Consider the following 121,497-nt stretch of genomic DNA (forward strand, 5'->3'; position numbering starts at 1 on the left):
ACCTTTATACTGGCTCAGAGTTTCACTTCTCTTACAGTATCGACCAATCAGCAGCGGATTGTCACGCTGTTTCCAGGCTGAAAGCTGCATTGAATATTGATGGGGAGAAGAGGCGGGGCTTGCATCGTACTTTTGAAAAAAAGTATGGGACTGCACTCAGTGCTTTAAGAGAGATAATGAAATGGTGTAGCTCAAAAAACAGATGATTTAAAACATACATGCCTTTGTTTTTGACTGAGAACTAAAGTGCACATGTTTCTGAAGGAAGAGATAAGAGCTAGATGGAAGCTGATGCCAAAGAATAGTGAAATAGTGACCACAGCCACTATATTCTCCAATCTGTGAATCACTAGAGTCTCTGATAACTTTTTAGAAGTCAATTGAATGTGTATTGAGAGATCAACAGCAGACAGGTTTTAAGCAGATGTTTGAACCAAACCTTTGAACCTTTGAATCCTTTTAGAAATGTTGGTAAAGAAGTTCAACACTTTCATCAGGTTACATTGTGCTATGTTAGTAGGAAAGGGGAGACATTTACACATCATTAACAAGTTTTTTTCCTTTTCTTAAAAAAATCAATTCAACAAATCATTTCCATGACCACTCTGTAGTTTGATAGAAAGTTTATATTCCCATTTTGTTGGAACACAAGCTGCCAAAAGTAACAATGAAAGATTGTTAAAAGATGTGAAAAGACTGAAAGTTGCTTTCTGAAAATTTAAATATTGCTAGAAAAGTGCAACATTGGTTAACAAGGATTATTGTAGTGAGAGCATTATATCTGGCATAAAGATTTGGGCCATTCTTTTTCAGCTTCGGCTCTCACTTCATCCCACATCCAAATTCAGAAAAGAGTACAGTGCCCTGCAGTCTTCGGGCATCAATTAGGTCACTATTAAGAGGTCTGCTGAAGTGGAATATGGTGTGCCGAATAGCATGACCTATGAGCACAGAATATATTAGCGCTCCTTTAGAAGTGCTGCTTCAATATGTATGAGCAGTGTGTCCCAGGAATATGAGACACAGCTCAATCATGAATTCGTTTTGGCAGAGAAGAAAGTCCAATAGTGAGAATCAATTTGGCTTTGGCTGAGCTGTGAAGTTGAGAGGTACGTTATGCAAGATGAACTTGATCCTCTCCTCTCCAAGTCCGTCGATGCAAAGTGTTGACTGGCTTATTGATGACAACACACCACTTTTTTGCCTGAGTAAGCACAGCCTCCTACCCACCCACCGCCACACACCTACCTCAACTCGAGGTGCGGCTGGTCATTGATCCATGCAAAGTCTGTCTCCAAAAAACAGTCAGAGCTCTGCGGGCAAGAGCTCACACAATGCCAGCACAATGCAGCGAGTGGACCAAGGACCTGGAACATATGGACCACACCGCCCCATTCATGCAAGGTAGAGTTCTGCTCCTCCTGATTGCTTGAAGTGTTTGTACCTTGGTTTGTCTAGGAAACAAATTAATTAATTAATAACTAGCACAGTTAATGTAAACATTATCAGACTTGACAGATACAGAATGAATGTGAAATGCATGTCATGTTCAGGCTGGCCAAGGAGGAAGTTTCCTGCATTCACTCATAGACCATGCTGACAATCAGAACCCACGGGTCAAACAACAGAACTCAACGAGGATTGTCATTGTTGCACATCTCACACTTCTAAACAGAGACAAAGACAATTTCTTGATTTGTAGTGGATACAATCTCCACCAGTGAACATAATTACTCTGATTGGATGTAATCAACCATATCCCCTGCAATTGACTTCAGTTCTGTTGTACTCGAGAGACACATTTCTGCTCACTCCGTTTCTCTCACTGCTCCCATATATCTGAAATACATGCAGGCTCTACCATCATTTTGAAATGCTGTTGTACTCTTCGGCTAAATCAGGCTATAAATGATCTACAAAATGGAACCCCAGAGGCTTGAAAAGTTTTCTTACAACTGTGCTGAGAAACATTTTGAACAGTCTGTACACCCTGAATCATTAAAAAGATGAACTCTTTTCCATCAATATAACTCAGGTAGCATCATTTAAACATCATCTCCACCACCATGAACTGAAATGCTAATGAAACAGGGTAAGAAATGTCCAGAGAAGAAAAGTAAAGTTTCGGCAGTCTGTCAAAAAAATTTCCAGAGTTTGAACATTATTTTTTTTGCAAGTCTTGCTTTGTCAGCAAGACAATTAGAAAATGTTACATCTGCTGTATGATAGTTTTTGATGGGAGGAGGTGGAGGTTGTAGACAACTACAAGTACCTTGGGCTGTGGCTAGACAACAAGCAGGACTGGAAAAGCAACACAAAGCAGCTGTTCAGGAAGGGTCAAAGCAGGCTGTTCTTTCTGAGGAGGCTGCGATGTTGCTGGGGTGGCAGCACATCAAAGTAGGACTCAACCAGGCTGGACAAGCTGATGAGGCAGGCAGGCCCTGTGATCGGCATGAAGCTGGACTCTTTGGTGACAACTGCAGAGAAGAGAACACTTTTTGGAGAATACCAGCCATCCTCTGCATACTGTCATCAGCAAACAAAGAAGCCTGTTCAGTGGTAGGTGCTTCACCCACAGAGCAGGACCAACAGAGTTAAAAACTCCTTTGTGCCATCAAACTGTTCAACTCATTACTTGGTGGGGAGGGGTGACAGAAGGACAGAGGATGGGGAGGAGCATTAAGTTTGATTAAAAGAGAACTGGACAATAACTGTGCAATAACTCATAACTGTGCAATATATGTCATAATATAATATATTATAATATATTAATGTAACATAATAATAATACAAACATACCTGATATGATATAGCCTACTGTATCTGTCTATATCTACTGGTTTCGGAGTATTTGTATCTATCTATCTATCTATCTATCTATCTATCTATCTATCTATCTATCTATCTATCTATCTATCTATCTATCCATCTATCTATCTATCTATCTATCTATCTATCTATCTATCTATCTATGATTAAAATTGAGACACCACACTTCCAAGAAAGGTGATGTGTGTTTGCAGAAATATAGCCATTGGGGACGAAAAAAGGTTTGAACCCTTTTGATAAATTTGCTGACAGATCGTGTTAAAAGGATCAGATGGTACAATTTATTCTCTGCTGTCCAGAGAATAAATTCATTATGATCCGCTAGATGACGCTGCTACAAAGCCTCTAGGACTCATCCAGAGCAGCATCCAGAGCAGAGCGCGCCCTGCTAATGTTGAAACAGTCTCTACTGTAGTGGCCACACATATGTCAGTAGGGATGAGAAGGTGATGGAGGATGGTGCTTGTTGTTGCTTCAGCCTTTACGAGGCTTTAGATTCACAGTTGTTGCGCCGCTGAGGCTCTGAGGATGTACGGCGATGGAGAGGGCACTGTGTGGGACCGGGTCGGGCGGCCCCACCGGGACTGCATGTGCTACCTTGGACCTCCTACCACTTTGATACCGATGTAAGATATTCTAACTTCTACTAAATGCATTGGCAGTCTAGAGCAGCCAGGAAAACCTGTTGCGCACTTAATTTCACAGGCGCATTGAGAAAAGTAAACGGACTGGGTAAAGGTGTTAAAGCGTCCATTTCAGCAATAGAGCTTCATTATTACCTGTGAATTTGAGTGATGTATTTCATGTAACTTGTTATTATTGCCTAAAAGTGATTGCAGGACACAGATCTGGACAAATAATTAGGTTTTGGCAGGTTGTGGCAGCACTTTGGGTAATTTTCTGTACTGATTTTCTCTGAGTGGGTCAGTAAATTGTGTTTTGCTCTCACGTTGCCAGTTGTATAACAGCTGAAGGGCTGACAATTAGAGACAACAGAGTTCAATTGGTCCAACAATAATATTAATTTCAACTGGTAGATACAAGTTGGCTGTTGATCTCCTTTGCATGACAAAGTTACGTTTGATGGGCTCCAGTGTTGTACATTGGGCGCACAATTTTGTGGTCCAGTGCCTATTTGACGCCAGGAGCTGTCACAATTGTTGTTCTTCCATATCTACAAATCCCTCATGATCGATTCATTAGTTGCAGATTCAGATAAGCCAATAAAGTGAGTTGCACAGTGCGTAGTATATACAACAATTGCATTAGTCAGTTTCGCTTAGTGTCGCTCCCACTGAGGCAGTGCGGACGCATGGCCACTGAAGGATGAGGATTTCTCTACCGTGCAAGAGAGGCGCTGCAGGGGCCCTTAACGTCCATCTCTGTGGAACACGCAACACTGACTATCCCAGTTAACCCAAGAAAAACTCCTATATCATCAAGTCATTTAAGGTTTACAGACTCTCCTTCCTTTTGCCAAACGGCCTCACTTGGTCTTGTAACACACCGCCACCTCTTGTTCTCTCTTCCCAGCGGGATGCGGAAGTCGCCCGACGTGAGCCCCAGAAGGCTTTCGGACATCAGCCCGCAGCTCAGACAGCTCAAGTACCTGGTGGTGGACGAGGCCATCAAAGAGGACCTCAAGTCCTCCCGCTCATTTGAGGACATCAACAGCGCGTCCATAGAAGAGCGAATATTGCGAATAACCGGCTACTATGGATACCAGCCTTGGAGTACAAGCTACAAACGTGAGTCAGTGTACACACATGATCCGTGAACTGCTGAAATCTCGTTCTCAGTTCAGACATAGAATAGATAGTTGCATGATAGAGTAAAACAGTTATACACCTGCACTAATCAATGGGCAAACATTCACAAGATGATGATAAGATGGCACATTTGAACAATATGGGTCATTAGATAGGAGGGGAGGTTCCATCCTTTCATCTTTTCCTTTTTCATCCTCTGACTTTGGTGAAGAAGCACACTGCAAGTTCCTTGTGCAATAGCCCATGTGTTCTACACAAAATACACTTTTCTCATTTAAATGAGCAAACTAATGACATACACCCAGTGCCAGTCACTATCTTCATCATCATTGTGTAAATTTGTACTTTGTGAGCTACTGTGGTTGTTAAAGCGTCAGTGTTGCTGCAGAAGGTGGAGCCAATGTTTGCTTCACTGGAGCTTGTTGAGCTTAGATTCAGAGAGTGGGAATCTTTCTTGAAGCAGTCAATTATTAGAGGGGGGAAAAAAGCTGTCTGCACAGATTTTATTGTCTTTCTCTACACTTCAGTAGATTCACATTCTTTATGAGCAAAGCATTAAGCCCCTGAGCAGTAGCTATACTGCTGATCCTGTCTGGTTGATGTGATGGATTACAATCTTGTTTCACCTCTTCTTTGACTTCATGTTGGATAGCTGTGACCCTGGTTGTGTCATGACAAACCACCGCCTAAACAACTCTTTGGTTCATTTGTTTGTTACAGTCACTCCAATGTGAAAACATGGTGACTGCCAAATTCACAACATTTCATGTGAGACTAATTGTCAAATTGATTAATGAAAACAGCATAATCTAAAAAAAAGTTGAAGTTCCGCACAATGAGTTGAGATTTTGAATAGTTTGATTGATGAAGACAATTGACCAAGAGCACCTAAACAATGAAAATAAAAATACAGAAACCTTGGAAGTGAGTCTTTAGATGGATGCAGACCCTCATGTTATAGATACTGTTTTTTTTTAATTGGACACATGTTACAGCTTTTTTTTTAACAACACTAAAAGCATTTATGAACAGAGGAGACCAACTGTTGTAGTTCAGAAGATGTAAAATGTTTAAAACCACTACTCTCTTTCTCCTGTAAGATATGGAATTTAATTCTTTCATCAGTTGGGGACCCCATTTGTCATATTTTTCATTTTATACTGAGCTAAATCTTTTCAACAGTGACACCTCTGGACTGCAGGCAAACCAGTGTAGGAACAGAATCTTTAAACTATTGTTGCTATTCTGTAAACTCCAATGAATCCTGCTACAACCAGTCACAGTGACGCTCAGCCACATTCCCGGAAAATTTACTTTATACTTTACGGATGAAGAAAAACCAAAAATGGAATTTTTCACAAGGTGACACAGTTTAATGAGGTCCTAATGAAATGTCTGTGACAAGCTTTGGTCAAAATACCACAGAAAGGTAGTGCAACAGATTCCATGAATTTGAAGCTGTATTAACAATTAACATTGAGGTATTTCAGTAAAAATCCTGAAAGGTAACACTAGCACACAGCAAAATTTCCTTCGTCTGCAGTTTGACCACAAAAAGCTGGTACTGACTCTTGTCTTATGCACAATGTTGTTGTGAGTCATGCATTAACTGGGCCTAGATTGTGCCTGACTCTTATGGCCTGGTGGCTGGTTAACACACCTGTCAAACTCATACACTAATTCTGTCCCACTTTGGCTTCATAAACCCTGTGTTTCACTGTTGGTCCATTCATCTGTGGTTTGTTCAAGTTTGCGGAGGCTAATGTTAAAAACTGTTGCCTCTAGTACAAAGCACTGATCGAGCTTGATTAGCACATGCATCCTGATTTAAAGTTGAAGTTGGGTGAAGATGAAGATGAAGACAATGAGGGTTGATGGTTATCCTCTGAGCTGGGAGTGTGATGTGTGCTCTAAAAAAATCTGAACAGTTCCCTGAATTAGGTATTTTCAAATCCTGTATTGTGTGTATTTATCTAAAAAAAAAAAAAAGATTGTGAGAGTTTTTGAGTGGTGCTAACTTCAAACTCTCAAATATGTGCTCTGAAGCACCAAGGGAATTTTTTTTATTCTCACACTATTTCCTCTTTAAAGTTGTTGAACCATTAGCCAATGCATTGTTTTTACAACAGCGGTGAACCTATCTCCATCTTTACTGCTGAAAGACTGCTCCACAGGATGCTGTTTTGATACCAAGGTGCGGCAACTGACCTATTAATAATTTTCATATTCAGTTGTCAGATCTTTATTTATTTTTCCTTTTTTCTTTTGGTTGATAATGTCTTTGTTCAACACATTGCAAAAACCGAGTGACCTCTCATTTCTTCATATTTTGCTTCCAAGAAGGAAGACCTTATTGTGATCATTTAGAGTGCTCTTGACTGTTAGTTCTCCAGGCTTTATGAAGGTCTTTACAGTTTTTTTTGGACATTGGTTGCTTTTTCACTTATTTTTCAGCCAGTCAGTGTACCTGAACAATTTCAGGAAATGTCTTTTTTGTTTGTTTGTTACGTCACTCAACACTGACCTTTTAATAATGCAAGCACAAAAAGGCCTCTGATTCAAGGGATGAACCAGAGTGGTGTTTACACATAACAGATGACTCAGCATGATGTGCAGTGTGTTGTTGAGAAACTGGACACGTTGAGGACAAAAGAAGAAGTGGCAGGCCCAAAAAACCCTATCTGCTGCAGATGAACAGTGTCTGAAAGTGATGTCCTCAAAAAAATAGAAAATAATCCAGCAATGACCTGACACAAGACCTAAGAGATGCATCACTGAAACCTCATTAGAAATTATCTTCATGGAAGATCTTAGCTTCAAGAAGCTAAGTGTTATGATGAAATTTAGTTTGTTTTGCTGTGCATGTGGGCGCCTCTACACAAATAATAGAAAGCAGCTACAGCTGGTGAAGACACTCTGTCAACTTCTGAACATGTGTGACAGGCATGAGGCTAATATATGGTAACTGTTATTTTGAGCAGGGCGACAGCAAGTCGGCAGCACTGGGGGAAAAGTAGTAATTTAGAAGTTTGGTCAGCATTATTCAAGTTAGCTGTAGACAAGTCAGGAATAAACTTTCCCTATATATGAAAATCATGTGATTCATTCACATCCTTTGTAATGGTTTGAATGATTGTTTGTCTTGTGTTGGATAGGGTCACTTTCGGATGAATGCTTATGATGTATATTCAGCCCACACGCTTGAATAAAGCTCCCTTCACAGCTTCAACCGTTTCTCGTATCCTTTGAAGAGAATCTAATCTTAAAGTATTGTCCTCTCATTAAAGAAAGGGAAACAGGGAGAAAAAGCTGAGGTATGCCAAATGATGCAAGAAGTGGACTGAAACTCATTGACAACAGGTCTTATGGAGGGATGAATCCTCCCCAGAGCCAGGACCTCAACATTATTGAAGTAATGTGGGATCAGCTTGGTGGAGAATGGAACAAAAGGCAGCCAATGTCCAAAGAAGAGCTTTGGGATGTCCTTCGAGAAGCCTGGAGAACTATTCCTGAAGACTACTTAAAGAAATGACAAGAAAGCTTGTCTAAGAGGGTTTCCATGTTGATTTATAAACACCGTCTAAAAAACACGATTCTTATGTGGAGGAAATTTATGGACTTCATTATGAGCAGTGTTTTCAGCTGGTTCGAGCAACTGATTATTTTCTAGCAGTTATTTTGAATGATATCGCAGAATGTGCTGTTGAATAGACATAATAGCAAGCATTGGTCACTATAGACCAATGTTGTGTTTTCATCAGTCTGTGTTAGAATTGACACAGAAACGCATGCTTTGTCTCAAGTCCACACACATTTAAATCCTTTACTTGAGAAAAGTTGAGGGATTTGTTCCATAAAAGATCCACGTATTTAGAAAATGATTGATCACTTTAAACAAACAAAGAAGAAAAAAACTGCAACTGTAAAAGTATAGTCAGCCCCTGAAATAGCTCTTTGTGGATGGCAGACACACTGCGTATGAAACATTTCATGACCAGTTGCACTGTTACATCAGAGTATGGCCATCAGGGGGAAATGCCCATGCGTTTACCATTTCAGAAGCCTTTATTTTGTTCAGCGCTCTCATGTTTCCAACAAAGCCATCCCAAAGGGAGTTCATTTATGCATTTATACAATGGTCTATACCCTAGTCTTTTTGGCCCATCTACTTTGAGCTGTGTTTTGTAGTGACAGAAGTTGCATGTGAACAGAACTCTCTGTTAACACACACACACAAAATGTGGACACTTGAGATTCAATAGCAACAAGACAGCAATTGTTTTTGGCTTAAGGTGGAGAGCTTCATGCTGAGGGCAGCCAGTTTCAGAAGATGTTCAAGCAGTGTGCTTCTCAGTAGGGTGCAAAGAGATGCCTGTTTGTTTCATTTGCCACCAACCTTTCCGAGTTGGCACTTTTTCTCTTTCACGTAGGAGCAAGCAGAGTGAAAGTGGGAACTCGTAGTCAGCCATGACTCAGATAGGAGATGAAAGGAGCTAGCTTTTTCTTTTGATGTTGTGGCTTATCTTAACATCCTTAATATGAAACTTGGGAGATCACAAACATGCTAGGCTTGACTACATGTAAAACAGTACCAGCATAAAAAGAATAATTTTTCAATAAATTGCTTTTCCATGAGTGGTGTATCTAAAAACAGCAGCATTCGGAAACATTTTGATTTCACATGGTGGTTACCAGTGATTGATCTTCAGACTGTGTTAGCAGCTGTGGATCTATATATCTGTTCAGCTTGGTAACTACCATTTACTCTATGTTCTGTTGTTATGTTATTTGTAAGATTGATGCAATATCTCTTTCTATAAACAAACAAATTCCCATTTTAGTGAAAATGTGCAAATGATTACACACGCTTGCCTGGGAGGAAAAAAAACACCTTTAATCCACTTTGAAAATGGCCAAAGATGTAGGGATTGATGTCTGTGTCAAAGAAAAGGTCATAGCTGCAGAAAGGTTACCAGAGAGACTATAGTGAGCGAAACCATTTCAAGACAACACCATCCAATATTATAAAAACACTTCAATCATTGGGTCTATTTTCCTTCTTCTATACATTTCTTTTGTATGGGAGTTTACAAAGATGAGCACTTTATACATTCAGTTACAGAGGCAACTGATCTGGTCTGTGGCGTATCGGGTACAGCAGGCGCCCCATGTACAAGAGGCTGTAGTCCTCGCTGCAGCTGGCCCCGGTTCGAGTTCTGCATCGGATGGCCCTTTGCTGCGTGTTGTTCCCCCTCTCTCTGCCCCCTGCTTCCTGTCTTTCAACACTGTCCTATCTAATAAAGGCATAAAAAGCCCAAAAGAAAAAAAAAAGGCAACTGACGGACAACTCGGAGCAGTAAAAGAGACCATTGCATGGCAGCTTTGTCTTCAAGCGGCAGAGCTATAAGACTAACTGAAACTCTGACATTTCTCATTTATGTCCACTCACCGAAGGGTATTACGTCTGGCGGGTTTGAAGGAAATGTCATCTCACAAAAACCTAATCACATCCTAATTCATGAAACAGAAACGAATGCCCTCCTCTGCCCTCCTGAAACGAATGCCCTGATTAGAATTATAAGTGACGAGAAGTTAAGTCCAATATCACTGCTCCAGGTTAACTGTTCAAGATACATGAAAGCTCTTTAAAAAAAAAAATCGCTAGAAGCATACAGCTTCAAAGCATCTTTAATTAAATGTGTCTGGCTGTCTCCCTCACTAGGATTATTTCAGTTTATCTTCACTTCCAATCATTATGTGTATGAAATTTTTTGCACATTAGTCTTGGTTTTTCCCCTTTTGTGTAGTCAGTTGCCAGTTTGATTCAGTTTCTTACCTTATGTTTCATGCCTTGTTTTACCTCCTGTCCAGGTGTCTTTGTCCCAGCCTGATGATTAATTGTGGTCACCTGTGTTTGGTTAGTCTGTGAGTCTTTGTTTATTTTTAATCCTGCCCTTCACCTTTCCAGCTGTTGGGTTTTCTGTTTGTCTCAACATCCGCTTTGTTTCCTTCCTTGGTCACTATTTTGTCTTTCCTTATATTCCTTTTTTTTAATAGATTGTTCCTTAATAACCTTTTGCTCTTACAGTAATTTTTTAAAACCTTTTTTTTTTCTTAAAATAAAAAGTCTTTAGTTCCTGAATTCTCCTGTACCTTTTGTCATTTTACTTAGAGTTCCTATGGTATTCGTAGTTTAGTGGATTTTGCTGGCATCTGCTGCTATTTTTGTAGTTCTGATCTGATCATGAAAGCGCGAGTTGGTCTTTTGGCTCAGACAGGGTTCCAGGCGTTCCAGTTAAGTTTGAGGATAAATTAAAGCTGAAAAGCTTGTTTTGCTTTATCTTCATAGATAGAAATGGTGTTCTCATTGATTAAACCATTCCTTTTGTCTGTGAAATTGTCCCTTTAGTTTTGTCAAGTTCATCCAAGAAGTGAGCCATTTGTCAGACAAACAGACTTTGTTCTTTTTTCTAAATCTCTTGCACTATCTATCACAAATGTAGCATCCCCTCTGGTACAAATTTAGAGCTTCGTGAGGCATGAAATGAGGTTGGATTCTATTTTAAGCTGAGGGGTTGGACATGGTGAGACACAACAGTGGAGCAGGTTTGAGCGAGCCTATGTACCCACATACATTTCCACTGCTGGCAGTCAAAAGACAGCTGAAAGGGGCAGGCGAGGTAAGGCTTCCTTTCGACTCAACTGGAGCTGAGGAGAAAGATGGGAACAGTTATGCAAATACTTGTTTTGGCTTGCTCAGCTTCTTATGGATAGATCCTGCCTCCATTCAAGCTGGCGAAGACTTTCGTCTTTCACTAGTGCTCATTTTCAGTGAATGATCATTGAAGGAGGCATATCAGTTTTTCAGCTGACAAACAAACAAAAAAAAAAAAACTTTTCGCACAAAAGTTGTTCTGCCATCACTGTTGCCCTCCTCTAATCCAAAGCTGATCACCAAAAACCTGAACCACTGACACCACTGCAACAAGATCTCATGACATATTGTGAAATATGGTCCACAGCACAATAAGTTCACAAATTCACAAAAAACGCTCCAAATTTGTACAATTACCAGGGTGGTAAACCAGGGTTTCTACCTTCTCTTGACGGTTAATGGCTCAGGTTAGAATTAATGTACTTGGTTAGGTCTACAAAATACATGGTTAGTTAATGTTTAGTTACAAAAATCTACATGGTTGCATTTTACACATTATTATGTTCATGCAATGCAGTTACAGTCAGTTGAACACTGCCCATCAGAAAACAACAGCTGATTGATATATTACTCTTTCACAATTTATCACAATGGATTGTGACATCAAGTGTCTATCGAATAGGCTTCTGTGTGTGGCTTAGAAAGCTTCCTAACTAAGTGAAATGACTTGGAAGTGTATATGTGACAGCCATGATAAGAGCAGTTTGAAATCTCTAAATGCAAAGGAAAGGAGCTTCAGCGTTTCCCTCATTATCTCCTTGAGCATAGGAAACACTGTAGTTTCCTTTATGAAGGAAAGGCAACGATTCTGTCCCACAATTCCTTGGGGCTGCATTTTCTAAAACAACACTCAATTATATCTATTCAGAACTAACTGCAATTTTTGTGGATAAATCTGACGACAGGAAGGTGAGTCGTCCATGACAGCATTTGTAACTTTTTTTTGTAGCTTTTTCTTTTCTTTATGATTTTATGTTACATTTTATTTCACTAACATCATTCACATGAGATAACCTCTATGAAACCACACGATAAGATTGCATTAGATGAAGTATCTAAAGTGCTTTTTGTAGAATATTTATTAAACCTCTGCACTTTCAGCGCTGTAGACCCATATGACACGTGGATGTAAGTGTGGTCAGATTCTCACTGCACGGTCATCTTTTGCTTAAGATTTTCTCAAACCATCTTTCCTTCCAACAAGGTCGAGGAATAGAGCTCAGGAGAACATCACAGGTAATGTTCTTCATGAAAACACAGCAAATGTGTTTTGGAAAGTGGACAAATGTATGTATTACACAGTCACAGCATTAAAGGGTGCCACTGCATTGCATCAATGTTTAGGTGGATTGTAGATTTAATGTTTTGGATCATTATCCACCTAATGATATTTAAAAGGTGAATGATTAGAGCGCAGTACAGGCTTTTTAGTGTGTCACATCCACACAGGAATACAAATTCAGCAATTTACAGAGGTGGAAAGATTTTCTTTATCCTTTCCTTCTCTGTGGCAAGTAGAACCATCAAAAGTGTGTGTCAGACTAGAAGTGAAGCCCCTCCTAACTTGATCAACTTCCTCTACATCTGTAGCTGTCATTCAAGCAGAGCATGCACAAGTCCCATTAATGTTCAGTCAAGGAGCAAAATCATTTATGCGTGTCACTATTAAACTCACATGCATCACATGCTCATATGCAAATGCACGCCATTCACAAAGAGAGAAGAGAATGATGAGAAAAACAAGACAGCAGGTTTAGGTAAACAGTTATTTACTCAGAAATGTCATTTCTACATTATTTTTCTTTCTTAGAAACACTGCTTAGTGATATATATATAACATAAAAAAATCTGATGGACTTGAACATCAAGATAGGTTGAATATTTTATAATTTTATGTAAGTTGGTTGTGTGACTTTGGGGCATGTATATTTATGAGCACATGCACACATCTGGCATGCTGCCACATTCAGGCCTCATTCAGACGCACAGTTTTTTTTCCCATTGGTGGTCATTTATGTATCAATAACTGTGGAGTTTTACCCATCACTGAAAGAGCTGCAGAACTGTTTCTGCAAGAGTGCAAGAACTGGAGAGCAAATTATCCTGCTTCAGCTCCCAGCTGACCAAAGGGACTGGAAAAATCAACAATGAAAAGAACAAACACGCAATTCAGCGCATGAGCCATTCCTGACAGAGCTTTCTGAGATGATCCTTATTTGAGGCATAGTTGCAGTTTTAGTGATATGAACTGGCCAAAGTCTATTGGAATTTAACAAGAAAATGTTACGCTCAACATGGTTTAAGTAGAGTTGAATCATTTATGTTTTAGAGAGCATTGTGACAGCTTTATGTAGAGATACTTTCTGAGCTTTAATAATTCCCACAACACGTCGAAAACACAGTTTGACTTGAATGTTTCGTTCTGTTCAAATGGTGCAGGCAGGGCTCGTCTGCATAAGAGATACTCTGCCGTTTTTTGTTCTCTCCGAAACAGAAGAGGCAGCTTCTGTTGCATAACATCACATTTATAATTGAAAAGGATGCACAGATCGTTACACACCTGCTCATGAAGTCCTGCTCATATTGTGGCGAAGATTTAGTCTTTTCTCAGAACATGTCTTAGAAAACCCCTCCCCTGTTTTCTGTTGAGAGACACTTGGTGTAAAAAACAGTTTACCATAATTGCCATGCATGAATGTGATCATGGATGCTTTTGGTGCTGCTTGACTCAGTCAGATATTGTTAGTGTGACTATAATCCTGAAAATAAAGCATTAACTGAATTACAGCTTTCGTGCTGTGTTCTCAGCGCTCAGTCTTCCTCTTAATGGAAAATCTGGCAGTTTAAAGTCAAATCCGGTCTTCCTGTCATCCCTTTCTCCTCCTCAGTCCTTTTATCTGCTCTTAATTGTAAGTTGTGAAGTGATGAGTCCTACCTCTGTGTAATTAATCAAGGGGTGACTGTATCCAAACACAACACATCATTGTCTGTGTTGGCCACAGAAGAGCCGTACCAGGTAACAGGGAGATCAAAGCGTAAATGGGGTTGTGCAAGTAATTAGGAGGCTTATTTTGTTGTCTTGATGGAAGTGATTAATACCAGTGTTGTAACAACACTACATACAAATAGAAACTTTCTCTAACTGCTATTAGGGAGTTTAAAGGTTGCTAAAGAGTGAGACTTTTAAAATTAAAGCTACTTTTTACTCAGGCACAGATGCAAGTGTCAAAAAAGTTTATTAAAAATGTGTCTCTGTCCTTATTTCAGTTATTTTTAATAAAGGTTTGGAAGAAGCTTTCTTGATCTTTCCTTCAAGTTTGTGCAAATCGTTTGCACATCTTTCTTCCTCTGATTTTTTTTGCCCTTTGTTCTAGTCTGTTTTCCCAGAGCAATATTCAGGGCTGCTGTAAACCAACAGCTGACCTTGTCACTAAATTAAAGTCTGCATTTCTAAAGAATTCACCACTAACTCACTAGTGTTATGAAGTGTTCCATTTGGTCTGGAAAGCTTGAATTTTCCATTTAACCTTGAGTTTTTATTCTAACCTTTTGGCTAGATTATTGCAAGTCTTTACACATGGATAAAGAGTCTCCTCAGCTGGTACATATGGCAGCCTCTTGTCTTTCAACAGAAAGTGTGATTACATAATGCCAGTGTTGGCTTCCCTCCATTGTCTGTCTCTGCGAGTCAGGTTTGATTTTACTATATTGATTGCTTTAAAGTGTTTAAATGGGCTGACCCCACTTTCCTGGCTGAACTCAAACCAGAATGAGTTCAACCAACTAATTTAGATTTTTCTGGATTTCTAAACTCCTGGTTCAAACCCAGAGGTGATTGTGCCTTTGCGTTTTTAGTCCTTATCTCTGAAACAGATAATCTTTTCATAAAAGACCTGATCAGACTTTAAAAAATGTTTAAGTTACTACTGAAGACCCTCCTTTTCTCACTCTCCTGTTGTTCCTTATAATGATTATGAATATTATTACTGACTTTTCTTCCGACTGGGGCCTTTCTGTGTGGAGTTTGCATGTTCTCCCCGTGTATGTGTGGGTTCTCTCCGGGTGCCCCGGCTTCCTCCCACCACCCAAAAACAGGCATGTTAGGTTCATTGTTGAGCCTGAATTGTCCCTAGGAGTGAGTGTGAGCGTGGATGGTCGTGTGTCTCGTTTGTTTCTGTGTGGTCCTGTGATGGACTGGTGACCTATCCAGGATGCACCCTGCCTCTCACCCAATGACAGTTGGGATAGGCTCCAGCCCCCCCGCGACCCTAAATTGGATTAAGCAGGTACAGAAAATGGATGGATGGATGGACTTTTCTTCCATGAAATGTTATGACATCATTTTTTCAAACCACTTTTAGATTGTATACTGCTTTTTTTTGTGTATGTATGTGTGTGTGTGTGTGTGTGTGTGTGTGTCTTTGCATCATGATCAGAGATGGGTTTTTTTTTCACAGTTGAAAATAGATGGCTTCTTTCCACTCTTAAATGGTTTTCTGTCCTGAACATTACCCCACATTACCTCAAGAGTGTTCTTTACCCTTTAGATGCAGGTGAATAAGGCCCCATAAGCCCCACTGCTTTCTTGACTTCTTGTACTGGAAATTTGCACAACTTGGGTGTGACTTCTAAGGTAAATGCATCACACAGTTAGCTACACTGTTTCTGTGCTGGCAGATAAAGGTGGGATCCTATGGTCTAAGAAGTATGGCTGCAGTAAGAAAAATAACCAACTAAAGATACACATTGGGTTTTGAAAAAGACAAAATACTATTTGAATTGATTAAATCCAGTGTACAGAGAACAACTAGCAACACAGTAAAATGTTTAGCTGCTATTGAGCCATTTCCCTCAGGAGATATTTGAGACCAGAGCAGATCTGAAAGGGGAGGCAGAATGAAGTCAGGACTGGAGTTTTTAGATATATCATGTTGTTCTTGATCTGACCAGATCCTCTGTAAGTGGCTAACTGAGCATGTATTTAAAATATTCATTGGAGTAATATATATTTCACATTGATATTTTTATTGGAATGGGATCACATAATTATTAACGCACTGCTTTCCATTTACTGTAAGATTGCTGCAGGTCTTCAAACTGCTTATGGATGCCGATTGATGATCTCGAACCATTTACACAGAGAAACTACAAAAGAGATGCAAATGAAAACATTAATAGATGACTGCTTAGCAGTAAGATCATGTCAGTGACTCAAACATTATGACCATAATAACCATATGGTAGATTAGATAATATATTATTCATTCCACAGTATTTCAGATCATAAAAAATAGAAACATCTAAGCAATTGTAACTCACCAATGACAGAGTGAGTCATTTTGCCTACCAGCAGTTCAGAGCACAGGGCAGCGAACATGTTGTGAACACTGAGTAAACATATTATGTGCAGTCTATGCTCAAAACTCCTCTCACCAGCATTAGTGAGTCACGGTGTCCAGTGTCCACACACAGGCTCACTGTTAAAAGAGGGTGACTCATTTTGCAAGCGTTAATTTGTATTTGTATTTCACCTTCTCCTTTGTTCCTGTAGATAAACAATGATGTAGAGGAAACAAATGATCATGAATTTATTTTCGAGGTTTAAGCCGATTTAAATTAATGCTCTAATGACGCTTGACCAAGTTTTCTGTCAATTCTTACTGCAGAGCTTTTTGACCAGAGTTTAGCATTTTCTTTTAGTCTAACACAGTAATTCTTTAAGTCCGATGTAACTTTCATGGCAGTCGAATCTATACACAGTGAAATTAAAAAAAAGTATTTAACATTTAGTTTAGTTATGTGATGTGATTTCACATTGCAGATGGTTTGATAAGTGAACTGAATTGACCAATAATGTTAACCTCCTGACACGGACAGCTGCATTACTCCACTCGGCATCACTTCACCATACCAGCAGGCATTACATGCTAGGATTACATACGGTCCAGATACAAGACTTGGCTCGAAGCAAAAATGCACAGTCACAGTTTTTCTTAAATTCTTTTGTTTTTAGGTGTAGAAGAATAGACTAAATATGTTTCAATTTAATTTGTTATTTGATATTATATAAGAATGAAGGAGAATGCATCCCATTCTGTTTTTAATTCTGCTTACCCCTGCAACATCTGCTCACGCAACCTTCTGATTTTGCAACAGGAGTCCGCGGAGCAAAGGTTAGATAACAAATGAGAGGCAAAAAAGCACATCAGGTCACACAAGAATAACACAGGTGGACACAGTTCCTCACAGAACTCAAGAAGGACAGTTATATGAATGGTAAAGTGGTGCATGTGTCAATTATTTGAAAGAAAATCTGAGCGACTTTATTCTAATTCTATCCTTAAAATCGAATTTGTAGGATTTTCAAGCAACATAAGAGCAGCCTTCCTGATGCACAAGCATTACGCACGGCTGCAGTTATTTATAGCAGCCACAACTGAATAGGATAAATCGAAGAAAAAATGCAATAAAAACTAATTATAAGAAACAAAATCTGAAAAAAACAACTATCATTTTGAGCAAGGTCTATGAAATTGCTTTCTTTTTTCTTTTTTCTTGTTTTAAATTTTTTTTTTTATCAGGGAGAAACATAGAAAATCATTTCAGCACTGTTACACACATACAGATCTATACAAAAACATGTATCTGGATATAAAATAGTAACAATTGAACAAAGAGAGTCACATTTACTCATTTTTCCATCAATATTAGTCAACTGGTACTTCAAGCCATGTAATACAGATACTTAAAGCAGTTCAGGTCTCCGTGATCTTATATATCTGATCCACTTTAACCACCGCCTCTTAAATTTCTCCTACTGCAATTTCAGAGCGAATGTCAGTCTCTCCATGTAGATTTCGTGAACAGTCCCTTGCCAGTCTTCCAGTGCCGGTGTGTCGGGTTGTAGCCATTTCCTTCTTATAGCTTTCTATGCTCCAATCAATAATATCTTCATTAGATATTTGTCTGCTGTTGATTGCAAATGTAATACTGTGGTACAAAAATACATTGAACTGACATCAATATAGTAATAGTCATATGAAATATATATTCCAGACAATCAAGGATGTCATGCCAGAAAGATGAGAGTTTTGGACAATCCCAAAATAGATGATAATGATTGGCCTCATCTGCACCACACACCCTCCAACAACTTGATTCATTACCTTGGTGTCTCTTCTGAGCAGGTGTTATAAAAAATCTCACAACGTTTTTCCATTCAAACTCTCGCCAGGTGTGGGAAGTTGTGGATTTCTGCATTTTTTTTTCATGTTAAATTATGTCGCCTCTTTTTCCCTTTTCATCTCACTATATGAGACTCAAATTTCTCTAAATACACATGTAGGCATCATATATGCGTCTGGCCCAAGTTGTCCATGCTAATAATGTGTATAACACTTTGGGGTGGTAAGGCATTTCAACTCTCTCTCTTATTACAGCATGGGATCAAAAGAATGTGATAGTACACTGCGGTAAATATCCCAAAAGGTTTTGGTTGGCTCAAACAAAAAATGAGATTGGAATTAATCTCCTCCTCCCATTTCCAGGAAGAAAGCAATTTATATCCCCAAATATCAACCCCTTCCTTTATGTGTTCACTGACAATAAATGTATACATATGAGACTAGCTAGTAAAATGTATAGGAACGACTTGCTTCCTCAGAGATATAACTAAAGTCACCCTACTTCTGAGCAGATCTGCTCAGAGGCTTAGAAGGACAGCAGCAAAAGACACCAACCTGATAAATCTATTTCAAAGAGCTAGAAGCACCAATGCTGCCTGTTGTGTGTATAGGTTGTGATATACCAGCTCATTGGTGTATCTGCGTGAGAAGAATTATAACTGGGTTGATTTTGAGAACTAATCCCTTTTGTCTGAAATCATTCAAGGGGAAGTAATCCATATAAAACACTGCAGGCACTGTGGTTCCAATCTTCTTTTAACGCTACAGTTTGTTTTTATTGATTAGCTTGGGAGATTGAAGATATGTGACACTATGAATGGCCCAGATCTTTCACTATTTAATTGGGAAATAAAATAAGATTATACAAATTTCCAATCACATTCATAATAGAGACGTTGTTGTCAAGGCAAGTCTTTCATTGAATCTCTAATCTGATACAGAGATTATTAATGTGCCTGAAGGACTATCGTTAATGAATGACTGCAAGAAGCTAATTTTCTTTGGAATCCAAAAGCTAAAAGGAAGTGCATCCAGCTATCTCTCTGGTGCATGACTACATGCTCAGGGTTGCATGAATGATGAACAATAGCACTGTAAAAGCATGCAAAACTCCCCAGATGAAGATGTTCCCCGAGTCTCGACTATCACAAATAAAAAGTGCTTTAAAGTCTCTGTTCAGTACACAAACCGTTTCTTCCACTATATTCTGCCCCTAACAGGGACTTTGTTTTTCTTTACACTGCATCACTTGATTTGTTCCAGAAACACCTGTGATTGGAAGTCTCTCTCCCCAGGGTGCCAATTTCTGCAGCCTGAAAATGTCAGCGTGCAGGTTCAGAAGGCTCTCAGACACCATGGATTAAAATGTGCTCAAAGTTTACTGTGAACTTTCTGGCCCTTAAAGCCAAAACATTAGCCTTCTTCAGTTCCTCCGTTAACATGTGCATATGGTTTATTTTTAGATGCTATTTTATTTGCTATGCTTTAAGACAATGAACACGATAAGCAGTCAATGCCATGGCACTGAGTATTTTAGTTGATCAACAATATTTTCAAAAACATATTCGAGGAGCCAAAGTTTTATGTGTGACAAAAACTTAAGGAACCAATCAATTCAGCTTGGGAGCAAAATTGTGGAGACTTTTGTCAGATCCGTGATCAGCGGCACATCATGGATGATCCAGTCAAAATGAAAGCTTGTGTTATGTAATCCCTCTGGGTTTGTAATGTTTTAAAGAGAGATATATAAACTGCATCGCCATTCTGACTCTACGATTGCTCACAACCTAAAAATGTCTATGTTTGCTGGGGCATCTCCATGTTTCCTTGCCTTTGAGCCTGTAGAGCAGCCGCGACTATTCAGAGACTACACGGGAAGCCGGACAGCCTCTCCCATTCTCTGGCGAAATTGCTACATCTTCAATGTTAAATTGACGATAAAACAGTTATTCACAAAACACAAGATATGCACAATACTGCATTTACTTTCATAATGACAACATGTTGTCCTGTAGCTTAATGAAGTGATTTGTTCTGAAATCGCCGCCGTTCACTGAGGAAATCATGTTATGAAGCCGCCACTAACAGCCAGGCTTCCAAGCCGAGGGCTGCCCGGCTTCGAGGAGGGGGCGGGAGAGTCAAGTTTTTTTCTACAATTCTAGGTCATCATTGGCTAAATTGACAAAAACTCATCACTTCCGAGGCTGCCCGGCGTCTCTGGGGGTAGATTAGACGTGGGTGTGTCAATATGAGGGGCTGTGTCGTGATGATTGGAGTTAGTGTTTGTCCATCATGAGAGATGTTGTGGCAGCCGAATTTTTAAGCGGGGAGAAGCACACTGGAACTTCAGTCCCAAAGCGGATACGAAAGAGACTGGTTGTCTGTGAAAGTGCTGTCGGAGTTTCACTCATACTTTTAGTTGTTTCTTTCCAGAATTCATGCTGCCCATTCACAAATGTTACCTTTTTTAAGAATACTTACCACCACCATCAAACTCTAAGTATTCATTATGACAGGGAAAAATGCTCCACAGATTCTGATCCAGCCACAGATCCAGCCATTTACAGGCCTTAGATTCGATCATACTTGATTTTGGCCTTGCTGTGTGAATTTTCAAAGTCTATACCTTCTTTCTGTGTATTTGCTGGGCATACTTGTCATACTAGACATAGCTATGTTATAACTAATTCTTTTTAACTTTGCTTTCTTCTGCTTTGGGATGGCACGAGCCACTACAACCCTGAACGCGTAATATGGGCTTCCCCTGTTTTAAAAGTCAGCAGCCGCCACTGCTGTAGAGTTAGCGTTTTAATGTTTATTTGCACCCATTCCCCATCACCACCCTGACAGACATGGAGGAGCATTCTGAGTGTGTGAGGACTTGGGGCAGTCCAGTCGTTAAATTATCAAAGACAATCTTGAATACTTGGCCATTATTCCGTGTGAAACTGGTGATGTACAAACACAGTTGTCCTGCTGTCAACGAATTATATGAACACAAACCACATTTGGACGGGGCATGGGAGAAGTCGCTCTTAAGTTCATTTGTAGTGACAGCAATTGGCTACTGGCTGTTGTGGTTATTAATTGCATGTTTGTGGAGTTATTTGGACTGAAGACTTATTCAGTGCATAGCTTTTCCATCTTTTTTGGTTTGCTATAATGTTTAAACACTATGTTGTTACAAACAGGACGGGAAAAGTAGATGTAGTAGAAGTCTATAGCAGCAGCTGTCAAATACAGATGTGTGAGAAATGTGCCTTTTCCTTTGTTTTCCTTTTAGCATTTTGTTGTTTCCAAGCAACATGTGCTGTCAAACAGTGGTGGTGTCAGTGTGGTGTGTCCTACTCCTACGCCTTTTTACACCATTTTGAGCCTTCATGAACTCACACACTCCAACTGTGACATCAGCCAAGTCTGTGAGGGCTTAGTGATTAGGCCTAATGGTTGAGTTTGGGATTTAACTTTTCTCAGATTGAATGGGCACAGAGTCGTCCTTGCCACAAATTACCACCTACTCCCTCTTTGTTACTGTGATTGGAACATGAAAAAATTATATACATCTGCACTGTGTTTTCAATTTATTATTGAACAATTTTCCCAATTATTTCATACAGGAAAACTACTCAGTGGCACGTGAGGAATACTAGCTGCTGGAGAAAAGTAAATATCTTGTTCATAGGGTCTTAAATTTAGTTTGAGGCTTGAATCAACATCAGTCCCAAAACAACCCTGCTTCGTTTTATCATCACCATGTTTACAGCTGGTACAAATTTTAGTATTTGCAATAATAGTTTTATCCATAATGCACTTCTTGAACAGATGTAGACTGCAGATAACCATGCTAACCAGCTACTATTCTTCATCTGACTGAATCAAGTGGGAAAGGGCTTTAATCTGAATTCTAAGTTTTGACATTACAAGAGTATTTAGACAGGCCCAGGACATTTTCTGTGAGCACACTCTTGTATGTCCTGATATGTGGATATAATTTAGGTCTGCAACAGTCGGAGCTGAATTCAGTTGGTGAGAGCAGTTATCGCAGAGGAAGCGAGTCTTCCCCATGGATGTCACTATAAGTCATTATTATAACCCCCAGCCCCCCAGCATACAAAGTATCCAACGTGGGGTCAGAAAATCAGGCAATTAAGGGAGCTGTTGATGTGGATGAGAGCCGACAGCCAATGGGGGAGTGCAGGAGTCAGAAGGGCTTGAACCTCCTTTTCCCCCTCAGGGAACTGACTGGTCCACATCCTTTAGCCCACTACATGCATCGAGCAACAACTTTATCATAACGGTTATTCAAATCAAGCCAATGCACAAGCCTCCATTAGTGCTTGTACTTTCTGTACAATGTAGGATCAAAGCATTCTGTGGGGACAGTTCTCTGACAGATCAGTTTAAGACTGAAAATTGATTTGAACCTTTTTTTGCCTTTAAAGGAGAACAAACACGGCCTTGATAAGACTTTGTTACTTCGAAATTATGTACAATTAGGAAGAAATGAGCGCTTTGTACTTCAAAGAAGTTTGCACTTTTTCAAATGTGATTTTTATTTGATCCTGCAAGTAGTCTGAAATACAGACAATAAAAGCCTCAGATTCAGAGCACCTCCCCTGCTGTCATCTATGTGAATTCAGGGTAATTACTGCAGAGAATGGAACACAACTCAGTCATGCATGTTGCTTGCACCGCTCCTAATGTGAAAACATCCATAGTATAATCACAGTGGAATGATGAATTGTCAGATTTCTTTTTTTTTAATTCCATCCCGAGCTGATCGAGAGAACAGCGCTTCCACAAACCTTATAACAAGTGCACAAAGCTGCAATTCACAGCTATGGAAACACAAGGCCATCAAGTTCTATTTTTGTCAAGCGCTGACTGCTCACTATATGTCTTGATGCTTTCAACATTTGAGGTTGGTCAGGGCTGGGAAGTAGTGACAGGGGAGAGAAAGAGTTTGAATTCTACACTACTGACAGCATGGACACCTGTTTGGCTTTTTGAAGGGTCTCCAAACACCTGCTGCTGTAGTGGACGCAAAGCTTGGTTTGCTGATCAGAAACCAGTTGTATCAGAGTTGAAAGCGACCCGCCTGGACACAGCATCTAATCTAAACACTTCAAAGACAAAAACTAACAGATCAGAAGCTTATTGATGATGTGAATATACATGACTAAATTAACCTCTTCTTTTGACAGATGAGAAAGACTTTGCAGCTCCCACTGTATTTTGATTGATTTTTTTTTATTCATAGGTTAGAGCCTACTGTTACATCAGAGTTGAATTATTTACCATCTCTTGTCACTTTTTTTCTGAGCTGCCAGGCTCAATTATGTTGAAGCAAAAGTGATTAAAATCACCAAAACTCAGTATAATTAGGTGCAGAATCTCAGGTGTGTTTTATTACTGTTATTTCACAGCTCTTAGTTGTGCACAGTTCTATCACCAGTCTCCACGGCACCATCCATTACAAAGATGGAGATTTGTTGAGCCCTCATTTAAGGCCCCCTGTCACTGGTGGTGAAGACAGCTGACGGCTGTTTCTGTAAAAGTGATGAGGAAAAATGTTTCAGCAGGTTTCCAACATTGAGGGCAGGGTTGTTTCCTTGTCACTGTTGTCACTGTTAGGGAATTTATTCGCTGCAGGATCTGTTTGTCAAGTTGCCTCCAAACAGAACGTCAGCCGTTGGTCCCACTGCCTTTCCATCAGGTGTTAAAGCAACAAAAAATGTCTCCTCCCTCATTTCTCGACATCTTTTAATCCGTGGTAACATGCTTGGGCTAATTCACAAAGAAGAGAAGAGGGAAAGAAACCTTTTCTGCTTGAGGGATCAATAAAGCTATATAAAAGATTAAGGGGAAAAGGAAAGTTCAGTGAAGCCTGTTTATATAATTCACAATCCCTCATTGCGATTCATGTTCATTAACATTTCCAACAGTATGGATGTAAAATAACCTGCATTGCAGTAGTTCATGAAAGCTGTTTCATCTCCTGTAATGTATTTAGACACATTGGCCTCATGCATGTAGGGTACATCACTTGCTGTGTATTATGTATAATCTGTCTATTATATACTTGTCTTGTGTTAATTCACGGCGAGTGCTCTGGTATATAATGCATAGTTTACTTCTCTGTGCTGAAGGACTCTATTGCTGTTCATAATATTAACAGGGTGTTATGTTTGCTTATGCAAATGAACTGTTATTGAATATGTTCTGATTTGGATTCATTTCAAAATAGCCAAAAGTCTCGAGGCTAAAAAGCAGTGGTTTTGCGTCAGTGTTTAACATTAAAAACATTACAAACTTCATTACAATGAATAATGGGTTTGCAGTTATTTTGAATCAACCCTAAATATACTGTCCTTAGCTGTAAATGTTTGCCAGAGAAGCAAATGAGTAATGCGTATCTATGTAAAATGAGTTAAAAACTACAATGTTCTGCTGTTTTAGGGGCATAATTTGGTCTTATCTTTTAAATTTCCTCTATTTTTCCTTTAGTCCAACTGCAGTTTAACACATAATAAGGCATTTTTTTTTAGCTCTGCTGTCTGTCAAATTCCTCTAAATCTACATGATAAACAAGTCATGCATAAGGCTTTAATCCAATGTAACTGCCATTCGTCCTAAAAAGGTGCACACTTCTATCCATAATTTTATCTTTTACTTTAAGCTTTTGGCTAAAAAAAATTCTATTCTAGGCTGTGTTCCTGTTTTTAGAAACCTGCCGTGCATGGCTGCATAGTGAATGGCCAATACTTTCTCGGGCCACCCTGATCTATTTGCAGCTTTGTGTCACCTGACAATGAGGGATGTCTGCAGAAAAATAAGTTTAGCAACTTGAAGGGAGACTCTCACATTGCAACAGTGCTTTAACATGTTTCCAGAAAGGACACAGAGAGAAATGACTACAAAGAGCAACCCCTCTGTAACATTTTTTTGCCAATGTGAATCTGAATGTGTGTGTTTTTCATCTGGAAACTTTTTAAAAAACATTTTTTTATTGTATCTGTTGTTACCTCGTACTATTCTGAAGGTTTTGTGTGTCTGTTTGATCTGTTTTTCTGGGTCACTCTATTACCTTTCATTACAGCTCACCTACTGTTTTCTTCACTGCTGGGCTGCAGCTTGATTTTGATGGCCATTTTTCATCCAAACCCTACACCAGGTCACATTTGTCTAAATGCATGTGGTCACAGTGCACTCTACAGGCACAGTAGGCACACTGCAGTGTTTCTTTTTTTTCTTTGTGGCTTAAGAGCAGAAGAATTGGACGTAGGACCAGACAGGCAGAAGAATAAATTGTTATGACCCTAGATGTGATCACTTTCATAAGAGTGCGTGCTTAAATTGCTCATTATTCTTAGTGTGTTCGCGAGTTTGACTGCAGAGCCTGAATTCCTTTGTAAAAGTACTGTACGTACACAAAATTATTGTTTTTTTTCTTCCTCTGACATAACAGCGTGTGATTACATCCTTGAAGAACATCTTTTCTTATTTTTAAAACTACTTCACTATAGAATAAAAAAATGTATATAACATAATAGGTTTGAACCACATGCCCACATTTTTGTTCAGTCCTAACCAATAGCCTGATGTATAAAAATAGGAGGTGGAGAAAAGCTTTTCTTTTCTTTTTTTTAATGATAGCCCTTAATTACAGCAATTTAGAACAATCTGAGTAATTTCAAGCACTGTGAGATAAGTGCGGTTCAAAGAGCAGCTCTAGCAGAAACAGCTGGGAGGAAGCTTTGAATGTTAAAAATGTACAGTCCTAGTCGAGTTATTGGCAGCCTGAATTATGAATGGGAACAAAATGTCCAGAGTTTGTGACAAACAACAATGATTTCACAAAGTGAAAAAAATTAAAAATCAAGATTTAAACTGTACGTTGAGCACAATCATTAGCACCCTTTTAATGTATATAAATTTTGTCTTAAATCTAAATGAAAAAAAAAGAAAACATAAAGCACTGTGCAATTAAATGAGCAGAATTGACTCATGCAAGATGGTTTTACTGTATTAGAAGGAGCTGGTTGTATCCGCTATATTTTACACCACGTTGGAGACAACAGAGGTGTCAGAGGACTTCAGAAATTGTCTTATCAACCGATAAAAACCCCAAAAAAACATGACTAACAGCCACAAGGCAATCACCAAAGATGTTAAAAGTTATCAAGAAGTCATAAAACTGAACAAATGTGTTCAGCACATGATGTCTAAAGCGCTTCTGCATGACCCGGTTTGACCTGTAGTTGTTGTTTTAGCCAAAAGCTTTTACCACACACTGAACTGAGGATGGCTTAATTAGATAAAGGCCTAGAAGTGTACAATTATTGCAAAAAATCTGCTGCGACAAACAAAAATATGGTAAGCACAGTAAAATATGGTGGAGGTTCTGTCATACTGTCGGGCAGCCATACCGCTTCTGGTATTGTTAAATGTAATACATACCAAGCCCTTTCTATAGTGTTACCTAGTATGAGACTATTTGGTTTGAAATAAGCCGTTTAGAACAATAATGTACACGAATATAAACACAAAAGAATGCTTGAAAAGGAAAAGATGGGATGTTTTAAACTGACCTCAAACTACTTTTGATATACATTGATCCCACTGCCAACGTTTGGAAAAATGAAAAGAGCTTGAATGCGTAGATTTTTAGATAGCTTTGCAGGAAACATTATAGCAAGATTCTTCAAGCGATTAAAGCATTTAAAGTATTTCTATACGTACATTGTTAATTACCTTTGCCACGAGTGAAAAGGGAAAGCTGTACAGGTGAAAAATGCTAATTGAATTTACTTTCCACTTTGTTTCATATGCGTGAAGTTGCCTGCCCCAAATTTATACTGAATTTTGACAACAGAGGGAGCCAGTGTCATTTATTGTAGGGAAAATATCCAGATGGAGGACCAGTGAGAGTGCAAGGATCGGTCTCCTTGTTCCTGCAGAGAAAAATGGTTTGATATCATCTTTCTGAAATGCAATTTTACAAGCACAACTATGACCATTTCAGTTGTGCTCTAACCTCAAAACCCGTTGCATCTCGTAGCCTACTCCTCAAGAAAAGCTTAAGTTTACATCAACAGCATTAGGTTGCTGGTTAGATGTTTAAAAGTGGAAGTTTTAATCACCAGACCATCAGGGAGAGCAGGATGGTAAAGGTTGAGCAGGGTGTACAGTGCAAAAAATGTCCTGATCAAATAAAAGATTAAATACAAACACCTTTTAACAAAGAATTGTACTTCCACATGCTCACAGAAGTCTTGTGGTCTTTACAGAGAGACCGCTGGTCCTCGAGCAAGAGCGGCAATTGGACTAGATTATCTGAACATTGATCTCAGCTAATTTAAAGCTTCCACAAGGCGATTATGAAAAGAGAAAACGTATACATGAAAACTAAGCAGATATTCTTACTGCACTGTTGTCTGTAGCATTTATTGTTCAGGGAAAAAATAGTGGGATCTTGATTCCAATAAAACAATTTCATACACATAAGGTTTGCAATCATTCTCTAATTTCCTTCTCTATGCGTCAAGTTACATTTATGCTCTTCCTAATTGACATGAATATTATGTGTATGTGTAGTACAGTACACAGAGACATATATTGCATAGAGTAACCTCCGGGGCGTCTGAAGTCCCCATAAAAGTTAATAAGACATCACGTATGGTGGCTCTGACACAACCTTAATTGGAAAGAAGAAATGTGCTGTCGGGGCTGATCCCTCTGGAGGGATGTAAATTTAATAGCAGCACACACTCAATGATGAAGTACAGGCCATAGGGGCAGAGTTTAATCATGAGGGCTATCCCTGGGTATGAGTACGTGCATTTAATACTGTAGATGGCGTTGGACTTCATTAGATGTGGCTGTAATTAAGATGAAGCTACATAATATAAAGTTGCAGCCTGTCTGGCTCTCTCTGTCTTCTTCCGAGACAACACTGTGTTTTGAATGGGAGCTGGTCATAAGCTCATTGACCCATGTACTCACAAAGGGATCATCCGATTGTTTATGTGTTGGGCTGCATAGGCAGTACAGTGTTGGTTAAACTAATAAGTTGTGTGATATTTTTTTAAACAAAGAAGCACAAGTATGGAGATTTGTTGCTTTCTAACTGAATATTTGACCGTTTCAGTTATGAGAAAGCGGGTTAGGGTTAGGGTTCCTTCTATTTCATAACAGAATAATCAAGATATTGATCTGTGTAATCCATGTGTGCACTAATGTTGGAAAATGGTTCAGATGGGTGTTGGTTTTTCTAATTTTTTCCTCAACTGGTTGCCTGGATGCATGTAAGTAGGTTACAGAATTAAAATGTTCATAAAAGTTTAAAATTGGTTGCCACTCATAAACTGAGCAGCTGGAGGCTAATTTAGTATTCAGCATACCTTCAGGCAACACAAAGACGTGAAATGGTAGGTTTGAGGACAGCTACAAACCAACAGTCTTCTCTGTGGACAGCAACAGAAAAGCTTAACTATGCAAGCATTTTGGACCTATTTGATCAAATTGATATTGATTTTCGATTCTGAAATACTTAGGCTGGGTTAGGCTAGGTTTTCCAGCAGAGAAGAAAGACAATATTGCAAAAAAAAAAGTAGTGATTTCACAAAACAACACAGGGTTTGTAAAAGGATATTCAAAGAAAAAACAAACTGATTGTATATATAAATCCAATATCTATTGATACATGATCAGCTCAATCAGTGTCATGCATATCAGTGCAAATTGTGCCACCATGTTGCTCTGCAAAATAACCAAAATGGGGAAAGTGTTCTGCGTACTGTTTTCTAACTCAAAGGGGACCCCACTGAGGCTATAAATCCAACAAACTGATGTTTGTTGCAGCACCCTGGCAGCGCCGTAGCTCTTCTGAAAATATGTACGGCCCAGGATGAGGAAACATTCATTTGACGTCAACTTTCCATTGCTTCAGACAAGCCATTATTAAGGACTCCATCCTGCCATAGCCCTCCTTCTTCTGTTCTCACACCCGGCATCTGTTTCAAATACAGAGCAGGGGCCGAAACCACCTAAACTGGAACATAGGAGGTAGGGAGAGAAGATGAAAATAAGATGAAAAGTACACTTATTTTCTCTCTAAATAGAAGTAGACAACAAGATGCTGTCTATAGATCAAAAACTAGCAAATCACTGGCAGTAGTTGATGTCATTAATAATGAACACACTATTAATATTTATAGCAAGATTAAAATTGAGTGACCTATTTTATTTTTTCTTTATGTGATCAGGTCTCCATCTCTTTTACTCATGCTGCAAAACCTGGTTACGTGCCATTTTATTGTCCTGGGGAAAGTTACAGAAAGGAACCAAGAAAGTGATTCCGGATTAAATCCATTACATTTCTGTCATTTCTATGTGTATCAAGGTATCTGTTAACTGTGCTTTCGCGCTAAGATTAGCTTAATACTAAAGCTAGGGATGAAAGGCTCCCATTGCTGATGTTCAACAGGTATCAGGAGTGTCCCATTTACCATATGTTTATACAAGCTTCAACATACTTTTTAGGTGTATGAATCTGACTCAACATATGAAACTCACAGGCAAAGATCATAATGGAGTCTTGATGTCAGCATGGTATGGCCAGCATTAAGTAGTTGTTACTGGTGTTAAACAAGGTATGGATTTCTCTTAAATCCGGATTAGCTCTCTCATTGAATAGGACATGCCAATAACAAATCTGTTAATGCCTTGGCAGAGATGCAGTACGTACAACTGTGGTACACAGATTACGTCTGGCAGATTTACTCACACAGGCATTATAGGTCCATTTATGTCAAACAGCAAGAAATCGTTAACTCTTAGAAACACCTTCTCGCGGTCCGAGCGAATCATCTGCCACTTTAAATTGATCTGTATAGAATTTGCAGCTGAAGCTCCTTTATGCACAATCAATAAAATTTCTCAGATCAACCCATTTTCTTCCGCCACATGCAGTCAGAGGTAATAATAAGGAATATTATTATGATATCCAGTCAATTTTCCTCCGCAACACTGGGAAATGCTGTGTATTTTGTTCAGAGTAGATAGTTTAGAGATCAACAGATCTGACCTTGAGGTGGATTAGAACTGATCACTTGTAAACATACAGTCTGATCTCTTATGACTCCACTCGAACGCTTAAGTTATTGACTTAAAGCTTTTTGTTTTAACTTATTCTGAATCTAAAGCTAAATCCACCCCTCTCCTCTTCACCCACCTCAGTTCAGAAATGCAGGTTGCCTATTGTAGATGCATTTGTTGTATCTCAGAAAAGCTTAAGGAGGAGTGTTTTTATATGTCCGACCATTAGTAGGAACATCACACACCATTTCAGTTAAGGATCGTTTGACCTGGAAAGGGGCGACTGTGGCTTCCTTTATTATTCAGCATGAATAAACAAAAGAGAGAAAAGAACAAGCCGGTCTTTGGTGTGCTGGAACATTTCAGTGTACATGGAAGAACGGTCGCCTCTCATTGCTCATTGTTAATCTGCCTCCTTCAGGCTCTGGGTAGAAAGGCTCTGCTGATGCAGGGACCTCAAAGGATTTGGCTTTTTACACTTCCTTATTGCTCATCCACATTTATCCCTATATAGTGTGTAACAGAGAGGGAGTTGTCATGTGGTGTCTCAGTGCACAGACTGGTTTGATCCTCCTCTCTGTTTGCAGATAAAAGTCGATGAGTCACTGAGTGGCATATTTTCATGATCTCACCTCTCTGCCTTTTTTTCACCTCCCCATCTTTTCTACCAATATTATCACATGCACTCGAACGTCATGTTCTCGTCATACTAAGCTATAAATTGAAAGCATTAGTTCTCAAAAGCCAGTAGGCAGGTGCAGAGATTGAGTGGGGCTCACACAGACACACACACACACAAAAACACAAGTCATAGGTGATGTGTTTGTAAGGTTTATCCTTCCTGTGCTGCTCTTTTACACGCACCCCCACCCCCTCCGCTTCGCCTGAGATTTCCCATTTTTAAACCTAAACACAGGCAGGGTGGGAAGCAGTGGAAACTAGTAGAAAATCCAGTGGATTCGGTTGCCAAATTGTGTCTGGGCAGAGTGTTTTTAGAGCTTCCTGTCCTAGTTTGGCAGGGGAGGGGACTCTTGCTTTAATGTGAGGTACTGTCTAAGTAGTGAATTATTCAGCAGAGCTTCCTTTAGACATGCTCACACTCAGTGGATTTCAAAGACATATGCAGAGCCTCTGCAGACACAATAATATGTCTTTAATGACATTACAGTTGAGTCAGAGGTAAAGCAGAGGTTTCCTCAGCGCAGACTCTCAGATGCTTTTCTCTCGCTTTCCTCTCACCTATGATCTCTTAGTGGATAAAGACCTTTTGGGGGTAAAACACAAACGACACATGGTGTGACACAATAAAGATGCACTTGGCCACACTTTCAGTTGACCCGCTGCCACACCAGCACTTGTCTCTCATCTCTTTAAAAGTGTGATTAAACTTAATGTGAAGGTCTGGATTTTGACTTCAGGCTTCAAAACCAGTTTGTGCTGTTAACTGAAAGTCTAAGCAGACTAGAGCCATGGAACAATTTGCAATGTGTTCAGCGCCTCTATGTTGACCCGTGGAAGAGCCTGAAAATGTTACACTTTTACCAAAAGAAACTGACTTTGGTAAAGTGGCAATCATGGCAAAGGAAAGTGATGTCAGAGTTCTGGCAGGATGCTGGGAGCACGTTCAGTTGCAGTCACTAATGTGCAGGTTGTTCCAGACAGAAGCACAGCAGTGGCTGAACCAATTGGCACAGTTAGATTTTTGTTAGAGCACCTCCTCAACATAACCAATCCTCTTTAGTTTTCATTAAGTCATTAAGATATTCAGTGTTTCTGCCATCTTTTGCTGTATATTAGACCAGAATGTTTCATTGTCATTACAATCCTTGATTCCATGTGGCTTCATAAAAGCTTTCTATTTAATGCAGCACGAAGAACTAGGACTGGATTAGAACTCTGTGCTGCTAGGTAGCTGATGCACCAGAAGCTGTACATGGAATATGGAACAGATGGATGAATGAAAAGATACAAAATGAGAAAAAGCAGAAACTTGTGAGATTTATTACATAAATATGGTGATTCCCTTGCTTTTTTTTTTTTTTTAGTTTTGCACAGTGATTGTTAATTTATTATCTATAAGAAATATGCAGCAAACGTTAGGGCACCTAACTGAGGTGAAAACCTGATAGTAGAGTAATGATGTGATTTCCAGAGTGTTTCCAGAATAATCTGAACAAGACGAGTTACAGTTTCGTCTTTTAACAGTTATTGAATAGAACAGACTTTAAAAAAAAAAAAAACAGGAAAAACGCAAAAAGAAAAAGTTTTGACACCAGTCTTGTAGCCAGTCAGAGTCATTCACTTCCTGTTTCGGGTATTTTTATTGGTGTTGTTGTCATTCTTTCTGTTGTATTCTTTTAGTTATGTGAAATTCGCGAGGTGTCTTGCATGCAGAGCTTTTTTTAAATTTTTTTTTTTTAGGTCTGCAGACCTTTTTTGGTCTTCAGGTTGGCAGACAGAGGAGAAGTATTCTATTTATAAATGTACCACAAAGATTGTAGTCTAAAATTGTCATTATAGCTGAAAACAATATAAATAATGATAATGAAAAAGCTTTAAAAGCAGGTTGAATTGCCATCTTCTGACCTTTGATAATGAGGATTCAACATGATTTTCAGATAAAGGATTAGTTCTTCTTATCATAATTTGATTTACCCGCGTTTGGGGGCTAAACGCCCCCCCCATTCCCATTCCTTATAGCCTGAGAGTTTGCCTGCACGCCCCCGGGTCAGCGCTCCAGTCCTTTTATTTTCCATGCAATCTCTATTCTCTCAGGCTTGGTGGGGGTCGGGGGGGCAGCGGGTGTTGCGCGGTGGGACGTGGTTGTGAGACCGGTTAATACGTGACGTTGGCGAATTGCAGCAAATGCCGAATTGCGTGAGGGAGAGAGCAGCCAGGACGCACTGCATATAGATTTGGGGCGGGAAAGGCGAGCGGAGGGGTGGGGGGATACGACAGAGATAGGGGAAAAAAAAATATCAACAGGGAGTCGGATGGATGCGAGGGGACACGGAGCGGGATACCGGCTGTAAGGGGTCCCATCAAGAGGTCTGGTGTCTGCATCAAATCAGCTTCAGGGATGTAGTCGAAGCGGTTTGGAGCTCAGCCCACCCGAGCTCATCATCATGAAGAAACACTCCGCAAGGGTTGCCCCACTGTCAGCCTGCAACAGTCCGGTGCTCACCCTCACCAAAGTGGAAGGTAGGGAGAGTTCTTATCCATTTAGGCTGCGTTTGAACCCGCGCAGCTGAACATCTTTGGATGGGAATGCAGCTTTGTTTGCCATTAAAGACAACTCACGGCTCTCATTCAACACACACGAATCAACTTTAACAAAATTACACTGTGACCAAGATGAGGGAGCAGGGGAACGAACCCTGCGCGCAACTTGAAATCGGATGCAGCATTTGAGCATTTTGTCATTGGACAGCATCCAAAATGATTTCCCGTGCACGACTGATGTACTCAGACTTTAATCGTTTTTATTACTAGTTCGTCTTTCAATATATGTTATGTTGTTAAAACACCTAAAAATTGCGCTCAAAATTGATCTCAATCATTAATCTATAGAGACATTGAGGGAGGGGGAAAAAAGCGTGACTTATGGTGTCCTGATGTGTCAAACCCTGCTGGTCCCAAGGGAGTGTCTGAAGTTGTTATTGCAGCAGGGATTCCCCTCTGCCCACCCTCCACCTATCACAGGCTGCAAGAGTCACAGCAAAATGCCAGAGCATTGTGCCACAGCAACTGGGACTGGAGCCCAGCAGGCTACATGTTAATGCTCCATGTAGATAATCTGTGACTCTCCTTCAATCTGCCTCTTTTTCATGAAAGGTCACTCTTATCTACTGGGTCTCTCTACCTTGTCTTAGTTTCCTTCTGCTCTGTAGGAGCACAGGTACTGTAGGAAACGGGCATTTCCAGCTGTCAGCATTAAGGGAGAACACTTCTTTGACTCATTGTGGGCATGTAGCAAATGATGCTCTGTTTGTGCTGCGGCATCTTCAGCACCCCTGTCCTGGCGCTTTGAGCGAGTACAGTGGCTACCTCCCTTTTAAATGTTCTCAGTGTTTAGTATGAGCACAAAGTATAGACTGAACTGGCTGCTCTTTAGAAGCTCACAAGAGTGTGAGGTATTTATGTGAAAGCGTGTCCATGCTAAATGACTGTTACAGCTGCTGAAATGTGGGACATTTTGAGACAGTTTCTTGCATGTTACATGGGCTCTGCAGAAAGATTATGAAGATTAAATAATCTAGAAAGACGCCTGAGCGGTCTAAAGTGTTGCATATATTTAGGTGCAAGACATCCTGGATCAACTCAGAATAAACTCAGTGCTACTGGACTGCCAAGGATCCTAAGCTTATTAGTGTAAAAAAGTCAGAAAGTAAATGTTTTTTTCCCAGAATTACTGAGATGGTTGGCACCTATTTAACAAGCATCTGCGGGTTGAAAATTTTACGAAAGCCACGCTGTGTCACAGAGCTGTGGATAAAGCAAGGATTTGACATGTGCGTGTCTGGGGTGATAAAGTATTGTAAACTGTTGGGATGAGTCAAAGCTGTAAAGTTTGTGATATGAGCATTCAGCTCCTTGTATCAGCAGCTCTGCTTTGAAGGAGAGGGGGAATCACAGGGGGCTGCAACGGATCAACACAGCTTCCCAGAGCCTCTGGTGCTTATATAACAGCAGCTCCAAAAACCTCTGTTCTCCTCACTAACAACCTGCACCCAGCTGACAAAGAGTTATTTTTTGCGGTTTTGAATCCCGAGTGGTATCTCTTTCTTCTTCTCTCTTTTTGTGTCCAGTTATTATTTGCAGTTTAATGAGGAATATTAGTGAAAGAGTGCACAGTCTTATCTGAGGGAAATCTGCAACATATTCAGCAATATGAAACCAAAGCCAGGAGTCTAATTGGCTGTTTATCTAACTTGAACATGACGTTTCAGTTTCCTCAATACTGTCAGTAATCCTCAGTTATTTTAGGGCAGTCATGCCTTGTTCTTTGGGGAGAGGGTAGAAAAGCCACCGATCGATGCTGACACCAGTTTCAGTGGAAAGTCATCTTGGTAAGAAATATACTGCTGTATCCTGGGGCCTGGTGTGAGATTCGAGGCAATCTTTTGAAGTAATCACTGCTTTTTTTGTGTGATTTTAGAGACAAATTCGCCAACCAACAATCCACGGGCAATAATTATTGATTTCTCCTTAAATGAGTCTGTGTCATTGAAGAGCGCCTGCTTTGTTTCTGTGTTGCAAGAAGCAAGGGCAAGATTTTCAGAGAAGTCCTATTAATCCCTTTAACTTAATAATACATGCTTTGAAACAGAACAGGCTTCTTTTAAAGGTGATTCAGTGTTCAAAAGTCCCAAAGGAAGCTTGGATTTATGAATAATCAAATCAAATCAAATCAAATTTATTTATATAGCACATTTCATGTACAAACAATTCAAAGTGCTTTACATAAAATAAAAGCATTGCAGCAGGGAGTGTAAGAAGCATTAAAAATACATAAAAGAATATAAAGACAAACAAATAAAATAATTTAAATGAATTTAAAAACAAGCAACAGTCTAGATAAGTTAAAATATATTTCATGCATAGACACATGAGAACAGAAATGTCTTTAACCTGGATTTAAAAATGTCTCCATTTGGTGAAAGCTTAATCTCCACTGGCAGTTTGTTCCACTTGTTTGCAGCATAACAGCTAAATGCTGCTTCTCCATGTTTAGTCTGGACTCTGGACTGGACCAGCTGACCTGAGTCCTTGGATCTAAGAGCTCTGCTGGCTTTATATTCTCTGAACATATCACAGATGTATTTTGGGCATAAACCGTTCTGGGATTTGGAAACCATCACCTCTCAAGATATGTACCAACGCTGACCCTCTTCTCTTTGCTACCAAACAGAATGATCTCAGTTTTGTCTTCATTTAATTGTAGAAAATTCTCTCTCATCCAGGTGTTTATTTCCTCCAGACACTGACACAGTACGTCTGCTGGGCTGCAGTCGTCCGGTGACAGAGACACATAAAGTTGTGTATCGTCTGCATAACTGTGATAATTGATGTTAAAATTCTGCAATATCTGACCCAAAGGGAGCATATACAAGTTAAACAGAAGAGGTCCAAGAATTGACCCCTGGGGGACTCCACAAGTCATGGCCACTCGCTCAGATTCATAGCTGCCAATTGTAACAAAATAACTCCGGCCTTCTAAGTAGGACCTGAACCAGTTAAGGACCGCTCCAGAAAGTCCAACCCAGTTTTCCAGCCTGTGCAACAGGATTCTGTGATCTACAGTATCAAACGCAGCGCTGAGGTCCAACAGAACCAGGACTGAAACATTCCCAGAATCAGTATTCAACCTAATGTCGTTTAACACTTTGACCAGAGCTGTTTCAGTGCTGTGATGACGTCTGAAGCCTGATTGAAAGTTATCAAGACTTCCACTTTCATTCAGAAAGTCGTTGAGCTGGTTAAATACAACTTTCTCAATAATCTTAGATATAAAAGAGAGATTAGAGACAGGTCTGTAGTTGTTCATCATAGAGGCGTCTAGAGTTCTCTTCTTTAGGAGTGGCTTAATGGCAGCTGTCTTTAGTGACTTGGGAAAAATGCCTGATGCCAGTGAGCTGTTAACTATTTGTAGGAGATCACTTTCTACTGAGGTAAAAACAGTTTTTAAAAAGTCGGATGGTATTATGTCCAGAGTGCAAGTTGTTGATTTCATATGCCGAACTGTTTCCTCTAGGATTTTTAAATTAACAATATTAAATTGTGACATAACGTCAGAGTTATTTCTAGGTTTTAGACACAGATTAGTTTTTTTGTTTGTCTGTGTTGCGTGAATGTTTTGTCTAATCGTTTTGATTTTTTGGCTAAAAAAGTTGGCAAATTCGTTGCATTTGGGGTTAGGTCTGGGTTTGACTGTTCAGGAGGATTTGTGAGTTTTTCAACCATAGCAAACAGAGTTCGAGAATTGTTGACATTCTTATTAATCATTTCAGATAAATGCAGCTGTCTGGCCTTGCACAGCTCATTGTTATAACTACGCAGGCTTTGTTTGTACAGCTCATAGTGAATCTGAAGCTTTGTTTTCCTCCATTTACATTCAGCTTTCCTGCATTCTCTTTTCAGGTTTTTGACCGTAGTGGTGTTTCTCCATGGGGTTTTCTGTTTGATCAAGGTGCTCTTGATTCTTATCGGTGCAACAGCTTCCATTACATTCAAAATTTTCAAGTTAAAATGATCCAGCATTCCTTCAACCGACTCTGCGCTCATTGTTGGTAACATAGCTATGGCCTCCCTAAACTGAGCACTTGTTTTCTCATTGATGTACCTCTTCTTAACTGAGAAGCTGGTTGTTTGAACATTCTGAGTAATATGTAAATCAAATAAAATACAAAAATGGTCAGACAAGGCCAAATCAATAACCACAACAGAAGAAATATCAACACCTTTAGAAATGACCAGGTCCAAAATGTGACCTCGAAGGTGGGTTGGTTCTGTTACATGTTGCCACAAACCAAACATGTCCAGCACAGAAGAAAATTCTTTGGCATTACCATCCGTCATGTTATCTATGTGAATGTTAAAATCCCAAGACAAAATGGTTAAAATCAGTCGAAATAACAGACAATAATTCAGAAAAATCATCCATAAAACTTGCACAGTATCCTGGAGATCTGTAAATGATTAAGAACAGGATTTTAGGAACACCATTTAAAATAAAACTAAGATATTCAAAAGAAGTGAATTCACCAAATGAGATCTCTTTACACTGGAATGTATCTTTAAATAAGGCAGCCTCCCCCCCACCTTTCCTCCCATTTCGGCATTTATCCATAAAACTAAAGTTTGGGGGGGCTGCTTCATTAAGAACAGTAGCACTTGTGCTCTCTGTTAACCATGTTTCTGTCAGAAAAAGAAAATCTAAATTGTGTGAAATTATGAAGTCATTAACTAACAGTTAACCCCTAGGGCCTCATTCGTCTTGACTATAAGTTACTGTGTGTTGGTCAGGCTGTAGCTAATTAACCTTCAGACACAGATAAGGAACTTGCTGATGGCAGTGTCGGACCTAAGAAAGTGTTTCTCAGTGGTATGACAAAACTCTCTGTGTCTCACCCAATCCATTTGATTGCGTGTGTCTCTCTGCAGTTTACTTCATTCTGTCTGCTCCCAGACTTTTATGATACTTTATGCGATCCAGGAAAGACAACTCCCAGCTTTTAGTGGGAATATTCTCAGGTGGATGTAAAGTTTGTTAACTTGGCCGCTCCTCTACTTGCATAGTGTTTTATCTTTCTGAACTATGTGCATTTATTGAAACAACAGCAGCCTTTACCACAGACTATTCCACAAGTCAAGCAAATATCACGACTAAGGTGATGAACACAAACACATGAAACATCGTCTTCGGTGGTAGACAAAGAAAAAAAATTCAATTTCAGTGACAGAGATTGCATCTTTGGGTTTTTTGCATGTGTTCTTATTTGTATGTTAATGTGCGTTCAGGCTTTGTGTGAGCAGCAGCAACCTGCGTATGGAAATAAAGCTTCATCTGTCTAAACAGGTGAAACATAGCTATGTGAACATCAGCACAATTTTGGTCAGCCGTGATGACTTTCATTTTGTCGGTTTCCTTTTGAAGCTCCATTAAAGTGCGGTTTACTGAAGCACTTTCAACCCTTGGAGGTAACTGGATTTGACTTATTTGGTTGTCAGAGAAGCATCAACGAGGCGTCTTCTTACGAATTAATTCTAAAAGCCTTTTTTGTCTGATCAGTGTGCGGTGAATGCACAATGACAGGGCTGTTGATTTTTTGAAGAGGCCAAGCTTTTCCACAGGTTCATCAAAATCAGAGGGAGTATGCAGACGTGATGTCACACCAAATATAATGCTTGGCCTTTTATTGAATTTAACATTTTATTTGTCTATGCCTACGTAACAGTGTTGAAGAGTTTTTTTTCATCTGTTTTACAAAAACATTTAAAGAGGAATCTCAAAGTCGTAATCCTACACTGATGGAGTTGATCCGGAAGATTTTGTTAGGAAGCAGGAAGACTCCCTGTCTGTCTGTCAGTCTGAAGGTACGGAGAAAAGCTTAGTGTTACAAATAGTTTGACATATTGATAAAGAAAATATTGTGTCACACACCAGAATTGTGCTTTGCTGCATTTAATCTGTGAAAGTGACTGACTTGGCAGCTGTTTGGTAAACATACTTTTTTCTTAAGACGTCATTAGAAAGCTAACAAATCGCCTCTGATCACTGACACGATGGATTTGTTTAAAACCCATTGAAAAATAGTGTTAACTCAGCTTAATGTAACATTAAAGGAGTGCCTGTGTTATCACTGGAGGGTAGAGGGGAAGTAAAACTATTGTTTGGGCTGCCACTCAGTGTACACCTGCGGTGGTTGCCTATCCATTACTTCAACAGGGATGCTGTGGCCAATCTATTAAACACTGATTAGTCGCGGAAAGTGCTGGGACTCATGCCAGTCTGTTAAAGTGCAGGTCAATCACCCTATATTCACTCTTGTATAGGACTGCAAGAAAAAGGGAGGGACTTTTTAAACACTGGGGGTGTGACAGTATGTGTATCTGATGCCAAATGTGATATCATTTTAAGGCTGTTAATCTGCTGTAACGCACAGTGCACAGACCCCTACAACGCATCCACCTGGTGGCAGACGGTGTTTTGTGGTGTCTTCAACTGATGGGGCGTCACAGGGCCGCAGCATTGACCTGTACCACGAGCATCTGTTGTGGCAGCTGTGCAGGTCAAGGCAGTCCAACAAACAAGTTTGCTGCTCTGCGAGGAAGTTGCTTCGTTGTCCTTCGAGGCTGAAGGAGAAAGAGATCGGGACTGAAGGCGAGTGGGATCAGTAACATTTGTCCCACTCTTGTCTGCCCTCTGGGGCCTTTGTCCCCTCTGCCCATGCAGTCCAGCCTATCAGCTGGATGACGCAGCAGGGTGTGTTTTCCGCCGTTGTGTTATTGAGTCGGACAGACTTGACAGACTTGACTTGAGTACTCTGCTCTGGCGTGTTGAACGGCCTCTTACTGACAGGTTGACCTGACCAAGCTGTCACAGCCGAGTATCACACTCCCACTGTCTGTCAGGTGTTGAGATTACAGAGACGGTGACCGCTGTCTGTCTGTGTGACTGTCTCTGCCATGATCAAACTCCTGCTCCTCTTTGTACATCATAAACATCTCTACAATGTACCTCACTGTTCAAACACAGGCCACCTTCTCTCCACGACTCCATCTTTGACTTACATGCCAGAAATGACAAACCAAATAAGTCAAGAGGGGATTGAAGGGTCTATTTATATTATTTTCTTTGACTGATGCTGTGTGACACCCATAGACAAGTCAGGATGATGAACAACGATTTTTGTTCCTTTTGTTTCCTTTGCCAATCATTTGTTTGCCTGTTTTTCATCTTGATTGATACACCCATAACAAATCGTGCTTTTGACTTTCTTCCAGCCGTCTAAAACTGCTCTCTTTAGTCCTTTGAAGGTATTGATTTAAAGCAATGGAAAGTATGCTTGCAGCCATACAAGAAATTCACACTGCAATCTTTGATTATAAGCATGACAGTTAGTTACACAAGTCAATTCATATTGATAACGAAGGTGAGCCAGCAGTCAGACGAGGAGAAACGTTCCTCTGAAGTGTGTGTAGATGATTTATCTGTTTACCTTCTTGGATCACCGAGGCAGAGTGTTGCAGTTCTCCCCCAGTCCCAAAGAGGGTCTCCCACTTAACTGAGCTCCCAGTGAAGCGTTTCTGACTCTGACATGGCCACCCTGGCAAACCAACACAAGCCTAATGCTGCCTGCAAGGATTCTCATTCTCACTCTGACGGTAGCAGTGCAAGAGAAAGACGGGTGGATGGCGTGGGTGACGGCCTGCCCGGGGGCAGAACAGAGGGACATTCGCGGCCTGTCACGGCCAAGTTTTGTGACGTGCAAGAGCAAGCAGTCAGGCAGGGCTCTGCTGGCACGTTTGGGATTTGCAGCTATCAGCAGGAGAGATCTGCACTGCAGAGGCTGCAGGGGGAGGGAGGAGAGCAGAAGTGGGAGTGAAGCCGGTCAGGAATCATCAGGGAAGCATGGACTGAGGGGGAAGAAAAAGCTGGAAAAGCGTCTCGCTAATGGCAAGATAAATCTCAGCATCCCCCGGGCACTACTGGAGTATGACGCACATTCAATAAACAACTTATGAGGTGCTCAGTGCGTTGAAATACTACAGGCAGACAAATTAGCACATAGAACAAAGGTTGATATAACTTTGCCTTTATTCTGAGGAAGACTGGAACTTTAAGCATATATGTATCCCCCAAAAACAAGTGGATTTTCCTCTTTAATGTAAATAAGGGAGAAAAACCAACAGAGCAATAATATGATCCTCTCTGCCTCCAAGTCACAGCAAAATCTCCCAGTAGGGTGGACGTCTTTTTTTAAAATTTATGGATGGGAATGAATACATTTAAAGGGGCAACAAGCCATATACAGCTGTCAGATCAGATCAGTGTGGGTCCTACAAGCAGGTCAAACACTCTTATCCTGTCTCCAGTAATTTCACAGATTCCTGTTCGGATTCGTTTAAGTGCATTTAGACATAGAAGGGGTTGGACAAATGGAGATATTTGCCTTTTGGGTTAGATTAAATCTAAATCTAAACAGGCTTAATGGTCAGAAGGCTTATTGATGAGATGATGCAGGCTGTTCTCTGTGCTGTATGCATCCTGTTGTGGACATCATATGTTTGATTATAAACTGTTGAGGTTAAGAGCTTCCACTTAACAATCCAGCTGTTACAGACCTTTTCTAGGTGTTTCATTTGAAGCAGTAATTGCTTCAAGAGGCATTAGCAGAGAGGCATTTCTATCTTGCTCAGCTTGTCCATTCACCTAGCACCCTCACACTGATGAGCTCAGCTCTGCTCCATGTTGTTCATCAGCGCTCAGAGTCGATATGGTACCATTACTCACAGTCAGTATAAGTGTAGAAGAAGTGTATTACCTGTAAATCATCTGCCTGGGCTCCAGTGGTAACATTGTGTAAAGTCTGAACATTTTATCACCAGAGTTTTAGTTAATATTCTAATGACTGTTTAATTGAATAAAGAGTGTAATCCATTTGAGTATCGTAACAGCTTCGGTGTAGACTCTGGGCTGTTCTTTATTACTTAGATTGTCGTGGCTCCACTCTATTGCTAAGCTGGGCCCCTGAGCCTTTCTTGGAGTTGAATGGCTTGGCCCACGGCTGCATTTGAAAGATTACGCTGTGGTGCAGTACAGGGAAGTGGTCGGCACTGCGTGCTGTGGGACGGAGGCCCGGGTAGGAAAAAAAAAATGTGCAGCATAAACAAGAGGTGACCTTCAGAACAATACAAAGAGGCTTTGGAGCTCGTAATAAAGAAACATAACTCCCGCCCTTGTGCTCAAGACTTTCATATACTTCCACGTAGGCCCGCCTCTTTTTATGCTCCTTGCTGATTCCTCATTTTATCACAAGAAAAGACAATTACCTATTTTCATCTTTTGTCGCTGCCAAACTTGCCTCTGGGCTGTCAGGGATGTCGTGCGCTTTTGCAGCAGAAGACATTGATCAGGATGCTTAAACAATGCTGCTTCATTTCATCTTTATTTTTTGAAAAAATGTCTTTGTTTGCAATAGGTAAACAGAATCTGAATCCTGCAGCCATTCATTATGTAGCCTGGGGAAGCTGAGGTATTAGCATTAGAGGCGATGGTCATTAGTGCAGTTAATCTGTGATCTGATGAGACCACCTGGCAAGGTCAGACGCAGCTCTATACCGGGGAGAAAGAGCCGCCTCATCGAGCGTGATGGATGGCCCCTTATGCAGCTCTGACCAAAAATTCTGAGCAAACTGCTTATCAAAGACTCGGTTGGTATCACAGATCTCATTCATGTGGTGACCAGCTGTGCCATTTGTGCTACTTATATAGCAACGATCTCAAACAGGACGACAACATTATTAGGAGAGGGTTCCATGTCCCGCTTAAGCAGTACAATGATCATTTCTACAGCATAAGTCCGATCCAACATTGATGTATTCTTGTCTTATTTAGGCTTCTTGAAGTGCATTCAGTATTCCAGTCAGCAGCGCACAGTGGAGATGAATCAGTAAAAGGTTCCCTCTGGTACATCATTACCTCTAGAAGCATCATCAGGGACATCCCTCCTTTTTACTCTTTGGAAGGAAGCCACAGAAGATCCATGACACTTATAATACAGCTGTTATGAAACAAAGCTGATATGGGGCATGCTGTCTCACCCAAGAAATGTTAATGTATTATTAATAAAGCACTTGACTTGTCTATTGTTACTTGACTATTGTTACCTGCAAAATGAATAAATGTCCATTCAGGGGAGGAGCTTGTGTAATGCTTTTCAGCTTATTTACTTTTATACTTTAACACATGATTATCCATCCATAGCTGAACTTTTTAGAGGAGTAAGCAGATGGTGTGTTTGTTTGTAAGAATGTGGGGAACAAAATGACCTTGGTGAGAGAATCAATTTTGTAGCAACGGAGTGACTGTGAGTGGGATGGAAGACAGCAGGTCAACACAATTCACTCCTTACTGAAGACATATGAAGGCTATCAGGTTTTGACAGGAAACATAGAAAAAGTTAAAGGGTTGCTGTGTGTGTGCCTTTGTGTGCGCTTAGTGAAAACACACATACCACTGCAACTCATCGGGTTGGAGAAAAGGTCGTCTTGGATTGGATATCAGATCCGACCTCTTTTGTCCTCTGTTTGGCGGCCGCCTATCACACTCAATCACCATATTTTTAACTCAGATGTCTGATTGATTACTTTCAAGTTCATTTAAACCACAAAAGCAGCTATTTTTATCTGTAAAAAAAAAGGGCATGGGTGGCATGAAGTCACTCTCACGAATTAGAATGTGCTTCTTTGCTTCTTAGCTTAAACATGCAGCTAAATGCAAGCAGTAAGTCCACATAGTTTTTGTTTGTAGAGAAAATGTGTTTGAATAGGAAAGGTTTAATGTGATAACATATTTAAATAAGGTGAGAGATCATAACGTGTGAGTGTTTATTTTTTTTTGTAATATGTGCGTTTTTATCTACAGGAGAAGACCGCACCAGAGAGAGTGTGGTGGGCACCACAGACGTACAGTCGGCTGGAGCAGCTGGGACAGAGTCCGGCACTAACAGAGGGAGGCTCCACTGTTGCATCAGAGTAACAGCCGTACAGGCGCAGAAGGCCCTGTGGGGGGTGGCCATGGTGATGTGCGTGTGCTCGTCTTGGGCAGGCTCCACCCAGCTGGCCAAACTGACCTTTAAGCAGTTTGATGCCCCGTTCACCCTCACCTGGTTCGCCACTACCTGGAACTGCCTCTTCTTCCCCCTCTATTACATCGGCCACGTGTGCAAGAGTCCGGAGAGGCAGACACCCAGACAGAGATTCAGGTTAGAAGACTCACACCGCATCACAACCAAACAAACAAGCAAGGGGTAAATCAAAACTTACTCCTAACTGCACCAGTTTAAATTGAACCAATACTATTTCTTCTGGCTCGAAAGGCCATCCAGATGAATCCAACTAATTCTATGACAAGCATCTCAAGGCAGACACTGCAGAGGGCACCGCTGAGGAATGGTCTCTATGGGCTTCACTTCAGCAAGAAGAAGGTGCAAAAGAGGTCACCTAGACTCTATAAAAGACCACGATTAAAGCTTTTAATCATCTAATCAGAGTTGTTGGACTCAGAGACTTGGCTTCACCAGCATCACTACCCTGAAACATGGTGGTGCACAAAGTAAACACCATCATGAGAGAAGGACGGCATAAGATTCTGGAGTAAAACATCCGACAGTCTGTTGTAAAACTTGGCCTCGGGCAGTCGCTGACCTTTCAATGAAACGATGATGCAAAATATTCCATCCCCTGTCAAATGTTGTTGTTAAATGTCAATTCCTGCCAGAAGAAATCTATTGTCAAATAAAAATTCACCACAGATAACGATTTGGTATTTGGCAAACAATTTGAAGCTTAACTGACAACAGCCTTTCCGGTAGAAATTGTCAATTAAAACCATATGACGCTGGTTTCTGTCTACATTAACTGACTTCAGCAACTGCTGTTTCACAATAGAAGAGAAAACATGTTTGCAGAAACCTAAGTAGACCAGAGTGCAATGCAGCGAATAGAAATCAGTGAAGGAGCTGTTTGAGTATTGGTGTGAATGCATAAATGAAAACCACATTGAAAATGGATGAGGTTTCAACATGTGTGGAAAATTTACCATTTACCATTTAGTGAACGGGAGATTCATACCAATGATTCATCTTAGTAAATCCATCCCCCAAAAGGGTCTCAAGACAAGCTGAAAACGTTGCTAGTCATTTTTAAAATAAAATCTTTTCCTTGACTTCCTTTTTGTCAAGTCACAACCGCCATCTTAACTAACCAGAGGTTACAAATAAAATGAGACATCAAACATAAATTAGATGAGCTGTCTACAAGCTGCCTACCACTGTGTGTGTGGGGAAATTTAGGAAAATAGCTTAACACACTTCTTAATTGGTATAACAGTGGCTGCCCTCTTTCTTTAATTCGATTATGAGCCAGCTTCCTGTTGACAATCTTATCTCTGCTACCCGCTGTGGAGCTGGAGTACAAAGAGGCAAAGAGGCTGGCGGGGTTGAAGGTGTGCGGGTGAGCTGGCCGCTTTAGTTCTGTGTTTCCTATTCAGCTCTGAGATGTAAATCTTCCTTTCTCTGAGGGCTTACACAGGGATCTGGGGCTCTCACCCTTCGGCCGGAGCCGATGTGATCTGATTATCAAAGCTTCTCTTTCCTGTGTTGTTTATTCACACCGTATCCTCTGGTGGATCTCTGAAAGAAAAGAAATAAAGACCAAGAGATGACATTTGAGAAATTTGACCTATGTCTTAAAACCTAAAAGCTCCCTTTCACTTGTAGGTCTTCTCTGTTGCACTAACTCGATGTTGTTTTAGGATATATTGCTGCCGTAATAAACAGACTTATAATCAGTTTTACGAGTTTTGACTGTTCTTGGTTATTCCATATTGAACTCCTCTCCTTCACAGACCAGATTGAAGCTGAGAATACATTATCATTCATTCTTGAAATGATTATTTGTTTGATAATCAAAATTCAGTGTCTTCTTATTCTTTCTCAGAGAGAATTCGCTGAATTAGCGTTGTTTGTATGGAGATGGTGTGAGCAATGCTGTTCCAGTGATGCTGCTCCGCAGAATCCAGCAGGACACTCCTCAGTTATTGCTGTTTCATCGCTTTCACGGGGCCAGATGCTCTCAGAATAAATGTTAGAACTCAACCGTGCTGTGAGAGTTAGCAGTGAGAAATACACAATTGTTCGGTTTTGATCCAGGGTGGAGTTTGAGCTCTTGTTGTTTAGGGGTAAAATGAATCCTTCTTGGCATCACAGCAGAGCAACATAGTCTCTATTGTGCAGTAAATGTAGTAACACAATCGACATGACCACTATGAGGAAATGTGATACTAACTTACACAGTTCGATTCCTCTGTTTTATAACACAGACTGCTGAGCCGTTGCATCTTTGCCTTTGATATTCAACTTGTGCATATGAATAGCTTTGTGTCTCTCGTGTATTTATGAAATATTAACATGTTGGACCTTCATCATACCACCCATGTGGAAGTTCTTACCCAGAAAATGAGCTCAGCATCTTGATATATAAAGCTGCAAAGGGTGAAGAATAAAGACTTCTTCCTGTTCACATACTAACCTTTCACCGCTTTTACTTTGATTTCATGTTGCACCTGAAATGTTCAGCGTATCTCAAAATGAAGAGCATTCCTATAAACATATAAATCAACCGTCATAGTGTTCATAAATATTTACTGATTTCTCTGGTAGTCATATTAGTGTGTCCTCTAGCACTTCTATCTAGAGCTGTTCTCATTCCTAAATCTTCATCAATTTCTCAGTTATCTCACATTTGCACGACGCTAACACGGTGTTCTGCATTATGTTTCGGCACAGGGAGTGCTGTCGGTTTTTCGGGGATGACGGGCTGACACCCAAGGTGTTTTTCACCAAGGTGGCTCCCTTTGGCCTGCTGTGGATCCTCACCAACTACCTGTACCTGCAGGCCCTCAGGAAGATCAACACAACAGACGCCTCAGCGCTGTTCTGTTGTAACAAGGCCTTCGTCTTCCTGCTGTCTTGGATTGTACTCAGAGACCGCTTTATGGGGGTCAGAGTGAGTATCCACGAGTATCTGTGTTTGACTCAAGCTTAGGCCAAACAAGCCAGGATGGTTGATAAAGCAAATACTTTGTAGGTTGTATCCCATGAAACTTGTGACTTTATTCTGCAATAAACACTAACAAAGAAAGCCATTCTCATGAAGTTATTGCCACAGAACTATTATTGTTTGAATGCTTCTTGTGCTTTCATATTTCCGCATTTAAGGTGATATATTATCAGTAAATCTTTGTGTCTTGGAAACTACTGAATGAAGTGATCATAATCTTTTAATTGAGTCTTTGCATGCCTTTTTTCTTTCATAGTAAAGTCTCTGACTGAATATGCTTAAGATTGTAGTATGACTGCTGGCAAAAGAGAAGAAGTTGTGCAATGTTGAATTACCCAATTTATGAGTAGGTATGAGTAGCTAAAATAAAAAAGTTGTTTTTTTCCCAGATTAGATCGGTTTTAGCGTGTTCAGAATTGACTGTTGTTGAAATGAGTTGTTTCTTCTTCCCTACCCTATAATTCATCTCCTCACACTTTGGGTTTCTGTTGTGGGTCCATGGAGGGAAAGAAAAATTTTTTCTGCCTCATTATTTGCCTCTGTTTCCATTTGCATCCCATTTATAGGTACCATGATTACATAAAAGGATTTTATGGGCCTCCTGGCTTCTAGTTGTGCCTTCCATGGCTGTCTAATTGGTCAAATTAAAAAGAAGTCCTCTAAATGTTCTTATAAGCTCTAATGGAAGTGTGAATTTAAATTTTGTCTTGTAACTCAACATGAAAAGCAACGTCCTTGTTTATAACCCCCAACACAGTAGTAACAGTGGGAGTTACGCACACAGCAGTGGAGAGCAGCTAGTCTGTGTGACCGTGTCATTACTCGCCAGTGATCGAGTGTCATTCATTGATGGGTGTCTGTGTGCAGGTTTGCTTGCACATTTTGCCTCGAGAAGAATAGAGAAGCGTAGGAGTCAGGCTCGTGGATTCAGGCACCTCCTTTTCTCCTCCCACTGCACGCCTCAGATGCTCTCACATCTGCAGCTGTCCTGCACTCTGCAGAATGGATTTCCCCTTTTTTTCCCTCCACTTACTGACTACAACCCCACCTCTCCCTTGAGCATGGCCCCAGCTCCCCACCCCCATTATCTGCAATGAATGGCCACAGTAAGCCACCTATTGCAAAAATGCCACCTCTCTGCTTGTCGTGGACCCTCTCACTCTCTGTTGCTTGGCGGTGGGGATTGCAGTGTTTGAAGGTCTGCGCCAATGCAGGTGGGGGGGGGGGTTCTTGGACGAGTTTTCCAGGAAGGCAAAGGTGGGACAAGATGGTGGGATGCTAAGACCTCCTTTTTTAAAGCAGGCATGAATAAAGGTTGTCGTGGAGACACTGTGTGCATGAAGATATACCTTTTTTATTTTATTGGCTCAGTTCGGTCGCAGCAGCAGAGTCACAATGCAGTGCTCAGGTTATCATGTAAAATAAACCATCCTGAAGATGTAAAAGGACTTTGGTGGAGTTCAGTCCAAATGCCGGAGTTGTAACATTATAGCTGTGTCCTACACAGCCTGCACAGTATTAGATGAAGTCTTGTTTCTTTCTGCCTGTGACACTCAAATTGTGCTGAATTGTTGCTGACGCTGCAAGCAAATTGGTGTTTACTGAAATGAAAGGTATAGCTGTGATTGACAAGCAGCCTGCAATGCAGAGAGAAGTCTTTTGGCAGCAGTGTCCCGAGGCTTTGGCCAAGCAAAAACATGCAGCTCATTTATCTTCCTGACACCTCCTTAACGCAGAGCTAATCCACTCAGTTGGACTGCGCCACGTGCCCATTGCTCCTCCTCTCCCAAACACCCTTGCATGTACAGTTCCAGTGCATAGACACGCATGGGGGATTTCATTTTGGTACATCAAGACTGACTGGGAGCAGGATGAAACGGATGATGTGGCGTCACCTTGATGTCGTGACAATCGCAGCGGCAAGGAGCGGGAGTGATAAGTGTGGGCTGCTGGAATGAGGGGTGGTATTTGCATTGTAAACATGACGGCAGTGTAATGGAAATCAGTGTCAAACAATCAAACCCAACGCTGCAGAATCTGCCCGTCCTGTGCTGGAAACACTTGCACTGTGAACCTGAGAGCAGATTTCCCATAAAGTGGGCCTGTTTGCGCATGATAAAATGTCAACTGCATATAAGCAGCCCGCTGAGGATAAAACAAAACCCACATATTAATTACAGCTTTAAAAACCTACTCCTAGGACGCTTGTGATTTCTGCACCGAATAACAAAGCAGAGGCCATGTGCGCCTGCTGTGTCCCCGCACAGCGGTAAAGGACTGAGCGTCTTAATCACCAAGCTGTGAGCAGCATGTCGCCCATCCGTCATTCACTGGTGTTCTGTCTCTCCACAGATAGTTGCTGCTATCTTGGCCATAGCAGGCATCGTCATGATGACCTATGCTGATGGATTCCACAGCCACTCAGTGATAGGCATTACTTTTGTTGTGGCCTCAGCTTCGATGTCAGCGCTCTACAAGGTATTTGTTTGCATTGAATAAAGAAAAATTATCACTAAGCAGAGCACACTGCCATGTCGTATTATGTCGTATCCACAGTGGAACAAACCCATTAAAAATAGCTAAACATGCATGTGCATATGAATAGTCTAGTCTTGCATAAGAAAACTTGGAGCAGCTCCCTTCTTGTTATGTAACCAGGTGGCAGAGGACAGGATGAGATTATGAAATGTAAGACTCAGCTGACAGAGTTATGTGGTATGTATCAATCTGATTGCTGGCTCCAGGCGGTGGTTTTCTGATCAAGGGGCAGATGGACAATTTTTGACAGGGTCTGTTCTCCCCTGCCCTGTTTTCTTTGCTGCTTAATGTGATAAACAGACAGCAGCTGCCTGAGCCAGAGACATGGCAGATACTTGGCAGGTAAAGCCTCTGTAGTACCGTTCAGCTCCTTCAGGGGTGGATCTTGCTCATCCATGTCCTTCCTCCCTCTTTATCCTCAGGTGCTCTTCAAGATGGTTTTGGGCAGTGCCAAATTTGGAGAAGCTGCGCTCTTTCTGAGCATTGTTGGAAGCGCCAACTTTGTTTTAATCAGCTTTGTTCCAGTCATCCTGTATTTTACACATGTGGAGTACATCGGCTCACCCGCAGACATCCCCTGGGGCCACTTCTGTGGTGTCGCAGCCCTAATCTTTGGTACATGGCGCTGACATACCAAACAGTTTTCTTGATAAACCTTATACTATGCTGATTATGTTTTTTTTTCTTCTAATGGTTTGACATTCACATTGTGTGGTCTGCTGTTGCTCTGATTGCGTCTCTCCCCACAGCTTTCAACGTTCTGGTGAACTTTGGCATCGCTGTAACATACCCAACATTAATTTCCCTTGGCATCGTCCTAAGTGTCCCTGTGAATGCCAGTAAGTCACAGGACTTTCCTTCAAGTCCTGAATATGGACACTATTTAATGGTTTTGGTCAAGAATGGTTTTAAAAATCAATTTGTAATTTCAAGTCAACTGACTAATATTATGAATTCGAAGAACAGATAAAGTAAAAGGTTACTTGAATTGTAAATTTGCAAATTTGAAATATGCTATTTAAAAATGTATGTTGCACCTATGACTCCATCTCATTAATCAATAATAGGCTTAGTAAATGTTCATATCCAACTCTAGTTCTCACCTACTAGTTGTCTTTTTTTATGTGGAAAAGTTGTTTCAAAATTCGAGATAATATGCAAACCATTATGAATGCTGGTCATTTTAATGAATCAAATTGACTGTTGATTACCGATGTTATATGCTCATATTAATGAACCATTGAAATTTTGCAGTGGTGGACCTCTACACGTGTGAAATCAATTTCAACACGGTGCGCCTCATCGCTGTGTTCATCATCTGTCTGGGTTTCCTCATGCTGCTGTTACCGGAGGACTGGGACCAGTGCATCATCCAGCTCAGCACAAAGCTGCGCAAACGCGATGAGCCGGCAGAGGGCAGTGCCGAGCCTGGTGCCACCACAGGGCTGAACTGGAGAGGGAGAAGCAGGACATCCATGTCAACATTTACGCATTGACTCCATAAATGTGACCATGAAAAACACACAAAGACAAAGGGAGAGAGGCACATTTGTTTTGTGCAGCTCCTTGGGTGAAAAAAAAAGAAAGAATGAAAAGATTAAACACTAATTTGGACGGCCCTCACCAGTAATTCAACCTGGAGGGGAAGATGCAGGAGGCTAATATCATCTAGCATTCATTTGGAGTCCACTCCACTCAGAACTTATAAAAGTCGGTTCAAGAACTCAAATCAGCTCTAATCCTTCTTACCCACAAATTGATCAGGTATAATTGATTGAGTCATATATTTTGCAGAACCTCTTTATTGTTCAATTGACATCCTATGATTGCCAACTTTCCCGATGCTTTCAGTTATGGAGAAAAAAAAAACAAGGAGAACACCTTCTAGACCAGCTGGCCTTATCTAACATGTAAACATGGCTTTACATACCTAAGGTCCAAAGAAGAATACCTAAAATGCTGAATGCCTGAGAACAAATAGGAAGGCTCGCAGAGGAATCCTTCAGGTTTACGACAAATATCCACATTTTGTGCACTGTACATAACTATATTTCACACCATGGACATCCTTGAGTTTTGGGCCTGATGGGCTCCTCTGGTGTGAAAGATCCTGTCTTGGCATCTTTGGATCAACTCGAGCTAAAGAGGCAATTACCTTGTTTTAACCACATGGTTTAGCCTCTTGTGATTGTGTGCTTTCACTTCTCACCCATTGATAAAGCTTGCAGGCTAATAACAAGTGATTCAAAACATTATCTCTATTGTATTTTATACCAGAGCATGAAATTGCAAGCTCTAACTAATGCTTCAGGTATCCCAACCTTTTGATGGGCTGAAAGCTTATGATAAGACTGACAAGCTAACGTAAAAACTTGAAACTACCCCTTTAATTACTCTAAACATCAAAGAAAGCTATCACTGAGCCTCCCTATCAATTACCAACATATTTAACTTCCTACGTTCATGTGCACAGAAAACAGATCTTTGGCAGTTCATTTAAATCGTTTTATTTCTGGTGAAATCAACAGATGGTAGAAAACTTTCTCACTGTGGCTTGAGGAGAGGCGTGTTGACACATGGTTCACATTTCTCCCACTCTTATGAGAATACTTACTTTTGTTTATCACATTTCTGAGGCAGGGTAACAACCAAGGTAAACAGGAGAGCGACTGACGCGCGCGCCTAGTAAAGCGACTGTTGTAAACTCTGCCTTGTTGTGAATGTATGAACATCATTCGACCACACACGCTCGCTACGTACTGCTTCACGCAGTGCCACCAGACTGCTGCAGAGAGAGACTCTTTGATACTGTCCTTGTACTCATCTGAATGGGTTTTTTTTTCTTCTTTTTTTGAAACTCGATGCATTTGCAGACTTTTTATATTTTTGCATTTGGTTGCTGACTAACCTCGAGGAGGACAATGACTTACATCCACAGATCGAGCATGCACATACTGTATGAGCAGATACGGCTGAAAGGTCCACTTCACTGCCTTTACTTTGTTTTGCAATAGAGTCCATTAGCACTGTTTCCCATTGTCATTCTCTATGACAATAAATAATGATATTGTATTCCTCTGGAATTTTTTCAATACATAAATGTAAACCTTTGTAAGGAATGATGATTTTTACACAGAGATGCAACATATGATTATCACATTTGAGGAAGAAATATTATTTAGATTGAGACTTAAGGATGGGTTTATTAGATCTAATGTTGGGTGTCTTCAAGTGTAATCACATGTACTATATAAAAAGATTTCTTTTCAAATACTTTTCCTTGTCAAGGTCTGTTATTCCTCAGCATTTAATTAAATAGCTTATAAGTAGAAAATCACAGTCCAGTCTGATAGACAGAAAATACAATAAGATGTGCAAGCTTTTATGGTGATACGTTTTAGTGTACTACGCATACAGGGGGTTTTAGGTGTTGCTCGGACAACAGGAGTCATTTGAATATGTTTGTTTAATAGAATAGAATAGAAAAATACTTTATTCATCCCCCAGTGTGGGAAATTCAAAATGAGTCAAATAGCTCAAAATTAATATATATATATATATATATATATATATATATATATATATATATATATATATATATATATATATATATATATATATAATGACTGTGTATTAAAACTATAACAACAACAAAAATGATAATAATAATAAATGAATACATAAATAAATAAATACATTTGAGAAAAACATCAGTCAGCAGTCACTGTTAAAAAGTCTTATGGCTGTGGGGACAAAGGACCTCCTGAACCTCTCAGTCCTGCAGCGCAGTGAGATGAGCCTCACTGTAGCTGCTCCTCTGTCCTGCCAGGATGCTGTGGAGAGGATGTTTATTGTTCTCCAAAACAGAATATAATTTCCTCCTCATTCGCTGCTCCACCGCAGCACTGAGAGAGTTTAAAAAGGTTAAGCTCTGTCGAGTTTTGATGCGTACTTTACAATATTTTGTAACACTATTGTAATGATTAATCTACGATTTTTGCCAAAGGATTAAGAAAGTTTGTGTGGCTCTAATCTCATACAGAAATCAATTTGATATGACAAGAACATCAATCTATATGTTTTTGTGGCATGTTTGAACTGATTAATGAGTCAATGAACTGTACATGATAACTGATGAATTAATGAATGAATTTGAAGGATTTCTTCTGCTAAAATACAGAGAAATAATTTATGTTAGATGTTAATATTTAGCAGTTTCTGACAATGAAGTAAATACATTTGGGTTATGGACTGTCAGCCTAGTAAGACGAGCAAAATCAAAATGCAAATCTTCAGACATTTAATGAATGAAGCCATCATTTAAGTGCTGAAATGATTAAATGGATCATTAAAAGCTTTATTTATTAGTTTAAACTAGTACAGGTGACAATTTACCTGCTATAGCCCATGCAGAAATCCCTCTAACAAACATCATGCTGCACGCTCACTGTAATCTGTCCAAAGATAAAAGTGGCCTCCGGCTCATTAGTCAAAGCAGAGAAAGGTAACCTGCTTCCCTCTTGTGGCCGAGCAGGGACCTGCAGATTGTGTCTCTTGTCACCACCAGCATCTTGCCTTACGGAGGAGGAGGAGGCATGTTCACCGTGACACACTTTACACACATAGTTCTCAGAATGACATTTAAAGCCAGCACTAACAGTGAAAATGGAGGAGGAATACTTTGAGTTGTCACAAGTCAAACTCTCTTTGCTGGATTGTGAACTGGGATGGGGGGTGGACAGAGTGCAGGGGTCACTGTTCCTGACATCCTCTCCTCTGCCCACCACACTCCCCAGATGAGCTCTCATTTTTTTCCAAAGTCCCTGAAGAGCACTCTGGAAACGCTTGCTAAGCAGCGCATACAGGAGGGGATTGATATCAGAGTTCAGCAGCACCAGCCAGTAGGAGAAGGTAATGGCAAAGGGTGGGACGAGCGCTGTTGTGGCCTGAGCCAGAGCCACGCTTATGTAGGGCGTCCAGCAGAGTAGGAACCCCGAGATGACCAGGAGGAGGCGCCTCACTCCATGGTGGTGCTGCTGGGAGCTTTGAACAGGTGGCTGCAAGCTGTTCCAAGACCGAAAAGAGAACAACAACCTGGATGCAGCGGTGCTCTGTTGTGTAGCCTCAGGAGGCACAGGGTTGACATCCCTCTCCTCTGTACTGGCTTGAGACATAAACTCTCCATTTATGTGGTAGTTAAGTCTCCAGGGGCTCCCACAGTGCTGGTGAGATGCATCCCCGGGAGTGAAACTAGCGCATGGATTCCTGCTGCGCTGGACAGAGTCCTCCAGTGTGTGGATCCTCCTGGCGTGGCTGCGGGCCACCTTGACAATGTTCGCATAGCAGAAGAGGATCACCGCAGTAGGTATGAGGTAGGACAGAGCAGCCACGCAGGTGGTGTAGCTTGGACTTATGGACCAGTTGACCGCACAACTATACATGGGTACCACATAGCTGACAGAGCTCCAGCCCAGCAAAGGAGGGCTGCTGATGGCCAGGGCCTGCAGCCAGATCCACAGGACCACAGCGCATGTCCTCCACAGGGTGCAGCGAGAGCTGTAGCGGAGGCAATCCATGATGGAATAGTATCGGTCCAGAGCGATGGCAGCTAGTGTCAGTGCAGAAGCTGTGAGGTACACAGAGGAGGTGTAACCAACAAACAAACAGAGGTCCTAGCAGTCAGGAGAGAGACAGAACCTCATCACATGGACAGTCAATGGATCAAAGAAAACACGTGCATGAGAGGTTAAGTCAAATACACAAAATATTCTACAGGACAAAGTTGACCTACTGTGCAGTCCACCCATCTGTGTTCCATGATGGACAGAGCAACAAAAGGCATGACTCCAATGCCCACCAAGAGGTCACTGATGGCCAAGTTCATGATTAGTACTGATGTCACCGAGTGGAGGGTCTTGGTTGCAGCCACAATAACAATGACAAGAATATTCCCTAAACAAAAATACAACACACATGCATACAAACATACAATGTAATGGAGGTCAGTCCGATCAGATCTACAATAATCTTTACCGGCTATAATCGACGATGTTGAAAAACGAGACTTTAGAATTTATTTGAACCAATTCATTTTTTTCAGTTTACCTGATGAAAATATGTAGCTACATGAAAAAGAAAGTACATCCGCTTCTAATTCTAAGGTTTTAAATATCAGGATATAATAGAATAAATCACCTGGTATCTATCAGGTTTTAAAATGAGGTAAACACAACCTCAGGTTAACAACAAAACATAGCATAGTACACCAACTCTTGACCAAATGAAGAAACAGTGTTTAAAAAACATGGCACACCCTTACTATTTCCAGGAGATTTAAGGGTAAGTAACTGTTAGGTGCTGCCAATCAAATGCACCCCATTAACTGATCATCAGGAAGTGTGAGCATCCTCTATAAAAGCAGAGGTTTGAGCAGTTTGCTGGTCTGGAGCATTCAGATGTGCGACTTAAATGCCAAGGAGGAAAGACATCCCCAACGATCTTAGAGCAGCAACTGTTGCTGCCCATCAATCTGGGCCGGGTTATCAGGCCATCTCCAAACTATTTTGGAGTCCATCAATCTACAGTAAGAAAGCAGTGGGCGTCTCAACAAGTTAAGTCCAAAGGTCAGACTGTGCGATCCTCAAAGAAATTGCAACAAACCTCTGAGCTACATCTCAGACTCTACAGGCCTCAGTTAACATGGTAACTGTTAGTGTTAGTGTTAATGTCCTTTGGACATATGAGACCAAAGAGGAGATGTTTGTACCTCTCTGTACTTTGGCGTCTCCCGGTCATCCCTGTCTCGCCTCCAGCTGGTGCAGACTGCAGCTGCACGTCTTTTAACTGGGACAAGGATGAGAGACCACATTAGTCCTGTTTTAGCCTCACTGCACTGGCTGCCTGTTCATTTTAATATTCTTGTATTTGGTTTTAAATCTTTAAATGGTCTAGCCCTGCCCTACCTCTCTGAGTCTTTAATGTTTTTTGTACTGTGTGATGTTTTGAATTTCCCTCTGGATTAATAAAGTATCTATCTATCTATTTATCATTGTTCAGCACTTTGGTCAGTTGCTGCTGTTTTTTTAAGTGCTTTATGAATAAAGTTGGTTCGGCATGGCTTGGCTTGGGCTTGGGATTGGGCTTGTTTTGCAGCCACAGGACTTGGGCACTTTGTAGTCACTGACCGGAACAGTTACAGGACAATTAATGCAAGCAAACTAACAAATCTACAACAGAATGACTGAAAAAGGTGTTAGACTTTGACTGGATCCCAGACCTCTACCTGATTAAAGTGCTGAGGCAAGAGTTGTGCGTAACCAAATGAACTGATACAGCGTTGGAAAGAAGAGTGAGCTGAAGAGTGAAGTTCCTTCACAATGATGCAAAATCCTGGTGATGACCAACAGAAATCACTTCTAGTTCTTGCTGCTGAAGGTCATCTTACTATTGAATCACAGGGTAGACTTAATTTTCACACATAGTTTCTGCAGTTTGGCCAACTTCTTGTTTGATACATGATAAGGTGTAATACGTCATATGTTGTTCATCTGAGGTTGTATATATTTTAAGACTTGGTAAGGATCACATGGTTTTTCAGTCATGCCCAGAAACATTAAACCAACTGAGAGAGGATGTCTTTTTCACACAACTGTAGATGTTAAATGCTGACTATTTCACCTTGAAGTTGTCATTTTCTAAACCACATCGGATCTTGAAATAGATCCCACTCGAGGCGTTGAATGCACCCGTTGAAAGTTCACTCAGATCATTAAATCAGTGTTAAAAGAAACAAATCAAGCAAATTACCAGACTTTTGAGGGGGCATGAAACTTTGATGAGAGCAGACAAGATGAAAACTCACTGTGATTTTAAAGTGTCAATCGGGGTCATTTATTTTCAGAATTATCATAATAATTGTACTTTGTCAAAAGTTAGTATTAACTTGACACAAGACCTCATAAAAGAGGTCTACAAATCCTTTCAGGTAACAAGAATCCATGTTAATTGTGACAGAAATCTTGAAATGTGTTTTTTTTCCACGTTACCACAGAAAACGAGGGCCTCTCTGTGGTAGTCAGTCATTATCACACTGAAATGCTAATTAATGCACCTTCACTTTACTGCCTGAATTTCTTATGGAAAATTCTAGCAGGAAGGACTTTTTGTTGGATATACATATATAGACGGTTAAATGTAGAAAACTGAAAACATTTTACGCTTTTAAAGAAATATGGCATCTTCAGATGAGTGTGTAGCCTACCTGTCACAGCTCCCAAACACATGAGCACAATAAGAATCTCCAGGAGCAGCTGGGCCCTCTCAGACAACCTGCCCTCTGCGGCCTCAGTCCAACTCGAGTTGAACACTGCAGCCTCAACGAGGGATCTGGAACCTTCGAAGTCATCCATATTCCACTCCAATAACTACTTTCCTCACATCATGAGTCATGTACTGTAAAAGCAGGACTTGGTACGAAAAGAAATTGCTGCGACCACATGAACTCTTTCTGCTCCCATTCTGATCTGACGGTCACCAGGTGAACAAACTCCTTTTCATTTATTGAGTGAAGGGAGGAGGGAGCATCAACCCCTTCTTGTTAACTCTTTCAGTGCTTCCTCTGTCAATGCTCCTCTGTAATAATCCTTAAATTACTAAGAGATACAGATACAGAACAAATATGACATAGGATTTATTTGATTCAAATGTATCATAAAAAAATACAACTTCATCACACACAGCAATAAAAACATTGAGAAAACAGAAAAACATACCAAAAGCAAAAGCAGTATTTAAACATGCATTAGAGTGTGCTGGGTCTTAACATTATGATCAAGTCCTGATGCTCCAAAGCAAAAACTAATTGCCTCCATAAACACAAATCCCCTTCTTTAAAAGGTAAACGTTTCCACTTCCACTGCTGCTCTGCCAACATCGATTGCGTCTATTAATAAAACAACATGCCAAGTGGAACATTTAGATGTAATAACCAAGACTGATCTTTATGCACAACCCCTATTAAGACAAAAAAGCAGCTCTAATGATGGCTGAAACAATTGAGCGTGTAAGTCATTCATAAAGTCGTCCCCCCCAAACCATTTTTTAAACCTGCTACCAGACAAGGAAATAAACTCAACATCTAGCAATCAGGTGTCTTGTCAGGATCCCCTTCAGTTGCATTTTGAGCTGACTTCAGCTGAGCAGGAGGCGAGATGCTGCCGTGTATATTCCCAAATCAACAGAGCAGCGCTCACATGCACATTGAGTGAGCGGATGACTCCCTGCTGAGGGATCTCCACACATACGTCCAGCATCTGCAGTAAATTTGCAGGAATGCCTTCCCGTTCATTTCTGTGAAAGGAAAAGACACCAATTATATATATAAATTTATCACATACTGTTATTAATGTAACAAGAAAAATCAGCTGTACAGCTCTGTGCAAAAGTCTTCAGTCACCCTCATTTCTTTATATGTTAGGAGAACCAGAGGTAGGTGCAGCGATTTAATTAACTATGTGCAAACATAAAAAGAAATGCACTAAATAATGCAAACAGAGAGTTTGTACAACTCTTACATGAAGGAAAGTAAACCCTCTAAGTAGTCTTCAGGAATAGTTCTCCTGGTTTCTTGAAAGACATTCCAAAGCTCTCCGTCTGTTCTCCCCGTGTTCCTTTCTTAAAAACGGCTTCTTGACAGCCGCCCTTCCGTGGAGACAATTTTCGGATGAGGCTCTGGCCAACAGTAGACAGTCAACTGAAAGTCACCTGCATCTCTAAGGTCCTGTGTTAGAGGTTTGTTGAATTTTTCTATTTTTCTGAAGAACGTCACTTTCAGATACTGTTCTACTGTAGAATTTAGGCCTGTCGCTCCAACTTTTGTCCTCCACTTGTCCGGAATTATCACTTTTTTTTTTAAGGACAAACTGTACACCGTGCTGAGATATGCCAAGTTTTGGCTAATAGGTCTTTGGGAATTACTTTGTTGGTACACAAATACTATTTAATGCCTGTCAGTCTCTGTCAATCTTTGTCCTTTTTTGCAGATGCAACTAAAGCAATGGGAACAGGTTGGCCGTTTTGTGTAGAGACAAAATTGGTTCATCCCTTACAATAAACAATAAGCTAACAATAAAAACACATTTCCTGAAAATGGTCATGTACAAGGAGTGCACTGACTGAAAAAGAAGCCAGTGTCCAAAGAAAAACTTGGAAAACCCTTCAGAAAACCTGGAGAAGTTCTGCTCAAGGCCACATTAAAAGATTATAAGAAAGCTAGGCTCCTTGGAAGCAAAATACAAACATATGAGGGTTGGCTTTAGACCTTTGCATTGTACTGTCCACGAATAAACAAATAATAAAAAAAAAGGTTTAGCCAACCACAGTGGACTACTGCCTCAGTCAAACAATTATACACCAAATTCATTGTTTCCAACAACAGGAGGTTTTTCACCATTCATTTTGATAAAGGAGTGCTAATCCAGAGCCAGTTAGTCCTTCATTTTCTCAAGTCTAGACAATTATAACCCACGAGTTCTTAACATGTATAACTCGTTAATTCAAGTGAACAGTAATGCAAACTGTGATCAACCCACTATGTACACGACACAATGCAGATCATGCAGAGTAATCATAAGAATGTAACGAACATTTGGCATTCTGTCTCAGCAGCCAGCCACATTGTCAGGAAGCGGGATTTGATGAGTTACATTCATCCTGAGTGCAAGTGGGTGAGACAATAGCGACCTGATGAGAAATTAGAGCTGAGCCCCGCTGTGCTGGGGAGAGCACAGCTGTGAAAACATTAAAGACCGAGCTCACACAGGGGACACTTAAACTAACGGCGCTGCTTGCAGTGAACAGGAGAAAAACAAACCAGGACACCTACGCAGAGAGGATCGATTTCAGTCTTTCCCTCTCTTCCGGGTGAGCTGCACTATGGCGGAACATATTTAATGGGAAGGGTGAAATGTGCAACTACCGTCCCACAAGCTTCTAATTTCTGGGTAATGACAAATGGCCAAAACGTAAGCGAACACTAAATCAAGGTTAAAATGAGTTTCCTGCTACCCCACTCCTCGTGTTAGTTTGTCAAATTCATTTCCTTTGCTCTCCTCCTCAGGGAGAGCCAATTATAGCCAAGCATGCCCCGACAGGCACACAACAGAGAGGAGAGGAGCGAGCTCCATGGGGAAACACACTAAACAGGTAAGATAGCACTAAAGCACCTTGTCAGCTTACACGTTTCTCTGTGTTGGAGCCACAAGTGCCTGGAAGCCAGGCGCTTACATGCACCTGCGCACAAATGACCACATTGATGGAAAATCAGCACTTGGAACCTTGCTTGGTTTAACTAACTGTAAGCTTATATTTAATGCTCTCATACCCCAGAAGCAGGAGGGTCTTCTCAGGGAACTGGTAGTCCTGGAGGCTGTGACTGTTGGCAGTCTGCTCCACTCCAACAATACAGTAACCTTCACTCTTCTTAACCTGCAAGAAGTCAGAGAGCTCCACTGGCTTCACCTAAAGGTCAAATCAAATGAATGGCTTTAGTGATGATGTGTACAAACGTGACATTCTAAACAATGTACATGTAAGAAGACGAAAAGTAAGTTCAACCCAGTTGCGCGTGATTATAGGAAATCATACAGTATGTTACAATATGCTACTGGCAATATTATATCGTCTACAGCAGATTTTTATGCTTCTTATAGAGGATGAAAAGCTGAACCAGACCTTGAGGGACAACAAGGTATGAGCCATCCTTAGAACCCAAAAGTCTTAAATACTTTTACTGGCTGCCCAGAATTTAAGTGGAATTTGAATTTGGTCTACTGCCGCAAGCAATGTTTGATTCATTTTACAACTAAAGATCTCAAATCAGGGAAAAAAAAAAAAAAACAGAAGGCTTAAAAATTCAAGGAAAAAGGCTGACTGTACACCACGGTGTGTTTTTCTACTCTTTCACAGCAGCTCAGGGAAGCTATTTGGCAGTGTTGTAACAAAGTAAAAATACTTCACTACTGTACTTAAGTATATTTTTGAATACTTTGTACTTTCCTTGAGTTTAAAATTTTTTGACAACTTTCACTTTTACTTCACTATATTTCCGAACTTAATTGCATACTTTTACTCCGATACATTTTCATTGTTTGGTTTAGTTACTCGTTACAAAAAAAAGAGAGAGAGAGAAAAAAAACGCAACAGTGTTTTGACCCCACCTACTGACTGACTGCAAAGAAGTCAGGACATGCCTGGGCTTGTTCATAACCGCCAATAGGATACACCTGTTTGGCTTCTCCCATTAAGATAAAAACCAGCTGCAATCAGCAGCCACGTGGAAGAGGAGACTGAGGGGACTACAGGGGAACCACCAGCTGGTGATGAGAACCCGTGGCCTTATTTAAACACAATGTTTGATTTCGTGGGTGTTAAAAATTCGTCGTACCGCATGAAGTGCATGTTATGCCTACCCAAAGACGTGGAAATTCTATCTTACGGAAACTCCCCTTTTTTAGGTTTTAAGGTAGTTTTACAAAAAAGGTCTTCCTCTTCAGATGCCAGATAAGCTGCAGTTCCCTCCCAATTCTTTTTTTCTTTTGTATAATGACCGGTTGTGTGTGCACCTCCTATAGCTTGTGAAGTACAGTAATCGTAACAGCTTTTTTTTCTTGGTGATGTTGGCCGCATTTTCTGTACTGAGTTATTTTATCTATTTTTTAGAAAGGTTTACAAAAGGGGTTTCAAACTGGACTCCCTCTTCAGATGCCAGAAAAGCTTCAGTTTTCTCCTATTTTTTTCTTTAAATTTAGTTTATAATGATGGCAATAACAGTAGCAGCCTCTTTTGTTTCATTTTTTTTCTTAATGGTGTAATGTACGCCTCATTTTCAGCACTGACCTTACTTGAAGAAAAAAAACCTAAAGGTTCACAAAGTTTGTATTTTCTGTCTAAACCTGGTCTAAATTTTGCCTGCACTAGTTTGTGTGTAGATTTTAAGTGTATTTGACCTTCAAAGTTTACCAAAATATAAAAAATATCATTCAAACTGCATTTGCCTTGTTTACTTTTTACTTCTACTTTTCATTACATTACTTAAGTACATCTATTTTTACAGTAATTCTCATACTTAAGTACAAGACGTTTCGGATACTTTAAGACTTTAACTCAAGTAACATTTCAGTCAGTGACTTGGACTTTTACCAAAGTCATATTTTGGAGGGGTACCTATACTTTTACTTGAGTGTGAGATTTCAGTACTTTATACAACACTGCTATTTGGAGAACTGCATCTCTCTGTTGTGTTGGCATCAGAATCCATCTGTTCCAGATGCTGTTTGCTTGCATTGCTGCAGCAGGTGAAGATTACTTTAACCCTCAGCTAACCTCGTCTATTTCTGTACATGGAAATATATGATGAGCTTATTCTGTTCACATCACCTCTAACAGTGGAAGCCACAGCTCAGATGAGACGCTCAGGGACTGGAAGTGTTTGTCGGTGACGTGGCGGAGGCTATCCAGAACCAGAGCGCTGGCACCGAATATCTCACACGTCCTGCAAAGACCTGAAACAACAAACAGACCAAATGACGACACAGCTGAAGTAATATCCATCTCATTCTCTAACTTTGGAATGTCATGACATTCCGTATGCTACAGAAAAGGGTCACGTGTTATGGCATTATGATTTTTTTTTTACGAGTTAATGAGTGTTTTAGCTCTAAGCCATTTCTGGTATTAACAACCTGGCATTAATAGCTTCGCTTAAAGTAGAAATACATTCTGATTGTTGCTGACACAAAAGCACTGGAAAACACTTGCAGAGCTAAAGTGGTTTTAGTTGTACTTCTGTTTTGGCAATTTGCTGAAATCCTCTCCGAAAACCCGAGTCACAAAAATAAAGAAGAAATTCACTAACAAGTATAATTTAGCATACTGAGAAGTGTGCTGTGATGTTCCGCACCTCCCAAATTGGTGGGCTTGTCAATAAGCGAGGCTACTACAAGCAGGGCACCGTGGAGTTTGCCAAGTCGAGCAGCCCTTTGTGGTGGGACCAGCTGAAGTTCCGGCTCCTGCTCCTGGATCCCCAACCTCCAAGGGGTGATCTTCTTCTGCACCTCAGCCCAGCGCTCCTCCTTATCCTGCTCACCTGAAAGATACGACACCGTGTCAACACAGTAAAAGTGAGGCATGTGCTGCTTGATGGTATTCAGTCGTCCTGCTGCTTGTGGGAGGCGTTACTGTACTTCGGTCTTGCTGTATCCAGTCTCCAGGCTTGAGCTGACCCAAGTCAGAAGAAGGATTTCTCAACGGAAACGGTGGATTCCCTGAGAACCATGACAGCTTCTCAAACTTCCACGGTGGAATCCACTCATCATCAGCCAACTCTGACAAACTGGGAAAGGTGTAGAATATGGTCTAAAACAGTAAAACAAAGCAGAAAAACAAGTGTTACACTGCGTCGCTTTATTTGATCTTAATTCATTTAATGGAAACACACAAGGTCACCTCAACGCTGTAATCCCTGACGGGATGAAAAGCACCAAAGAAGAAGTGCTCCTGAATCCTCAGCCAATTCTTGTTGGCATTTCTGAATGAGAGACAGCAAATGTGTACTTTATAAATACATTAACGTGTTTCAAAAAAATAAAAATCCTCGGGGGAAATTGCAGCTCTAACCCAGTGCTCTGCATGGTCTCAGCCTGACTCAGACAGGCCTTAACCACAGAGGACAATCCTCCCAAGGCATCAGCCTCCTCTTCTGCCAGGCTTTCTGCAAGGCTCCACACCCTCTTCAGCGCAAGTAAGGCATACAGGCGCACGCTGAAGTTGTGACTGAAGCACGACTGCAGGATGATGTCTAGTGCTTTACGCAGCTGCATTGCCTTAAACACACAGACAAGGGGAAAAAATAATTCCTTTTCCAAGTAGTGTCACAGGAAAACTGGTGAGCTAAAGAAATAAAAGAAAAGAAAAGACAACAGTTTTACCTTCTCTTTAAGATGCGGAATGATGATACTGAAATGGACCAGAACTGACAGAAAAGTGCAGACACTTGTCTTGGTCTGCTCGTGATCCTGCACAGAAAACAGACATGAAGCGGCTCATTCTGTGCCATTGTTTGTTCTGGCAGATGATGCCAACAGGAGCTCACCATGTTGAAGCATGTCCAAAAGCTGTCCATGTGTTGTGGATAGTGGACCAGGATCAGAATCATCATCCATTCAATGAGGTACTTCACTGAGGCCTGATTACTGCAGAATCCAGCCTCGAACACACGATTTAACAGAGTGGCGACAAATTCCTGTGTGCACACAAACGCCAGATAAACACAGCTTCTCTCTGAGCCGTAATTTCCTGTGTGATCATCAGTTAGAGTGTTCTCGTCTTACCTTACTGAGTTTGGGAAGCAACAGCAGCAGTGTTTGCCATACTCTGTTTTTGACACGATGTTGGAGGGAGTTACTGTAGTAACGCACTTTAGACTTTGATATGTCATTATCCTGTGGAGATGAAGTGGGGAATTGAAGATGAGAGCGGGAAGGCTGCAGCTGATTATTACTTTATTATCTTAATTTAAAAAAAATGTAGACCCTATATTTAATTAGAAATGGTGCAAAGAAAACATATCAAATGTTGTCATTGAGACGTTTTATTGTTTTATGTAACATCTTTTATTTGATGCCAGCAGCATGTTTAATTATTGCTGAAAGGTCAGCAGTATGGCTCAGAATAAAAAGACCAACAAGCTACTGTCACACACACACACACACACACACACACACACACACACACACACACACACACTGCAGTTAAAAATAAGCCTGATATATTCCAGAAGGCTGCCTTGTGGTACACAGACATCCATAGCATTAACTCCTGCTTTCTAGCTGAGTTTTTCGAGCCATATCCCCAGTAAAAACTCTGGAGCATTAAGAGTGAGATAATGCATGAATTTAGCATCTTCTCCCAGAGCATTCGCTATGAATGTGTAAGTGAACATGCAGAGCTGTTGTTTCATACTCTTCTCTGCTGTTGCTTTAACTTGCACTTCAATACTTTGGATACAACATACAACACAGACACACACACACACACACACACCAATGAGTCTGTTTTCACCATGTGCTGAGAAGTCATTAATTATGAATAACAAATAGAGGCTCAAGAGAAACATAAGCTGCCATCCAGATGACATCTTTGTCAAGGAAAGCTTTGCTTATTTCAACAAGACAAACAGCATTGTGCATGTATTATAACAGCAGTACTCCATGGTATAAGGGTGTAAACTGGTCTGCCTGCAGTCCTCACCAGTTACACATTAAAAAAGGTTACAATTTGAAGGGTTGCCTATGAAACAGGATTTTGGCAATGCATTCAAATTGAGGATTTACTTTAAAAAAAATGTTAAAAAAGAAAATATAATTTAAATTAAGTCATATAAGTCTGTTTTTGACATTGTTTTCCCCCCAAATGAAGGTGTACAAAATTACATTAGAATGAATGTTTTCAGGCAAACTGACCTATGCACAATACAGTGAAAAGTTTGGTCGCTTCTCTCAATTCAATTTTCAACAACTTACCCTTTTCAGCAACTCCACAACCAGCTCCTCTAAGAGTCTTTTATGTTGTGGATTAAAAGAATCAAGGCGACTGAGGAAAGCCACCACACATGTGCGGGGCAGCTGATCATCCCTGTTGTCACTGCAAAACCAGAAAAGCAGTTCAGCTATGAATGCGTCAAGAGAGCAGGAGAGACCTCTAGTGGAAATCATTTCAATCACAGAAACCAGCAACAAGGTAACAGAAATTACACCAAAGAGGATTGTTAGTCACCTTGTAACTGCAATGTTAGCTGCACACTTTTCACCAAGTTGCTCCACATAAATCTGAACATCTGTGATTAGTCTTTGAGAAAGAAGTAAGAGTTAAAACATATCTGGACAGAGAAAGGCAACAAATCTGAGAAATGATGTAGAGACTTGCCGCTGATCTCTTCTGCCCACAGGTCCATAGACACAAGCCTCAGTGACTATGTTGACATGGCTGAAAACACTAGAAAACACAGTGTTGGCCTGTTCACTGACACCTGTAACTGTGGGTAGCCACACCTGGCAACAGTGCTGAAGCAGCACACTAAACACTCCGCTTTTGGACTGAGACAGATCCAACAGTTCTGTGGCAATCTAAAAGACAAGCATTTAATACAGTTACATATTTATAGACCTGTGGAATCTAAAAGTTCAAATTATTGTCTTTTTTTTTTCTTTTCCCAAACCAACCATCCTGGGGTAAGTTACCTGCTTCAGAGTGGCCACTAGAGTCGGAGCCTGAGCGTGTGTCAGACTGAGCAGTTGGTGCTGGAAGGCCATGGAGATGAAGCCTTTCAGAGCTAACCAGAAGTCATGGGCATTAGTGCTCAGGCCCTGTACCAGCTCCCAACTCAGAGTCACAGCCTGCACACAGAGGCCCTCTTCGGCATCAACTAACTGGAGTCAAAAAGGGACAAACCAAAGCAGTTGTTCACGGTCTCATCAAAATCCATTTTTCATAAAGAAACAATTCTATATAATGTGAGGCAACACCTTATTCTTGTTGTATAAAGACTCACTTGTGGCAGCACTGTCTCCATAAAGGTGAGCACAGGCAGCACCAGGTCACTGGGCAGGAGAGCCAGGGCCTCAATGCTGCAACTCAGAGCAGCTTTCAGAGTCTCTGATGTTTTGGAAATCTCTACAGACTCAGGAATCCCAACGGCCTTAATCAGGAAGTTTAGACAAATCCACTGGTCCCGCATGAAGTTGGCCGCAATGCGTCCCCAGTCCTGCTGCAGCAGACTCTGTTTTTCGAGATCACTTAAATAAAAAAAAAAATGAAAAAGAAACATGATTGGAGAAACATGCTAATTACTATTTTACTCTGTAGAAAGAAGAAGAAGAAGAATTTACACTAACCTTGGACAATCCATTAGCTGTGGTTTCATTAGGTGTTTGTTGATATTTCCAAAAGAAACTTGACATTGTGAGGACGTTATTGGACCGTAGAAGTAATCATTGACTGATTTCAGAGCTGATATATTCTCTGACTGAATACCGATCCCTTCCTGCTCTATAAGACCACATACAGCGGCCAGGGATGCCATACTAACTGCCTTAGCCACCTGGTCTGTCACTGAGGGAATCTGGCAACAGATAAAACAAACTGTGTTGAACAGCTGAAGAGACACACAGGGGCATGAATATTTAATTGCGTACCTGCTGGCTGGGTTCTTGCAGCACTTTGAGGCCATACTTGATGAGTTTAGGGAGACCATTGTGCTGAATCTTAATGCAGTGCTGTGATGCAGAACGGCACATGACAAAAAGCTGCCTCAGGACGCAGAGATACAGCTCTGCTCGCCCCACGTCGAACAGCTGTTAAAGAGAAAGAAAACGTGCCGAGCTCGGAGCTGGCCACAAAGCGCATATTCGAAAATGGATGGTGATGGTGACTTGCTGGTTACCTCCTGCAGTTCCCCGCACAGCCTCCTCAAGATAAACTCTTGGATTGGGTCAACAACTTTAAAAAACACCTTCTTTATGGCAACCATCACATTATCCCCTGGGAAACAGAGAGCAAGAAGAGGAGAGAGGAAGAGGTTACATCCTCCACAGCCACTCACTGCGTGAAACTTGACAGGCAGCCCATAATATCCTTGTTTACAGGGTCACACGTCTATCTATGGAGTCTATTAGAATACGTTTAGCTATTTTTAATATCTAAAGAAAAACAAAACATATTTTTTCCCCTCACCAGCGCGTCCTGTCTGAAACACTTCATTTTAGCACCCGTCTCTTGAAGAGCCCTTTTCCAAAAGGCCAATTGTGGTCTGATTGGTCAGCTGATTGGTTAAAAACGTCACTGAATAAAGAAAGGCAAGCCTGAACAACAAGAAAGGGTGCGTTCAGGGGCAGTGTCTTTTTTCAGTGAGAGAATGACTCTGTTTGGTGTGGGCTGTGTAACTGCAGTCTTTCGCACGCACAAAAATGTTTATGACTTACTGAAGGAGAGGAAAAAAACCCAAAAAGCCTCATATGACCCCTTTAAGGCACATGAGAGAGTTATCAGAAGAAGCTCTTTGGAGTATGTTTGATCCAAACCAGGACCAAGTGATGTTAAGGACTTCTGGCTAGATTCAACAGCGTTTACAACAGATATAAGTCAAATATTCATAGAGAAGTAACATCACAGAGCAAGAATCCTTGCCAGGCATCTCTAAATAAATGTACGACGTACAGTATGAGACAGACATAAAACCAGTCAGAGAAACAGTCTTAATGTAGCAATCCCACTGCATATCAGATAAACAGATGTGACCGGCCCACCCCGACCACGTCCCGGTGGAAATCTGTGAAAATGGAAGAGGGCCGTTCACATTCTGCCAGAGCAAATTAAGCAGGAGCCTCCAGATTCGGCAGGTTTGCAGGCTTCGCCAATCTCTTCATTTGTGAAATGTCAATTTAAATTTGCTTTGAAAAAATATTAGAAAACCATTTTAAGAGAAAACGAAGAGATCACAGGCTGATGACAATCAAATAAATGGATGCGGTTATCTGAATTTTCTTTTTTTAATGAATCTATGTTGTCATTACAAACCTTCCTCTGCTCCGGTGCGCTGACAACATGGCATTGTTCCGAGCTGTAACAGTCTGAGCACAAGCTGCAAACTCTTGTCACTCTTACGCTGCGGCAGGTACATGTTGGTGCTCACTCTGCTCAGGGTGTCCAGCAGGGGAGACAACAGCGACTCCAGAATGTTACCGATATCAGCTTCCAGTCGATTCCTCTCCATGTCCACACATAGGAGAATGGCCCTCGCCAGCTTTTCAGCCTCCCTAAAGTCAGGTAACTTTTCAGTCTGACCTGGGGGACAGGAAAACTGACTCATAAAAGTATCACGTGAGAATAATGATGTCTGCGAATACATGTATTTTCTTCAACTACGATGTCACACCAGACTCACCTGTGCTAGCTGGGACCCAGAGATACGCCAGCATCTCGCCTTCAACATAAGCTCTTGTGGTTTCCTTTTTTTTGGAAGCATCAGTGCAATTTCCATCCATAATCCTGGACTTGAAACTGCCTTCGTGTTCCATTAGCCAGGCACACAACTGCCACAAACATGTAAGGATTAGTCACCTGTGCACCATCCGGTTTGACTCTTCCTTCGTGTGTGTCTGAGGTGCAGCGTACCTGATCCCAGAGCTCCGTGCCTCTACAAAGGGACTCGTCAGCACGGAAATGCATCAGGAAACTAAAAATATCATCCAGTGTGACTTCACTCTGTAAAAATAAAACAAGGTATACAAACTCCACAGATGGAAACAATCCAACAGTGACTTTGGCTTCTACTTCTCGTTGAAACTGTCAGAGATAGCCTACTAATTTAACTTGATTGTTTAAGATGTTGGAGCTTGAAATGTTACTGAACAAATATCCCAACAGGGCATCCAGACATCTGTGCAGGAGAAAACGAGTAACTAATCATCTCTTTGCTCAATCAGTCACTTTTCTTTGACATATATTTTTCACAGTTTTGAACATATTGAATCATTTTAAGGAATTCTGTATTTTTTTAATGTCTAAGCATTACTTTATCTTGATTTACCTCGTATCTCACCACCACCAACCAAACGAAACCTAATAACGAACTGACTTCAAACAGTAACATAGGAGTTATGCTTAGCATTAACAAAATAAAAAAAACTTTAGAACTCTGATAAAACAGTTTGTATTCTCACTGTCGTACCACTACTGTGAGACAGAGGGCGCTGTTTAGCAAGAAGCACTGGGCAGCTCCTCTTAATGGCACCTGATGAGTGATCATGGTGCAGCGCAGCACCTCTCTGCAAAGCAAAACACACTTAATCAGTCTCCTTGTTATAAGCATAACCACCTTTGACATGTTCTGTCAAACTGTAAGCACAGGGATGTACCTTAGGGCGTTGAGCCCACTGACCCCCAGCAACTGACACGCGGGAAGTTTAGACAGAGCCTGACAGACAAAGAGGAGAGGCACTGCACACCAGTGCTTAGAGCCCAGCTGCTGAATTAGCTGAAGCAACACACAACCTACAGAACAAGCAGAAAAGTCAGAAATCAACAGGCAATTCAATCTGGAAATGTGAGTCGCAGCTTTGTATGAGATCCTGCACCTCTGTCTTCTGATGGCAGGCTACTGAAGAGGGTGGCCATGAAGACGTGGAGTTTAACTGCCAGCTCAGGACAGTCTCCTACACTCTGCCCAGCTGACCTGCACGTGGACAGAAGATTGAATCAGTGAAGCTAGTATGAAGCCTATAACATAATACCTGTAGCATCGTTATTATTTCTGTAGGTTAACTGGCTTTTAATCCTCACCTGTAGTAGAGTGAAGTTTCAGAGAGAACATCCATAAAAGGGCCAACAATGAACTTCGGAGCGATACAAAAGAAGAGGGCACCTTAATACATAAAAGTAACTGAAGATCATTTCTGTGGAAGTGCAGACTAAATACCTGAGAAAAGGCCAGCACGAAGGCCGACTGCTGGAGGACCTGCAGCTCCAGCAGATGACAGACTCCCTCTCTCATAAGGGATTTGTTCTCGCTGTGGAACATGCGCTGGTACACACACAGCAGCCATGAGGGGTGGAAGAGGCCTTGAGCTGGGGCTGCAACAGAAATGAAGAACCGCTCAGAGGGCACACTCTGCAGCACTGACGCAAATCTTTTGAGTTACGTTGAATGTACACGTGAAAAAACATTTTGTGTTACCTTGACCATCATTCACGGTTGTTTGGATCAGCGTGTCAATTCTGTTTAAAACTGGCCGGACTACATGAATCTGCGGTGGGAAAAAAAGAAAAGTTGTATCATGACAACATCCCAGAACAGATGTGACACAACACTTGTGGGATTTCCCACCTGGTTTTCTTCCAGAGTCTCCATCACCAGTGCATAATCCTCCCAAAACTCTTTCAGAACTTTGCTCTTGTTGGGGGCCCATTTGAACAACGTTTCCTCTGCAAAAGTGTCAAGAAGACTTCTAAGAAACCACAGGACACCTAAAACTGATATAGTGATGGATTTATCAGCATTTTACCTTCCTCTGCTGCAGAGGGGAGACAGTCGTACCCCTCTTCTTCAGACAGCACTGCACATCTTTTCAACAGGTACAGTGCCCTCTTACGTGACACGCCGTCTCTATGAATCAGTCCATCCTGAATAATCCTCCAGAACTGAGGACACAGACGAGGGTCCGGCTTACAGAGGCGGGAGGAGGGAGGGCTGGCAGGTTTGAGGAGGTGGTCAGACAGAGCGGTCAAACACAGCAGCGTCCGCTCTGTGACCGCAGGCGTGCGGTCGGCAGAGTGCCAGCCGCACAGATCATCCAGGATGGACTGACAGATGCTGTTTGACATCTCAACGCTACAGCAGTTCAGAAGAGTTAAAACAATTCGGACTATAATTTTGGAGACTATTGCCTCTGGGAGGGTTCTGATGGAGGACAAGGCAGACGACAAGGTGTTAAGTGTGAGCTGTTCATCCGCTGAAAGAAAAGGTATGAGAGCTGCTATGACTTCAGTGGCAACCTCCACACTAAGTCGTCCCGAACCGGGCAGGTCCTCCTCTGACGGTTGGAATGACTGCAGCACGGATAAAGCGGCTCGCCTCCATACAGCGTCGCCGCACAGAGCGACACAGACACTCAGAAGTCTGCAGACAGCAAATGTACTCTCCCTGGAACGCGCACCTTCCCCTGCCTCTGCTGATATTCTGGAGAGGAAAGGCAGACATTTCGTCCAAATGACCGACTCAATTTTTTCTTGAATACAACGTCTCTTCACGCCTGTAAGCAGAGTCGAGTCTGTGTTGGCTAGAAGTGGCCCGAGTCCCTCTATGAGAGCTGTCAGCGCCTCGACCCGCTCCGTCTCCGGCCAAGACTCACTCGGCCAGGACAGAGATTCAAACAAAATGTCGTGGTCAGGTGAGCTAGACAAGACCGCGTTAATTAAAACTGAATACATTCCGCTAGAGATATGGCACCGAGACCAAGCAAGAAAACATACCCAACAGCCGGCTTTTTAGCTCACGGCTGCCACCAGCCGCACGTTTTCCAGAAACAGAATGTAAACTTCCGCAGACGTCATTTGAAACTCTCGCGAGATGTTGAGTGAAATATCAGAACGGCACAGCTTGCGGAAGTTGTGGACCAAATCCCCCCCCTCCCCACACCAACACTTGTTTTAAACCAACGGTGACAACTCTTGGTTTAATTCTCTGTCAAAAATTGTTGTCGTGATAATTAAACAAAAAACAAAAAACAGTGCTTTTGATAAAAATACAGTATTCGCTATTGTAATTTATTGCTATAGTTTATATATAATTGGCACTGAGTAAACGTTTTTTCTGTATTTAAAGACTGACATTCTTTCCTAGTTACCTCATACTGACCAAAGATACCAGTTCATACCAATTAACAGATACAAAACAGACACAATGTTTGAAGGGCCAAAAAAAAAAAAAGGAAAAAAAAAATACAAAAAGGACTTTTGTTCAGGGGTTACATAATACAAAATACTGCAGATCAATTAAACATTTACAGATTACAAAAATAGCACTCCCCAATTAATACTTTTCTCTTGTAATTACAAGAGGGAGGTTCGTATAGAATAGAAAGCTTTGGATGAATGAATTGCCAGCTGTAAGGTCAAATTTTCCCTCATCAGTAGCTATAGTGCAGAAGACCAATTAGGAAAAGCATGACACATCACACAAAACATAACAGTATATCATAAAACATTATTTAGAAAAGAAAGAGCGGGGAAAAGTTTTTAAAAGGGGGTACAGGAGGACAAGCATCAGCACCGTGGCTTATGAAAACCCTGAAATAAAACACAGAATCTTGTTTACAAAAATAGACCAGTAGCGAGGAAGTGAGCCACATCTTATAAATGCCCAATCCAGCACAGCACTGCAGGGATTTAAAATGTCAAAATATCTACGACTGTTAAACTTTATGCATTTCACATTAAGTTATTGAGATTTCACAGAATGTCAACAGTGTGCTCTTTACAAAAGACAACTTGATTAGATAGGCTCAGAGAACTTGAAATGCCTTAAAATAGCACAAGTATAATATGTACACAATATACAGCATTAATAAATATGCTCTGTTTATTCTGAAATGTTGCTAAAATTAGGTCTCTGCTATCTAATCCACACCTTTGGGAGGAGGCACGCAGGGTTTCTGACATTTTCAATGCATGCAATTTGAAGAGCACACATGCTTTGTCACACAAAATGCAAAACATTCACGTGTTAGCAAATTTCATATCAGGGAGGGGAACAGGCGTATTTATCAGCGTTGATATTGCTCAGAGAATGTATTCCAGGAACTGTTCATCACCTAACAAGTCCAGGGAGAGGCAGTTGGTAGACCTGCGGCCATAGAAGGAAGGTTTTGATTGGCAGTTAACATGAGGGCAGTAACTGTGATCAGAAGAAGTCTTTGTGTTTGTTGTGGCATCGGGGAGCCCAAAGGCGAAGCTGTGGCAGGAATCGGGTGGCAGCGCCATCGTAAGGGGTGCGGGACTTGGGAACAGACGTACATCATCTAGACTGTGGCTGTGCCCATCCACGCAAGCCTGTGCTCTGGATTCCAGCATCTAGATTTTAGATGGGGGAAATACAACTAAGAAATCCAAAAGGAGGAGAACAGAAGCAGCAAGAGAAAGAAACTCTATAACTGACCTGTTTCACCATATCCTTGTTAGATAGGTTCTTGCCATCTTTGTCACTGGCTGGCGGACAGGTGATTTCTGTGGAGCCCACATGATTTTACTGGTCAATTTTAACAAAGATGAGAGCAAACAGAGCTTCAGAACAAAACCTTTTGTTTGGAGGAGCTGGATGAGGACGGTAACATTATCGATACCTGTTGAGTAAGTGTCTGAGGAGAGTTGGGCACAATCCACCGACACTCCCTCGAGAAGATCAGCCAACTGGAACATCTCATCTGGATCATCAACGAGAACCCCTTTTGGACTTCCGACATTGTTGGTTATTGGGCCTGGATTAGACAAAAATAGTTATTGCTCTTCATTTATATTTTAATACTTCTACATATCAATGATCAATAATTCCATGTCACAAAGCTTGTGGCTCCAGTACGAGCATATATCTTTTAAGACATACTGCCAACCTATTTAATGGTAAGGGTGAAAAAGAAATCAGACTAGCAAAGTCTTAGATTTAAGTGAAATTGTACAGGCAAATGAAAACCAAGCAATCGAAGCATAAGTTTACTTCATTTAAAGGAATAAATAAAAGTTCCATTGCAGATTAAATCTCCTCTCACCCTCCTCCTGCCATCTTTCATCTTCTATTCGAGCCTTGCTGCCTATGTCAAACCCAGAGGTGCAGGAGCTGTCTTGGCTAGTTGCTGAGCTCAAACACTTTCCTTCCGGTCGTCCCTCCATGGAGGCCATATCTGCGTAGATGCTGTGCTGGCGGGCATCTGCTTCGATGCCGGAGCTGCTGGTGGAGTGTCGAGACAGACCGGGGCTACTTTCACTGCCCGGTGGGTCCAAATCGAAGTCGTCGCTAATGTACGACTCTCTGTAACACTTCTTCTCTAAGATTTAGAAAAAAATTAAAATTAAAATCAATTATGTGAAAACAAGCAAACAGAGAACAAATCCTCATCTGGCATCGTAGAAAAATGTGAACATCTCCAATGGTAGAGACAATCGAAAGCCAATCTCTCAGTGAAATAACACCAATTCTAATTAATATAGACTCAAAAGAGGTATGGACAATGAAACGCGTCATTTACCAACAATCCTGAGAAAACCTTTGTTAGAAATGGTTGGGTATACTCGCGGACTATGGAAAATATATAAGGGAGGCAAGAGGGAAGTTCACACAATATAAGATCATACATAGATACTACCATACCCCAGTGAGATTATATAGAATGAAACTGATGAATGATAATATGTGTTGGAAGTGTAAAACAGTGGTAGGAACTTTTCTACACGGTGTATGGGAATGTGCATTAGTGAGTCAATTTTGGGTTAAAGTTGTGGACTTCTTGAGTAACTGGTCAGGCTCAGCGATTCCCCTGACTCCTGCTGTATGTTTATTAGGGGACAGATCACAGATAGCGAGTGTATCAAAAAGAACCTTTTCTGTCATTATGGTGGGCTTGGTCACAGCTTCTAGAGTTATCTTGAGACACTGGAAGACCGCTGTATCTCCTAGTCTGAAAGACTGGTCCAATGCAATGGTGGAGACCGCATCTTATGAATCCATGCTTCACAAACTGTCAGCTAACAGGGAGGATGGGATGACCTCTTGGGATCTTTTTTGGATCTACACAAGGACTAATGAAAACCCTGCCTAAGAAATCAGAGACTAAATATAGCTCAGCTCCTTTTCTTTTTTTTGTGGACTGGATTTCCCCCACATTTATTCATTTATTTACTTTCAAACTTGATTCTCTTATTTTATTTTTGGAATTTTATTTTTTCCTCCGTGATATGCCAGAATATGTATATGCCAAGAATAGGAGATGTATGTCTAACCCTGTACTCACATACTCTGTAAGAATTCAATAAAAATTTAAATGAGAAAAAAAAAAAGAAGACCTTTGTTATGGAATTACCTTAGTATCTACGAATATCTGGGATATTATTATCTGGGATGACACCGGCCAGCTCCGGTCGGAAACAGTGGGTGAGATATTCATTTTCATTTGGCAGACATGATTTGAAAAGTTGTTTCTATGCTCCCTGATGCACGTCAAGTCTTCCTCAAAACAAGTGGGAGTTTTTTTTTCCTCATTCTTTCCGTTTCCATTCACCGTTTATTATTCATATCTTCTAAATGCAAATAAAAAATAAATTAAAAAAAAAAATATATATATATATATATATATATCAGGCTGATGGCGTTAAATAGGAAACGCACAACAGTAAATCTGTAAGAAAATGGTAAATTGGTCATTTATGAAGCATCAACTATTATTCATCTTAAGAGTAGATTAAAATATATTTCTAAAATGTACACAAATCAAAAAAAGAATTGTGTCAACATCCAGTTTTAATGAGACTACGGGGAATTAATTCATTGCAACACCCCAACAAGAATCCTTCGACTCAAAGTGATGAAGAAAAATGTGTAAAGTAGGTGTAACACAGAGGTAGGAACTAACCTGCAGTGAATGCCTGAGATCATTCTAGGCTAAAGGTGTGGAAGTACAGAGTTATTTTGAATAAACATTTGAATACAGAAAGAACACAATCCACAGAAGTCAACTGTGTTTATTAAGAAGTTGGTGTGAAGAAACATATATCCAGAAAACTGGATCAACTAGAAACTGCCAGAGGCTCAAACTTGTTCCATAGAATTGTTGTGAAAAGAAATAGTTTTTCTTAAGGGATACATTCCACTTTCAGTGGCTACTGAGGTTTTCTGCCGAGTACAGTAACCCCAAAGTCAAACTGTAATGATCGCTGATACTAGTCCTTCTCCCTACCTTTGCTTTCTTCCTGTTGGCGAAGGTGTTTAAGGGCCGGCTGGAGGCTGAGGTAGAGCTGATGGCTGCTGCTCAGGTGCAAGAGAAGGTGGCGAGAGCGGAAAGACGACCCAGTGTAGTAAACCAGCTTCCTGGCTGATGGCAAGCCATCTGGCTGGATCTCAAATTTCTTACCCTGAAGAGGAAACATTTTTTTTTTCTTTTACATTGCTAATGCTCATTATACAATCACAAGGATTCCCCTTAATCTCAACAAAGAATGGAAATGAGCAAATGAGAGGTTGTCCATACCAAGAAGGTTAGACGTCCAACATTTGACCACGGGAAGTCATATAACAGCTGCCGTGTGTTGTTCACCTCCTATGAAAACAAAAACGCACGCATTTAATTAACAGATTAAATGACGCATGCATTTAATTAACAGATTAAATGCATTTCGAGACCAAAGATCAATAATCAGTTGTCTTTTTGGAGCCGCCCGGAATTAAAGGAGGCCAAGGGCTTCTTGAGATATCTCACGGTCTGTTGACTTTTAAATCTGACAGGCTCGGTGTGCTAATCCCCCACCCCCCCCATATGGCCCCTGATGGACAGATCAAACAACTGACAGGCATGGCAGGCAGTTATCTCCTGACGGATTGCTGTTGGTGGCAATCCCACACATTCCTCATATGGATAGTCAGAGGTTTAAATAGGGCTACGGATACAAAGACCAAACTTCTGAGCTAACACAGAGTTACTTCTGTGTACATATGTGCCGGCATACACACTTTGCATTAATACCACACATAAACACGCACCTGATAAACCTGCATTCCTCGCAGGGTCAGACCAAGCAGTGCTGTTCCTCTCTCCTCCTTTTTGTCCTGGACAAACGAAGGATGAGATGTCAGAGAGGCATCTGAGTGACTCAGATAAGATAGCTGTTTCACAGTTAAGCCTCCCCCCCCTAAGTTCTCTGGGAGACAGCGAGCTGATGCAAAGAACAAATTTGAAGCGATAGCATATTACACAATGGATGGACGAGCCTTCAAAATATCACTCAGTAAATTAGTTATTCTGAGTGGGGAGGAGAATATATACCGGGAGGGTAGAGGGAGGGTTACGTAACTGCCCTTTAAGCATTTTTTCCAGCACAGCTCAAATGAAGCCAAAGTGTATCTGGATTTCATTTCTCACTCGATTTTTTCTATTGCTATCAGAAGGAGGAAGTTTTTTTTCAGGAATAGATGAAAAATAAGCTCAAACTCTGGACATAAATAATGAATATAAAATACTTATAACTTAACAATAAAGTGACTCATAACCTTTTGCAATCTGTAAAATATGACTGGCACATCCTCCAATTGACATGAGTCTCTTATGAAGCAGAGGATGGCATCACGAGCAGACACGCCCCACAGCTCCTGGTGTACCTTAGGCCCATGGCAGAGCAGATAGTTCACTCCACGTTTAGCTACGATCTACAGAAGGAAGAGGGGACAGGCGTGTGATGTAGTTTCACGGAGAGCTCAAAGTGTTCAATATTCTAAACAATTATCTAGAACTTTTAAAAGAATTTCTTAATGTTGCAGCCACAGACTGACCCAGGGGGGAAAGTAATCCTTGGGTTCAAAATAAGCGTTGACCTCCTCGCCCTTCCCCTGCAGCGGGTGATCACCGAGGTCAGCCTGCAGTGCGTAGCCAGCCAGCTGAAAGTACACCTCCTCCTGCTGACGACATTCAGAGCGGAGCACTCGTTCTCGCAAGTCAGAGTAGTATAGTTGCCGTGCCTTTCGCTCACTGGTACCACACACAAACAAATGCAAAAAAATATCAAAAAGAAGGACAAAACTAATGAAAAATACCATTATGAAAGCATTTAAATAAACTGAATAAGGTTGCCAACAGTGAAAGAAACACATATGTAGAAGAACGTACCAAATCAGTCTTCCATTCTCAACATAGTACTGGGCTTTGAGGCAGAGTAGGAGAGGAAAGTGTCTCTTCAGCGATCCCTGTGGAAGGAGAGGTGTCACAGTGGTCATGTGTGCATTATCTTTGGCAGCATCCAGGCCACTGAACTGTACCTTCCAGTAAACTAACATGTATACCATGAGTCTGGAGAGTGGACAAAACCTTTAAAGCCTCTCACTGACATCACTGAAATGTGTTGCAAAAAGCTGTTTTACCTTTCCCGAATCTTGCCTCCATTCCTTAGGAAAGTACTTGGTCAGTTTCTCCTCCAGGTCTAAAAATATGTGCTCATTGTCTGGGAAGGAAAAGGACAATCAGGAAACAAGGAGACAGGACCCAAACAAAACAATAATGAAACCAAGCGTAAAATGTGCCCAACAATGGGATTCATCAGGGTAAAGAAAAGCCCTTGTTCTTCTGACCGCGATGCTAAGGGTTGTATGCCCATTCTCCAATTCCACTTACAGCAGTGACCAAACACTGCCGGTAAGAGATGTGTTGCTTTAGTGCTCTGTCAGCTTGAGAAGAGATGTGCATTCAACATCTCACCTATCACACAACCCCCGTAATTTAAGGCTTTATGTCAGTGTTGTCTTAACAAAAATAAATAAGGGTTCCATCTCACTAGTGGGCATAAGAGGCTGCTTCCAACCTGCGCTGAGCATGATGATGTGGTGTCACTCTCTGCCTGGCTCTGTGAGTCATGACATAGGCATTCCCCATTTGATCCACTTTATCACTTTTTGTTTTACTATGTGTTGCCAAATCACGCTTAGCAAGTTGTTTCACAACTTCTTCTTTTGACCATCCATCTCCTCTCGAAGCCCATCTCATTCCCACTCTGACTCATTCCAACTCCCTCACTCCTCATCCTTCATTGAGGCCTTTGGGAAACAGTTGAGTAAGGCAGCCTGTGTCAGGACAAGTCCCCCTCTACCTCTTTTGCCTCTAGTCCCACCCTCCTCTTCCCATCATCAACCCATCCCTCCTCAGCGAGGCAGAGGAATGCGATGGTGCATTCCAGGCTTAATGAAGTTAATATTGCTGGAATCCAGGCCCAAGTGATCGCTGAACCAACACCACAAAAACAAAAGGCTGTTTGTTCAAGTAGTGAGCCACACAAGATTACTGAGGCATTTCAACGTATTTGTAAAACACAAACGCTAGAAACAGAAAGTTCAGGACTTTGCTCTGGGGCTAAAGTGGATTACACCATTCAATTAAGCCGGCTGGCAGGACTGAAGGTTATTTTTTGTCTTGGTGAGATGGCCTAATGGTAGAAAAGTTGTCCCGCAATATTAAGTAAACAAGTGCAACTGTACAAAATGACTGTCATACTGCTGCATGATTGTTTACATTGTCACCGTTTAGACTGATGAAATGTGGTACTTCCACGTTTACAATCCTAGGGTTCTATTGCACGTGACAAGTGTAATTCAAGGAGTCCTTTCAGGTTCAGAGGGTGAAGGGTCAATGCGGAGTGAACTTACCTTTCACAACTGTGAGGCCAAAGAAGTGTAGCTCTTTGATTCCAAGAAGCTCTGCAACACGATTAAAGACATCCTGCCCTGTGGACTTAAACTGGAGGGGGGGGGGTAAATAAATAAATAAATAATCACTACACTGTATGGCATCACTGCAGCGACGAAGAAAACAATGACCATCTGTTTAGACTTCGTGATGAATGTCAAGCGCACATTCAGAGATATTAAACACCTACCCCGACAGAGATGTCCAGCTGTTCTTTGTTGGGAAGGAGAACACAAATGGTTCGTTCCTGCTTAGCAATGGCAGACATGATGTCTTACAAATGTCTGATCGTGAATATATTTCAGTTGAACTGCTTCAGGGTGTTTCCTTCCGTCTCTACCCTTTACTTTTTCATGTGTTCCAGGACAGTGCATCCATGCTGCATCTGAAAAGACATTTCACAGCGAAATAGGCAAAGAACATTCTTCTGCGGGATGCAACGCCAAGCGTTGCCATGATCAATGCATTTGTTCGTCAGTCAATGGAAAAACCATCCCATCATCAGACGTGAGCACATGGATGCCTCTCACTAACCAGGATTAACTCAACAAGGCTTGCCAATTGTGAGTTTAATGACAATTGTTTCATGATACAAGTTTCTCTGCTTACAAGTCAGCAAATAATCAGCATACAGTACAATAGTGTTTAACTGGGGTAAAAAAAAACAAAACAAAGCAGGTTAGATTGTCATGCTTATTGAATTTTAATCCATATCATGGTCACTAACAGGAAGCAATCAACAACACATTATAACAAGCAAAGGTACCAGTCTATATTGCATTAACGTACCGATAGAAATGGCCCTGGCGGAGGTCGCTCTATGAACAATCAAGACTCACCTGAATCTTGCCCTGATAGGCTGACCCAAAGCCCCAGCTGGTACGAAGCTCATCATCAGATTAACGTTTAAGAATCAATTAATCAGGTTAATTACTGCCGTGCGCCGACTCTGATCTCTCCCCCCCCCCCCCCCCCCCCCAAATCCCACCCTGGACAAAAAAAAACAACTTAAAAATACTGCAAGGGAGGGAATGATCACTAACTGAAGCAGTCTGCTTATGTACAGGCCTCTTTTTTTGTCTTAAAGAACAACAAGCTCACAGCATAGTTACCTTTGGACACAGTGCTGTTTCTTCCTATTATAACTGTGTCGTTTCACAGCTAACTCTTCGTGACTAAAGCACTTGTAAAGGAGAAAGACATGTTCACTTGCATTCAAAAGCACAAGATACGAGTGGCCTCTCAGATGAGCTGAATCATAAGAAATTGAAACAATACAGAGAGGTATTGCCAGTGAGAAAAACAAGCTGTGGGAACTACAAAAGTGTTGTAGGCTTACACGCTCCTACAGAACATGACTTGTGGACATGTTCAAACACGGCCTCCACTGACAACTGGGTGGCAGCGCAAAGAGGCATAAAAACTAAACCTGAATTTCCAGTAGCGTAACATTTGACTTACATACGACACAATCATACTGAACTTTAACTTAACACTGAATAGCTACCAGATGGTACAAAACTCAACAGACCCAAGCACATTTTTTACACTCACAAGGTTCCAATCTCATTTATTCATTTATTTTTAAGCGATTGTCTCTTTTCAAAGTGCTGGACCACAAAGAATAGATCCTGTACACATGTTCATACTGATGTTGACATTTCCTCTAGCCCGTCAATATTCTACTATGTCACTTAAAATCGCAGATATAAGAGGAAACGTCTAACAGAGGAAACATATCATAATCAGCATTTGAATGCATATCTCCTTTGAAGCATTTGAGATAGTATGAACAAGACGTAGTCATGGAAGCTCTAATATTACATCAACACTGGCTTAAAATGAGGGTAACAATTACACAGTTTATGAGTATAAGCTACACTTGAGTTCATTTCATACATCTGTAAAACAACAAAAACAAGCTTAACGACTTAATTATGTTTGCTGACATCTTCATATATCTCCCCTGTTGCTGACAGGAGGGGGGGGCCTGGCATCACATGAGAGCAGCCATCTGTATGCTTTAAGTCCCCTCCAAGACAGTTATAATCCCTACTTCTGAACACACTGCTGGCTGGTGGAAAAAAACAACAGTTTGACCGGGGATCCTCGGAGGTCTTTAAAAACCCCACTAAAAAAAAGAAACGACAAGGGTGGGCATTTGCATAAACAGGGGAACGTCATGTTCGCTCATTCCACTTTAAATAAAATACTAGGGTTCTGTTGGAGCAGGTTAGACTCGGAGTCCTGACGAGCAATCAAGCTTAAACACGTTGTAGGAACAGACTTTCAGTGGAAGAAACAGCCTTAGAGGAAAGGAACGTTTATCCCATTAAAAAAAAAAAAAAAAGTTTTCAGGCAACGCAACGTAATGCCGCCAGCTAACAACCGCAACTTATGTAAACGTTTCTGCCTCCGCAAAGCACACATTTATAAGCGATAAACTAAACAGAGAAGCAAAAACAAGAGTCATGCTGTCCTCACTCCATTTACCCTCAAATAAAAACGACGTTTGCTCGGATGGAGTTTGCAAAGTTAAAGGTGCAGCAAGTGCAACAACATCAATTTAGTGAGGTATGAAGCAGTAAATTACTTACTATCACAGCGGTAGAGACGAAGGAAACTCGATTTTTAGTTGCAGGTAATTTCAGTGCTCTGTTAAACAGTCTTCCTTTTTCCTTATCAGAGTAAAAACATGTCAGAAGTAAATAGGTCGGCAGCTCCTTAACCGCCCCATTCCATGTTTTTACTTCTCCGCTTCCACCACCATCCCCAAGCGCACACGATTGGGCCATACCATCTGCAATAATTGTGGGGGTGCTATGTGATTAATGTGTTTTGTTTTTGTTTTTTCTTCACACTTACACGTCCCATTTCAAAACTTTTTTTAATCGTATACAATTTATGGTAGATAAAGGGGTGTAAACACTAGGATATCACTCGTAGACAGAACTTATCTTCCCCTTTGTCCCAGCACAGTGAGTCCGACCTGATAATCGAGGGAGAGACACGATGAAACGGCAACACTTTTAACAATTCAGTGTGGAGGTGTAAGATTACATCATTTATAGCAACGTCTGTGTTAAAGGTTTTCGCCTTCGATGGTCCCCTGAGGTTCTTATTTTACTCCAACAATTGGCACTTTTAGTCTCCGGTTGAACAACACAAAGTACCTATTTAACGCCCTTGTAGACGTAATGGAATTAAACTGCATAAAATACACAGGAAATATATATATATATTTGTGGAATAAATGTTTTTTTTTTTTTCCATTCGATACGCGACGCTTCTTGGTGTGAGAAAAACTATCAATTTGGTTTGATATTAAAATAGTATGACCTCTTTCAATACTTGCACTCCAGCATCTACCGAGGGACTTTGAAAGATCCCACCTGTGACAACACTGCCACCTGCAGGCTCACCGGATCCTACACCAGCACCAAAAGCACAACAGAAATGAAAAATAAGAGCCGTGAAATAAAAGAACCCGATTACAACAGTACGATTTCCAAATCTCATCCAAATATAGAAAACCGTTAATAAAAATAATCAAGTAGTCAACAGTAGCTCGTTTAAAAGGAGAAATTTTTGATTTCAGTGGTTTTTTTTGTTTTTTTTAGGTCTGCACAAGTTCACCAACTCTTTGAAAACTGCGACAACTCTCAAAATCCTGAAATGAACACATCCAAGAGACAAAGTCATATAACCCACTTTATAATATGCATATTTAATAATAAGAGTAGGATGATATAAACAATTGCTCACGAAATTTTTCTGAATTACAACCAATACTTTCCAGTTCAAAACATAAATAAATCACCAAATGATCAAGCAATTACTTTCAATAAGACAAGTTCTTATAAACCAACATGTGCTTTCGCTGAATAATAACCATTGCTTAGAACCCCTGTAATAAAATGTCATGTTTTAGGCAAAGCCACCCCCCCCACCCAACACCAGGCTGGGTAAATGTGCAGAATGCTGCAATGGCAAGGAACAGCATTCAAGTATTAAGACCAAAGCCAAAGCTGCAAAATCTGAGCAACAATCCTATTTCAAATGCAATCTTTGCCCTTAAAAATGATGGAAAAATTTGTTGATAAAAAAGTAACTTGTACAAATGACCATTTTCAGTACAAAAGTTTGCAAAATGTAGTTGTGGTGCAAATCAATGCAAGTGTCTCTTAAAATAGGTGGAAAACACATTTGCAAAGGTGAGGGACAGTATGTGCAGACGACTTGGGTCAGCTCACCAAAAAAAAACCAAAAAACAAAAACAGCCATTTCCTTTTAGTAGCAGCTATAGTTCCAGTTCAGCATCTACAATGCCATGGATTACTTGGGAGTAAAACGGTTGAAAGAAAATATAACGCATAAATAAACACAGAAAATATAGCACATGATGGGGGAAAATTATTTCCTTAACACAAAAAAAGAACTATGTTAAAAAAAAAAATAAAAAAAAAGATAAATGGCAGTAGAAAAATAAAAATGGTGAACTCCTAATCCACTGATTCCAATAAAAGCATGAAACATATTTTATATTTTGTTCAAATATATTCCTAAAGTATGTATATTTTACAAAAGAGGAGATAATCTAGATGCCACCACCAAAATAACTTTTAGTTGCAATGAGGTATGAGGGCCACGTTCCTACTGTCCCCGTCGAGTGTTCGACTCTGATGCAGCTCTACTGAAAGAACTTGAGGCCCGTGACAAGGAAGAACTTCTCCAGGAAGATTTCAGAATCAAGGACGGCAATGTGGGCTGCCCGGCCAATAAGGGAGTTGGCTGTGTTGGGCAGGGCGTGAATGACATCAAATCGTACAAGATTGCAGTCTTTGTTCTGAAGCACTGGCAGCAGCAGGTTCTCAATCATCTCAGCATAAACGGTTCCTGGAACAGATAAGAGGGACACAGGTAATTTAGGGCAAGTTAACCCTCAGCGTGTAGCATTGTAGAATACAGTTCTTTCTGTAAACAGACGATTTAAAAAAGAACGTAAAATGAAGAGGGAGTAATAAAGAAAAGAACTGTCCAATTATTATGTTGCTACTAAGGCTTAAAGGCTGAGTGTGTCTGAGCCATTAGGACTGAGTTTCTTCAGCTTTCTTGCTCCTATTCAGTACAGAATCAAAGCAACACTTGCATTTAAATGAAGAGATTTAGTCTTGGCCGATCATTATCAAGGTGCTCACCAATGATCTTGCTTTAACTCACCTGTTTGTTTGTCCTTCAGTGCGGTTTTACACATCTCTATTCGAGCAGAATGATAGGGAACATAGCGATCCTGCAGTGACCCCACCAGCACCACATTCTTGAAATATTGCAAACCTTAAAAGGAAGATAATTAGGAAAGTTATGCTTCGCATACTGTCTCCTACTGTATTCTAAAAATAGTCATGAACAGTGTGTATACACTTTTAAAAAAATTTTTTTTTTTAGAAAAGCTAAAGAGCACAGCTAACCGGATTTCTTGCTGAGTTTGTACAGGAAAGTTTGGCGAGGATCAGAGTGATCGCGACACGTCAGCTGCAGGAGGGACCCGGATTTTTTCCATTTCTGCATGAACCAAAGGCCTGGGAACAAAGTTTAAAAGCTTAACAATTCCATAATAGTGCTCTTTCTGTGACACAGTATCACAGAAGAAGAAATGTGTCTGGAATCTGGAAGTGCAATCAAATGTTTTTGACATTCACCTGTGTTGACAAGAGCTGAGCTGTTGTACAGTGTTCCCAGGTGAGGTCCAGAGAGGGAAAGGAAGGTGTGCAGCTTGCTCAGGTAGCATTTAAACCTGGGCCTGGTAAGCACTGAGCGAACTATGAGGTTCCCCAGGGAATGGCCCACAAAGCTGTACATTAAATTGATGTAGAACAGACATGTCGTCAAATATTCGATAAATAAGCTTCAGCACTTGCTTCAGTAGTCTGGCTGATAATGTTTGCTTAAGCTTAGTTAGTATGCAGTGAAGTAGAAGCATAAGACATTGGTATCAATTGCAATCTTTCCAAAAACCTGTATACAGTTCTTTGTGATATGAAGCAGTTAATATATGCTTCGCTGTATCTTGCAGCGACTTGATGAGTCACCAACTTATCCCCAACAGCAGAAAAACATGACAAGCTGTTCTTTTTCTTCATCAACATTCTGATCTTACAGCATCGAGGACCACATTACCTTATCTTTGACACAGTGAGATTGTATATCTGAATGTACTGGACTATTTCATCCAGCAGTCGGTCAGTCATTGACTCAAAGTCAGCAAAGGTGTCATTCTGCAGGTGAAAAGAGTATCACATGAACAATGAGAAGGCTGTGTCTTTGCATGTGTTTTAAATGAATTGTTTGAAAAGCAAGCTCAGTGGCCTCGAGATTAATGAATTAACCTGATTCCTCTCAGACATTAGGAAGTCTAAACGAGCGCCAGGCAGCCCGAGCTCAAGGTAGGTCTTCACCAGTCTCAGGTCTGCACTGTTACCTACAGCAACACAGGGAACAAAAATGCAACCTTGTGTTTTCGAATACAAAGCAAAAGCAGTGAAAAACATTCAACTTTGCTGCCAAAGATTCTGATGGAAGGTTTGCCTACCGTCCAGGCCATGAACACACACTATAAGATGGATGCCTTCTTCACAGCACTCATCTTCCTCTAAGCTGAAATAGGGCACAGTGGATGCAAGCTCAGGAACCTCGCTGTACAAGAAACCAGGGAGCCTCAGTTGCTTCATTTCTTCCTTGGCCCTGACGAACCTGCACATTTGTAATGAAATGGGTTAATACATATACATTTGTCATGTGTGAAACAACAATAATGTGCATTAAATGTAACATTAAGTGCAATTTCAGAAATAAAAAAACAAAACTTGGAAGATGACTCACGCTTTCATCTGTGGCGTGGGTGCACATTCATACCAATGCAGACTGGGTGATAAGGAGGTGAAGGAATATGAAGGTCTCGCCAAACTATAGCCGACACTGCTGGAGGCTGGATTGGCGCACATAGGGGCTTTTGATAAATCCTTTGTTCCGTGGAGGTATCCAATGACATGCTGTTCGAACAGCAGACTTGTCTCTGGAACAGCTGCATCCCCTGCCACACTTTGCTCGTCATCAGCAACACCATTTACAAAAGCATAGCCATCACCTTCCTCATAGTATCCATTTTCAATCATCTCATGTTCCGTCTCATCTTCATCCTCCTCAACCTGTGGTCCTGTCTGGATTCCCAACGTGATAGCAGATGTTTCTACGGGGCTGATCTCAGACACGTCTGTGCTGGAGCGTGAGCCAAAGTAGTTCTCTACCATCCCGCGTTTTACCAGGTCTGTGCTACTAGTGGCAGAGTTACTGGAGGGGCAGGCTGTCTGGGGTTCACTTCGGGATTCTTTAATGTTCCCAGGGCCACCTGCTTCTTTCAGGCTAAATTCAGAAGGGCCTGTAAATTTGGAGTCAGTTTCCAAGTCAAATGCGGGTTTTCTCGGTTGGTAATCACCTGTAATAGTGTCAGGGTTGCAGGCAACATCAGATCTTTGAGTGACATCGCCAGAAAAGATAACACTCTGCTCTTGCACCAAGACACTTGACTTTCTGCCTGCTCGAACATCAGCTTCACTGGAACCCTTAGAGGAACCTTCGCCCTCATCGTCTGAGGGCAGGGAGTTGATGGAAGTGAGAGAAGACTGGACTCCACTGACACCACTTGTATTTTCTGGATACAGACTTTCTCCTGTGCCACTGGGCTTTTGTACTGGGCTTTGCCGAGCAGGACACGGAGCAAGACTTTGGGGGGTCCTCTCAAGCTGTGGAGCAGTCACCACCGATTCAGTAACACTGGACACCGCACAGGTATGTGGTCCTACAACAAGTTGAGTGGCAAAGGAGCTGGGCTCACTCTCAATGCCTGAGTCTGAGAGACGAGATGAGGCACTGAGGGCTCCTCCATCTGGCAGCCTGATACAATCGCTCTTTACCTGTACTGAGACCACACGGGACCGGCTATGTTGTGTTACCTCTTTACTTGGCCTTTCAAATATAGATTCTATTGTAGACTGTTGGGGGTCACCAAAGTCTGTCTGGCTGATCCGAGGGACAAAACTGCTGGACTCTCCATCAAGCTGATACGGTTGGAGAGCTGTTCCTTTATCAACTTGGAAAGGGTCCTTGATACTTGGTTTCACGTCACTAAGCTTCAGCCCAGCAGACTGCTGTGGCAGCTTTGGGCCAGTGAGGTCAACTTGCACATTCTTTTTAACTTGTTGGCATGTAGCAATAACCCCAGTACCTGCCTGAGGATAAATGTGCGTGTCCAGAGCAGAAACATTCTTTAAAAGAGCTTTATGACAAGCAGGAGTAGTTATATCGTCATCAGCAACGGAATCATCAGCGCGGTTTCCAGATTGTGAAGATGTGGCAATAGAGTCGAAAACAAAACTAGCGTTAGTCCTTAAATAACTAGTTGAATCCCCCTGTAAGGCATCTCGTTCCTCATCTTGGTTAAGCGGAGCTTCCCCTTCCTTGTACTTTGTGCTCGTGTTTCGATTGGGAGTTTTAAGGTTCTTATAGCCCACTAGAACCACAGAGTCCTTGGAACCCTGTCGTATCAGTTTCTTGGAGTTCTCAGTCTTTGAATTTTTCTTCAGTTTTACTGACTTGCCTTTGGACTTCGGTGGCTGATCATAATTGTCTGGCCAGGTGTTATCCACAGGGGCACCGCGTGACTCAGGTATGGGGCTGGCTGCTGCACTGTGATCCTTTGTGTTTTGCTTGTCCGTTTTACTGGAAACTGAACCCGTCCGTGTATTCTGCATACCCAGCCATGGTCCATCACGGTCTTTGGAATGAAATAAAGTTGAATAAAGACATAGAAAATGCACAAAGAAGAAAAAACAAAAAACACAATATATATAAATATAGAATGCGATAGTGAGCATACACATTGCGCTAAATAGAAATAGCAATGCTTTGTTACTGACCTTCAGTGATAGAATCCAGGTATCTATCTTCAAAGATGATTGGCAGGGAGCTAACATCGCCATCAAGGTCTGCACATTCCACTGGAAGTGGAGGCAAAGACAGAAAGTAGCTGGAGCTTTTGATAGCATTAGTCATCTGTTGGTGACTGTGAGCACTGATGGGGGTAACGAAGATGGAAAGTAAACAGTGAGTTAGGACGAAGAAATAAACATGGGCTGTGGTATTTCAAACAAGCTCCCATTGGCCCAGATGTGATAACGTCAATGCTATAATTAACCTACAAGACATACGTGCCACTACAACTTACTGTAGCTCCTGATATGCCAGTGCAGATTGTCTTGGATGTTCAAGACAAAAGAAAGCCTCAGCAAACCGCCTAACCTGTATGAGCACAGAGACAGCACGCTATTGTCATAATGTTATTTAGTTTTGAACATCTTTCTTGTCGAGTTTTTGTTGTTATGATGTGCACATTTTTGCATGTCTATGTATACTGAGAGCCCTGCTTTACCATGACATGGAGAGAATATTCTTAATTTTACCACAAAATATAAAAATGTCCACCAACATGTGTTCTTGAAAAGCAATAATATATATATATATATATATATTTTAAAGTTATTGCACAATGATAATAAAAAGAACACAACATTCTATACACTACAGCGTATAAAGTACAGCTATCAGAAACAAAGAATACAAACAGAACCGATACAGATTTTTACATAGATACACAAAGTTGAACTCACTCTTAGTGTATGGTGTTCCACTGCTAAAAGGGCAGCAACATGCTCCTGCAGAGACACTACTTCTAAGAACTGTCCCCACAGTGCCATGAGCAGAGAGCAGAGCTGTGCCAGGTTCATATTTACGAGTTCCGCCAGCTCGTCAGGGGACTCGGATTTTTGCTAAAAGTAAAAAGGACACAAGTCACCCAGCAGAGGGCTCAAGTGAGTACGTTTCCATCAGGGCAAGATAAAGAGCAATCAAAGAGGACTTTGTAAAACTAATGACCTCATCTAAACAATTACGAAATGCTAGAACCTGCTAGTTTGCAGAGTTATTTTCTGGCAGCCTTCACCTGCACTACGCTGCCATCACTTTCTGACACACCTGGACTCGCTGATATAAACCCACCATGACCCACCATGCTTTTTAAAAAATACATTTTAAAACCTGTTGATATTATGAAAGTTTTCCACTAAAACCACTTTTGACTGAAGAAAAAAAAAAAAACATATTTGAAAGGTTAAACCTTATGTTGCCCTAATGTTTATCATTTATCAAGAAAAATTTAATGCAACAAATGCATCGCTCCAGGTTTTACAGTCGCTTCTATGGCCTATAAAACACAACATCATTGGAGACGAATAATTAATAAGGAATTCATATTTATGCCTTGGAGACAAAGACACAGTCACCCAAAGCAATGCAAATATTTCTCTACATTGGTCACTCTGCCTTATTTTTAGAACATTTGCAGCAGTTTCTTTTCTATCACTGGCCATTGAGGGACAATTATTAAAAGTAGTCGACAGGTCTTACCTTGACGTGTTCGCACAGCTCAGCTAGACGGGCCTCTAAGTCGAGTTGTTCTGGGAAAGAAGAGTTATTACAAGCAATTATTTCAATAAAGTGTTGTATAGTATTTTCTATATGACATGACTCATTTCAAAGAACCAGCGTGTTAGGAAACTTTTTGTCAAGGCCTTGTTACAAAGACGGAAAGGAAGGATGAGTATTATTGAATACACAGCAGTGACTGAGAGCAGCCTCAACATGTCACTGAAAAGTGGGTCAAAGAGGGCGTGGTGTTTACGTCACGAAGGAAACTGGAGTAAAGAGGAAAAGGGAGAGAAAGGCAAGTTGATTTCAGGTACTGTAAGGGTAGGGACATACCTATGTAGACGTGCCTTTGACCTCGGGGATAGGGTCTTCTGAGTACTCGCTCATATAGGACTTGCATGCTGGGCTTGGCTAGTAAGATTGCACATATAGGCATATTTAACCTTTTGTATTATCTGATCGTTTGGATTGGGTTAATATATGTCCACTGGTGCAGATTAGCTTCGGTAACAACAGTTAGTTGTGCTTAGCAGTTGTGTTTGGTTTTAGTCTACTGGTTAACAGATTACTCTGCTGAGTAATAATGACGTAAGATAGAACTCAATTAAGATCCCTAAAGTCAATGTCTTTTTAAAGGGGAACAACGTGGCAATATGCAAGGGTCAGGTGGGATGACATGACATCACAAAAATATAATTTGCTACATCACAGATGCTGAAAAGAAAAAAAATAATTAATAACAAAATAGAAAGATACTGGTTATGAGGATAACATCAGTTTCTTTTTGGTGTTTGCAACTAAAAAAGAAAACAAAAAAACAACAAGCAAATATCTTTTTTAAAATAACCCTTCGTGACAAGCTGATTTGAAGCCATGATACAACATACTGTACCTAGTTCCATACGATGAGAGGAGGGCAGATCCTTTGTAATAGAGGTGAAATAGCCAAAGAGGCCCTGGTAGGCTATTAGGAGATTGGAGCAGAGGTTATGGTGCAGACTAAAGGCATGCTGCAGACAGTGGTCAGATACCAGGAATGTCCTGCCCTAATGAAGCACAAAAGACACAGATAATAGTCTGAGACTGCACAACCTCACAAAGGCTGGATAAAGTATTCCTGGATCTAGATCCAGAATGAGATCTACAGTAAAAGCTAATCCCGTCTAAGCTGGGCAGTACACCACCTCGAGACTTTCATACCAATTTATTAATTTCTTTTTGAGTAATCATGCAAACAAACAGAAACGCAATATTAACAGGCCGAGTAATAAATCCCATAAGCACTATTATTGCTGCTGCGAACACTGCAATGCTTGTTGACCTTTGCTTTAGTAATCACAACACTGAGAAACAAACTTTTCGACACAAGAAACCAAAGTGTACAGTTTTGCTCATTTGCAATTTAGATTATCCAAATGTGTCCTGCGCTGTCAGTCAGTCAGTGGTCATTAACACATTTATGGTACACTGCTTATATGAATGAGTAATAAGGAAATATAAGGGATGTGTAATGTCAACAGCACTCTTTTCTTAATTCAACATAGCAACTTATCCATGGACTTATAGGGTAAAGAGGAAAATCATTTTATAACATCTCTTTCTGTCCCAAAGTCATGTGATCTCTGTAAATAATCATCTTCCCAACTCCCATGTGTAAGAAACTCTTATAAAAAATAAAAAAAAATGCAGTGTGGAAACAATAACAGCAGTTGTCACTTTAGAATTATTTAGCATAATAATCTGATGGTTCCTTGTAGACATTCATTTCCTATGCACCATCTAAACGCAAGAGCACTCAAATCCCTGCAGTCAAATAAAGAGTGGTCAATGTCTTTTTATTCCCAAGCTGCATGTTACATCAAGAATGATGAGGGGCGCTGCTGTTCTGCCTGAATGGCTTCGGTACAGTAACACTACTGCGCCTCAGAGGAAGCTCCTGCTGGCTGAGCTGTCTCTGCCGTGAGAGCCAATTTTACTCCTGGACAAATGTAACTATGATCTGATGACTTTACCTGAGGGATAGCACTGTCTAATCTGAATCCACAGCAATAACCGTGGCTATTTTCTTTTATTTCTTTATAGCTTATTTCAGGGTTAGGGTTTTCAGTGGTTTATGACAGTTATGTTTGTCTATAACCAAATGCTTGACTTAGTCTAGGGAACTGCAGCATAACTGTGAAATGATACAATATGAAATGGCATCTCAAAGACCTTCTTTAACGTCTTAGAAGATCAGTAGCATCTGCAAACAAAAAAAAGGAGAATTACAAATACTTTCTATAGAAGAGGTTTGCTTACATCTGGTGACACTTGTTTGACATAAGTGTTGCCAAAGACCACATTTTCCAAAGGTGGGATGATCGAGTCTTTGCTCTGTGCTGGAGCATTTCGGTTAAGCCATGTGGTTTTCACAGGTCGAGGGAAACTGGGAAAAACACACATTGAAATCAAGTTCAGGTAATCACAAAACTAACTGTTCAATACATATTCAATGACAAATTCTGAATGCGTGCCTGTGCATGAATATTCATTGCAAAACACCTGTCTGACCTGATAAGGGGCTGATGTAGTGCCACAAGGGAAGCATGGATGACAACGGAGATGACAGACAAGTGGAAATAGTCAAACATAACATTGATGTGTTGGTGGATGCCTCGCTGAGGGCTAAAGTGCAAATGAAGTATCCGGCCACTGATGTTCTGTAGAGAGCTTGGATCATCTGGCCTGTAGAGATTATATAACAAAAACAGAATATGTAAGTAGTGTTTTTTTTTTATGTAAGAGTTGCTCATACAAAATTTATACAACACTAAATGCAGTTTGAATATTGCAACACCTACGTGTAATCACCATCTGTGAAATACAAATCCAAGAAGAGCTGAAAATCCATGTCATTGAGGGACTCTTCCACCTAAGGATGATGGAAAAAAGTGAAGGCTGTCAACTTCAGGGATCACAAGAAAGCGATGGATGACATGTGCTCATCTGAAACTTCAATAATACACTTGTTAAGAAGCTTAATGCATCAAGTTCAAACAGCCCGTTACATCTCTAAGCCTCTAGTTTTATGACCTATGTCCCAACAACACGACTGCTGTCAAAAAGCAGTCCAGTTCCCTTGTTAGACCAGTTAAGATCCATATTTCTAACACACGGCAAGCGCATGACTGTGTTCATATGGATGTTAAAGATTCCCCTAAAAAATTTGGCACAAATCATTCCTCACCTCTTACTTCCTTTTTAGATTTCACACACACACAACACTATGGGGCAGAAAAACACTAAAAATAATACAGACTATATTCAGCAGTTAAAAGTGACATTTAATGTAAATCCACATTATGTCAAGTAGAAAGAAAAGCATGGAATCAATATAAAACTGGAATACTGTATCAGCAAATACATTAATAATGTCTTTGAATGAGGTTTGTAGTAAAACAGCAGTGAAAAGTCCCCCCTTTCTTTCCTAAACCCACCTTCTTCTCATCCAGCAGCATCATCACTTTGAAGAGAAGGACATCATTTACCACAACCTCTTCATTCTTATAGAGGATTTGGAAAGTTTTGCTGCAGATGACATCATCTTGGATTGAAGCAGGAAACGCCAGATCAGAGCCTAGATAAAAAAAAAAACACCATGATTAATTGTATGTTAATAAAGGATAACAAGTGAATGACTAGAGACTTATCTGCCTTAAAAAAAACACGTGGGAACCACCAGAGGTAATGATGTTTTCAAAAGGCTATGTTAAAAATAATCAGCCAGGGCATATCATATTACATCTAAAAAGTTTACTTTTTTCCTAATCAACTCATTTTAAAAACAATGCCACAGAACAAAAAAAATGGGAACTTAAACATTCAAACAAAGACAGCTTGCTCTTGATTATCCTGTTTAGTTTAACAGCAATGAATAGACTGCTTTGTGTGAAAGAATCAAAGCAGGTTCTTAAGAGGCTGAACACATGCACAAAGCCCCTGAGAAATACTGAGAACAAAGAACGGCCTCAGGAGACAAATCATTGCCCTACCTGCAGTATCATTGTCCCTGAAAACAGAGCTAATATGGAGGAAAATACATGGAATCAAACATGCACATCTTTCTGAAGAATAAGCACCACTTCAAAATCATGTTTATTCAAAAGGAGACAACTTGCCCTCTGATAAAAAAAAAAAAAAAGAAGTCACTGCAAGTTATTCAATAGATCCTGCGAGTTGAGTTGAGAACTGACAGGAAAGGAGCAGGGCTTGGGGTTCAGGATTGACTAACAAGATCCACAAATCCATTCAAACCACAGCAGGCAGTGTTTCCCATACATTGAGGAAACTATGGCGGCCCGCCATAGTTTCCTTTTGGCCGCCATAGTTTCCGAATCCCAATCGTTTGAAACACAGCGATTTTTTTTTTTTTTTTGAAACACAGCGATTTCCTCGAAAACCAACCAATATGACTATACAACAGGTGAACTAGTAATTAAACATGTCCTAAAGTGTGCAATGTCAGAGTTTTGAAGTTTAGTGGCAAAAAAGGTTTATGTGTTATTAGTCGCTGTCGGGGCGATTGACACACGTTATAGATCAGTGGGTGCGCGTGCATAAAGGTCAGCTGTAATCATCGTGATTTCATTGACAAACATATTTTTTTGACCTATTTATATTCTGAGAAATAATGTGAAATTTGAGCAATGACGAGTACACTAGTATGTTGTCCGGTATGTTGCTTAAAAAAATCGTAAGCTCAATAGTTTCTGTTTAAAATAAGGTGTTTCATCCGTCCCGCATGTGTTTCATCCGTCCCGACTAGGCGGAGCGGGGTGAAGTTGGTTTTATATTCGACATTCGCCTATTTTCCGGCTTTGTAATTGTAATAGCGTCACGAAAACCGCACCAATTAGCGTCAGGATGGTAATAATATTTACAGAAAACTAAGACTAACATACCACAGGCTTTATCAACTCAGCAAAGTAAGCCTGAAAGATCAGAGTAACCGCGCCGAATATACTTCTAAGTGAACTACGGCAGCCGGAGCGCTTAGGGACCGTCGCAAAAGTGCAACGCCTTTTTTTGTTCTCACTGGATATTCAACCAATGAACACCAAACCAATTCGGATGGGTTTGTGAACTCACTATAAAGCTTTCACATTCTTTTAGTTTCCAGAAAAATCATTTTAGGTAGAACATTTACTCAGTGTGCATAGTTAATTCCATTTTAGATATTTATTTTGTAATAGCTCTCTTGTTTTTAAAGATATCAAAACCAAACCACTTCTGATGTGTTCCTGAACTCATTGTGTACTTCCCACACCCTTTGTTATCAAGGAAAACCTTTTCAAGTTTCTCAAAAAGGCACAAGTCCTCACTGTATATGATCCATTCATATTTTTCATGAAGTTTAGTTTTAACCTGTAAATATTTTCTATTACAATTGTTATCATTGGGTTTTAATGACAAGATGAGGTTACCTTATAAACCCACAAGGGTTTCTGACATCTCCAGCACACATTCCTTTTTTTTAATTTGTTGTGTTTTATTGTGTATTTTTTTGTTATATTTGAATGAATGTGTGCAAATCAATCAAATAAAATAAAATCTGCAGTCACACAAATTTACGCCGTGTGAATTTACCCCCCCCCCATAGTTTCCAAAAATTCTGTGGGAAACACTGACAGCAGGTTTTTCTACAAATGTGCTCAAAAAGATGAAATAATGTAGAAAAGAGTTGATAATGTGCACATCAATTTACCTCCTGGATGAAGTAGACTGGTCTCGACTTTGTGAGGAACACGAGGTGGCACCTTAAGACTGGCACGCATCTGGTAGAACCTGTTAAAGGGTACCAATCTTTTAAAATGATGTCACATGCATGAAAAACTGGCATCGTTAGCTTGGTGCAGAACATTATAAAAAGGTCTGTGAGAGGGGAACAAATCGCACGGATTATACACAAGTGCCTATACTTGTAAAAGGACACTACACCTCTCATAAATGAATAATGAGCACTTTCTTTTGCGGCCACTCATGTAGTAAACCGGAGCTCTCAAAGCACTGATGACTCAGAGGCATTGAGCAGGAGTTTTTTCTCTGCATAGTGAGGTATCGTTACGCTGCTCCTGTAAAAAGAAATTCTGGGTTTTAAAGACAACAATTATTAGAGCTGAGCAAGTTAAACTATTTTTTTTCCTGCTCAGTTTTCCCATTAAAATGCTAAATGGACTGCGTGTAAGTAGTATTTTTCTAGCCTTGTTTGACCACCCAAAGCACTTTATATCAGTAGCAAATTCACTAACACAGCACAGTCTACACACTGAAAACGTTTCACTTTCATACACACCCTTACTGAGCACATCAAAGGTGAGGGCTCAGTTTCAAGACCAAGGACACTAAAAACGGTGGATTGGAGAGGCCTGTGATCAAACCATCAACATTCTCATAAGTGCATGATCTGTCATACTTCTTGAGGTAGTCACACAAGTCAAAGTCATATCTCCTCCTTACTTGCGTGCCAGTGTTATCTAGGTTCTTAACCGAGTACATTGTTACAACTGACATGCTATATGGTTTATTCAGCAGAAGTATTTGATAATACTCAGCAGGTGACAGGGTGAAAACATCTGTCTTTAAAAAACAAACTTTGGAGGAAATGCAAAAAGGAGCCGGAAGAGGACAAGCCAACTATTGTCATACCAAATAACCGCCCATTTCAGCCAGTACAGGGTGCTGCATACTTCCTGGGCACAAGACTAAAAGCATTCAGCTTGGTAATTTGGAATTTCTTGTGACTGTGAACTTGTGAATCTCGTGATAATCCAGCTGCCTCACATCTGAGAAGAAAATCATCATCACATAGACACAGAAAATGGTTAAGTTTACATATATAGAAGAGGGTACTTAGAGCAACCTAGAGCATAGTCAACACTGCAAAATTACCATTTTAAAACCAAATAGAAAATTCAAACCAACGTCGACATCTATCCCTATGTGGCTAAGGCAGTCACAGTTCCCCCTCCACAACAAACTGCTCGTCACCGACAGTCCCTTCAAAGTGTACCACCAAAGCCAACTTACTGTTTTTAATCAAGACAAACTTCGTTGTAATATGTGTCTATAACTGGCAAGGACATTTTATTGATATAGGATTAATGAACCGCTAGCTGCCATAAGTCATGTTACAAAAGGAGCGCCATATTAAGTTGACTCAAAACAACAAAACTCACCCTCTTTGGAACAGGTCCACATTGTAGAACTTGTGGAGCTCCACAGAGAACTCCACCGTGGCCTGGACTTCTGCCATCTTGGTCTCTACAGGCAGATATGCCTTAAATCATCTGGGATATACCTGTAGGCCTTCAGGCAAAATGTACAGAATTCATCAGCAACAGGACTCTAAAAGGAAAAAATATCTGGGTGACAACGAACAGATCTTTGAACTTTTCTGCTTCAGAGTATTTTTCTACTATAGGTAACTTGGTAAGTGACCGATAATAAACTCAATCAACCTAAACTAAATCAACAGCCACAGTATAAGGTCAAAGAATTTGCAGGGCTTGAGTGATAGCTAACTTTGTATAGTAATTATAAGGGGGCTTGACATTCGGCCTAACTGGCTAACAGCCCAAAACAATTATAGTTTTTGGCAGAGTATGGGGGAATCAACATTAATAACCCGGCAGAAACAAGCCCGAAATACAATATCAGAAATAAATACAGATATCCATGTCATTTATTGCACACATTTTAAGCTCAAGACCTAATTAAAGAAAAGGCCATGCAGACATTTTTGGATTGTGGTTGAGGCAAAATAAAACTGGCAAAAACAATTATACAGACGCGTTTTAAATTAGTCACGTATGATATGAATAAATCATTCACTGGGCAACAAACATGACATTGTGTTCCTGCCAGTGAAAACTAAACCACACAATTACAAGAAGCCTCTGTGATTTGGACCTGAACAAAGATGCTTAACACTGATGGAGAAAATAACAGGTTAAGATGCAGTTTTGCATCCTATCCTGGAAGACGTTATTATTTCTGAATACTGTCAGCTAAAGATGAAATTGACTGGGCAAAATGCAGAGGACACAGACCTGCAATAATAAACATATATATTCCTGTTCCTAATGAGTTGTCTAAATGTTTACACTAAAACGCCACAATGTGTCCATTAAAAAAAAATAAAGACAATTTACAGTTGGGTAGCATTATGGATTTATGAACCCATGAAGGCCTGATTTTGAGTTTTGAGGTGTGGGAGCACCTGGTTAATCTAGTTAGTCATCATGACAAACTTTGTCTGAGGATATAGGCTAATACTCCAATACATACTTCAAGAAGGATTGTAAAATGTTGAAGTGAGGCGCTGACTCTCTATATTCTGGCGATAAAACTAGTAGTAACTTGCCGGCAGAAGCTGGCGACAAATGATGCATATCCACTGGAATTTTTCTAAAACACGACGACAAATCTAGGACTGACATTTTTAAAGGCGTCAGACGGAAACTGCGATCCTGTACTATTTACATATTCAAGTTAGATTCCCAAATTTAAGTAGCTGTAAAAGACTCTGTGTGCGTCTGCATTTCACTGACAAATCCCCGACAAAGACTCAAGAGGACCTGAAGGGCCATAAATATCACAAATCACAATAGCAACACGAGACCCTACGCGAACACTTTTCGGTGCGTCCGTGTTTGTGAGCGGCTGCCCAGATAAATCCGCAAAGTCCAATTTAAACCTTTAGCTGTAGCTAAGAATTCTTCTCAGGGCACGACAATGTTGTGTTACACCGGTGACGTTAAACAAGTAAACGTAACTGGCACCTCAGACATTTTCGATCCACCAATCTTCCAAGAGTTAACTGAAACATAAATTCCAAGTAAGGAATGTGAAATGCAGGGCCTTAATTAGTCAGCGGTGGTTCCGTCTTTCAAAAGAATGTTAACCAACACAGACCAGATCAGAAACGACATACATCTAAAGCATTGTAGGGTTATGGTCCAATTACTAAAGCGAGTGAGACGATAAAGATCTCAGGCTGTTGGGCAGAATCTCTGCAGGGGTATCCTCTGTTTTTAGTTACAGGTGAGAAGCGTCTAAAACATTTTGTAAAGGGCCCACAGGAACGACTGACCAAATATACAAAATACTTTTGACAGACCATCAAAAAGTTATTCCCTTAAAAGCTAGTTTGGTAGCATTGACAGTTAACGTTGGCCACCCAACGAACAGTCGTCACCAGGTAACATTAGCCGCACGAAGAAAAAAAAGCTAGCTCTACTCACCATTGCGTTGGCAAGCTAACATTAGCTCGCTAACCAATGTTAGCTTCAATTTCAGTTCTCGTCGTCTTCTGAGTGTCGGGTGCTGACCAAAAGAAGACACTTCTCTACGTACTATTTCACTTCCTTATCTGGCGACGTTTATAGAACAAACGCCCTCGAAACTGAACACAGAGTCGACCGGCCATTCAGCTGTCCGACTTTCGTCGCAGAACTGTGTTTGCTAGGCAAATCCAGCTAACCGTGCTCAATCTGAGAAGCTGACAGCAGGCGCTGCTCCAGCTGCTCACTGATGAACATTCAAATGCGCGTAACTGCACATAGCTGAGGCGCAGCTGACGCCGCGCAAAACTGCAGCTTGTTAATGGAAAGTGGAATACAATACTTGTAATGATAATAATAATAATACATGTCACCAAGATTGTATCAGTGTTTTATGAAATGTGATTAGATCCCGAGCACAAATTAATCATTTGAAGTTATTATAAGCTATTTTCATATTACTTAGAAATTCAAACGACTGTATACGCAAAAAATTCTTAATTTCTAAAATAAATTTCTGCACAGATATTTTTCTGAGAAAAAATTATGAATAAGTTTGATGTTCTTTTTCCCCCAAACATTTCCAATGCAAATAATAAACACATTTGCTCGTGTTCTGATTTACGTTCACTATTTACAGTTGGTCAAAGAATAAAGATAGCTTTAGCACAAGCTGCTAGAGTAGCCTATATATATTTCCAGTAATATGATACCCATAGGAAGGAATATTGTCAGTAAACAAAACATGCCAGTCAGGTTACCTGTAACACAACCTGGGAGTATATTATGTTTTGCATCTAGAATATCAAATTACCATTACAAAAACGTGCCAGCATGTGCAACTATTGTGATCTGTATTGTTTCTTTTATGTAAGTTTTTATGGCTATCATTTTGAAGATGTCATCAAAAAGCAATCAAAGGATCCATAACAATGTAACTAAATAGCAATATTTTTAATTTTTTTTTTTCCAAATGTAATCTGAGTGGATTTTTTCCCTTTTTCCCTATAGGTCAGAGTCTGCTGACCTATAATTTGCAAATGAGCTTCACACAACTTCAAACCACAATAAGATTTTGTTGTAACAGATTCAATTTAACTTGTTAACGCCACTGCAGATCAATTGATTTATCAATTGAAACAAGCTACAAACAGTAGGATGTTGGGAGGGAATGTGGGGGATAGATAATAGTTCAGAAGTTTCATTTCCTATTCCTCTGCATAAACACTTCCAGAGTTTCCAGGCAATTAAAACATTCCACTGGAATCTGAATGTTATCATACACACCTAATCATTACTTTCTCACAATATGTGTCTTTTTTGCCTCATTTCCTAAAGGGAAAAACACACCATGAATTGTTTCTAATTTTGTTCCTTTGCAGTTTGGGTTGCACTTAAACCATGGAGTCTGTATACCCTGCAACCATAGAGATCAGCAAGAATGTAGATCTTAAAGGCGGTGGAATTAAGCCAAAACGGGATAACATTATCTTTTCATAGCTGCTATTATTGATTGTACACAATCAGGAATATAGAACTACAATTGAGATAGGGTGATGTGGTGCAACTTTGTAGAAACATAGGGATAAAAACAAGTCCAAGGTGGGTGCAGGAGGACTGTGATAAAATGCAAAGTTGACACTATGGAGACTGTTGACTCACACCCCCAAATGGATGACAACAGTCAGGTCTATAAGAAATCCCACACTGCGAGCTGAGGTTTTTCACTCCCGCTTACAGAGAAACAATTCAGGGTTACATTCGCTCCTGGAAGCCAGTTTGAAAAAGTATCAGGCTGCAGATGTTTTTTCAAACTTTCAGTTCAAGCTGTGAAATGGGTGGAATCACAAGGTAAGTCATTTATTTAAGAGCCACTGTGTTGGTAATGCAACATGTAACTGATGCCAGTAATGTCTATAATCTTTGTGATTATATTGTTACAATCACTGCGCAAACACACTTGTTTCTGACATTGAATGATGCAAAGGCCTTTGTCTGATAATATTCCAGAAACATCGTCCTGTACTCACTGATCTGCTGCTATGTGATCCCGCCGTATCACTGCACTGGACTTCACTCTCAGAGTAAGTAATCTTCTATGTTGCATGATGCAAATACTGAGATAAACAACTACAAATACAAACAAAAATTTTCATTTAAAAAACCCCAAAACACTGCAGTCTTGATGTAACAGAAAAACCTCGTTGTTTCAAACATGAGTCATTCTCTCTTAGCAGCAACTGTCAACCCCAACATACTCAAGTAATCGTACCCATTCTGGTCAGTTTTTACTTGTGACTGATGTTCCCCTTTGTTCTTTTGACATATTGGATAATTCTGCAGTGTTTCTTTTCTTTCACATGAAATGAGTTCTGTGGCGCTTGGTTAGTTGTTTTATATTGCACACCAGTTCTAAAGCAGACACACTGCCAATTGATATCATTGTATATTAAATGACTACACATAAACATTATGTATCTTTCCTGTGTTTATCATCCCACTGTAAAGCTGTTCTTATCTATATTTTATGACAGAAGGCCTATCCCATGTGTTAGTATCAGAGTAAACATTGCAGCCTAAGTGAGTCCAGCTGCTTGCAAGTATATGGGTTCAAAATTGCACTGAACAACACTCCCATAGAAAAATAAACCTGCAAATTCAACAATGGCATACAGTGAGTGTTATATGCAGTATCAATCCTGAGTCAAACATTTGAACAGCACCAGAATTTAAACACAATGCTGGCACTCATCTCAGTAACTAGCAGAAAGGAAATGAATGTGTGTGGAACATTCATTCAGCCTTGATAAAGACTTTTAACTTCCTGTTCAGATGTGTGAAAACAGGGAAATCTTGAGGTTACGTGTTAAAGAGGAAACCCCAAACAGTAAGAGATAGCCCAATATTTATTCAAGGCAGCGGTGCAGCTTTCCAAACACTGAGCTTTTATTCCCTTCCCACACCACACACACACCCGCACCGACACACATTCTTTGACCTCTAACATGCGGCTTGCCTTTTCCCATATTTCAGCTGTGACATTTTCATCTCAAGTTGGTATTCACTTGGAGCAGGGGTCCATATGCCCCGAGACCGGCAAAGGGGATGATCATTTCCCAGGTTGAGTACAAAATACAATGTTTGACTATTACTGGAAAACCTAAAGATATGATGACTCTTTAAATTAAATGTGAAATGTATAGCCTAAAAACAAATGTTTCACTGATATTGCAAGGCAAATGATATGAAAGCCATGTCCCATGTACATGACCTCCAAAGACACATAGCAGAATTTATAATCAAATGATGACACGGAGTTTCCACAGTAATAATCTTATACTTATTTTGTATGAGTGATTATTTTTCAGTCCTGAGGTGATTTTGTATCTAACCACCCTTATGTGCTGGCACCCTCAGGATTTTATATTATGTCACAGTTCCACATTGCTGAGCTCGCAAGAAGGGGCACTGTTAAAAAGGTAGCTGGACCATCTCTTCAGGATGTTGCTTATCAAATAGGCCCAGCTTTCAACTTCCGAATCAACACACGGTAAGCGGCAGTGAGTCATAATGTGTGAGTGAACATCGACACCTAGTGGTTGAGCTGGCATAAAGGTATTTACCCTGTCCATGGTCCTGAATGACAAAAAATTTGACCTTATCACTTCACCACAGTCCTGATATAAAACGTCTTTGAACATTGCAAGAAAAATATGGTAATTTATATGACTGAAATTACAATTTAATTGCCTTAAAAGAGAATCAGCCCTACATGGGACAACATAGTAATGTTGTAAAATTTAGAAGTTTTGACAAAAGTTCGTTTTTATGTTTCAGATCAGCTTATCCTCTCGGACTGCCGGAGGAGTTTGCCTTTGTGGCCGTGCTGCGCATGAGTGGCAGCACCATGACTAGGAATTGGAGTATTTGGCAAATATTGGACGTGAATGGCAAACAGCAGCTTGCCATCACTCTCAATGGGGAGTCAAAGTCTTTGGAGTTTAGCTTCGCAGCGCTAAACGGCGGGAGGCAGTCTGTTATTTTCAGGCCTCTGGGCTCACTTTTTAATGACCGGTGGCACAGACTTTTACTGGAGGTCAGAAAGCATTCTGTGGCCCTTCTGGTGGACTGTATCTTGATCGGTTCTCAGAATATTCCCCCAAGACAAAATGTTAGTCTTGGTGGCTTCACTGTGATAGGAAAGCTGAAGGACGCCCCAGTGGTTGCAGTTCCGGTATGTATTCCGGTATTGTATTGTCTGTTACTCTTCTGACATTTTTGTATTACATTACAGACTTTCTTTTATAAAAGATCAGGTCCAAGTTTCATCTAAGAAATAAAATGATCCCAAGAATGATTCCTGATTTAGGGTGTCCCATTCATTTCTCATAAGCCTGTTCGGTTTTTAACATGGCTATGCCCCATAGCTTCAGTCCTCTGCTTGTCTTCTCATGCATTTCTGACAATTTTGTGCTTATAAATCATCTTTCTTTCTTTTCCTTTTTTGTTTTTATTGATCAAGTTTGAACTCCAGTCAATGCTCATTCACTGTGATGTGACGCAATCCCGGACAGAAGCTTGTTACAGCCTCCCAGTCAGGGCATCGGTAAGACTGAATGTATGACCCTCAGTCTGAAGTTTTTGATGTAGAATACTGATTTGCTGCATGCTGATGAGTTTTACTTTTATGGGGAGAAATATATTTCAACAGTGTCCACGTTGTACGTTATCAATAATCCAATATGTGTGCGTGAGAGAACAAGCTGTCCAAAATTTTCATTTTAATAATAATGATACTAATAATAGTTAATATTATTATCGCGTCTCTTCACTTGTAAACAGTTGCTCGTCCTGTCAAGCGATTTGTAACCCCTAGAAAAAAATAGAAATAGAAAATTCTTTATTCAAAAGTAAAGTGCGTTAATTTGAGCACACCTCAAAAACAATCCATTTTGGCGATAGCAGAGGTTGTTAAATGTCCCGCTGATGCTGTCTATTGGTGGTGTCTGCAGTGTGGCCCCTCCCCCTGATGTCCCCTACAAACCCTCCAATCCCTTCCCGTTACCAGACTTAGTATGAATATACATGAGCCCCTGATAGCTATGGTACCTCTGAGGGTGTAGATAGCTGCAGCGGGTTCAGTTGGGTTGTTTTGCTGGGGGCTCCCTGAACCCAACAAATCCCAGAGAAAGGACTACAACTTTTACCTTTCCTGCTCACGGGGAGATGATGGCTGGGGCCCCAGGCGTTAAATGGTCCTTTCTGGTTGTGCTCCTGCAGCTTGCTCTTATATGCTCCGCTCAAGTAAGACTTATTATTTTTCCCTGTGTGTGTTCTCTCTATTTGTGTCTACAGACTAATGTGACTGCTGTGCAGGTGAGTGTTCTCCCACCGCTTATGCCACATAGCAAGATTGTTACACCTGCAATTGTGGTGAGATTGTTTTCAAACAAGTAGTTTCTTTCATCAGTTTATTAGGCATATGTCCATGAAACAAGTCAGATGTCAAACTTTGTTTCCATTTAGAACTTTTTCATCTGCATCATGCTGTCGAACACTGATTAAAGCAGAAATAATGTCCATTGGATGTTAGGTGCTTTAGTCATTCCAGACTTAATCTTGTCTTCTGGCAAAACACAATAAGGCTTTGCACCTGTTTTAGATTATTTTTATGATATGCTTGTTGCTGCATGTCAACACAAGAAAGGACAAAATTAGAAAAGGGCTGTTTCAAGAAATTTGAACATATATTTTCTTCACACATTAAAATCATTTACTGTTTTATACAGAACAGCCAAGGACCCATTGGCCCTCCTGGACCTGCAGGTGTCCCAGGAATTGATGGCATTGCTGTGAGTCCTCATTATACTCTGTGGCAGATACTTGGAAAATTGTTCACAGTTTACTGTCCTTGAAGCTTTGCATCTTTTTGTTTCAGGGGGAAAGAGGAGCAGAGGGCGAGGACGGTCCTCCTGTAATTATCAAATTCAATGAAAAACTATTATGTTTGGTTGTGCTTTTAAATTGTATTCATTTTCAGTGAATTACTTGTGCATGTGGAACTTTTCATCTTAGGGGCCCGATGGTGATGCAGGTAAACCTGGTTCTTCAGGATCACCTGGAATTCCTGGAAATGATGTGAGTAGACAATGTTTCACGTGTTATATGCAGTAATTGATGTTCACAGTATTGTTGATGAACTAGAGGGGGTGGAACCATAAAGTGAGAGCCTCCCACCCATCTTGTAAATACTGGCCTTGTTAAGAGACCAATGAAATTTCTACATCTAGTGTGGGATCTTGGGGAAATAAGTGCAAAAATGTTAGGAATTTATCCAACAGGATGAACAAATCCAAATTTCCTTTGTAAGAGAGCAAATCAGAGCCTGAGTGTGACTAACTTAGGGACCCATCAGAGTTCAAAGGCAGGTTAGGAAAACGTAATCCGACAAAGGCAATAGTTGTATTGATGGTGGACTGACAAGAGGGGCTGTAAGGAAAATACACCTTAACTTAAAGATTACATTACACAAAAGAGACATTCCATTCATCTTTCTAAATGTAAAATGAACTAATTAATAAAGTGTAATCCAAAGCCTGCCAAATCTTCCAGGATCCTGAAAACAATAGGAGCTTTGTCGGCAATGTCCACTATTGGTATCTCCTGTTGAGAATCCTCAAATCAGTGTGGAATGATTCCTTTCAGTGCACTTGTTTGAAATGAGGCAGACAGGAATGTTGTTCTCTGCATGGTTTGCAGTCTGAGAGTTTTGCCCTCTGACTGTGTGCTGACATTTTCCCGCGTGCCTGTTAAGCTGAACACGCACATGTGGAGATTGTGGTGTGCTCAGAAACATCATTTTTGCTTTGTTTTCCAAGGCATCTGATAAACAGGAAGCAGCAGTGCAGTGTTCACTGCAGCATTTTAAAGAAGTCCATCATAGTCAGAATTCCTCTTTTACAAGAATGATTGTGTTATGATATTATGGAGATCTGGTGATGAAAAATATTGACAGAAGGAAGAAAGCACATGCAAATCAAGGTTTTCTTAAGGGAAGAAGATCAAATATGACGCTGATTTGCTTCAAGTACTGTTATGATGTGTTCATTGATCTGCACGTCTATTTCTCTGCAGGGTTTGACTGGTCCTTTTGGAGATCTTGGGCCTGATGGTCCCACTGGACAGAAAGTAAGTGACTAATGAGCCTTTGCTTTCCTGCTTCAGAGACTGTCGGTGAAATGTTGCCAAGCTGCTGTCCAGTCTTTTGGCATGGCAGCAAGAGCTGTGGTGCATAAAGCAATTCCTCATGACAAATGAGATTTAATCCTGCAAGTCAAATCCCTGTGGGGCAAGAAGCCCCGGCATCGGTCCTCATTAGGCTAAACATCGCAGGGTCAAGTGGGCCCAACTCAGTCATGTGATGTGCCAAAGGAATGTTAATTTGAACCGTCTGCAAACTTGTACAGCTTAATTCTACCGGATTGCAGTAAATTTGTACGCACCTCAGTGTTTATTCATGTATCCAATACGTTTATTTCTGTTGTTCAGGGTGAACCTGGAAAACCTGGACCTCGTGGAACAGCTGTGAGTAGCATTTCCTATTTAAACCTTCAACTCCAAGGATCAGATCAACTATGGCCATCTTTAAACATTCTACCAGCCATCTACTTTTTTAATATTTGTGTCCGTCTTGTCTAGGGCGTAGGGCCAGATGGACCCCCTGTAAGTGACTCCTCTGTGATACGCAATTGATGATACAGATCCCACAAAATGCAATTATTTGGTCTTCCAAGTTGTGTCAGTGTTGTTCAACATTCGATATGTGTCTGTGAACAGGGACCGCCGGGGCCTGGAGGACTTCTGGGTGAATTGGGAAAAGTTGGACCGCCTGTGAGTAGACACAGAAAGATTCTGTGTTTTTAACTGTCTTATAAATTAGGTTTACAACCAAAATGCCCAACAGCATTTCATCACTGTGGGCTACCTCTGGAAAATGAGAGAACAGATTAGTTTTTGTTCATATCCTGATTGTGATGAGAAAAAGAAATGACAGTAAGTCGAAGCCTGATTAAAGTCACATGATTCCTGCTCTGTGCGGCACTCTGGCCTGTGCTACGGCGTTGGTGAACTGAGAGAACTGTGATGCCCGGTACCTCAAAAACATATGCCAAAGCACATTTATGCACACACAAAACAACACGTTAACACTGTGTGCCACGCACTGATCATGCAGCCAAAGGTTATTGTATTCAACCAGCTTGATGTTTTAACATTTTATTGTCAAATTGAAGATGGATGTAGTCAGCTTTGAAAAATGTTTTTAACCTAGGAAACTGACACAAAGTATGAAATATTCTGCATTGCACTGCATAGATTACGTCAGGTTTTTCTTTTTTCTATGTGCATCATAGTTAGGACTGATACTTGGCCTGTCTTCATTATAGTTTTTTTCAATCAAATCTTTTTTTTTTACCTTAGTTGTGAGTATCATACTTGTTATTCGGAAGCCATTGTTACAATCTACAATGTGAGCGTTAATAAATGTCAGTTTGTAGAATTACTTTTGAATAAACATCAGACGAGACTGCAGATCAAACAAAAACCTTTTGAAATCAAAAGCAAAAGAATCTTTCTTTTTGACTGTTGAAATGGTGAATGCATTTAGGAACTGAATGCACTTATTCATTTGGAATCTTTTTCTGACAGTGTAAAAATTGATGTTAGTTTTCGAGTATTCCACAATAATGTAAGCAAGCATTATGTGGATTCATTTAGCTTCGATACACCAGTTGAACCCTTCAGAAGGAATACTGTATTATTCTCATCTGTATGCTTGTCAGAAGTGATATACAATGTTCAGTGTCAGATTATATGCTCACATATCACACGTCTTTTGCCACTTTCCACAGGGGGCCATGGGTGTGAGAGGGCCGCAGGGGCCTCGTGGGCCAACTGGGGCTAGAGTAAGTGACGAAACTTTTGCCATCTGACAAGATTTGCAAATGTCCTCATATTTGCATAGGAAGTAGTATAATGCAAGTGTGAAAACCTTGGCGTTAGCAGCCGGAATTGCAAAGCTGGTATTGTTTTCACCTTGTTTCTGTGTGTTTCTGTGGGTGTGTGGTCCTGAATCCTGCTGTTGCAGCAGGAAATCCCATAGCTATCTATCAAAGTATTCAGGTTTGAATACATTGGTATATACTAAGGTTCTGTGTCTGTGTCTGTTCTATAGACATGAGTCTGAGTTCACTGGCGTCACAAACACGGGGCTCGTTGGTGGTGGTGCCACTAATGATGTTTACAATCTACAATATTAAATCTGTATATTCTCCTCATTTTCAGGGTGCAGCTGGAATGCTAGGCAGTACTGACCTGGTAACTAATATTGTTTTTTTGGGGGAAATTTAAGAATGCTTATTTTTCATTTAGATCAGAACACTCACTGACTCTCATTTTACTGTTTAGTGTCCAAACTCTTGTCCACCTGGTACCTCTGGACATCCTGGCCTTCCTGGCATGAAGGTGAGAGGATGGCAGTTTTGTTTTGCTTTAAAATCACTCTTCCCGCAAATGTCCTGTGTTTACTCAGTGCTCCATTTATTCTCTGAATATTTCTAGGGCCACAAAGGTGTAAAAGGTGAAGCAGGGGAACCTGGAAAACAAGGGCACAAGGTAAAATATGTTTATTTATATATATATTCATATACTTATTTGTATACAAATATTTGTGGAGTAACTATTTGTGGGAGACTGAGCTTTGGGTCACATCAAATGGTTTAAAATGTACATACAACAAAGTGAATTTGACACCTAGAACTGTATAGATAGCGAAAATGAAAACATTAATTTGCCTCCAAAACTCCTGCTGACTTATCAAAGGAATTTCTGACACGTTTGAGACACATTTTATTCATGCTGCTGTTTCCTAAGAAGAAGCGATATGATTCTGTGGGTAATTCCTCCAACTCTTTTGCAACGCACGGGGGATGATTTATTTGAAATGATGTTCAAGCACAACTATTCTCTTCCTGTAATGTGTCCATGCACTATATAAATGGAAATGAGTCTGGGACCATCTCCTCTTATCACCACTTGCCAGAATGTGATTTACTGACAGTCTGCTCTCAGACTCTGGTGTGGGTTTTTTTTGGATGGTTTTCTGCTTTGCATTCTCATTTGAAGTCCCCCTTTTCTGCCTTCCATTCACAAGGTCACAAATCCAAAAATATCAGACCTGAAAGTATATATGTACAACAGATGCACGTGTTGTTTCGAGCGCAGGTGCAATGTTTCATAACACTGAAGACAAATATATCTGAATATAGAATACATAGAATATCCTAATATTGTGCCTCATATACTTATGTATATGAATTGAAAAGAAACACCATTCAAAACATTATAAGTTCTGAATGTGTCATTAGAAATCCTATTGTCACGTTTTATGAAGATGAAATTGTCATTGCTCTCTTGCTAAGATGCAAACATCTCATCTCATCTGCTTTACTGCTTTCATTTCAGTGTGCTGGTTAATATGTGAATATCTTGAATTGTCTGCAACTCCATGACACTGAAATTAACTAATGTTTTGATCCATCTTGGATCTTCATGATGTTAATAGTCACTTTGTTCCCTTTTCTGTTATTATGTGTATTTAAAAGAAAAAATTGGCTTTTTAACGACAGAAAATGAGCAGAGCTTTAGACTATCTTAATGGATATGCCCCCCTCTAGTTTACCACAAGAGGTCGCATGCAAATTATTTGTAATTTGCAATGCTGCAGTTATTTGGACCGAAAGTTATTTGGACTTCAATGCTCGACTGCTTTTTCTTGAGAGTGGGCAATAAAACACTTTTTTGGGCTGCTGCCCAATTTTCAAGGGCAGAATTTATCTGAATGTTTATGTAGAAGAAAGGCACTGTTGGGATACCAGTTGATATGAGGTGTGAGGATTCCCTCTTAGTTCACTTGATGATGTTATTTCCTTTCTTTCATGTTTTTTTTCCTTTTGTTCCTTTAGGGTGAGGAGGGAGACCAGGGAGGTCCAGGGGAGGTCGGGTCCCAAGGACCAACGGTGAGATGTTGTACTTAATACATTACATTACATACTTTGTAATCAGAGTCAGAGTTAGTTCTTTACTGTGTCAGGTTCTTTTTTTATACTCGCTGACGCGCCGCTTGGATCTCTTGGATCTGTTTGCTCTTTCAGGGACCTCAGGGAATTCGTGGAGCAACGGGAATGATGGGCCCCAAGGGAGAGATGGTGAGTGTTTCTGTGGTTTGCAGGCCTGTAGAGCCTGTCATAAACATCTTAAATGGCCTGCAATTATGCAGTGAACTCGATTATCTATTGTTGCTGTAAATTGTCAATGGTTTGTACAGATTATACTGACAGTTATTGGGCATATTGTTCATTTGCAGGGAGCTCGAGGTCTTGATGGAGACCCAGGTCCTCAGGGAGTCGCAGGGGCAACTGTAAGTTTATCTGAAAATGCAAATGCAGTTTCACAGCCAATGTAATACAGCACAGGTCATACAGTATATTTCTGAATGCATTATTTCAGGGGGACCAAGGCCAGAGAGGCGTGATGGGTGAGCTTGGGCCAAAAGGTGAAACGGTTAGTGGACACATCCTTATCATGGATGGAAACAGCTTCAAAAGTATAAAACATTGATGATCACTGGATATTTTTTGTCGCTCAGGGTGTTCAAGGGTCGAGAGGGATCACAGGCCTTCCAGGTCCCAAGGGAGAGGCTGTGAGTGTTGGATCAATTATGACAAATAATCCGCCACTGTAACTGTCAGACACATGGGCTGCAAACGCTGCATTTTACTTTCACCTCTTTTGCACCAGGGCTTGCCGGGTGTGGACGGCCGTGAGGGTATTCCTGGGATGCCAGGAGCGAAGGTATGAATATTTATACGAAGCAATATGGCAGATTTATGAGAACAAAGACGAGGCTTAGTGATTTTGCTGTTCGGAGCTTTGTTTTTTTCATTGTCTGTTTTTCTGCAGGGAAGTGTTGGGAAGGGAGGCGTTCCGGGAGAGGCTGGACTCCAGGGGCTTCCTGTGAGTATGACCTTTGACCCCAAACTGTCATAGCTGACTCTGACTGGAAGTGACCTGTGTAAATCCTTAGTACGGTTTAAAGGTCGTACATGCTTCAGAGCAGTTATTTCCATATTATCTTATTTAGTAAAGCAGCCCTCCGTAATGTACATGAAACTACTTGCTGTAGGTTTACATTTGAGCAAATAACCCTGGAATTCCATTATGTAGTGATATCAGATAGAACACATAGTAGAGGCAATGCTGTGAGACGGAGATTAAATGTTGCAGCAAAGTGTTGCTGGTCCTCCAGTCTGGAATTTGTCGGATGAAAGGCACTAATGAGAAGTAGTTGGTGAACATGACTGACAGTAGCCAGGGTGTAAAAATAATTGCCTAATTCATAAAATAATTAGATTTATAGCACCGAAGATATTTACCTTACACGTATTTGGGTCAAACCCTGATATTAGTGTATTTGTATTCACCTGACTTTATATTCCAGCATTTCTTGTGACGTTTTTGGAACGGCACCTGCTGCCTGAAATATTCTGACTTGTTAGAAGAAAATTGTATTTTTGTTATTGTTCAAGATGTCTTCTCTGCTTTCAGGGTTTGCCTGGCGCACCTGGACCAAAAGGCTCGGGTGGCCCGAAGGTTGCTTTCTCCATGAACTGATAAACATTTTCCATTATTTTTCTTCAACTGAATCATCTAGTTCTGAAAGCCAATTTGCTTCTTCCCAGGGAGATGTTGGTCAGGCAGGGTTATCTGGAACATTGGGATCTGCTGGCAAACCTGTAAGTGTGAGCAGAAACATGATGAGACATCAGTCAGGTTTGTGTCACCTTCATCACGCCACCGTGTCCTTTTACTGTCACAACACAGGGTGAGCGCGGAGAACAGGGAGAGCTGGGACCTGTTGGGCCCATTGGTGAGCCTGTGAGTGTATTTCCTTGGCCGAACATTAATCACCTTTTTTTGGTCTTGTCTTAAACTTGACTTCTCCTGACTTTCTTATCATTTTCCCTCCTTCCCTGTAGGGAGACATAGGAGAGCTAGGCCCTCTGGGACCTGGTGGCAAGCCAGGTGCAAGGGTGAGTTGTAAACACACAAGTTGAAGAGCGTGATTAAATTTATTTTTTTCTATTTATATCTTTAATTTCAAATCCTATAATTGGTTTTATTCATGCCCTGTGACCATCCAACAGTTCTAATGGAAAACAGCAAGTGAATACATTCACAAGGGGAGACACAGAAGAGGCAGTAATTATGCATCTTGTGCATTTCTGATACTCTAAATGTGGAAAAGTAGAAAGAGGGAGACACTCAGAGTTCTAGTTCCTGGCTGTTGTTTCACTGGAATGTCTCAGAGAATAGGCTGAGGCTGGATCTCACAGGAGGTCTATTTTCGCAGTAAGGGGAGACTGAGCAGAAGGCTGAAAGAGCTCTCTGTTCCCCTGGCATTCCTCAGACAGTTGGTCAGCGATCAAAAGGAGAACGGCACACACAAACACACCCATGAGAATAAGGAGAAATGCTAAGCTTTTAAAAAATGTTGATCACAACCACAATGTCCGCTCATAACTCTGATACGAAACATATTTGAACTCTAAATCTGGAGTTTCTATTTATATGAGGAGCTATTGCTATTTAACAGCTATTGGACATAACTATCTTGTATCTTGGAATTCTCAATCCTGCTTATATGCTTGTACTGTCAACATGTAGTGATGTGCCTGTTTTCTTGATATAGGGACCAAAAGGTGATCCCGGTCTTCCTGGTCTCCCTGGTCCTCCTGGCCTACCTGGAGAAAAAGGAGAGAGAGTAAGACACCAGCATGTTTTCCTGAAAATACCTATTCAGATTTAGGACTGTTTTCTTAAAAAAGTCAAATCAATGATCAACTGCTAACAGCTGATTAGCTCCTTCCAGTGTAGACCAACTAAACAGGCTTTGCTTCTCAATATCGTAAGCCATTATGCACCCCTCATTTGACTGGTTAACGTGTTTGTCATATAAATTACAGGGAGAGCGTGGAGAACTGGGACCCAAAGGAGAGCAAGTATGAAAATCTGAATGCTTAGTGTTAATTCTGTTTTAACTACAACTTACTGCACTTAAATAACAGGTGGGTTTGCTTGGAAAAATGATTTACGGACTGTGTTTTCATAGGGAGGACAAGGTGATGAGGGAAACCCTGGAGAGAAAGGGGATGTCGTAAGTTGTTACTCCAACACAGGCACCAATCATATCACACTGTTCAGTGTCACTGGAGCAAATTAGCCAATGATTGAATCTCCTGTGTTTTATTAACGGGGTTATAGGGTGATGCAGGAGAATCTGGACCCAAAGGAGAGGTGTGTCACCAATTCCCTTTTACATCAAGTCATCAAAGAAAGCACTCCAGTCTTTTAATATTCACCTGGTTTTACACTGTGCATGTGCTCTGTCCAGACTGGTAACCCCGGCGAGCCTGGCAGTAGAGGCCCCGAGGGAAGTCGAGGCCAGCCTGGCATTGAGGGGCCTCCCGGATCACCTGGACCACGAGGCATGCAAGGGAACAGGGGCCCGCGTGGAGTCAGAGGCTCCCAAGGTCCTGCGGTAAGTCTAGAAAAAAGAAAACACTTCAAAAAGGAAAGTTTAAAGAAAGTGTCTGAAGATGCATATGATACCTGTGCAGCAGTTAGACAGAATGAGAAAAACACAAGGCAGGTCACCACCTTGTTAAAGTGTCACTGAGCAGAACTCTTAGGCATGAGGGATATTTCAATATATGTATAGGGTTTTTAACCTCCTCCCTTTTTGTTGAGGTAAAACTTTCTCCTGTACAGTTATCATATTAGGTTTTAATTTCAGACAAATTTAAAGGTCCGTTACCACAAACCATCATGCAAATCTTCCCAGCTTCTCGCAACTCTTTGGATAGATACTTTGCATACTACATATTTCTGTTGTAATTTTTCTATGAAAATTAGATTCTCCCTCATCTGCGTATTCACAGATAACATTTCATACTGATAATTCATGAAATTTCATGATGATATCTATTGGTTAAAAAATACCCCCCATTAACTGCATATTTCCCTTCCACATGTTCCTGTACAAATCATCTTATACATCAAATGGATTTGTTTTAAAGTAAAAAGTGACTGCTGGAATCTAATAATGTGGAAATCAGTCTTTGGTGAGCATATTTTAGCCTCGAAAATATAATAAAATAAAAATTCTTCAAAACTGTGCTCATTATTCAGATTTATTGATATATTCTTTTTTGTATTTGTCCCAAATGTGTTTTAATTATATCTGAAAATATGCATAATGTAACATTTATATTCTGAAGCCGTTTTTCTGAAGCATCACTGTGCCAGATTAAACCCCCTCTTACCTGCGCAGATACCCCATAAAGCCTGTTATAAAGTAGGAGAGTAAAAGTATTAGCTGGATATCTTCAGAAATGTTTTTGAGCAGTCGATTTTTTTTTTTTGGGTTAAAGAAAACTTTTCTGTACTTTACACTTTTTACATAACTTTAAAAGGGTGTTCTGACTCACTTTGCGTTTTTGTTTCTGAGAAACAGACGGATGAAATGTGTCAAACTGAGCAGAGCCCTATAAACCAAGTGTACCTGCTTCCATACACAAAAACATAGGTGTACAGTACAAAATCTCTGAGGAGCCTTTTGAATCTCTAAACATGCCAAATAATTCAGTAGAAATTGTAAATCTTCTGTGAAAGTGTAAGTATCTCAATAAACAACACCTCTGTTGCTCTAATTTATAAACTAATATATATATACATATGTTTTAATCTTCCACTACAAATTCAACAATTTGAAGTAGAAACTTCTGCTTGGTGTGACAGCAAATACACCAAAGTGCAAAGAAAGAGAAATGATCTGAAAATGTTTCATTAAGATTAAGATCTTTCAGCTTTAAACATCTTTAATAAGCCCTGGAATTGTAAGAATGTCCTTCACCCAACTAGCCTTTGAAATGAAATGAAATAGTAAAAGTATTGTGGATTCCATACATAAAGGTTTTAGACGCTGTCATGAACTCTATTAAGCTATCTTTTTCCTTATAGGGCAAAGAGCCAAGTGATCAGCACATCAAACAAGTTTGCATGCGAGTCATGCAAGGTAAGAAAAGAGATGCTTTTTACCCCATTTATCATCCCGTTGTGCCTCATTTCATGGCTTTAATGTTTCCCACAGTGCCTCATTACACAACCACACAAAGAGCTGCCCCTGCATTGTCTCATTGATCTGACCAGTTTCTGAGTACTCTGAAGTTCAGAAAAGGGAGGCTCTCATATCCAAAACATGAAATAAGCTTCCGGCTTTGTTCATGTGATGGATGAAAGATTTTCTTCTCCAGGCCTTGGAAATGTTTCACTGAAGTCACAACATCTGTTCCATTCATTCTTGTGCTCTTACATCTTCGCAAGTCATCTCCTACTCTCATGACTTTTTTATAACCGATGTGCTGAAAAATTCATTTCACCTCCAGTAGACCTGCATTTCTCAGCTCCAAGCGAAGACTCTGCCTGGAAAGGGGACGTTGAAAGAGCGCAGCCTAGCAGCCACTGCATGGACTTCCATGCCAAAAACCCCCCAAAACATTTTGATATTTAAATATTAGGTCGTCTGGACCATATGCGTACGTTTTCTATCATTGATGGCTAGAAAAAGAGTGCATTGTGTTCTTTTTGCTCAATGTACGGAAGCTTGAACAGAAAACGCTGAACAACAGGAGAGCTTTGAGGGATATCATGACCACAGTTTCACTTTGCTCAAGTTAAGGGCTCAAGAGCTTCATCCGGAACTCAAGCACAGGATCTGTTGTACAATTTCTGCAAAGAGCCTTGTTTTGGGCATGCAAGATTGAGCCTTCCAATGGTGCAACGTGATTTATTACAGTGTTATGTCATAAAAAGTCCATTGAAAGCTAGTTGCTACAGATGGGCAGAAACATTTATGTTGCCAGTTTTGCATATTTATGGTTCATCGTCATTTTCTTTCTACCGTGCTTCAACAGAACAGCTGGCTCAGTTAGCTGCTAGTTTAAGGAGGCCAGAGTCTGGCGTTGCAGGCTTACCTGGAAAACCTGGACCCCCTGGGTCTCCTGGGTCCCCAGGCGACAATGGTCTCCCTGGGCAGGCAGGAACCAGAGGCCTTCCAGGACTCAAAGGGCCACCAGGACAGATGGGACTGAAAGGACCCAAAGGTACTCAATGTGCTGCCAGTATTTGTTGTTTGAGGCGATGCGGGAGCGCTGGACATAAATAGCATAACAGCTTGTTGTTTCCGTAAACAAAGTCCTTTAACACTTTACAGGTGAATTGGGAGACAGAGGGTCCCGAGGACCCACTGCGCGAGGACCTAAAGGTCAGCCTGGACCTCCTGGGCTCCCCGGTGAGTATTTTCGCATTTCTTCTGATTTATTTTAAAGGGTACCTTACAAGTCTGTCTTAGGACTGTATTGACATTCTCATATGTACAATAAAGCAATACATATGACAGTGAGTACATAGTGATAATACATATGTACTTGAAAGTTAGTATATTTTAAGTACATACTGTATATAGCACAGTTGCCTCAAAGCAAGAGTGTTTCTGGTCCGGATCCTGGCTAAGGCGTGTGGAGTTTGCACGTTCTCTCTGGGGTACTCTGGCTTTCTACCACCACTCAAAAACATGCCAATCGGTTAATCAGTGATTCTAAATTGACTGTATCAGTATGCATTTTTTTTTTGTTTGTGATGGATTGGCAACCTGTCTATGTAGAGCTTCTCTTCTCAAAAATCCACTGGTAACTTCAGCAGTCAAGTGAATGTAGTGGTGTAGAAAGTGTAGCAGTTCCCGTCTGAAATGTGGTGGGGTATGAAGTAGCATAAAATGGCAGCTGAAGTATCTCACTGAAGTACAGTACTTGATTAAATGTACTTGGTTACCCTCCACAATGGGATATAGCTGACACACAGTTATAAATGGGAGTTCTACTCTGCATCACTTACATAGTTATCAGCTCAGGGATCTCTTGAAAGTCTGTAGGGACAGGAAGACGGATTACTGCGACCAGAATGTATTTCAGTACCTAAAAGCTTATGTAGTGTGACTGTCAGAGATAGGCTCGAACAAAAATGTGTGCCTTGGCTTTAAAATCCATCTCCTGATTAAACTTTATGAACTTGATGATTGCAGGAGAGCCAGGTAAACCTGGCTATGGTCAAGAAGGTCGGGACGGGCAGAGGGGTCCTCCTGGCATTCACGGACAGCCCGGAGTGCCTGGGCCTCCTGGTGCAGCTGGTCCAAATGGTTACTGTGACCCATCAGCCTGCAACCTCCAGGCAGGTGCTGCCCAGCAGTCTCTGGATGTGAAGGGACCTGCAGGGAACTAAGAGACACTCTGGCAGAGACAGACAGACTTGTTGGATTATTTCCCTGAACACACAACTGTTGGTGATAGATACATAAGCCTCTTCATGTGAGCATGTTTTGTGCTAGCAACATGTCCATCAGAGGGAGCCAGCATTTCTCAGTCATAAAAAGGAGCAAAAGGTTTGTTGCGTTTTATGTACTGCAAGTCCTGGTCCAATATTTTTTCCTTTCTGAAAAATGTTTTGATATATTGAGAATTCAGGCTCTAAAGTATGAAATGAACAGAAATGTTTGACTATCTGACTCTCCTTGTGCCTCTGCTTGAATCTCATTGTTCAGTACAATCTTCATTTTCACCGTTTTCTCGAATAAAAGCTCCTCACCGTTCTCACGGAGCAGCTGAAATAATCCCCCAAAGCAAATCAGGGTCAGGGTTTTGTAAGCCTAAAAGGTTCTGTTTCAGTCATTATGTTCTCGATGTGATAATGTACCAAAGATAAACCTGCTGACACTCAAATTACTTTATCTACATTTCCACATGTCTGGCTGCCTGTTCAGTCCTGCATTTCCAAATAAAAAGGGAGAGAGGATAAAAATGTCATCAAGTCACACTGACTTTGGTAAATGTTGTAAATCTGTAAAAATGTTTGAAATGTGGTTAATTATATTTCCTACAAAACCACCTGATGTGCGATTTTGCCTCATTGTATAGAACGACAAAAGAGTGCGGCTTCGCATGTGTGGAAGTATATTTCAGGGGAAAGGAAAACCCAAATTGATATCATGAAAGTTAAATTAATTCTGCAATTATCTGTGATGGAAAAGTAAATGCAAAATGCAAAAGTTGTGTTCACAATTGTTTCTCTAAAAACTTATACCTAAAATAAATATATATGATAGCTTTCTCACAATTGACTAGCTGTTCTGCAGAATTTAATCACATCACTTTCGGCAGGCAGACTTTTCCCTGCAATAGATTTTCTTCAGAGGATTAAGGACTTTGCTCAGCGATGATGTGACATGATCCACAGCTCCAAAACAGCCACAGAATAGATGTTGCAGAGAGAGAACTTGTCATTGTTTCTGCTTTGAAACTCAAAGATCTCACAGTTGAAAAACACAGAATAATGTTTTATTCTAACCTGGCTTTATTCCACATTGTATTAAAAAAAATAAAAAATTGGGTTGCTCTGCCAAAAATGAATAAAAACAGACCTAAATCTTTAACTAAATATAGAAGACAGCGTGTCAAATGTTCAAATTTTTATTATCTTTTAAAAATAGATGTACATTATGAATTTGATCCCAGCGACCGTTTAATGAAGTTGGGACAGGAACATTTATTATCTTTCTCCTTAAATCAACCAATACTAACTGGTGTAGTTTTTTTTTTTTTTTTTTTTTTTTTTTTTACAGCTACATGAATTCTTGATTTTCCATTACATGATGTGGCAAAAACTTGAAATAATTGGAGTGTTTGAGCTTGTATGCAGGCCATTTTAGCACCGAGACTGTCTGGCTACGGAGCCATGATGTTGTAATACATTTTAATCCACAAACTGTAAATATATCGCACAGCACTAATGGTGTTTTAACAAATGTCCAAGTTACCAATGATGGATGATCCCTCTTTTTAACCAAGACGATAAAGCAAACTTGATTTTAAATTTCACCTAGTTAAGAGT

The 121,497-nt window shown here is 40.7% G+C and overlaps 6 protein-coding genes across 12 annotated transcripts; 2 read left to right on the plus strand and 4 right to left on the minus strand.

The window, feature by feature from the left end:
* The first annotated feature begins 3,251 nt into the window (after nt 1-3,251).
* On the plus strand, nt 3,252-53,717 carry slc35f3b (solute carrier family 35 member F3b). 2 transcript variants are annotated; one of them, XM_075477552.1, is made up of 8 exons: nt 3,252-3,455; nt 4,363-4,577; nt 44,746-45,085; nt 47,669-47,888; nt 50,295-50,420; nt 50,903-51,095; nt 51,230-51,319; nt 51,735-53,717. In XM_075477552.1, exons 1-8 carry the CDS (start codon nt 3,358-3,360, stop codon nt 51,974-51,976), a joined length of 1,524 nt encoding a protein of 507 aa, XP_075333667.1. In that variant the 5' UTR covers nt 3,252-3,357; the 3' UTR covers nt 51,977-53,717. The 2 variants fall into 2 exon arrangements, with proteins under 2 accessions (XP_075333667.1, XP_075333675.1); XM_075477560.1 differs by lacking the exons at nt 3,252-3,455; nt 4,363-4,577 and adding an exon at nt 33,567-33,797.
* A 1,096-nt stretch (nt 53,718-54,813) lies between these two features.
* On the minus strand, nt 54,814-59,001 carry LOC142391645 (5-hydroxytryptamine receptor 1D). Of its 4 annotated transcripts, XM_075477601.1 has the most exons (4): nt 58,741-58,826; nt 57,247-57,323; nt 56,272-56,432; nt 54,814-56,152 (listed from the first exon to the last, which is right to left on the minus strand). In XM_075477601.1, exons 3-4 carry the CDS (start codon nt 56,362-56,364, stop codon nt 54,902-54,904), a joined length of 1,344 nt encoding a protein of 447 aa, XP_075333716.1. In that variant the 5' UTR covers nt 56,365-56,432; nt 57,247-57,323; nt 58,741-58,826; the 3' UTR covers nt 54,814-54,901. The 4 variants fall into 4 exon arrangements, with proteins under 4 accessions (XP_075333716.1, XP_075333688.1, XP_075333705.1 ...); XM_075477573.1 differs by lacking the exon at nt 57,247-57,323 and having other exon boundaries at nt 58,741-59,001; XM_075477590.1 differs by having other exon boundaries at nt 57,247-58,832.
* Nucleotides 59,002-59,152: 151 nt separating this feature from the next.
* On the minus strand, nt 59,153-73,622 carry tarbp1 (TAR (HIV-1) RNA binding protein 1). The gene is made up of 29 exons (XM_075477615.1): nt 72,596-73,622; nt 72,418-72,515; nt 72,268-72,337; nt 72,010-72,164; nt 71,874-71,926; nt 71,669-71,766; nt 71,450-71,585; nt 71,263-71,359; nt 70,707-70,796; nt 70,477-70,624; nt 70,110-70,376; nt 68,977-69,074; nt 68,729-68,887; nt 68,429-68,655; nt 68,086-68,329; nt 67,775-67,963; nt 67,461-67,660; nt 67,311-67,382; nt 67,058-67,178; nt 65,867-65,977; nt 65,629-65,778; nt 65,465-65,551; nt 65,154-65,359; nt 64,983-65,064; nt 64,721-64,892; nt 64,438-64,623; nt 63,915-64,039; nt 61,861-61,997; nt 59,153-59,828 (listed from the first exon to the last, which is right to left on the minus strand). Exons 1-29 carry the CDS (start codon nt 73,518-73,520, stop codon nt 59,648-59,650), a joined length of 4,884 nt encoding a protein of 1,627 aa, XP_075333730.1. The 5' UTR covers nt 73,521-73,622; the 3' UTR covers nt 59,153-59,647.
* Nucleotides 73,623-73,823: 201 nt separating this feature from the next.
* LOC142391678 (FERM domain-containing protein 6) lies at nt 73,824-85,135 on the minus strand. The gene is made up of 14 exons (XM_075477659.1): nt 84,118-85,135; nt 81,711-81,905; nt 81,481-81,571; nt 80,206-80,285; nt 79,955-80,031; nt 79,621-79,816; nt 79,342-79,497; nt 78,835-78,900; nt 78,326-78,394; nt 78,035-78,209; nt 75,854-76,129; nt 75,431-75,565; nt 75,247-75,314; nt 73,824-75,161 (listed from the first exon to the last, which is right to left on the minus strand). The coding sequence occupies exons 2-14, from the start codon at nt 81,786-81,788 to the stop codon at nt 74,871-74,873; spliced, it is 1,758 nt and encodes a 585-aa protein (XP_075333774.1). The 5' UTR covers nt 81,789-81,905; nt 84,118-85,135; the 3' UTR covers nt 73,824-74,870.
* An 83-nt stretch (nt 85,136-85,218) lies between these two features.
* Nucleotides 85,219-101,623, minus strand: fam135a (family with sequence similarity 135 member A). 3 transcript variants are annotated; one of them, XM_075477630.1, is made up of 21 exons: nt 101,341-101,623; nt 99,274-99,403; nt 97,803-97,882; nt 95,536-95,675; nt 94,900-94,970; nt 94,610-94,783; nt 94,358-94,484; nt 92,952-93,105; nt 92,393-92,470; nt 92,039-92,088; nt 91,243-91,401; nt 90,801-90,874; nt 90,493-90,647; nt 88,400-90,350; nt 88,110-88,270; nt 87,907-87,998; nt 87,698-87,795; nt 87,220-87,371; nt 86,989-87,099; nt 86,741-86,854; nt 85,219-86,416 (listed from the first exon to the last, which is right to left on the minus strand). In XM_075477630.1, the coding sequence occupies exons 2-21, from the start codon at nt 99,348-99,350 to the stop codon at nt 86,211-86,213; spliced, it is 4,224 nt and encodes a 1,407-aa protein (XP_075333745.1). In that variant the 5' UTR covers nt 99,351-99,403; nt 101,341-101,623; the 3' UTR covers nt 85,219-86,210. The 3 variants fall into 3 exon arrangements, with proteins under 3 accessions (XP_075333745.1, XP_075333754.1, XP_075333763.1); XM_075477639.1 differs by having other exon boundaries at nt 99,274-99,442; XM_075477648.1 differs by lacking the exon at nt 92,393-92,470.
* Nucleotides 101,624-103,057: 1,434 nt separating this feature from the next.
* On the plus strand, nt 103,058-120,494 carry col9a1b (collagen, type IX, alpha 1b). Its single transcript, XM_075477670.1, has 38 exons — nt 103,058-103,230; nt 103,390-103,463; nt 104,413-104,499; nt 104,797-104,929; nt 105,217-105,613; nt 105,902-105,985; nt 106,735-106,755; nt 107,169-107,231; nt 107,318-107,353; nt 107,455-107,517; nt 108,514-108,567; nt 108,928-108,963; nt 109,078-109,101; nt 109,216-109,269; nt 110,289-110,342; nt 110,722-110,754; nt 110,845-110,901; nt 110,998-111,051; nt 112,401-112,454; nt 112,590-112,643; nt 112,802-112,855; nt 112,945-112,998; nt 113,084-113,137; nt 113,236-113,289; nt 113,398-113,451; nt 114,043-114,087; nt 114,177-114,230; nt 114,319-114,372; nt 114,474-114,527; nt 115,187-115,258; nt 115,461-115,496; nt 115,607-115,651; nt 115,759-115,791; nt 115,889-116,035; nt 117,517-117,571; nt 118,470-118,658; nt 118,769-118,846; nt 119,636-120,494. The coding sequence occupies exons 1-38, from the start codon at nt 103,181-103,183 to the stop codon at nt 119,830-119,832; spliced, it is 2,811 nt and encodes a 936-aa protein (XP_075333785.1). The 5' UTR covers nt 103,058-103,180; the 3' UTR covers nt 119,833-120,494.
* Nucleotides 120,495-121,497: the final 1,003 nt, after the last annotated feature.

This window comes from Odontesthes bonariensis, chromosome 2, assembly GCF_027942865.1.
Source record: "Odontesthes bonariensis isolate fOdoBon6 chromosome 2, fOdoBon6.hap1, whole genome shotgun sequence".
NCBI lineage: Eukaryota > Metazoa > Chordata > Actinopteri > Atheriniformes > Atherinopsidae > Odontesthes > Odontesthes bonariensis.

What these genes read in the sequence shown, in the direction of transcription:
- LOC142391645 (XM_075477573.1), bottom strand. Translation starts at nt 58,888, where the DNA reads ATGGATGACTTCGAAGGTTCCAGATCCCTCGTTGAGGCTGCAGTGTTC. An exon ending in GTGTTTGGGAGCTGTGACAG is followed by an intron (nt 56,433 to 58,740) that starts GTAGGCTACACA and finishes ATTTTTGTTTAG; the next exon opens with GGAATATTCTTGTCATTGTT. An exon ending in ACAGATGGGTGGACTGCACA is followed by an intron (nt 56,153 to 56,271) that starts GTAGGTCAACTT and finishes CCTGACTGCTAG; the next exon opens with GACCTCTGTTTGTTTGTTGG.
- tarbp1 (XM_075477615.1), bottom strand. Translation starts at nt 73,520, where the DNA reads ATGTATTCAGTTTTAATTAACGCGGTCTTGTCTAGCTCACCTGACCAC. An exon ending in TGGAGACAGTGCTGCCACAA is followed by an intron (nt 67,964 to 68,085) that starts GTGAGTCTTTAT and finishes TTTTGACTCCAG; the next exon opens with TTAGTTGATGCCGAAGAGGG. An exon ending in TGTGGCTTCCACTGTTAGAG is followed by an intron (nt 61,998 to 63,914) that starts GTGATGTGAACA and finishes TTTGACCTTTAG; the next exon opens with GTGAAGCCAGTGGAGCTCTC.
- fam135a (XM_075477630.1), bottom strand. Translation starts at nt 99,350, where the DNA reads ATGGCAGAAGTCCAGGCCACGGTGGAGTTCTCTGTGGAGCTCCACAAG. An exon ending in TCAAACAAGTGTCACCAGAT is followed by an intron (nt 93,106 to 94,357) that starts GTAAGCAAACCT and finishes GTGCTTCATTAG; the next exon opens with GGCAGGACATTCCTGGTATC. An exon ending in CCTGGATTCTATCACTGAAG is followed by an intron (nt 90,351 to 90,492) that starts GTCAGTAACAAA and finishes TTCATTCCAAAG; the next exon opens with ACCGTGATGGACCATGGCTG.
- LOC142391678 (XM_075477659.1), bottom strand. Translation starts at nt 81,788, where the DNA reads ATGTCTGCCATTGCTAAGCAGGAACGAACCATTTGTGTTCTCCTTCCC. An exon ending in TGGCCTCACAGTTGTGAAAG is followed by an intron (nt 80,286 to 81,480) that starts GTAAGTTCACTC and finishes TTTCCTTCCCAG; the next exon opens with ACAATGAGCACATATTTTTA. An exon ending in TTGGACGTCTAACCTTCTTG is followed by an intron (nt 78,210 to 78,325) that starts GTATGGACAACC and finishes TTTCCTCTTCAG; the next exon opens with GGTAAGAAATTTGAGATCCA.
- col9a1b (XM_075477670.1), top strand. Translation starts at nt 103,181, where the DNA reads ATGTTTTTTCAAACTTTCAGTTCAAGCTGTGAAATGGGTGGAATCACA. An exon ending in TAGGGCCAGATGGACCCCCT is followed by an intron (nt 109,102 to 109,215) that starts GTAAGTGACTCC and finishes GTCTGTGAACAG; the next exon opens with GGACCGCCGGGGCCTGGAGG. An exon ending in AGGGAGTCGCAGGGGCAACT is followed by an intron (nt 112,856 to 112,944) that starts GTAAGTTTATCT and finishes GCATTATTTCAG; the next exon opens with GGGGACCAAGGCCAGAGAGG.
- slc35f3b (XM_075477552.1), top strand. Translation starts at nt 3,358, where the DNA reads ATGTACGGCGATGGAGAGGGCACTGTGTGGGACCGGGTCGGGCGGCCC. An exon ending in CCTACCACTTTGATACCGAT is followed by an intron (nt 3,456 to 4,362) that starts GTAAGATATTCT and finishes CTCTCTTCCCAG; the next exon opens with CGGGATGCGGAAGTCGCCCG. An exon ending in ACACCCAGACAGAGATTCAG is followed by an intron (nt 45,086 to 47,668) that starts GTTAGAAGACTC and finishes GTTTCGGCACAG; the next exon opens with GGAGTGCTGTCGGTTTTTCG.